We start from the raw sequence: 142,334 nt of genomic DNA on the forward strand, positions 1-142,334 counted from the left end.
TTAGCACTTAGGTGTCCCCATGGCACCCCTGGGAGGCTGCCTGTTCAGCACACAAATGCACAAGGACCCCTTCCTGTGGGGCCCACCTGAGCACACCTGTCTCTGAGATGTCCGGTGCCTGCCCGGCGCTGGACCTCGGCTGGGGGCACCCAAGGGCAAGAGCGGCCCTCGTTCTGGAGGAGCTGACGGCCTTTTGGCCTCAGGCTCTGTCTCTCTGCCCGTCTGTCTCTCTGTTTCCCACCTCCCCCCGTCTGCCCCCACCCCCACCCCCACCCCCACCCCGAGGCAAACACGGTTTCGCAGCCTCCCACCTACACTCAAGTCCAGAGACACAAAGGCTGGGGGAGACACGCCGCGTCGGTCAAAACAAGATCAGAACCGAGCACAACATGTGATAGGAAAGAAAGAAATTCCTGTATTACAGATTCATTTCCAGTCACCCCAGCTGGCTCGGAAACTTTCAATACAATTTTTAGCCAAGCACCTGGGGTTTCGCGGCAGCCTGGGCTGACAGCGGGTGTGAGCCCTCGGCCCCCTCACTCGCCAGCAGCTAATTTTAGAATCCAAACAAACCAGAAAGCCCAAACCCTCCTCTCCTCTTTCTCCTGCACGCCCCCTTCTCTGCTCACCCCCTTCCCGGGCAGCAGCCGCGCAGTGGTTCCCCCTACGCCTGAGACACCCAGACTTCCTGCCCGCACAGTTCCGCTGGGGAGGGCAAGCCCGGACCCAGGGACCCAGGCCCCCGGGTGCTCCTGGGGGCCGGGGCTTTGTTGGTACCAGGGCCAGTGCAGGGGGTGAGGGGTGTGGGGTCAGCATGGGTGGGTGACCGGTGAGGGGACAAGACAGACGGAGGTAAACCCACCTGCATCTCGGCGACCCCTGTGACCTGGGCAGGGGAGAGGGGAGCCCTCTCTCTCTTCAGTGCTCCCCCACAAGCACTCCAGTCTTCCTGACTTTTGTCTGACCTTGACCCCTGCCCCTAAATTGGAGCCTGATGTCAGCTCCGGGTGAGTCCACAGTTGGAAGCCCCCGCCCCCCAGTCCTGAGGTTTCCCTTTCAAGTCTCAGATCCGCCCCTTCCCAAGCTGGGGGGTGGCGGCAAGGCCCCTCCCAGCCTCAGGTTCCCCATCTGTTAAACGGGGTGATATTTCCTGTGGGCACAGATGGATGCCAGGTTTGGAAATGACGTAGGGGAAGGTGCCCAGTACACAGTAGGCGTGCTGGTCCCAGGGAGGCGCTCATTGGCTAGTTTGGAGGGTCTTTTTTTTGAGATCGGAGGTCTAGGCCCCCCAAAGTGGTTATCCCCACCAGGCTCGGAGGTGGGCGCGAGCAGATAACTAAAGGGAGGTGATGGCGCATCGATGTGGGCGAAGGCCAGCCGGCATGGCCGCGGCTCCCCAGCCCTGTTGTTGCCACTTCATCCATCAACAGAGCTCTGCTAACAAGAGGCCGGGGCTGTTGGGCTGGCCAACCATAGGGTCGGGACTTGGCCCTTTAGGAGAAGCCCACAGGGGCGGGGGCAGCTCCCTGGAGACCCCCACGAGCCTCGAGAGCAAAAGTGACCTCTGCCTTCAGTTTACATTAAAAAAAAAAAGATGCATAAAAATTCAACAACACGATTGGATCCAGAGAAAAGTCAGCTGTGAGCCAAGGGAGGGCCACGGAGGGGATCAGCCGTGCGCCGCTTACTGTCATCTCTGAGCTGCGTCTGTGAGCGGCCCACGTGGTAAATGATCTCTGGTGTCTTTCTTGGATTATTGTTTTCTCCTCCAAAGCCTAAGGCCATGAGGAAAGCCGGAATTACAGAGTGGGCAGGGTCTTTGACGGACCCCCACTTACGACCCCTCTCCAAATGGCAAGTCCCCCAACCCCGGCCTGCCGGTGCCCATGGCTGGTCAAAGCAGGGCGGACACCTGACTCAGGCTGGTCTAGACTCTGCAGGAACTTGGGAGTCACCCCGCTTGAATGATCAGAGGATCTGGCAAGCAGAGCTTGCTTCCTAGGTGGAACCAAGCAACGGGGGCTGAGTCCCAGCGGCCGCGTTTAGATGGATTGTGTTTCCCCGGTTGCCACGGTCCCCGCCATTGCCTTACTCTGGCCCACATCACTCTTGTACATCCTTGCTTGCGTGCATGCCAAGTCGTCTCAGTCACGTCCGACTCTTTGTGACCCCCTGGACTGTAGCCCGCCAGGCTCCTCTGTCCATGGGATTCTCCAGGCAAGAATACTGGAGTGGGCTGCCGTTTTCCTTCTCCAGGGGATCTTCCTGACCCAGGGATTGAACCCAGCTCTCCCACATTGCAGGCAGATCCTTCACTTCTAGCACCACCTGAGAAGCCCATCACATCCTGGCTGGACCCTGGAAAACTCTGATGGAATGCAACGACTTGCTTTCTCGTGTGTCCAATCCTGGCAGGCTGCCAGCCCTGGGGCGTTGGAGGCGAGGAGTGAATGAGACGTGCGTGCTCCCTGCCCTTGAGCAGCTCACAGTCAAGAGGTCAAGACAGACGACAGAGTCATTCCAAAGGCGGGACGAAGAGGGTGACGGGGTGTAGAAGGGAGACGCCTCTCCCCGAGGTGGTTCGGTGACACCTGATGGATGAGTGGGAGCCGGTCAGGCAGAGGGCAAGGAAGTGCTCCAGAGAAGAGGAACAGTGTGTGAGGCCCCAGCATCCAGAGGAAACGCCAGAGGGCTGGTGTGGCTCGGTGTGGTATGTGTCGCGTGGGGGGGGTGTCCTCGTCGTCCCAGGAGAGACGAGGTCCACCTGGACCAGGATGGTGGCCGTGGGACACGGGAGAGGCCAGCCGATTTGGCAGGGAGTAGAGAGTTTAATCAACAAGGTGAAGTGACTGAGAACGTGGTGATGTGTGTGTGAGAGAGAGACAGAGACCGAAACAGAGAAGGGGAGCCAGGTGTCTGGCTGAGTGGCCGAGTCAGGGGGAGGGTGGGGCGAAGGGGTCGATTCAGTTTGGGGCCTGTGTGGACGACTGTTTCGAGAGGATGGGGGCGGGGTCAGTGTGTGTCTCGTGGAGATGGACCTGGGTCCCAGCACCGAAGGCTGCCCCTGAGCCCCTGGGAGCGCTCACAGCTCACAAAGCACACACACCCTTTTGCAGGCAAGAGCAGCACCAGATGTAAGGGTGTCGGGACTGCAGACTGTGGCCCCGGCTAGAGGGTGGTGTCGAGAGGGTCCCCCAGACGCCAGCGGCCCCTGCGGGTTGGGGGGGCTGGAATGGAGGGGGTCTGGGAGCAGAGAGCAGGGCTGTCAGCAGCGGAAGCCCCCCCGCCGGGGAGGGCGGTGTGGCCCCGGGGGAGGGAAGCCGCCCCTGCAAACCCCTCCCTGGAGAGCATGTCTTGCGGGGACTCGGGGTATCGGGGTGCAGGGCACAGCTGTTCCTGGGATCGTTGATGTGGGAGGCCGAGGAAATGACGGGTCCAGACAGGGACACTAGAGAGCTGTGAGTGTCCTCAGACACATGCTTCAGTAAAAAGGGGGAAAAAAAATACAGCGAGCAGAGAACATTGTGAATAATGTGTTCTGGGTCGTGGAACAGAGCGGGGCTAGGAACGGGTCCTGCCTGTCTGTGCATGAGGACCGGGAACCTCAGACCCAAGAAGGGCGGTTTCCTGTGAGTAGGGGGGTGGGGACCGGCAGAGCTGAGAATTGTAAGAATGGCCTCTTACAATGTGTGGCTTCTGACCTCTGAATGCTTTATTAAAAACAGGTACAAAAATTCCAGACTAGAAACAAGGATGAACCACACGTCTTTCTCAAAGCCTCTCCCTTCTGAGGCTCCCAGTCCCTTGCAGGGGACGGTCCCCGTGACCCACGGCCGCTTCGGGCCGGGCTGGGAGATGTTCTGCACTTGTGGCCTCCTTGAAGCTGCTCATGGCCCCTTGAGGACGATGGAGTTTTTCTTGGGCTCTGTCTCCCCAGCAACACACAGCCTGGTGACTCCAGAAGGATCGGGCCTGGGTGAGGGGGTTGGGAGCCAAGACGGTGGGGGCGGGGCTGGGGGGCACTTCCTGTTGCTTTCGGTTTGGGTTGCTGGAGTTTGAAATTGAAACGGAAAGCTGGGGTTCAGTCTCAGCTGGAGCGGGGAAATCTGGTTTCTCTGGGGCCAGGCTTTCTCGAAGTTGCTGGAACCCCTGCAGAAGATTCTGGGTGAAAGGGGGTAGGGGCAGGGTGCCGGGAGCCGGGCCATCCCCTCAGTCAAGCAGCCTCAGCATCCTGGTTGACTCGGCTGGGCTAGCAGGGACAGACGCCGGCAGGGGGCTAGGGAACCGGGGACACACGTACAGGAGGAGCGAGGCCCTCGGCGTTCAGGGCAGCGTGACGACACCGGAGCCCAGACACACGCCTCCCGCGTCCCCCTCTAGTGTCCCCAGATGGCGGCCTGGGGAGGCAGACACCCAGGCCAGCCCAGGTGGCACTGCAGGGCAGAAGGCTGCCTCGGTCCCCAAGAGGAAGCCCACGTCTTCTTGATCCAACCGCTGGCCTGGCCCCAGTCCAGATACTGCCCTGGACGCCCACCACTTCCCCAGTCGCTGGAGGAGCAGAGCAGAAGCTCATTGAGGCCACCAGGGCCCCAGATGGGACCTCTGAACTGGAAGATCCAACCAGGGCCTGCAGGCAGCCAATCAGCCAGGCTTGGGCGGGGTTCCGGCTGTCAGCCGTGTGACCTTGGTCAAGTGACTTCACCTCTCTGAACCTCAATTTCCTTCTGTATAACATGGAGAAGAGTTTGGGGACAGTAAGCAAGAGAACATTTATAAAGTGCTTGGCACAGTGCAGGAGCTCAAAAGTAGTTGTTAATATTCGCCCAACTCAAGAGCGATGGTTCTTAATTTGGCGAGGGGCTGGGGGGAAGGAATTACAGGACCCCTTAGGAATCTGAAGAAGCCTGGAATTCTCCCTAGAAAAGTGTGGGTGTACACAAGTAACACACTTTCCGGGGCTCTGAGCTGCACGGCTGGTGCCCTTGGAGGTGGACCAAGCATTCGCACTGGTGTTACCTGCCTAGCACAGGGCCCCTCCCAGAGGCTGGGGCTCGGGCTCGCTGGGTGGGCAGCAAGCCCCACTGTGTGGTTCTGTGCGGTTCAGGGCAGCCTTCCTGAGTCCTGGGATGGCTCCAAAGGGAACACTCCGTTTGCAGGTCCTGCTCTGATGATTTGAGCCGCAGCCAGGCTTCAGAGAGAGCTCAGTACAGCACCCCCACTGCCCAGACCCCCAGACCCCTCTCTCCTTCCCAGGCAGCTAGGGGAGCTGCCTGTTGCTGAGCTGTTGGCAGCTGACAAACGGGAGCCCGGAGCTTGAGCAGATGATGTCAGGGGTCTCCTTGGAAATCCTCACGGCCCAACTCCCCAGGGGACCAAACCCCAGCCTCGTCTGCTTTCACCCAGGGAGAGACCACAGGACTCACCCTTCTCTCCTCTCCTCCCATCCCAGCTCAGTAACATACACACAACCCTGCAGCCGGCATCCCGGCGAAGATTACTTGGGGAAAAGACCCACTACAAATTCGCTCAGGTATTTCAAGCGTGGCCTGTCTTCACCCGCTTTGTCCACGTGCCCCCACATCCCCAATTATATGCAAGCTGCCGCTTTGATTATTCTGCACAAGCCTGAGAATTCTGCAGTTAAATAATATAAATAAATCAGCAGGCCTTTTACTCTGGGACTCTTTTCCAGTCACGTCTGTCCCCGTTGGCTCTAAGTACTTACGAGGAGGCAATGGTTTCTAAGTGGAAACACGATTGCCCGGGCTTGGGGAAAATTTACTGTTTCTCATAGAGCTCTAACAAGATAGAAGGGGAAGACCCTCCAGCTCCCCGTCTCCTCATGCGGCAGCTTATCTGGCCCTAGATAATCTCAGTGGGACCACTGGAATCATGGCCTCTCCAAACCCAGCACATCCAACTTGGTTCTGGGGCTTGTTCTGGAGGAAGCATTGCCTGCTGGCTCTTGCTGTGTGTGTGTGGTGTGTGTGTGTGTATGTGTGTGTGCGCGCGCGCCTGCTCAGTCATGTCCGACGTAGGGGTGTGGACAGTGAGACCTTCTAGGCAGCCCGTGAAAGAGGGGCCCGTCCCAGGTATGACGCATCGTCCAAATCAGGACACATCTTAGTCAGAGGGTGCTATTCGTTATTAACCCCAACCCAGATGTAAATCAGGTGTCCTGGGAAAACTGGGGTGCGTCATCACCCCACCTTCACCCTGCACATGACTCGGAGCCTGAACTGAGCTTGCTGGGGGTGGTTTGCAGCTAGGAAGGCTGCAAGAGCTGAAAGTCCCTCAAAGTGGAAGTGAACATCACTCAGCTGTGTCTGACTCTTTGGGACTCCATGGACTATAACAGTCCATGGAATTCTCCAGGCCAGAATACCGGAGTGGGTAGACAGTCCCTTCTCCAGGGGTTCTTCCCAACCCAGGGATGGAACCCAGGTCTCTCGCATTGTGGATGGATTTCTTACCAGTGGAGCCACCAGGGAAGCAAACTATCAAACGGTTGAAAATAAGGACATGGAGACATTTTAATGCAAGAAAAATAACAGCATGGCACACTCCCCTTCTGCCTGGGAATGCGCCTCTCCTGTGTCCAGAGGGCTGGGGGACGCCTGGCTTTCCGGCCCCCACCCAACTGGCAGCTCTCTTGTTCCACGTGTTACATTCAACTGCTGTCCCGGCTTCCCACTGGGCTCTGTGTCCTTCCTGGGGGAGTCCTGTCTCCCCGCTCAGGCCAGCACTGGCTGGCCGACTCAGCAGGTCAGCGCCGGGTGGAGGAGACTGGCTCCTTGCTCCCTTCGGAGACACACCTGCCCCCGGCGCTCCCTGGAGGGGCTCCCTAACCCGGAGGACGGAGCACCCCCCGCCCCAGGCCGTGGAGGCGGTAGGGTGTCCCTTGCCCCTCGGGATCCGGACACTCGGCCCCGAGTCCGGCTCAGACTCGGCGGTGGCCCCGCCTCACAGCTGGTCCTCGTCCACCCAGACGGTCTTGCGCTGCTCCTCGGCGATCTTGTCTTTGATGACGCGCAGCAGCTCCTCCACGCTGCCCCACATGTCGGCCTCCACCGTGGCGTACAGGCAGGGCAGCGCCTCCAGCTCCTTCTCCTTCAGCCGGCACAGGCGCAGGAACTCGTCCTCCGTCTCGGGCCGTGGCAGCATCTTCCTGCAGATGGGGCGGGAGGGGAGAGACGCACACCGGGTGGGCCAGGCTGAGGGGCGTGGCTTGGCCGCGCCCGCCCCGCCCCCACGCCCCCGCCCCGCCCCGCCCCACTCCACCCCGCCCCCGCCGCCCTCCCTGGGTTTCTGCACCGTCTCTTGTGCCCTTTTATTCTCTTCATCAAGGAATTCTAAGAGGTGCGGACTTGTTTTTTAAAAAATAGGTCCATTTTAATTTTTAATTGTGATCCAGTTCATTGAAAACAAAATCTCTCATCTTGACTATTTTTAAGGGTATGGTTCAGCAGTGGTTAAGTGATTCACATGGATGTGCCTCCATCTCCATAACTTTTTCATGTAAAACTGAAACTCTGTGCATTAAACCATCACTCCCCACCCTCCCTGTCAGCCCCTGGCACCCACCCTTCTACTTTCTGTCTGTGTCTGACTTCCTGAGGGCCCTCAGACAAGTGAAATCATGCAGCAGTTGCCTTTCTCTGTCTGGCTTATTTCACGGAACATCATGTCCCACACGGCCTGGTGTGGTCTGGGCCTGGCCTCGCTGTGGTGCGCCTGCTCCGGAGGTGTTGGCTTCCCAGACCACCTGGGGCCCCTGGTGCTCACCCTCCCGGGAGTGTGTGCATGTGAGTGTGTGTGTGTGTGTGTGTTACTGTCTTCATTGTTGGGGCAAGGGCCATGTCCCCCTGGATTAGGACAGACACTAAAGGGATACTCAGGGGGTGGGGGTGTGCTGGACACAGTCAGCTGCTCTTCCTGGGAACACCAGAGCTTGGGGAGTGGGGGACCAGGGGTGGGGGTCCCGGAGCCCTACCGGAACTTCTTGATGTTCTTCTCTGACACGCGGACGAAGAGCACGATGGGGTAGATTCGGGACTTGATCAGGTCTCTGGTGCAGCTGATCCCTGCCTCCAGCAGACAGTGCTTGTTCTGCAGGTACAGCGGCTGGCGGTCACCGGGGGCCCACCGCCATGCCAGCCCACCTGGGCGCCTGAGGCAGGGCCAGGCTCCATGGGGCAGAGCTGGGGGCGAGCTCAGTGGACTGCCACAAACTGAGCGTGTCAGTGGAACCAGCCCCCAGGTCCAGCGGCAGAGATGGCCATCTCCCGGCCCCCATGCCCTTCTGGTCACCGCTCCCCTGTCTCAACAGCATAGCCACTCCTGGACTCCTAACAGCACAGATTCTTGAATGCAATCTCCTTTGCAGCGGAAACGATCTCAGTTCCAACCCTACCCACTATTTCCCATCCACCCCAGCTGTCAGAGTTCCCTGAACTTTAATACCCAACAAACTGTTCAAGGCTGGCTGACAGCTCTGCTCGAGCTCTGATCAGTGTGACAAGGCGGCAGGGCACGGGAGTGACCATCAGTTGGATGGCACAATTTAGAGTTCCCGGCTGGATGCCTGCTCCTGCCGCCCCCAGTCACTGCCCCAGAGAGATTGAGAGCCCCGCCTTTGTTCAGACCCAGATTGAGGAAGAACTCTGTGCTCAGGGCCGGCCAGGGTCGTGAAGCCCGAGTCCAGAAGATTCCAAATTGCCTGTAGACAGCTTTCCTGCACCCCTGCCAACAACACTCCTGATGGTCCATCTCCCCGGTTTGGAGAACAGGGTCCCTGTTGCCCGCTCGCTTGCTACCCCTAGCCCCTATTATCAGAGCCAGGCGCACACACATCCCAGAACAACGTGGACCAGAGGACCAGCACCAGGAAGCCATCGGAAGGAGAAAGGGGAGGGCCTCCCTGGCGGCCCAGAGGTAAAGAATCTGCCTGCCAATGCAGAAGAGGGGGTCGCTCCCTGATCTGGGAGGATCCCACGTGAGCCTGTGCTCTAGAGCCTGGGAGCCGAAACCACGGAAGCCCAGGTGCCCTAGGGCTCGTGCTCTGCAAGAAGAGAAGCCATCACAGTGACAGGTCAGAGCACTGCAACTGGAGAAAAGCCTGCACAGGCATGAACACCCAGCACAGCCAATAAACGAACGAAAGTACAGACATAAAATTACTAAAAAAAAAGACATAAATAGAAGGGGGTTCCAAATGTAAGTGCCTGTCAGAGCCGGGGAGCAGGGCTTGGAGAAGCCTGCACATGGCAGAGGCAGCGAGGACGAGATTTGCCGGGCCGGGGGCGGGCGGGAGGGGAGCAGGTCTGCGGCCCCCAGCCCCGCCAGACTCCAGCCCTCCTCACCTTGGCCGCCACGGCCTCGATGTGGGCGGGGACCACGCACTCGAAGGTGTTGGGGTTCTTCTCCCGCGAGTGGATGATGGTTTCTGTCTTCTGCTTCCTGAGGAACTCGTCTCTTGTAACGACATCTGCGGGACGAGGGGCCAGTCCTGAGAGCAGCTCGGGGGTCTCAGGCCCACTGTCCTCTCCGGGCTCTGCCCTGCTTCCTGGGCTCCACGGACCTGCCTGTCGGTCCCTTTCTGCCACATTTAGACCCTGAAGCTTCTCAACCGAGGGCAAGGTCGGGAACGCACTTTACACTCTCCACGGCAGCCCACTGTCTGCACCCTTCCAGCTGCTCTGGAGCCCTTGATGGAGGGGCAGGGGGAGAGGGGAGGAGGGACAGGAGGGACGAGGGTGGGCAGGAGGAGGGGGCGGGGCTGCCGCGGGGGCTCACCTGGCTTGCACATGGTGAACTCCATCGCGCCCCCGGAGTTGAGCAGCTTCTGGACCAGCGCCTTGGCCAGCATGGTGGGCGTGAAGAGGACGGGCCGGCGGCGCTCGCAGTAGAAGGCGCGTACCAGGCTGTAGGGGATCAGGCTGAGGTTCTTGCCCAGCTCGCTCTCTGGGTCCAGCTCTGGGAGGGGGCAGGCAAGGGCTGGTTATGGCTGGGCGGGGGCACCCGGGGGCCCTCCTGGCCCCACAGAGCCTTGAAAACCATTTGGGGGTTGGGGGAGGACATCTTAAAAGCACGGCACACAGCGACGCACGCCCGAGGCCCGGGATGGCCTTCCACCACCAGGAGAGTTTAGGCCTGACCCGAGGGCAGGGCCGTTTTGGGAGCTGGGGTGACAGCACTGGGCCAGGCAGACACACGGCCCAGCCCACGGACCAGGAGGGGCAGCGGCGGCAGGAGGCGGACAGCAAGCCTGGAACACACTCCCGCTGCTCAGCTCTCCAGGGAGGGCCTTGGACTGAGGCTGGACTGCAGAGGCGCCCTGGCCCTTGGAAGCACCAGCACCAGAGCCACCCTGGCCCCAGGAGGCGGGTGAGAGGCCTGGGCCCCACCAGCAGGGCCTGCCCCGACGGACTGTGCACCGAGCGGCCTCTCGCCGGCTTTGGGATAAATGGCAGGAGGCGCTCAGACGGGAATCAGTAAGTCAAGGCTCCGTAGCAAACAGCTCCAATTAACATGGGCATCTGGGCTATGGTTTATCAGTAGTCATGTCATGTACAGATGCTGGACCATAAAGAAGGCAGAGTGCCAAAGAACTGATGCTTTCAAACTGTGGTTCTGGAGAAGACTGTTGAGAGTCCCTTGCACTCAAGGAGATCAAACCAGTCAATTCTAAAGGATATCAGTCCTGAATATTCACTGGAAGCTGAAGCTGAAACTCCAATACTTGGGCCACCTGATTCAAAGAACTGACTCACTGGAAAAGACCCTGATGCTGGGAAAGATTGAGGGCAGGAGGAGAAGGGGACGACAGAGGACGAGATGGTTGGACAGCATCACCAACTCAATGGACATGAGTTTGAGCAAAGTCTGGGAGATGGTGAAGGACCGGGAAGGCTAGAGAGCTGCAGTCCACAGGGTCACAAAGAGTCAGGACTTGGTGACTAAACAACGATTGGGCTCCAACCAGCTGCAGGGGGCATCAGTGGTGGGGGAGCTTGGCAGGACGCTGCCCAGGAGGCCGTTGGTCCTCCCGGCTGCGTCAGGGTGGCTCCTCCCCAGGCGGCACAGCCCTACTCTCGGGGACCCCCTTGGCCCACCCAGACCCCGAGGCAGCCAGGTACGCAGCACCTTCCTGCTTCTCGGTCAGGAGCTTCGTGGCGTCCAGCGAGGACCGGGCCAGGCTGCCCCGCGGGCTCCCCGAGACGATTCGCACCCGCTCGTGGCTGTTCATCCGCTTGTACTTGTTCTCAGACCTGCTGACGAACTGGGGACAGAGGGGAGGGCATGGGGACGGCCTGCCCCGGCTCGGGAGACCTCCACTCAGATCCCAGCTCTGCCTCAGGGCCTGGGCCCCACCACCGAAGACAGGGGACACCCAGCCGGCAGCACAAGGTCTTCAGCGTCTGGGACGCAGTCAGCGGGCAAGTAAGTAGATACATGCCCACGCCCGCTTTCCTGGCTGGACGAGACCTGCCGGGGCGCTGGTCCCAGGCAGGCCCTCACTGGAGCCCCCTACAATCCTGACCACACCTGGGGGTCCGCAGGCACTGTGGGGCCTGGCGCGCTCCGGCTGCCCAAGGCCCGTGTCTGGGAGCCCCCACTGGCAGGACCGCTCAGACGGCCCACCTGGAGGGTGGGTGCAGGCGACGTCACCTCCCTCCCGGGGTCCCCGAGTCTTCTGGGGGGTGCCTGCGCCCGGCTACGACTCAGAATGGAGTCCCGGAGGGTGCTCTGAATCCCTTCCCGCCCTCCTTCTGCAGGAAGCAAAGGCCAGGGCCCTGGGCTGTCGGCCCCGCTTGGTTATTAACCAGCCTTTGAGCAGGTCACCCCAAAGCTCAGGGGTGTGGACTCGTGTGACGTGCGGCCACAATAACGCATGGCCTCACATGGCCCTGCCTCCCTGTGACTCTGACCTCACCAGGGTCCCCCTCCACCTCCATGAGTGTCTTTCTGCTACCTGTCCACCTCTACCTGGGCTTCGGGGTCACACCGTCAACCATTTCTCTGGGTTTCCTATGTTGCAACACGAGGACGGAGCGGTGTAGTGACGTGCTGGCTCCACTGGGCCTAACTAGCACAGCGCCAACTCAGGAACGTCCTCGCGGGACGACTTCATAACAGAACTCTTGGCTTTTGCCGACCGGCGATAGAGAAAAAGGCTGCACAGATGCTTACGTTCATATGAGATCACTTCGGAATATGCCACCCACAGGCTGTTCATTGTTCCTCGTGTAATGATCCACGCACCCTCCCGAAAAAAAACCTTTTACAATCAAGTATGAGGGAAAAATTCTTTCTGGTCACAAAGAGCTAAAACATTTTGGCGTCAGATAAGAGTTAAAGAACCTGCTGGAAATCCCCTTTCTCCTGGGCTACTGGGATGCTCAGAGATCAATTTAATGCTGAATCTGACAGACTAAACTGACCAGGATCTCTGGAAGGTCTCTCTCCTCCTGACTTTTCTATGAATATCTGAACAACTAAGGCGTCCAAGCTTCTTTTAGCCCTAAGCGTGCTCCGTCTTTTATGGACACGGGGTCTGTTTCCTACAGGCACAGAGTAGTCCCCCGACCCGTCACTGTGAGGATGAAGTGGGGCAGGGGACGTGAGGCGCGGTGGACACACAGCCTCCGCTTCTCGGCAGGAGAGAGCCGGGCAAGCGGTGCAGGTGCCGAGAAGCCTGCAGGTGTGAGCGCTTTACCTGAAGGAGCTGGCCGAACAGGAAGCTTGCTCGGGAAAGGCGGGGACTGACCCGGGGGTCCGTGGTGGGGAGCGGTTCTTCGGGCTGCAGGGTGTTCTGAAACCAGTGATAGACCGGTCAGAGCCTCCCACGGGCTGGTGAGAGCAGGAGATGGCCCCCCTCCTGCCCAGCCCCACCCTGGGCAGACGCGGGAAGGCGCTCGGCGTGGATCAAAGCGTCCCGGACGCAGGAGTGAGCTCTGGGGGTGAGAGGGGCCTGAGGACTTGTTCCAGCAGAGATCACAGCTGGGCGAGGGCACAGACGTGGGCCTCCTTCTGGGGGGCCCCCCTTTCCCTGAGGAACCCAGTCCCCTGCGGTCCATCATCCCAGCTGGACTGGTGGCTCCTGCCTGGGATCCCCTCCAGAAAGGCCCCGGGAGGCGGGGTGACGCTGGCGGGGCGCGGGTGACCTACCCGGAGGGCCCGCAGCGTGTGGTGGGCCGTGTCGGCCTCCTCCCGGCTGCCCCGGTGCATCAGGCGCTGGAGCTTGACCAGGAGGAGCTGCTGGGCCCTGGGGAGGCAACGGGAGGGCAGAGCCTCAGGGGCTGGACCCGGGGAAGCCGGCAGGGACCTGGCCGGGGCAGGGGGCTCTCTGCAGGCTGTGAGCTCTGAGCCTCAGGGAGGACTGGGCACTGAACATCTGGGTCTGAACCCTCTCAGGCACTGACTCATCCTGGTGCCTGGGTAAAGGCGCTTAACTTCTCTGAGCCTCAGTTTCCTCATCTGTAAACTGGGTCTACTCTTGCTGGCCTTGCAGGGCTGGCCTGGGCAACAGAGCTGGAGTCTCTTGATAATTTACAGGTGCCTGGGACGTCTGACCAGGGGGAAGATGATGCTCAGCCCTTGGCGGCTACTGCTGTATAATTACGGAATGATGTTGGGGAGGTGGGAGATGGAGAAGCATAAACTCAGGCTCTAAGTGTCCAGCAAGGATGGAAAGAGGGTGTTCTGGGAATTGGTGAAGCAGCAGGATTTAAGAAAACAATGTCCACGGAGGCAGTTGCTGTTCAGTTGCTAAGTCGTGCCTGACTCTTTGTGACTCTATAGACTGTAGCCCGTCAGGCTCCTCTGTCCATGGGATTCTCCAGCCAAGAATACTGGAGTGGGTTGCCATTGCCTTCTCCAGGGGATCTTCCCAAGCCAGGGATTAAACCCACATCTCCTCCATTGGCAGGCAGATTCTTGATCACTGAGCCACCACGGAAGCCCTTCTGGAGGCACACAGGGCTTCACAGAGGAGGAGGGAATTGCGGCGGGCGGGGGTCACCGGTCAGCAGGCACAGGCTCCCCCGAGCCCCCTCGGCCCCGCCGGTTCCGGCCTCACCGGCTATAGCTGGGGATGGTGCCCATGTCCAGGTCGTGGTCCGTGAAGGGGTCGACCCGCGCACACAGCCACTCGTGCTTGTCCTGGTACATGGTGTCGCGGACGTGCACCACGTCGTCGCACTTCAGGGACATGGAGCAGGCGTCCAGCTGGCTGCAGATGTTCAGGTTCAGCCGGATGTAGAAGGAGTCCCCTGATGTGATCAGGCCCTCCTCCATGTCCTTTAGCAGCTTCCGGTACCCTGCGGGAGGAGGAGGGGGTTCCAGCTGTCGGCGGAGGGCCTCCTGCTGCCAGGCCACCCCCAGAAGATGCCCCGGGGTGCGGGCCTCCTAGGCCTCACGGTCAGGGAGATGTCTGTCCTCCCCGAGGAGTGAGCAGCTGAGTCACTGGTGCGCTTCCCTCTTTGCCTCGGCTGCCAAGAAGCTCAGGGCAAAATTTTGTACCCAAGTTGTAACAAACCTAGGAAGCTGGTGGGCGCTGGGTGGCCTACCCGGAGGGCCCTCAGATCTGCTACGATCTCTGTTCCTCACCAGCCATACACTGGGCTTGTGTTTTATCATATTTTCTTTAATTGAAGCGTAACTTATATGCAGAAAACCCCATCGTCCTTAAGTATTCGGCGTGACGGGTTTTCACAAATCCCTACGCCTGGGTAATCACCGCTCAGAAGCCTGCGGGGTAACCACCATGCCGCCTGCCAGCGCACGGGCCAGCTCTGCCTCACGTCACATAAGCGGAAGCAGGCACGCTCTTCCGTGTCTGGCGTCCTCTGTGTGCTGTCACGCCTGTGGGATGCTTTTTTTCATCGCTGTAGAGTATTCCGTGGGCTGCTGCCTCCTCCCTTCTCTGGTGTGCACGTCTGTGCCGTTCCCAGAGTTTGGCTATCATGGACAACTCTGTGACGAGTGCTCTGATACCTCTGCGGATGGATGTATTCATTTCCCTTGACCGTATACAGAGAGGCAGAATCACTAGCTCACTGACTGTACATTTAGCTTTAGTGCACGTGTGGGCTCAGATGCGTCTGACTCTTTGTGACCCCATGGACTGTAGCCCACCAGGCTCCTCTGTCCATGGGACTTTCCAGGCAAGGACACTGGAGTGGGTTGTCATGCCCTCTTCCAGGGGAATCTTCCCAGCCCAGGGACTGAACCTACATCTCTTCCATCTCCTGCACGGCAGGTGGATTCTGTATCGTTAGGCCGCTGGGGAAGCCCACATTTAGCCTGAGTAGATACTGCCAAATGGTTTTCCAAAGTGGTAAGACCATGGCACGTGTTTTAAACCTTAGTTAACACCTTCGTCCTTTAGTGTAAAATTTATGAATGCTTTGGAACGAAGCAGGACATAATGCCATGAATACAATAAATGCAGTAAACTTCCCGTGAATGTCCAAGGCATAAATCCATAATATAAATCCTGAAATTGGCCCCACACGCAGAGAGCTGGAACACAGCAGAAGCTAAAACAGTCCTAACAGCCAGACCCCAAAGGACCTCGCCAAATGCCCGCACCTCACACGCCAGGGAGACTCAGGCCAGGAGGCCTATCTGATCGCGTCTCTTGGGGAGATGGGGGTCCCCACCCGGGCCCTTCCCACCACCTTGGTAGGAGGTGACAGCAGCCCCACCGGGGAGGACAGGCCCTCCGAACAGGGTCCTGCCAGAGGGAACGCTCTCACTGCAGGGCTCTGCTGCTGCACAAGCCAGGCACGCCTCACCCCGCACCCTGTGACCCTGGGGCCGGCAGGCCCGCGCCCACAGACTTGCTGCTGGGCTGGGACGCCAGGCCTGGCAGAGCGGAGGAGCCTGCCTGCCCGCCTGCGGGAGCCGGAGGCTGGCACCGTGTTTGGGGACAGAGCATCATTACCATCTTCCGCATGGACCCGGCGCTGCCGGGAAGGAGCGCGGGCAGGCAGGCTGCAGTGGGGAACGGCTAGAGTGGCTATTTATGCTCTGTTGAAACATTCATGAGCCCTGGCGGTTAAAAATAAGATCCAGCTGCAGAGATAATCATGCAGGAGAAAAAACCCAGAGGTGAGAACAGGAACTCAGAGTTTGGGAGAGAGAAGACACTGCCCAGGAGGGCTGCGGGCTACATGAGAGGTGGGGTGAGGCTGGGCTGTCTTGGCTGCAGTGTGGCTCAGTGGACCTGCTGGTGCTGGAGTGGCCACCCCAGAGTCAGCGTCCACGTCAAGGCCGGGAGGCCCGGGAGAAGCAAACCTCAGTCTGGCAGGGAAGCGGGGGGTGTCCAGGCAGTGACGTGGCTGTCGGCCAGCAGTCTGCTTGGGGCTGGATATGCTGTCTTCCTGAGAGCCGGTCAGCGGCCCAGGGAGGTCAGGGCAGGTGTGCACATGCGGGTCTCCACGTCTGCCCTTCCCCACCCCTGCCCCACAGCTGCCCTGCTCAGTCCTCCCGACCTCTCGCAGACCTCCTGCAGAGCAGACGAGGTGGGGGGCGCGTGCCCGGCCCCACCCCGCCCGGGCCCTCACCTTCCTGGTTGACCTTGTAGTGCAGTGTGACCGGGCCGCTGCACCGCTGGATGGTCCAGTGCGCCTCCTCCTTCGTGCACGCGTCCAGGGGGACACTCTGCCTCTCGCCTCTGATGCAGCCTTCCAGCTGGATGTCAGAGACACACGGTCCGACTCGGGCTCTGCAGCGAGGTGGGCAGAGCTGCGAGCGCGAGGCTGCCCCACCCACCCGAGTAGAAGTCCCCCCAGCGAAGACCTGCTCAGTGCTGCTGAGGGCAGGAAGCCCCCCACTGAAAGGGGGTTCATGTGCCTCCCATCCACTGCCTGGAGCGTGCGTGTGCATGCGCACAGGCTCTAGAAACATTCGAGCCAACAGTGGAGGAGAGACGGGCTCAGAGAGGGGGCTTCCGGCGAGGAGCTGACGGGCCTGCCCCCTCCCCGCCCCCTGCTCCAGGCCAGGCATTCTCGGCTCAGTGCAGAGGCAACAGAGCTGCCGCCTCCCCGGGCCCCCAGCCCCTCACCAGCAGCAGCTGGTGGCCCTCGCGGAGGCCGGCCTTCTCGGCCAGGGAGCCCGGCTTGACGGAGTGGACGAAGCTGCCGCTGGCGTTGCCCCCGAGCAGGCTGAGCTGGGAGATGAGGCTGTCGCCGCTGAGCGTGGTGTGCTGCACCGAAAGCCCGGGACCCCGCACGTGCCCCACGGACGTGACCGACGGCCGGAAGGGTCTGGGGCAGGAGAGAAGACGGCGGGGAGGGGTTGGGGGGGCCGGCGGGGGAAGGCAGCTGTGGTCAGAATCCCTGGCCGGGACACTCAGCAGGGGCCCAGGTCGCAGGAGCAGACACCTTAGGAGAAACTGGAGAGCGGCTCCCACCGGGGTGGCACAGACCAGAAGCAGGGGCCCCGGGGACACTGCCGCCATGAGCCTGGCGCCACACGCGCCCTGCTGCGTGCACATTGGGTATGACGGCTGGCCGCCCTCCTCGCACCCCAACAGGCCCAGGGCACAGCTCACCGGGTTTCAGGGAGTCACCCCAGGGCCTGGGCCTGGTGGGACATCAGAGTCCTGTTCCTGGTCTCTACCAGGCTGTGACCCCCGGGAAGCCCCTTCCTCTCTGGGTCTGAGGAGGGGTCAGGGGAAGTGATTCCCAACTCTGGGACCCTGTGATCCCTGGACCGATTCTAGAGTCCAGTCTAGGAATTCGGAAGATCCCCGTTGTAGGGATCCAGGGGCAAGTGGCCTTCACCTCCTCCCTGCCCCCTTCTCAGCCCCCAAGCACCCCCGCCCCCAGCCTCCCCTGTCCCACGACCCCAGTACCTTTCTAGAGAGAACTTCCTAAACATGAGGTTGACCTGTTCCAGGTCATAGGCGTCCAGGCCCTCAGACTGGTGGGAGGAGGAGGAGGAGTGGATGGAGGGGGGCCCAAAGGAGCACCGCTCGTGACTGTCATCTGCGAAGGACAGATGGACCCTCAGGCCCCCGAGTGGACCCGGGGCAGGGAGACGGCCCCTGGGCTTGCTGGGGTGGCCTCGGGGGTCAGGCCGGGCACTCCTGCCCCTGCTCCCCGCTGCCTGCCTGCCTCCTGGGACATCTCCCCACCCCCCACACCGATGAGGGAGCTTGGGGAGGGGGCAGCCTCAGTCAGCTGCTGCCTGAGGCCCTGGGGCATCGAGGGTCCAGTCCTGGCAGCCCCTTCAGCACAGCCATTCCCCTGCCTCCAGGCGGAGACTCTGGAAAGGGGTCTCTATCAGCAGCGCTTGTTGGACTTTTGTTATCGGCAGTCGCTTCAGTCGTGTCCGACTCTTTGAGACTCTATGGACCATAACTTGCCAGGCTCCTCTGTCCATGGATTCTCCAGGCAAGAACACTGGAGTGGGTGGCCATTTTTGCCTCCAGAGGATCTTCCTGACTCAGGGATCGAACTGGCATCTCTCGTGTCTCCTGCATCGGCCGGTGGGCTCTTTACCACTAGTGCCACCTGGGAAGCCCTTCAAATCGGGGCCCGTGTTTTCATTTGCGGTCCTCAGGTCTCACCACCACCTACAGCCCCGATGGGGTTAGGGTGGGGCTGCAAGAGCACTGTCTGGGGTAGGAAGCCCCCTCTCCTCCCAGCTCAGTAGGACCCCAACCCCCTGGGAGAGGAAGACACCCACCCCGCATAGCTCAGGCTGCCTGGATGGGAGAGCCGCAAGCCTTGCCCTGCTCCTGGCTGATAACAAAGGCCGCTCTGCAGAGGGAATTTGTCCCGACGCTGCAGAACGCTTTGGATTGCTGCCCGGAACTCTCTCCCCAGCTCTCCCCTCTGCAAACTCCTCAAGTTCTTCCCATTACCCCGCCTCGATTAGGTGCTGACCTCTCTTTAACACTTGATAGCTTCTGATGGTCCCCAATTAAGGACAGCCACTAATCTTTCACTTTATCTGCCGGCAGCCGGAGCTGGCGAGGGGGTGGATGCAGGCTGGGGGAGCCCTGGAACTGAGGGGGCTGGCGGGCCACACCCAGAGGATTCTGAGCCAGGCTCCAGGCTGCCAGCTCTGGAGGGGCTGGAGAATGCGGCTGGCAGCCCAAGGCCACCGCCCGAGATGCCAGACCCTGCCTGCTCCTCTCGGCCCTGTCCCTCCGGACAGAAGCTCAGGTTCTGCAAACCTGCCTTGGTCTCCCCACCGGGTCACAGCTGTGGCACCACGGTCTGTGCCACGGCAAGAGCTCAGGGACACTCGGAACAGGGCCTGGCGATGCTGGGGGCCTGGACGTGTGCTGAGCCTCCCTGCTGTACAGGGCGCAGGCTGGAGCCACAAGCAGCTTATCACTCTGTGTGATGGAGGCCTTGTGCCTGGCTCTGTGTGGCATGCGCTGGGCCACGGGAACACCCCCCCTGCCATCATACAGCTCTGCCCGGGCGCTGGTTCAGGGTGACTGCACCCCCAGGCTCCCCGGTGCTCGCCTGGCCCACGCCCCCAATTCAGGGGTGAAAACCAGCCTTCACAGCCGCCCCACCTCCATCCTAGGGCCCCGGACCCCACACCTGCTACTCATCTTGCTGAGGTGGGTTAACGGCTTAATTTACGCCCAGACTCTTAAGAGGCCCCCCACCTCCAGTCCACCCTCTAGCGTGCTGCTCCTGGGTCCCCCTAAGACTCTGCTTCTCCAATCGTACCATGAGAACAAAAGCAGCTGGACAAACATCTGCTGACAGACACTGGGATGGACCATGGTGCCTGGCTACAATTGCGGGAGCCATGCTTTCTTAAAAACGCAGACCTCACTGATCCTGCACTCAGCACTGGCCTGCTTCCCCCGTCCACAAAACAGAGGCTGGGCTTCCGGGGTGCATCCTGGCTCAGGGGCCTGTCCTTCGTGTGCACTCTCAGAACCTGCTCTTCACACGTCTCCTAAGGCCCTCCCGTATGTGAGGCCTTGCCCCAGGCAAGGAAACGGCCGAAGTGGCCTCCGCGCTTGGAACGCCTCTCAGATCCGCTAGGCACCTACCATCGAGGTCTAAGGCATCGAAGCCACCGCTGTCGTTGTCTTCCTCAACTGTGCTGCAAGACACAATTGGGGGGGGGGCGGGGGGGCTCTCTTGATTGTGTGCAGGTGGTTAAAGGAGAGGGGAGCTTCCGGAATGTTCCGGCCGTGTGAGAGGCTCTGGTCCTGAGAGGGCAAGGTGGGCAGAAGAGGGGGCTCTGCGGGTGCGTGGAGGGCTGTGTGCCACGCGAGGCCTGCACGTGGCTGGGTGCACGGCCGGGAGGGCAGGGCAGCCCTGGAGCCTGCAGAGGCCGTTAGCGGGGATGAGGGTGACTCTGAAGGGCCGGGGAGTGCAGCACCCGGCGGCCCCATCTGCCATGCCCCACTCACTTCTCTGCCTGGACGCAGAGTGCTTAGTACCATTTATACGCGGAGGGGGCTGCCTGGCGTGACGGGCCCAGAATAGCGGAGCCTCCGTCAGATGGGACTGGCGGGCGTGAGGTGTGTGTTCCGGGACTCCTCACTTGCTCCCCTGGGGTTCTTGAGATGGACTAACGAGGCCCAGGCCAGGTCACCGGCCCGACCCGAGACGGAAACGCAGTCCCGCCAGCCATGCCTTGCTCTGGCCTTTCCGGGCACCACCACCAGCCTCTGACTCGGAATGTAAAATACCCGGCTGACGAGGCATGTCTGGATGCCCGGGCGCTATCCCTACTGTGGTTTCCACCCTGGGGACACTGACGGTCAGGAAGGAGGAGAGGGAGGGGGAACGGAGGGGGCGTCCCCAGGGTCTCTCCCTCTCTGGGCAGAAAAAGCCACGCTCTGGAACCACGGGAAGGAGACATCTGATTTCTGGGTAGCAGGGAGCAAAGCAGCATAGGTCTTATCATCTGCTGGCTGCAAGGATGACCCTGGGGAAGCCGTCTCCCTTCCTGGGGCCTCAGGCTGCTCATCTGTAAAACAGGCACCCTCCCGCCCGGGTTTCCAGCTTTCCCGGAGGCCCGCTGAGTCAGCCAGCACCGGGAAAAAGCCCCACCCGCTCCCTCGGCCCGTCGCCCACCTCCGATGAGGCGCGTCTTCTTTGTACCGTCTGACGATGGAGTCGTTTCCTGGGGGCTCGGCCGTGATTGACATGATGCTGGAACGGCTCCGATGGGGCTGCTTCAAACATACGCGCGCCAATGCGTTACGGATGAGCTGGGTATTCATAGGCTGTGCCTCGGCAGGCATAAATATTATATACACGGGGATTAAATCTAACTTAGAGGCTACGCAGGCAGTGTGGGCCGGCAAGCCAGGTCTCGGCGGTGACCTTGGCTAAAGAAGGCTTGTGCTCAGCCTAGGGCTGGCAGAGCCACGGGGCCCGGTGCCCATCTGCATGTCCATCTGGTCGCCGGGGTAGCGGGACAGGGGAGGCGGTGGGGATCCGAGGGGGGTGCCCTGCGTGTGACTGGCACAGGCTCAGCTCTGCCACAAGGGCTGCCCGGCCGTAGGTACCTGCACGGGACGAGAGGGAGACCTCTGGGCCCGGTGGGGTTGGGGTGGGAGCAGGCCACGGATGCCCTTGCAGACAGCACAGCTGCTGCTGCAGGATGACCCTGTGGGATAAGCCCTGGCGGCTCCTGGCAAGGGATGCCTGAAATAAGAGCCTTGGATTTCACCTCCCAGAGCCGCACTCAGACAGGAGTCATTCGTTATCAAATCTCTGCCTCCCCTAGGGCCTGATTTTGGAAGCTGAGCTGACAAGCTTCCCAGGGCTTCTCCTCGGGGTTAGAATTTCTAATGGCAGGCCTTCTGCTGCCTGGCCCTGAGGGGGGTGGGGGTCGGGGGTGGGTGGTGACACTGCCGTGGTGCAGGGACCCTGCCTGCCTCTCCCGGGTGGGCTGGAAGGAGGCACAGGTGTGCCCGGCTGGCCCTGCCCTGCCGTGGGCGGCTCCAGCTGCTGCAGCCCCCGCCGGCCACCCCGCTCCGGCTGCCGGAGTCGCCAGGGGCTGAGGGGCGGTGGCGGGGTCTTCAGCTGCCTGTGCAATGTGCCACAGCCCCGTGGAGGCCCGTCTCTTCCTCCTACCGAGTGTTAAATTGGGAAAGGAGGCAGTAAGAAGCTGTAAATACATCGTGAGGCCAGGAAATGTCTTTAAATAAACACAAGGAGGCCTGGGCCGCAGACCTGGCAGAGGCAAGGAGGCAGGGCTGGGCCCACGGAGCGGGTGAGGCCAGCTGAGGGGCCAAGGTGGCGGGGGTTGGGGGACTTGGGCCATGTCCTGGGCTGGAAGCAGGGCTGCGGTGGGTGGGGCCCTCGCTTACCATCTTGGAGAAGGAGTTGGTGATGGGCAGGGAGCGGGAGGAGCTGGGGCTGGCGTCCATGAGGTCTTCTTCTTGTCCCCTTCCTGTCCTCAGCGGGCCGGGCAGGGGTGCGGCGGGGAAGCGGGGAGGAAGGAGAGGAGAGATTGTGAGAGCTCTGCGCCCTGGGGGCCGTCCCGTTTGGGGAGCACGTCCTCCGGGGTGGGTGGTAGGAGGTGGCCTCCTCGCCCCTCCCCCTGGACGAAGGGCCCGCAGCCAGGTCTGGGGTGGTGTCTTCGAGCCAGGACGATGCCCTTTGTCCTGGGGACCACGGTGGGCATCCCCACGGGTGCTCGGCGTGAAGCAGCAGGACCTGGGGCGGGAACTTGCCCGCCCGGACACCCCGACACCACCCCCAACCAGGCCTACGGGGAGCCAGGCTGATGGGAGTCGGGGGGCCGCGCTCCTTTGGGGCTGTCTGAGGCCTGCCGCACACCCGTCTGGCCCCCATCTCATAGCACGGGTGGCCCCACACCCTGTTGTGTGCGTGTGCACACGCGTGTACAGTCGCCTCACACACGCAGCCACGTCAGTGTTCCTGCCCAGGCCCCACCCCAGGCAGCCGGCAGGGCTCCGTCCCTCCTGCACCCCTTTCCCGCTTCTTGGCACGAGCGCCCTGTCTGCTTCCTGCAGGCCCCTCCTGGATGGGGTCCCTACCACAGCTGGTGCGGCCCCCAGCTCGGGGCTCCCCTTCCCCAGCTCCCGCCAGGCCCAGCCAAGCTCTAGACCCCTCGGCTCCCCTGCTCTCCTCAGGGGGTTGAAGTCCGTGAACCCGGGCCTGGCCACGAGCCTCTGCAGGCCCCTGGGCTCCTGACACCGTCGGCTCTGCTCCCGGGAGGCAGGGGGCATACAGCCCTGCGCACTGTGCTGGCTGCACGGCTGTGTGTCCGCTTCCGGCTCCGACCCGGGGGGCCGTGCCCAGTGGCCTCTCTCTCCCCCTTCCCGGCCCCTCTGTCTACATGCTCCCTTCTCGACAGGTCCTCCTCTGACTCTCCTGCAACCGCTCTCGCAGCCGTCCGAACGGCATTCCACCTCCTCACAGACGGCCCTGCCCGAGGCCTTGGGCTCTGGAAGAGTCTACACGGACCGCGGGCTCCTGGCTCACCCGGGACAAACCCTCGCTGGCCGACCGTCGCTCCAGGGTCACGCCAAGGGTGTGTGAGGGGGCAGTCTCAGGATGGTGTGTCTCAGAAAACCAGGGGCTTACAGGAGAGCTGGGGGCCTCCCACGCCCGGGACTGTGTGGACAGGAGCAGTCCTCTGGCTGACTGGCCAGCAGCATTGAGTGCCAAGCTCAGGGGCTCCAGGCGGACCCGTGGGGAGGGGGCCTCAGACGTGATGTTTCCGTGGTCGGGGCTCCGGCCCCCTCCACCGACAGCAAACAGTAATGACCATCTGGACACCCCGCCACCCCGGGCCCCGGGGACCCCGAGACTCCAGGGTTAACCTCGCAGGACTGATGCCCATGATGGGGAAACAGATGGACCGAGAGTCCGCGTGACAGACAGGACAGGGATCCAGGCGTCTCGCTAACCTTGAAAGTCTGATGCTCGCTTCAGGCTGATGGGGGACTTGGCTCTCTGCAGCTGAAAGAGACGGAGCGGAGGGAAAGGCAGAAGATGCAAATCAAGGAAGGCCCGGCGCGTCACCCGCGCTAAGCAAAGACATAAATTGAGGCAAGGCCACGTCGCCCTCGTCATGTGGCCGCCAGGACCACGGGAGGCGTGGGACGCCCGTGTTCATGGCCATGGCTCCCCGGCCCTGAGCAGACAGCTGCTGGTTCACACACCGCCTGCGCGGGAGGCGGTGCCATGTGGCTCGGACCCTCCCACAGCTGGGAGTGCAGTGGACCAGGCGACGCTGCGAAGCGGGCCAGGACCTGGCGCTCGGCTCGGGGCACTTCTCAGGGAAGGGCGAGGTGCCGGTGGTGCCAGGCTGCCTCGGAGGCGCTGCTTGAGCCGCCCCACTCCCTGGGTATGAACTGGGCAGGGCGGAGCACAGGCGGGCCACGTGGAGATGCTCTCACTCACTCGCTCACTCATTCACTCGCTCACTCACTCACTTGCTCGCTCAGTCACTCCCTTGCTCATTCATTCACTACTCACTCGCTCACTCAGTCATTTATTCACTCATTCACTCACTCGCTCGCTCACCTGCTCGCAGTCATTCACTCCCTTGCTCACTCACTCCCTTGCTCACTCACTCATTCTCTCACTCATTTACTTGCTTACTCACTCACTCACTCTCTCGCTCGCTCACTCACTCGCTCGCTCACTCATTCACTCCCTTGCTCACTCATTCACTACTCACTCGCTTACTCATTCACTCGCTCACTTGCTCGCAGTCACTCATTCACTTCCTTGCTCACTCACTCCCTTGCTCACTCACTCATTCTCTCATTCACTTGCTCGCTCAGTCACTCATTCACTCCCTTGCTCACTCATTCACTACTCGCTGGCTCACTCATTCACTCACTCATTCACTCGCTCGCTCACGCACTCATTCACTTGCTCACTCACTCATTCACTCTCTTGCTCACTCACTCCCTTGCTCAGTCACTCATTCTCTCACTCATTCACTTGCTCACGCACTCATTCACTCGCTCACTTGCTCGCAGTCACTCATTCACTCTCTTGCTCACTCACTCCCTTGCTCAGTCACTCATTTACTTGCTCGCACACTCACTCACATTCCTTCGTTCCTCAGCTGATGGGCTGCATTGCACATAGAGCAAGGCAGGGAGGACGAGTGCTTTGCCGCCAGCTGCCATCACAAACCACTTACGTCAATAAACACGCAACAGGCACTCAATACCCATTGTGGAATAAACAAGTGAACTTGGAGATCATGCTTATTTCACTCTCTCCCTTCTCTCTCTTAACTTCCACCACAATCATAGGAGGAGAGAACTGCTGAACAACCAGCCAAAAGCACAAGCTGGTGCGACTTCGGTTCACAGGTCCAGGTGCGTCGGGGGTCTGAGACCCGCCCGCCTGCAGAGGGCCCCGGCTCCCGCCCCCGCCCGCCACGCTGTGTGCAGGCACCTGGATGCCCTTCAGGTTCATCCTGCGCTTGGGCGGGTGGTGGGGCAGGAAGTAGCGGTTGTCCTCGGGCGAGTCCTCCGAGGTGGAAGAGTCGTCGGCCTCCTGACCGTTGGTCCTGGGGCTGGTGTCCCCGAAGTTCTGAGAGATGATGGTCACCGGCAGGTTCCTGGGCAGACTCTGGAGACGAGGAGAGGCCGCGCCCCATGAGCGCCCAGAGCGGCCACTGCATGGGGAGACGGCTCTGCTAACGGCACCATCGTTCACCTCCCCCAGCACCAAGCTTGGAGCTCCGGGCGGAGGGGAGGGGGCGGCCCCTCCTTCCTGAACCCTGTGTCCACCTCGAGGCCAAGCTCTGTCATCCTCGCCCCTCTCTCCTCCTCTCAGGCCCTGGCGTTCTTTACAGCAGTGAAGGGATCGCCTCCCTGCTGGCCACGGCCGCTTGCCCCTCGGCCACCACCAGATCCCCCGTGTTCTACTCCTGTGCCTCAGCTACAAGCACAGAAAGTACCAATGAGCAACCGAACCACAGTAAGAGGGCTACTGTCCTAAGGGATTCACATCCGTGATCTGAGGCTGAGCTGTCAAGTATTAAGTACCTTGAGGTTGATCCCCCAAAGCCATGTAACATCCTCAAGCCACGCTGCCGCCAAACCCAAAGCTCCTGGCCTTTCCTCCCGGCCCCAGATCCTTCACGGTCCAGGAAAAACTCCCAACCAAGCTCCTTAGCAGACAGGCTCACCCTGCTCCCTGCTGCTCCCCGCTCCCGCCCACCTCCCGCCTGTCCCTGCTGGCCACTCGAGGACGACAGAACTGCTCACCGCGGCCTGCCAACCGCAGGCCATGGGTGTCACACCCCCGGGTCTCTGCTCGTGGTGTCCCTGTGGCCTGGAATACCGCCCCAGCTTCTCTCATCTAGCCCGGCGACACCACAGTGTCGGTTCGTAAATGTTTCCCAAAGGGTGCAGCCATGCCTGGCACCGTGCTACGTGCTGGACACACAGAGGGGCCTACACAGAACTTCTCCATAATTATAAACTGTGAGAAATGCTCAAAAGGGAGACCCTAACCCGGAGGCTCCTGGTTTCCACGATGGGGGCCACCGATCGCCTAGCCAAGGAAGTGACGCTTCTGCCAACCCCAAAAGGGGGACGGAACCTGGCCAGTGAAGTCCAGGGACAACATCCCCAATGGAGGCCCCGAGGCCCGCCCCTCCTGTGGGGAGTCTTTCCAGGAACCTGGACAGAAGGGGGGCCTCCTCCCCTGGGCACTCACAGCACCCCTTCAACTCATCATTTACAGCATTTGTGCTGAAAAGTCATGTTCCTGAATTCGCCTCCAGCATCAGACCTGAGTCCTCTGGGCAAACGGTGAGGGGTGGAGGGTCTTATCCTGGTTCCCACGGGTCACTGGCTAGTGATGGCCTTGGGCAAGTTAGCTGCTTGTGTTCAGTTCTACCCTTGGGGAAGGGAGACAGTGGTCTCACAGTCCTGGAAGGACAGTCCTGTGGGTTAAAGCAGATACGGCACAGAAGGCACTGGCTCAGGACCTGCAGAACCCACAGCCGTGAGAGACAGTCTCAGCTGCTTGCATGGGTGTCACTCACTTCTGAGCGCCTGGGGCCCTGCTGTGACATGCACTTGAACTTCCCATCGAGATACGTGATGCTTTCTTTACGGGCCCTAGTGACTTATGGAGCTGGGCATCTTAAACCCAGTGCCTGCCCACATGGGTTTAAGGAAACCCAGTGGGAGGCGAACTGAGAGGCAGCTGCAGTTCTAACTTGGAAGTGACTTGCCCGAGACCCCTGGCCAGCCGGCAGGTGGCCAGGCCAGGCGCCTGTCCCGCCTCTTCTAGCTTTCACACGAGCAGTCCACCCTCCCCTAGGCACCTGGGACTCTGCTCAGTGTCACGAGGCAGTGGGATGGGAGGGGAGTTGTGGGGGAAGAAGGGGCACATGGATGCTTATGGCTGAGTCCCTTCGCTGTTTGTTACCTGAAACAGCATCATTAACTGGCTAAACTCCAACACAAAATAAAAAGCTAAACAAAATAAAATGAGCGCTCTGGTCTGTTCATCACAACACAGACACCCAAGGGTTCCCGGGCTCGGGCGGGCGCTCCGGGCGTGGTCGGGACGGCTGTCCTCTGCGGGGGCGGGGGGCGGGGCGCTGGGGGCCTGCCCGGCATCCGGCGCCGCCCCCACCCACCTGCTCGAGGGTGCCGCTGTCCTTGGAGAGGCGCCGTGGGCCCGCCCGCGCCCGCGCCCGGCGCCCGCCCCAACCCACCTGCTCGAGGGTGCCGCTGTCCTTGGAGAGGCGCCGCAGCTTGCTCTCCAGGTTCACGATGCAGGCCTCCCGCCGCACCATCTCGATGCGCATCTCGTCGTTCTTCTCCTCCAGCTCCCGGATCTGCTTCCGGTACTTGTCCTTTTCTATCAGGCACTGGGAGTACTGGGTCTGCGCTTCGTCCCGGGAGTGGAAGGCCTGCCCGGGAGGCGGAGGACAAGGTCGCTGGGTTCTTCCCCACCCCGCCCCCCGATCCCCGCCAAATCAGACCCAGGACGCCCGCCCCCCAGCCCATGTGTCAGCCACTGCGTCTCCGGCCCTTTTCCGGAATCTGACACCTGGGCGTTTCCACTGCTACCGTCCTCTGCAGCCCCTCCTGAGTTCACCCCAGCTGTGCGCCCACTGCTGGGCTAAGAGGTCCGAGGCACAGCCCACCCGCTACCCCACGAGGCGGTGCGGTTATTTTATTCCCACTTCACAGACAAGAGCACTAAGGCTTCCAGGCAGGGACAGCATGCAGCCACACATCTGAAGAGGGACAGGGCCTGGACCTGGCCGTCTGACTCTGAAGCCCAGGACACTGGAGTCCCATTCTGGCCCCCGCCCTGCTTTTTAAACACCAGTGACACAGCTGGGATGGGATTCACTTTTGGAAGGAAAGCAGGAAAGGTGGGCTCCTGAGTGGTTCCTGCAGAGCTGGTGGCGTTACCCCGACAATACCCCACCGGCCCCCACGGCCTGGAGCCTGGGCCAGCCGCCCGGTACCTGGTCCCGCTCCCGCTCCACCTCCTCAAGCTGCAGCATGACGGTGTTCATGCGGTGCTTGTACATCTCGCAGTCCTTCCCCAGCGTGGAGCACTTCAGCTCCAGGTCCTCCTTCTCCTCCAGGTACTGTGAGCACAGGGAGAGATCAATACTCGCATCAAGCCATTGACAAATCAGGGCTGACAGCTGGTTTCCAGCCGCGGCTTCCCAGGGCCAGCCTGCCCCTCCCCGCGGCGCCTGACCTTCTGAGAGTCAGCGCTCTGACGAGTAGGGACCGTGGTAAAAGGCCAGCCACCAGCTGCAATCTGATGCAGACCTACTGTGTGCGAGGGAAGTGGGGGACAGGGTGGGCACCGCGTGTGCCCTCCTGTGGCCTTCAGCCTGGGTGGGGTGGGGGACAGGGTGGACACTGCGTGTGCTCTCCTGTGGCTGCAGCGTTCAGCCAGGGAGCAAGACCAGTGCCATGCGGACACTTAGAACAGTTCACAAGTAATGCCAGGTGCTGACACACAGGCAATCACACCAGGGCTCAGACCTGGTCCTGGAAGAGAGTGGGGGGCCCAGAGGTTCTGCAGACACACACGGGGGCCCGGGGCTCCCAGCCTGAGCTGCAGCCCCAGCCGTCTGAGGGCCCACCTTGTCCCTCAGCTCCTCTGCCTGGCGGACCTCCTCCTGCAGGTTGTAGATCTTGTTGACGAGCTCCTGCCGGTCCTCCAGGGCCTCCTTGCGGTCGTGCTCCAGGATGTCCAGGATGGCCTTGTCTGAGTCTGGCAGGCTGCGCTTCCCGGCCTGGGCGGGTGGGGGGTGGTATGTGTGTGGGGGGCATGCTTAATGGGCTGGGGGGCGCGGGACAGGGAGCAAGAAGTCCTGGGAAGGCGGCAGACAGAAGCGCCAGAGACAGACACACAGCGAGCGGAAGGCTTTGTGCCAGGGAAGCAGAGGCAAGAGTCGCTGTCTCTTGGGGCCCTTAAGCGGCTTATTACTTATGAATTTTATCACCTGGAAAGAAGCATAAAACCCACTTCTGCTCAGAAACATCCTGATGCCTATTGTTCTGCCCCGGCTCTTATCAGAGCCCAGAGAGGCAGTTGTGCAGTGTCTCCAAACATTTCACAGGTGATGACAAAGACGGGGCTGATCTGCCTTGCAGATGCCTCCCCTGAAACATCAATCAATCTGCTCCGATTAAACCGAGACCTAGTCTCTGCTCTGAACCAAGGCCTTCCACCCCAGGCGGCAATGATCCTAGGGGGCATAATTCTTTCTGGGGGAGGGGACGGGTGCCTTCCTTCATCCCCTGCACATGTATCTGGGGATGTTTATCCTCTGTACCCACAGATGACTCTGTGATGACAAAGAAAGGGAGGCCCTCAAAGCTTTAACAAATCCCTCACAGCTGAGAGCTGAGTTTCTTGGAATCTTTACGGCAAGAAGGTTTTCCCCAAAGTACTTTCCTCATAGTGCCCCGGACACTGATTTTCGTGAAATGATTCAACCAAGGAAACAACGTCACAAGTGTTACCTCACATAATGTCTGAGCAGTGGGTGGTGCGGTCACCCCTGCTGACAGAGGAGGAACTAAGGTGGCCAAGGATGATGACATGAGTTCTCTGTGGTCCTGCGGTCAGCAAGGGACGCCCCGGCAGGCGTGCTGTCCCTGTCCTTACCTGGATGATGGACTGCAGCTCCTGGATCTTGGTCTTCAGCATCTCGTTCTCCCGCTCCAGCTCCAGGACCTGCTCCTTCTTGGGCCGGTTCTCGATGTCGTTCTTCAGTTTCAGCGACTGGTTCCTCTCCAACTTGCATTCCTCCTCCATCTTGTTCAACCGATGCTTTAGCTGGTCAATCTGAAACACCCCCGGGGGGCCGAGGAGAGAACGAGGTTGCAGGGAAACATTCAGAAAAGGGACTGCCTCCCCGCAGCCTGCTGGACTTCCGGCAAGAGCCGTGTTCTGTCCCTCTCTCCTCCTCCAGCTGGTGACACAGAAGGGCTCAAAGATACTCCTTCAGTGAAACAAACCACTCTCTCCTTGTTGAGGAGAGGTCCTTGTCTGTTAGTTTAGATAGGACTAGAGCAGTTACAGTCCTCAGAAAACCTCCTCGGGCAATCGTCATGGATGTGGAACAGGTTACAGGTTAGGATGAGAGGTTCCCAAGCTGGTGTTTCCCTGAGGTACACTTTCCATTTTAAAGGTCTTTTCTGACAGGTTTCAAACTCAGATCCTCAGAAGACAAGATTCCTGAAGAACCCTAGTGTTTCAGAAGGGGGCAGAGATGGGGTGAGGGGAATTCGGGCTCTATCTTGACTTCACACCCCAGCGCAGCTCTGCCTGCACGTGATTTGGCCTCGTGGGTTTCATCCAAGATTTTATTTGAAAAAATGGCACCACTGCTAAAAGAACAGCTTGAGACTCATTGGACTGCAGGTTGGCAGGATCTCTGGCCTAAAGGACCTGCCCAGACTTAGTGTAAGAAAGACTGCCTTCCTGGAGGAGGCAGTTATTATTCTTGGGACTTTGACAACTGGCGATGTGCGACTTCACACTCAAGAAGTGAGTGTCAGGAACTGGGGCCAGGAGAAGACTTCTTAAACCCCTGTGACTGTGTTTGTTTGCTTCCCCAAAGGGATCAGTGTTGGCAAAACACCTAAGAAGAAGACTGCTTTTAAGTGCTGCAAGGAAGAGACCACCTAGGGGCGTGTGTCCTTTTTCAATTCTAGGCTTTTGGGGAGAACACCTCTAGAAATCTGGCAGGTAGAGGGTGGTGGCTTTAGCCAGGAGGGGACCCCAGCTGCACCCCTGTGGCCTGAGAAATGGCCTAGGACTCAGCTGCCCAGATATTCTTTCAACCAAAGAGAAAAGTTCTTTTAAGTTCTGAGATGCTTTCTCGCTATTACTCTATAGTCAGGAAAACATAAAACAGTCCTAAGAGAGAGAAAGTTTTAAATCTCGACACCCTCAAATCCTAGACAAATACAGCATGGAAGCCTCTCCTCCTGGTCATGCAAAAAGTAAAATAAAACATCCTCACTATCTTGGAAGATGAACCTAAGTGCCCCAGGTCCATTCGAGTAGACATGAAGTGGGTACTACTGGGTCAGCCGTTTTGACAAAGACTTACATTTCAGTACTGAGCAATTCTAGGGCGTAGGTTTTATTTTCATTTTCATGTAATTGCCATTTACAAATGAGGAAACCAAGGCGAAGGACCAATCAAGTGGTAAAGCCAGAAGCAGGTCTCGCACTTGAATCCAAAGGACTTACACGTTCATGCTCTTTGCCTGCTATGCCACTGACTCAGTTCCCCCGAACTCCAGTGGGATGTTTACTGATCTGTCTGCTTCAACTAAATTGTAAGTGACCCAGGCAGAAATCAGGTTATTTGTCCCTATGTCCCCCGCAGTGCTTAGCACCGTGCCTTACACATGGCAGGTGCTTAATAAATATTCCAAGAGTCTATTTTCCACCCAGCAGACAGAGTGATCCTTCTAGATATAAATCAGTTGTCACTCCCAGCTCTCAATCCTTCAGTGGCTTCCATCATTCCTGGAATAAATTCTAAAGTTCTTACCAAGCCCCCATGATCTGGACCCTGGCCATCTCTTCAAGCTGCTTGCTCATCTGGCTCCAGCCTTGCTGGCTCTCCTGCTGTTTCTCAAAAATACCAAGCACGCACTACCTGGGGTCTTTGCACTCACTCTCTGCTCTTCCCCCCCCGAGACTTGCATGACTGATCCCCCGTTTCCTCAGGTCTCTGCTCCTGTGTCCCCTTCTCAGGTACCCTTCCTGACCATCCTATTTAAAACAGGATTCCCTCACTCACTTTCCCCAAATTCTTTTCTCCTTCTTTTTAATAGCACTGATTACTACCAGGTATTGATGTATTTGTTTTCTGATTAGAATGTGAGCTCCCTGACAGCAGGGCTTTGGTCGTGAGTTATGTATTCCTGGAAAAGAGCCTGGTAGCAAGGCAGTGCACAATAAATAAAAGGAATGAATGAGTTAAGCCAATTCCCTTCTCCATCTCCCTTTTGGAGGTAAACTTATTAACAACGTCCATCACTTGGCTACTGGGTTGTTCACTGATATCCACTGTGTCACGCCTAGCTATGCAGAGATACAGCTGTGAAGGGGAGAGTCCTTGCCTCAAGGACCTCACGACTCCAGAGGACAGGTGCTGTGCTCGTATCCTTGATGATTTTCCTAAGGGCCGTTGAGGTGGGCAGATCCTGGGTCCTCCACCTTCCCCCCAGTGTGATTCAGGACACGTGTGCAGCATGTCTGGTACATGCACCTGCTGGGTCCGGTCCCGGAGCAAGAGGGAAGCCCCACCGGTTCCAGGTGTGCATGTCTGCACACGTGGATGCCTGCGCATGTGCACAGTGGCTCCACGGGCTGTGGAGCAGGAAGTCCTAGTCAGCAGGTCCGTGCGCGAATGTGCAGACATGCGCCTGGTGGGTGGGTGGATGGGGCGAGGCTAAACTGCGCTGAGCCTCCCTGGGTAGGCACGCGCACGCGCACAGTGGCCTTCGGGCTCCCTCACCCGGGCAGGCGTTACACCTTGCGCTTGCCAGCCTGGTGGTCTTCGCCCCAGGGCTTCACCTGCGCTCAGTGGGGCCCCGGGGGTCCCGCCGCGCGCCCCTCACCTCGAGCTGGAGGTCTCGGCTCCGCATGACCGCCATGTTTTTCTCCTCGCTGAGCTGCGCGTAGCGCATGGCCAAGTTGTAGTTATCGTCCTTCACCTTGACCAGCTCGTCGTTGTAGCTGTCTCGCTCCTCCTTCATCTTGTAGTACCGCTCCTGGAAGGTCAGCAGCTCCACCCGCGTCAGCGTCAGCTGCTTCTTCTCGTCCTCCAGCTGCCGGGACTTGGCCAGCAGCTCGCACCGCTGCAGGTCCTTGGCTTTCATCTGCTGCTGCAGCTTGATGACCTCGTTCATGAGGAAGTGCGTGAGGCCCTCGTGGCCTTCCTCCACTGTGGAGAGGGGGCACTCAGTCAGGCCTGAGGGCTGGGGAGGGCAAGAAGGGGTTCCAGACGTGGGGCCGCGGTCGTAAGTTCACTCACTCACTCCTAACGCTCTACCGAGTGCTTACTACCCACTGGGCACTGTGGATTCAGGGTGAGCGAGACAGCCTTGGTCCCGGGAGAGCTTATGTCTGGTAAGGGAGATAGACGTTAAAAAAAAGAGCAAATGATCACATATAAATATAACTACAGACTGAGAGGGTTTCACAAAGTATAGGGGTCCATGAGCGTATGTAACAGGGGAACCAGATCCAGCGGAGTGGACCGAAGTGTTAGAGAAGGCACTTGATGAATGAGCTGAAGTCTTGAGGAGAGAAAACACATTCTGGGAAGGCTGGACAACATTGCCAGGGTCCTAAGGGAAGGCAGGAGGGGCCTGGTACATTTCGGAAACTGAAGGAAGACCCAGGTGGCTGGAGCTTAGAGACAGAAAGGCGGAAAAGTGAGGCTGGGAGTATCATCAGGGGCTGGACCATGCAGGGTCCTTGTGGGCCGCACTTGGGTCTTCAAATGAAAACACTGGAAAGCCACCGAATGGTTTTACGTGGGGGAGGGTAACATGGGGAGTAGAGAAATCACTGGAGCAGCGCAGGAATGGACATAAAGGGTTGATGAGGTTTGTAAGGGTCTTGACTAGGGTAGTGGTGTATATGGAGAAAAAACTGACTCAAGAATATTTAGGAAGGAGAATTAAGACAACAAGATGACCATGGGCTCTGCTTCATGCGATGCTGGCAGGAAAGCAGACAAGATCCAGAGGGTTAGTTCCTGCTCTACCCACCAGCACTCCTGGGGGAAGCTCAGTGAACATCCACTTCTCTGGGCTCTTGATTCAGTTTGTGCCGGTGTCACCTACCTTTCACCATCAGGCAGAAATAAGTGGTTGACAGTTCACAAGTGCCACCAGGGCACCATCCTGATATCACAGCTTCATAACCTGACAGCTGTCCCACTGCTGGACACACACACACACCCTTCCTACCACAGATGGAATGCTGATGGCAAAGCCACTTACCCACGATGGTAGAGAACCTCCGAGTAGGTTCCTTCCCAGTCACCAGTTTGTATAATTCTGGGTAGTAAAATTCCAAGCTCTCCAAGAAAACCACGTAGCCCCTTTGCCCCTTGGTATGTAGAATGTCCAACAGTCGACCTAGAGGAAAGATCAGATCATTTAGAAGGAAGAGTACACGTCTGACTGGATGCAAGTCTCCAGACCCAGTCTTACACCGGCTCATATCCATCAGTACACTGTTAAGAAGATGGTCTCCATCTTCTGTCACTTTGAGTTATATCTTACAATCCAGACAACGTAAAGCAAAGTCCAGGCCCTCAGCAGGGGTTCAGTGTTAGTTTCCTTTCTCCAGAGCTTTCCAGGCACCAGTGGTAAAGAATCCACCTGCCAATGCAGGAGACATAAGAGACATGAGTTTGAAACCTGGGTTGGGAAGATCCCCTGGTGTGGGGAGCGAGCTCCGCCCGTGGCAAAGGTCATGAGGAAGGAGGCTTGACATACGCAAAGGCGGGATCAAGCCTCAGGAGTCTCCCTGGAAATTCTCGAGCATATACCCCCAAAACCAGAGTCTGCCTACTTTCTGCTTTGTGCTTTCACCTACACCTCTGACTTTACGGGGGGCTGTCCCCCACTACCTCTCTGAAAAAAGAGTTAGCTTACAGCTCCAGTTAATAATTCCTGGGTGTGACAGTGTTTAACCTACAAACTCCTTTGGAAATCCTCTAGCCTGCCTGAATAGGTTTTTCCGGCCACATGTGATTGTTCAGAGCCTCCCAACTGTGAGAGGCAGGAGATGTTCTAAACTGTCTAAATACAGATTCCTTTGAGCAGTTAAAAGATTGATTAGAAATTGTATTGGTGAAGGAATTTTCACTTGTTGAGCCAATGTTTGCTGCTAAGTCTCCATATCCCTTACCTGCTGTGTCCCTGGCAGTGTATTGATTAATATAATTGGTGTAAGTAGTAGCTTTAATGTTTGTAACCTGGGACCCTTGAGTTAATTCTTTTTCTTGTTATAGCCCACCACACCTTTGCACTGTAGGAATGCAACTTTATCTAATGCTTTTGGAGGGTGGCTCCTGACCAATCACCTTTAGAGAAAAATAAGTTTTAAAATGTTAACAGGCCTCCGGGCCAGAAGATGATGCAAATCACCTAAGCTTTTGCATATGATAAGTTTGCAGGAAGAAAGCCTGGCTTGCTGCCTGACTCTACCCCTTTCCCCATTATCCTCTATGCATAACTTAAGGTATAAAAACTACTTTGGAAAATAAAGTGCGGGCCTTGTTCACCGAAACTTGGTCTCACCATGTCGTTCTTTCTCTTACCTTCTGGCTGAATTATTCAGCCTCTTTTCTCCACTGAATTTCCTCACTGAGCTATCCTTATTTCAGCCTCTTTTCTTCACTGAATTTTACTGAGCTATCCTCATTCTATTACTCTTTATATCCTTAATTAACGTTTAATTAAGCAATTGTCTCCTGATCTTCGCCTACGCCGTCTCTCCTTCGAATACCCTGGATCAGCCGGGGCTGGTCCCCGGCACCCTGGAGGAGGAAATGGCAACCCACTCCAGTGTTCTTGCCTGGAGAATCCCATGGACAGAGGAGCCTGGCGGGCTATGGTCCATGGGGTCACAGAGACTCAGACATGACTGAAGCAACTTAGCATGCAAGCAGGCAGGTGCAGTATGCAAAGCAGCTAATTTTGAGCCCCCTGGTGGTTCAGACAGTAAAGAATCCGCCTGCAACGCAGGATACCCAGGTTGAATCCCTGGGTGGGGAAGATCCCCTGGAGAAGGGAATGGCAACCCACTCCAGGATTCTTGCCTGGAGAATTCCATGGAGCCTGGTGGGCTACAGTCCGTGGGGTCACAAACAGTCTGACATGAGTGAGCAACTAACACTTTCCTTTCTACAAGGAGTTGGTAGAACCAGAATAAATGGAATTGTAGCCATAGGAAACCAGCGGTTTTAAAGAGCTTCCCAACTGAATGGGGCTAAAATTAACCACACAGGTAACAGCTCATCTATGATAGAAGGAGGATGGAGGTGCAGCAGCAATTACACAGTAATCTATGGCTCTCTGGGGTTCAGACCTGGAAGACCAGTATTTGGATGGGGACCCAGGAAAAGTCATAGAAAGCAGGGCAGCTCCATGTTCTTCAATGGGATTATCACATAGTCTGGAAATATCTTTAAGTGTAATTTCCTTGGCAGTTTTCAGTGTTTATCCTACTGGGTCCACTTACTGTTTCCATTTCTTGACCCTTCCTTAAACATTTTATTTTCAGTTATTTCTTCCTTTGAGGTCCTAAAACTCTACACTTCCCCTAGGATAGACTTAATAAATAAACTTCATCTTATGTCAATTGACGTTTGTCAGAGCTACCTGGAGCACTGTGTTGAGAGGGGTTCTAAAGTTACATCCAAGCTCAGCAGGAAAGCTTGCTGTGATTAGTGATGTCTGTCATATAAGCAAAAGAGAAGCACAGCCTACAAGCTACTCATCGCCCATCATACTGTGGGCAAGTGAGTTTCAAGCCTCTTAAACTGGGAACCACAGAAAGAAATGTATTTTATATTGTGACCACATGCTTACACACAAAGATGTATTTTGTTACAAACATATATGTGTATACACACACATACGTATATAAAAGCAGAACAATGTTCACAGACCACACTTATTTTACCTTTAATGAATGTAATAAAGTGTCATGGACCCCTAGGCAGTCTGGAAAAGCCTATGGACTCTTTATCAAAATACTATTTTTAAACTGATAAAATATATTGGATTATAAAGGGAATCAATTATAAGAAGATACAGTTAACAAATATTAAATTTGTGGCTCCATAATAAATGTGCTTCTTTATTAATGCATTAAATAACTCAATCTCTCAGCAGGTCTAATAACTGCAATAATTTCAAGGGAGAGATGAGTATAAATGGTATTTTGGAATATCTCTAATAGCTGAAATGTGATAAGCTATCTGGAATGCTCACTGTTGACAAGGTCACAAGTACTGCTAATCACTGTGGTCTATTGCTCGGCTATGTTCATAACTGGAGGGAATGCTAAGTCTTGGTGTAGGTTAGTAAATAAAGAGGCACCGTCTCCATCCCCCTGTCCAAGTTCACAGATCTGCTCTGCACATGGACAGCTGGGTGGGGGACCAGGGGTGGCCAGAGGTGTGTGGACTCCAGTTAAGAAACCCCGGAGTGAGGGAAACTTCACATTGCTGCTGCTTGCTGGAGAGAACCCGCTGGGGTTACCTGCCCGGTTGATCTTGGACGGCAGCATGGGGGCGTTGAGCACCTCGTCTTCATCTTGCTCGTCGATGACCTTGCACTGGCGCAGGTAGGGTGTGAGCTTGGCAGGGTTGATGTAGCGACTGAGCATGTGCCTGTTGCACTCCACATTCTCCCACAGGGCGTCCTCCTCATCCTTCAGCGTCTCCATGTAGTCGTCCATCTCGGGCGCTCCTCCTTCCAGATACAAACCCCAACACCGTTAATCAAAGAGCCTCGCCGGACGAGCTCTATCACCTCTGGAGAGATCGGGATCTACCGTTAAAGAAGGTAGAGAAAAGAATATACAGCATTTTACCTTTTATTTAAGAAAGAAAGGCATGTGAATACAGACAATATAATTCTTTATGTGCTAAACATAAACAATGGATGAATAGGTCATAAAATGAAAAATTATAGAAAGGGGACATTTTGCAGTTGGTGTATATCCTTTCCATCCAAGTTTTTATATCTTACTAAGAATTTATCTTTCGGAAAACAATATACACTATACTTTTTGTTTTACAGTTTCACATAAACGGTGTCATACTATACGCTTTCTTGTTTCCTTTTTCAACTTGTTTTTTTCCTTTATGCATTTATTGAGATTTACCTAAGTTGATACATACAGACCTAATCCATTCATTTTTAAAAACAGCTTTGCTGAGATACAATTCATGTACCATATAATTCACCTTTTTAAAAGTGTACAATTCAATGCTTTTTAGTATATTCCCAGAACACAATTCATTTTAGAAAATATTCATCACCCCCCAAAGAAACTTCCTACCAAGGGTAGCAGTCACTCTCCACTTGCCTCCAAGACCGCCCCTCCGCAGCCTTAGGCAGTCACCCACCTACTGAACCTGTAGACTTGCTTCTTCCGGCCATTTCACTTGAACGGGATCACATAGTACCTGGTCTTTTCTGACTGGCTCCCTTTCAAGGTTCATCAGTGCTGCATGCGGCATGTTTCAGCACTGCTCTTTACTGAGGAACACTTCTTCATTGTTTGGCTATATCGCACCTTGTTTATCCATCCATCGACGAGTATTCGGGTTGTCTGCTTATTATGAATTGTGCTGCTGTGAAGATTCACATGCAAGTTTTTTTGCAGAGGCGTTTTTATTTCCCTTGGGCAGATAGGCAGAAGTAGAACTGATGAGCCATATGGTAACTCTGTTTTAACATTTTGAGGAACTGCTAAACTATTTCTCAAAGTGACTGCACCCTATTATATTCCTGCTCGCAACATACGAGGTTCAGATTTATCCACATTCTTGTCAACACTTGTTACTGTCCATCTTTTTTTTTTTTTACTGTAGCCGTCTGAGCTGGCGGGAACTGGTATTTCACTGTGGCTTTGATTTGATTTCTCTGAAGACTAACGACTGAACATCCTTTGTGTGTATTGGTCACTTGTGCCTTGAGAAACGTCTGTTCAAATCCTTTGCCCGTTTTTAAGCTGCACTGTTTTTATTATGGATTTTTTATGTGTTCTGGATACAAGTCAGATATGATTTGCAGGTATTTTCTCCTGTCACTTATCTTTTCCTTTTCTTAAAGGTATTATTTGTAGCATAAAAGCTTTTAATTCTGATGTAGTCCAATTTCTTTTTTCACTTGTGGTTTTGGTGTGTATTTAGGAAACCACTGCTTATTTAACTCAAGGTTATAAAGATTTACTTCTACTTAGTTTTCTAACAGTTTTATACTTTTAATTCTCACATTTAGGCTTATGATGCATTTTTGAATTAATTTTTGTGTACGGTGTGAGGTAAGGGTCCAACTGTTTTTTACATGTGGATATTCAGTTGTCCTGGGACTTCCTTGATGGCTCAGTGGGTAAAGAATCTGCCTGCCAATGCTGGACACACAGGAGACATGGGTTCCATCCCTGGGTGGGGAAGATCCCCTGGAGGAGGAAATGGCAGCCCACTCCAGTGTTCTTGCCTGAAAAATCCCACAGACAGAGGAGCCTGGCGGGCTACCATCCAAAGGGTCGCAAAGATTCGGACACGACTGAGTGACTGAACGTGCACGCACGCACACACACACACTCACGCGCACACACACACACACACACTCAGTTGTCTCAGCACAATTTGTTGGAAAGATTCTTCTTTCCCCATTGAATGGTCTTAGCACCTTTGTCAAAATCAATTGCCCATAAAAGTTCAAGTGTTTATTTCTGGACTGTCAATTCAATTCCCTTGACCTGTCTTCATTACTGTAGATGCATAGCTAAGTCTTAAAATTGGGAAGTGTGAGTCTTCCAACCTTGTTCCTCCCATTTCAGACTGTTTTGTCTATTCAGGGCCCTTGGCAGTTCCATGTGAATTTTAGGAATCAGCTTGCCAATACTTGCAAAAAAAAAAAATCTGGGATTTTGACAGTGAATACACTGAATATGTAGATTAATTTAAACAGTAATACTATCTACCAGTTACATGTTATGCTTCGAGAACATGGCTTCCAGGTGGTGCTAGTGGTAAAGCACCCACCCGCTAATGCTGGAGAGGTAAGACAGGCCGCTTCAATCCCAGGTCAGGACGATCCCCTAGAGAAGGGAACGGTGACTCACTCCAGTATTCTTGCCTGGAGAATACCACGGACAGAGGAGCCTGGTGGGCTACAGTCCATGGGGTCGCAAAGAGAATATGGACTGTGTTTCTGCTAATTCAGGTCTCTAATTTCTTTCAGCAATGCATTGTAGTTTCCAGTGTACACTTCTTTTGCTAAATTTATTCCTAAGTGTTTTATTCTTTTGGATGGCATTATAAACGTGGGCTATAGTCTTCATTTTATTTGTCTTTTCAATATGGATGCCTTTCCTTTTCTTTTTCCCCCCTCTCTAATTCCGCAGGCTAGCACTTCTAACACAGTGTTACACGGAAGGGGCAGGAATGGACATCCTTGTCTTGTTCTTGACCACAGGGGAACAGCATCGTCTCTCACCATTAAGTACAACGTCACCGGGTTCAGTGTGTGTGTTTCAGACATCCTTCATCAGGTTGAGGAAACTCCCTGAGTAATTTTGTTGCAAAAACGATGCTTGATTTTGTCAAATGCTTTCTCTGCATTCATTGAGATTACCGTATAGTTTTTAGTTTTGATTCTATTAATATATGACATTAACTGATTTTCAGCCATTAAACCTTGCATTCTTGCTGTAAATCCCAGTTTGTTACAGATTGGCTGGACTTGGTTTGCTAGTATGTTTTTGAGCCTTCTGGCATCCATAGCTATGAGAGATTAGTTGGTACTTTTCTTTCCTCAAGATGTCCAACTGGTTTTGACATCAGGATAATTTTTATCTCATAGAGCAAACTAGGAAGTGTTCCTTCCTCTACTTTTTGGGAAAGTTAATGAAGAGCAGGCATGCTTTTGTCTTTGTTTGGTAGAGGCTTTTCTTGGTGGGTAGGTTTTTGATTACTAATTCTTCACTTGCTGTACCTTTGCTCATATTTCCTGTTTTTCTTGAGTCAGTTTCAATAGCTTGTGTCTTTCTAGGAATCTGTCCATCTCAGGTAAGTAACCAAATTTATTGGAAACAACATTCATATTTTTCCTTTATTTTTATTTTGCCTCATTTCTTCAACAAGGTTAGTAGTAGTGTCCTTTCTCTTATTCCTGATCTAGTAATTTGAATCATCTCTCTTTTTTTCTTGGTCAGTCTAGCTCAGGGTTTGTTGATATTTCAAAGAACAACTTTTGGTTTCACTAATTATCTCTATTGCTTTTCTGTTCTCTAACTCATTTATTTTTGTCCTAATATGCGTTACTTCCTTCCTTCTGTTCACTTCAGGTTCACTTTGCTCTTTTTTTTCTAGTTTCACAAAGTGGAAGGTCAGGTTACTGATTTGAGATCTTTAAAAAAAATATTAACATGTATAGCTATAAATTTCCCTCTGAGTGCTGCTTTAGTGACACCGGTTAAGTTTCAATATGTTGCATCTCCATTTGCCTCAAAGTAAAATGGGAAAACCCAAACGAACCTTTTGGCCAGCCCAGTACCTTTGGATATAAGGTTTTTCTCCTGTAGATGATAAGAGATCTTATTTTTTAAATCTAATCTGACAATCCCTTAATTTCTATTGGTTTATTCATTCTTAACTGCTGTATATATTATTCCATTGCCAGGATATACCATAATTTATTTCTTCATTTCTCTAAAATGGATATTTAATTTCCCCCCAAGTTTTTATTTGAACATTTAACATTATTTGTAGTTAGAAAAAATGTAAGCAATCCAGACATTCTTCAGTAGATATTCTATGATCCTTTTGCATTATGGAATGACATTTGAAAATATGTGGTAACATAAAAAAGATTCCAAGACATTGTTTTTTAAAAAGTAAATACATGCATATATTCATACATGTTGTATAATTTAAAATGGATTTGGGGGAGGCCTGGCGTGCTGCGATTCATGGGGTTGCAAAGAGTTGGACACGACTGAGCGACTGATCTGATCTGATCTGATCTTGGTGGTCCAGTGGTTAAGAATCTCCCTGCCAAAGCAGGGGACATAGGTTTGATCCTTGGTCTGGGAAGATTCCGCATGCCGAGGGACAACTGAGCCTGTGCCCCACACTACTGAGGACCACAGCCTAGAGCCCACGCTCTGCAACAAGAGCAGTCACCGCGATGAGACACCTGCGCGATGAGACCAGAGAGGAGCCCCTGCTCGCCGCAGCTGGAGAAAGCCCACACAGATCAGGGAAGACCCAGTGCAGGCGAAATTAATAAGTAAATACAATTGGAAACATATATTTGGTCTTTGCCCCTGGTTCTGAGCAAGGAGCTCCAGGATTCCGAGAGGGATATCCCCCAGAGGGATAAGACTGTTTTTTTGGATGGTGATGAGATGACTCTTGGGTAAGGGGCCCCAGGAGCTTCAGGATGGGAACTGAAAAACCAAGCAAGTGATTATAAGATTATAACTTTCAAGGGAGAGAGGCTAAAGATTGAGTCCAATCACCATTCCGATAATGAGTTAATCAATCATGGTTACGTAATAACACTTGATAAAAACCCCTGCACAGCGCGACGCAAAGAGCTTCCAAGTTTCCGAACTCAAGGCCCTGCTGGCACGGGTGCCATCTCAAAGCCAGGGAACAGACGCCTCTGTGTCCGGGGGCTCCTCGCGGGTGCTTTCATTTGTGTCCTTGACAATAAACTGTCGTAATAAAGTACAGTGTTTTCCCGAGTTCTGTGAGTCATGCCGGCAAACACAGCACCTGGCCAGGAGGCTCGGGAGACCCTGACTTGCGGCTGCCGAGCCAGAGTGCAGGCGGCCCAGGGCGGGGCCAGTGCCCGAGGTGGGGCAGGGGGCGGGGCCAGTGTCCGGGGTGGGACAGGGGGCGGGGCCAGTGCCCGAGGTGGGGCAGGGGGCGGGGCCAGTGCCCGAGGTGGGGCAGGGGGCGGGGCCAGTGCCCGAGGTGGGGCAGGCGTAAGGGCCGAGCCCTGGGCCTGTGGTGGCCTGGCTGCCTCTGGGCAGTGTCAGAACTGAACTGAACTTGTGGAAAATATGACACGTGCGTGGTGTCGGGAAAACATCACACATTTGGTGTCGGAAAAATAACACAATGCAGTGTAAAGTCACTCATGTAAGGCAACACCTGTAATTACAGAGGTAGGGCTGTGTGTGTGTGTGTGTGTGTGTGTGTGTGTGCGTGTGTGTGTGTGTGTGTGTGTGTGTGAGAAAGAGAAGGCCAGCGAGAAACAGGGAGAGGGGAGGGGAGGGGAAGGAGGGAGGGGGAGGTTTGAGAGGCTCTGATTACACTGATTCTATCTAAGAAGCAGGATGAATTCTGAGGTTACTGGGCAGGACAACTTGGATGTTATCAGTACTATTTACAACACACACGTTTCATCGTATTACTTGCAAACTTTGAAAAAAGAAAAAAAGAATCAGTAACGAAGATGACAGCCCAGTCTAGGGCAACAGAGACACCACTATCTAATATCTGCCTTCTCACTCCCGTCCTCAGATGGCCACAGATCTTATGTCTGTGCCTGCGCGCTCAGTCGTGTCTGACTCTTTGTGACCCCATGGACTGTAGCCCACTAGGCTCCTTTGTCCATGGGATTCTCCAGGCGAGAATACTGGAGAGGGTTGCCATTTCCTTCTCCAGGGGATCTTTCTGACCCAGGGATCGAACCCCCACACCTCTTATGTCTCCTGCATTGACAGGTGGGTTCTTTATCACCGCGTCACCTGTTTGTCAGCTGTTTGTTAGAATCGGACATGGAACAATGGACTGGTTCCAAATTGGGAAAGGAGTACTTCAAGGCTGTATATTGTCACTCTGCTTATTTAACTTATATGCAGAGTACATCATGCAAAATGCCAGACTGGATGACGCACAAGCTGGAATCAAGATTGCTGGGAGAAATACAATAACCCTCGGATATGCAGATGACACCACCCATATAGCAGAAAGTGAAGAGGAACTAAAGAGCCTTTTGATGAAAGTGAAAGAGGAGAGTGAAAAAGCTGGCTTAAAACTCAACATTCAGAAAACGAAGATCATGGCATCCGGTCCCATCACTTCATGGCAAATAGATGGGGAAACAGTGGAAGCAGTGAGAGACTTTATTTCTTGGGCTCCAAAATCACTGCAGATGGTGACTGCAGCCATGAAATTAAAAGACACTTACTCCTTGGAAGGAAAGCTATGACCAACCTAGATAGCGTATTAAAAAGCAGAGACATCTCTTTGCTGACAAAGGTCCATCTAGTCAAAGCAATGGTTTTTCCAGTAGTCATGTATGGATGTGAGAGTTGGACTATAAAGAAAGCTGAGCACCAGAGAATTGATGCTTTTGAACTGTGGTGTTGGAGAAGACTCTTGAGAGTCCCTTGGACTGCAAGGAGATCCAACCAGTTCCTCCTAAAGGAAATCAGTACTGAATGTTCATTGGAAGGACTGATGCTGAAGCTGCAACTCCAATACTTTGGCCACCTGATGTGAAGAACTGACTCACTGGAAAAGACCCTGATGCTGGGAAAGACTGAAGGCAGGAGGAGAAGGGGATGACAGAAGATGAGATGGTTGGATGGCATCACCGACATGATGGACATGAGTTTTAGTAAACTCTAGGAGTTAGTGATGGATAGGAAGGCCTGGTGTGTTGCAGTCCATGGGGTCGCAAAGAGTTGGACACGACTGAGTGACTGAACTGACTGAAAGAGAGAGTGGGGCGGGTGAGTGTGCTGGGGGCAATTAGCTAGAAGCTGCGTCAGAGTGGCTGGGGGCTGCATGTGGCTGCAGTAACGCGCCCAGGCAGGTTGAGGCTGCGGAGGCAGAGATGGTGTATGGCAGGCGGAGGAAGTACGTCTGCTGGTGCAGCTGCAGTGAGAGACCCCGAGGACCCTGGAGAAGCCGCTGGCATCGTCTCTCTGAGTGTACCACTCTACTTCCCAGCCCTGTGAGCCTTGGCCACTTGTAATGTCTGGTTCTTGTTCCGTCAAGAATCTCCCCATTAATCTGAGCTGTTTTAAGTGGGCTTTTGCTATGAACAACCCAAGCACCTTGAGTAAAAATATCTATGTGCTATTATGAGCAACAACTGGTTTACAGAGGTGAAAAATGGGGACGTTCCATCCAATGACCTTTGCCCTTTTGCTCATATCCTAAGCACTGGCCACCTGGGTCACGTGGGGAGAGTTCGTGGTTTAGTGCAACACAAATACATCTCCTACAAGCACTCACTCTGACAACGCATCAGCATGATAGTTTTCCATTCACAAAGGAAAATACACTCAACCTTCACTATTTTTAAAGAGTCAACATCCTAAGAAGTTGACTCAGCAAGTCATTAAGTGGGCGAACACCGCTTCGTTCATCCCCTTTTCCTGCTTATGGAATCCCTATTGTCTTCAGGAACCAGGTGGCCTCATGTTTCAGGGAGCAACTTCTGAGCAAGAGGTGGATCTTTTTTTGGTCTCTACATAACAAGGTAGTCTTGTTTGATGTCAGACTAAGTATGTGAAGTCTTTATGACCTGTAGAACCTGCAGGAAGTCTGCTGGGGGGCAATTCTGGTGCTCTTCCTTGACCTTTGATAGGAACACAAGGAAGGGATACAGTCCTTGAGCACCGGGGTGCTGGCGTGTGAAGGTGTGTGTGATGCTGGGATTGCTGCAGCCATCATGTGACCTGAGGACTCCTCTAAGGACAAAACTAACACCCTCACGATGCAGAGCAGAGAAGTGGAAAGAACCTGGGTCTCTGGTGGTGCTGCCTCCTGGGTACTCACCTACAGGCACCTGCTGCGGTTGAGAGAAACCTGCTGAAAAACATGTTCAAGGCTCCCAGGCCACGTTCTACAGGAAGGGCTATTTTGCACACCTATTTTTTTTTAAAGTTCTTTATTATTATTTTTTGATCACACAGAATGTGGGATCTTAGTTCTCTCATCAGGAATTGAATCCACACCCCGTGCAGTAGAAGGGTGGAGCCTTAACCCCTGGGCCACTAGGGAAGTCCTTTGCTCACCTTTTTACAGGCCAAGGAGACTGCCGGCCAGTGGACAGCCCCGTGGCAGCTGCTGGCCTCACGGCCCTTCCTCATTCACTGGAAACATTGATCGTGTGGAGCCCTCTCTGCTATGGCACAGTTTAGCATCTTTGTCTCGACCTTCAAGCTGAAGCCTCCCGCCAGCCCCGATGGTCACATCCCAGCTGACTGACCTCAATTCTCCGCCAGATGCCCGCTCGCTCAGCGCCTGCTTCCTGCGCCTCCCTCTGCCTGGAAACCACCCCTCTCTGCTCCCCTGGTGAGTCTCAGGAAACCCTCGCTTTACATTTATTTTACATAAAAGAGATGATGTGACGTACCTGGCATAGGGTCGGCGCCCGGCAGGTGGACGTGCCTGCCCGTCACTGGTCACTGACGTCTGACTTCTTTCTACTCCTCCCAGCTGGGGCTGGGCCTGCCCTCAGCCAGTCTCCTGGGTGTGGAGTCGTGCGGGCCAGGATCTGTGAGGGGGAAGATGGTCCGAGTTAGCACAGAGAACCTCTCAAACAGCGAAGGGGGGCCCTGCTCTGGAAGGAAAGAACGAAATGATCCCGGAGCCTGCATCTCTCCAGGGGATGGACACGCCGTGGACCGGGACCTGGAGCTGCTGCAGGACAAGGGCTTTGGTTCGCACCCACAGACAGTGGGAAGGCCACCGGCCCCGGGTCCCCACACTCGGGCGTGGAGAGAAGGCCAGATGGTACCATGGGGCTGCTCGTGGCCAAGTGCAAGCCCGTCAGAAGCCTCTGATTGAAACATCTGCAGAGCAGAGCAGTTCTAATCAGCTGCTAACTCATCAGGTCAAAAGTAGCAAACCACGCTCCCGAGTCCAGAAGGGTTCCCTTCACTGAGAGTCACGTCTCAGGCACCTACGCCTGCGGGTTTGGGCAGGGACATGCCGGTGCTTCCCCGTTCCCTGTGGTGACCGGCAAGGCCGTCTTGTCCATCAGGCCCTCCAGGGGCCCAGCTGGGGCTGTGGGTTTGGGGCGAAGGGAGGCTGGGGAGGGGGAAGGTGAGGAGGGGCAGACACTTGTCTTGAGAGCTGCTGGGGTCCCTTGGTGGTGACTCCCACAGCTCCACTCGGAGGTGACAGGGACCCGGGACACCATCGTTTAATCAGACACTTGCTGGGTTTTGGCTTTGAGGATTAATCACAGGTGACACCAGATCTCCCAGGGCCGACAGAAGCTCTTGTTGTCGGGTGTCAGCTTGGATAGGAGTGAGCTGTCACAGACCCTCAGCCCCAGGGGTGGGGGCGGGGAGACGGGCTTCTCTGGAGGTCACCATCTCCTTGGTCTGCTCAGCACCGTCCTCAGGGCAGGGCCGGCCATGCCCCACAACCCCACCCAGGGAAATGACACTTCTCTGTATTTGCATTAAAAAAGAAGAATGCACTTGCATTTTTCCTCTCTTATAATCAGAAGAAAAAGCTTTAAGAAAATTAATTGTAAGACAGGTTTTAATTGCAGGAAAGGGAAAGCAGGTTTGTGTAGGAAATGGCAGCCAACTCAGGTATTCTTGCCTGGGAAATCCCATGGACAGAGGAGTCTGGCACACTGCAGTCCACAGGGTTGCAGAGTCAGAGGCGACCGAGCACACACCCACCCAACTACCAACTTGGTCCTAAGGTCGGAGAGAGGATATGTTTCCTGAGAGACTGACTCATCGGTTTAACATTCAGCTGGTGGAAACATCATCCCTGTGCTTGCAGACTATTTACTCTGCCAGGCACTTGGCTAAGCCTAACTGCTGGAGAACTCTTTAAGACAGGTGGTTTTATCACCATCAACATCACCACCACCACCACCACCATGACCATCATCACCACCATCATCACTACAGTACAGCCAAGAAAAATCAGGCCTTGGACAGGTTCAAAGTCATCATTAGTGTGGAAGGCAGGATGTGGACTTCCTTTAAATCACTACTGTACAGTCCCTAGAATTGCCTTAAAAAAAGTTCACCTTTTAAACGACTCTCATCAGTAGGTGTGGGGCTTCCCTGATAGCTCAGTTGGTAAAGAATCCCCCTGCAATGCAGGAGACCCCGGTTTGATTCCTGGGTCCGGAAGATCCCCTGGAGAAGGGAAAGGCTACCCACTCTCGTATCCTTGGGCTTCCCTGGTGGCTCAGCTGGTAAAGAATCCGCCTGCAATGCGGGAGACCTGGGTTTGATCCCTGGGTTGGGAAGATCCCCTGGAGAAGGGAAAGGCTACGCACCCCAGTGTTCTGGCCTGGAGAATCCCATGGATTATATAGTTCATGGGTTCGCAGAGAGTCGGACACGACTGAGCGACTTTCACTTACACCCAGTAGGTGTATGTACAAAATGTCCCTGAAATATCACTTTAACAAGTGTAAGACAGAACTAAAACCAAGCTCTTAAGATAGCAGAGCAGATACTGGCTCAGGATTCAAAACAGCTCTTGCTTCTTAAAGGAGGACTCAATTGCTTGGTGAGTTATGAGCTTCCTGTCGTCGGCGTTATTCAAGCACAATCAGCCAGCGATTATTCGCCCTCCAGCGAAGCCCACGACGCAAGCAGAGCTTGGAGCACAGTTTGTGTTGCCTGTCGCATAAGAATAAATACACAGCCAAGGATCTCTCCATGTTTGAGAAAAGTCTCCATGTGAAAGGAAGATATCGAAAGAGGCAAACCGCCACAAGGAAGCTGCAGGAAGCTGACAACGCACACAAGAGAAAACTGAAAAAAAAAAAAAATCCAATAATTAAAATCCATGAAGAGAGCAGGTACGATACTGCGGCCATAGAACAATGCAGGGTGCTTTGACAAGGGGACAATCGAAGAACAAGAAAAAGTTCTTAAGAGATTAAAATCAAGTAAGTGGAAGCTTAAAATCAATAGAAAAGTTAGAAGATAAAGTTGAGGAAATATCCCCAAAAGTTAATAAAAAGTTAAAGAGAATGAAAATAAGAAAGGAGGAGGGGGAATGAGGTCAATTTAGGAAGTCTAATATCCAATAACGCGAAATCTTAGAAAGAGGTTACAGAAGTATGCTTCCTTTCTTGTATGTCTTGTGGGGATACAGTATCAATTACGGGATGAAATTATCAGAGACACTAGTATTAGAGGATTCTCCACATGCAAAAACATGAGTATTTAGTTTTGAAGGGTCCTTTGAGCACTCAGTACAAATTAGTGGAGAAGAACCTTCTCGGAGTATCATCCTGAAATTTTAGGGCACTGAGGAATAAAAGGAGACCCTAAAATCTTCCTGGGAGGAAACATCAGGCCATGTGCAAAGGACTAGAAGTAAGTCTGGCATCAGATCTTTCAACAGTGATGCTGGAAAGTGGGGGACAGTGAGATGACACCTTCACGTTTCCGATGGAAAATACTTCTAAACCCAGGATTCTATACCTTACCGAACTATTGTGTGCGAAAGCAGAATGATGCTATTTTCAGAGAGGCAAGGACTCTAAGCATCCAGCTTCCATGCATCCTTTCTTAGGAAGCTACTGTAGGATATACGCCAGCAAAATGAGAGAATAAAACAAAAATATTAAGGCCAGGAAACAGAGCAGCAAGGAGTGTTCCAGGATGACAGGGATGCAGCAAAGAGAAGCTGGCCAAGACTGCAGCAGGACCATGGAGGGCCAGGGGGAGTAATGAGTGGTTATCTGACATCCTTGATAACTTAGACATCATTGGGCAAATGACAGGTGTGAGAGTCAGACAGAAAAAAATTGAGGACAGGTATGATAAAAAAAAAAAGGGCTTCCCTGGTGGCTCAGAGGTTAAAGCATCTGCCTCCAATGTGGGAAACCTGGGTTTGATCCCTGGGTCGGGAAGATCCCCTGGAGAAGGAGTGGCAGCCCACTCCAGTATTCTTGCCTGGAGAATCCCATGGATGGAGGAGCCTGGTACGCTACGGTCCACGGGCTCACAAAGCGTAGGACATGACTGAGCGACTTCACTTTCACTTTCATTTTATGATTAAAAAAGCCCCAGCCAATGAAAAGAGAGGCAATATTAACTTTGGACAAAATAAAAAGGTAAGAAGGAAACACAATCCCAGCATACAACTTGCCTCAACTTGAACAATATTTACCTGGTCATGATAGAGTGACAGGTAAAACTGGTCAGAGTGTGCCAAGACGATGGTGGGGTAAGTGCATGGAGTGGGGACTAGGAAAGGGAGACAAATTATCATCTACCTAAAGGCATGTCGACAAATAATGTCTTAAAACTGACACATCACTAAATAGCAACGTAAGCACATTACTTAGAAATAAGGAGGTAAGGAGCAGAAGAAAGCAAAATGGAGAAGGGTTAGAAGTGGCTGCCCCTGGGGATCAGCACTGGGGACAGATGGATGCTTTTTTATGACAAGCCTATTTCACTCTCTCCCCATCATGGATCACAGTCACGGTGAAGGGTCTTGCTTAACTCACTGAAGCTATGAGCCATGCCGTGCAGGGCTACACAAGACGGACAGGTCATCGTGAGAAAGTCTGACAAAACGTGGTCCACTGGAGGAGGAAATGGCAACCTGCTCCAGTATTCTTGCCAGGAGAATCCCATGAACAGTACGAAAGGGCAAAAAGACACGACGCTGGAAGATAAGCGCTCGGGCTGGAAGGTGTCCTGGGGAAGAGCAGAGGGCAGTTACTAACAGCTCCAAAAAGAATGAAGTGGCTGGGCCAAAGCGGAAACGATGCTCAGCTGTGGATGTGTCTGGTGGTGAAAGGGAGTTGGACCATGAAGAAGGCTGAGCACCAGAGAACTGATGCTTTCGAACTGCAGTGCTATAGAAGACTCTTGAGAGTCCCTTGGACTGCAAGGAGATCGAAGCAATCGATCTTAAAGGAAATCAACCCTGAATATTCATTGGAAGGACTGATGCTCAAAGCTCCAATACTTTGGCCCCTGATGCAAAGAGTTGACTCATCAGAAAAGACCCTGATGCTCGGAAAGACTGAAGGCAGAAGGAGAAGCGGGTGGCACAGGATGAGATAGCATCACTGACTCAGTGGACATGAATCTGAGCAAACTCCGGGAGAGTGAAGGCAGAGGACCATGGGGTCACAAAGAATTGGATACGACTCAGTGACTGAACAACAACTGCTACTTTAGTCTTTAACTCTGCTTAACGTATGTATTACCATGGTTGAAAAACAATAAAAAATAACGTATGTCAACAGTTGGAAATATGGGTCAGGCATTTAAGTATAAAGAATCAGTTACTCCATTCTCTGCACACTTACTATATTTTACTTTTTGTAAAACTTCGGACAGCTCACCCCTTCATAAATCAGATGCACTGAGTGTGTGCAGGGCACTTCACAGATGCCACCGGACTTAACCTTCGCTAGAGCTTGCTAAGATGAGTTTTATTATCCCCATTTTATGATGAGGAAGTCGGATCAGAGTTAAATAACCTGGTGAGACCTCATACCACTAAGATTCCAACGCAACCCTCACCAACTGAGCATCATCTGATCTTAATTAAACCAGCCACGACCACAGCTAACACTTACAAAGCATAGCATCCAATCTAACCAATCAGACTCCTCACTTCCTGGGCTCCACATCCTATTCCCTCATTTGGCTGGAGCATATCCTCCAATACCTTCCAGGAAAAGGCACACGGCAGTTGCTATAGGCAGATGCTGCCTAAATTCACGTGTGGACTTCCCTGGGGGTCCAGTGGTTATGACTTTGCCTTTCAATGCAGGGGGTTCAAGTTCAAATCCTGCTGAGGAAGCTAAGATCCCAAATGCCTCATGGCCAAAAAAGCCCCCACATAAAACAGAAGCAGTATTGTAATAAATTCAATAAAGACTTTAAAGTGGTCCACATCAAAAAAACAAAACAAAACACCAAAACTTAAAAAAAATGCTCCAGATAGCTAAGACATGGAAGCAACCTAGATGTCCACCAAAAGATGAATGGATAAAGAAGCTGTGGTATATACAGACAATGGAATACTACTCAGCCGTAAACAATGCATCTGAGTCAGTTCTAACCTATCATACGGAGTGAAGTACGTCAGAAAGAGAAAAGTGAGCAACGTGTATCAGTGCAGATATGGAATCTAGAAAGACGGTACTGATGAATCTATCTGCAGGGCAGCCAGGGAGACGCAGCCAAGTGAACAGACCTGTGGACACAGTGAGGGAGGAGAGAGTGGGACGGATGGACAGAATAGCATGGAGACACACACATACCGTGCGTAAAACAGCCAGCCAGCGGGATTTGCTGTACGACACAGGGCGCTTAGGCCTGGGTGCTCTGTGATAGCCTGGAGGGCTGGGAGGCGGGACATACGTATACCTGTGGCTGATTTACGCTGATGTACGGCAGAAACTGAGACAATATTGTAAAGCAATTAGCCTCCAATTAAAAATAAGTAATTTAGAGAACTGGACATGGAACAACAGACTGGTTCCAAATAGGAAAAGGAGTAGGTCAAGGCTGTATATTGTCACCCTGCTTATTTAACTTATATGCAGAGTACATCATGAGAAACACTGGGCTGGAAGAATCACAAGCTGGAATCAAGATTGCTGGGAGAAATATCAATAACCTCAGATATGCAGATGACACCACCCTTATGGCAGAAAGTGAAGAGGAACTAAAAAGCCTCTTGATGAAAGTGAAAGAGGAGAGTGAAAAGTTGGCTTAAAGCTCAACATTCAGAAAACTAAGATCATGGCATCTGGTCCTCTCACATCATGGCAAATAGATGGGGAAACAGTGGAAACAGTGGCTGACTATGTTTTTGGGCTCCAAAGTCACTGCAGATGGTGACTGCATCCATGAAATTAAAAGACGTTTACTCCTTGTAAGGAAAGTTATGACCAACCTAGATAGCATATTGAAAAGCAGAGACATTGCTTTGCCAACAAAGGTCCATCTAGTCAAGGCTATGGTTTTTCCAGTGGTCATGTATGGAAGTGAGAGTTGGACTATGAAGAAAGCTGAGCGCCAAAGAATTGATGCTTTTGAACTGTGGTGTTGGAGAAGACTCTTGAGAGTCCCTTGGACTGCAAGGAGATCCAACCAGTCCATTCTAAAGGAGATCAGTGCTGGGTTTTCATTGGAAGGACTGATGTTGAAGTTGAAACTCCAATACTTTGGCCATCTGATGCAAAGAGCTGACTCATTTGAAAAGACCCTGATGCTCAGAAAGATTGAAGGCAGAAGGACGACAGAGGATGAAATGGTTGGATGGCATCACTGACTCGATGGATATGAGTTTGAGTAAACTCTGAGAGTTGGTGATGGACAGGGAGGCCTGCTATGATTGCAGTTCATGGGGTCGCAAAGAGTTGGGCACGACTGAGCGACTGAACTGAACTGAACTGAACTGAAGTTAAAGAGAAAAGTGGTGCATGTGGAGGATGTCATTTGATACAGCCACCCTGTGAGGTAGCTACTACCACTGGCCCCAGTTCACAGAAGAGGAAACAGGTTCATGGGGTTCAGCTACCTGGACTGCGTCTGCTTCCCCTTTGTACCCTCCACCACAACCCCACCTCCCTCATTCAGCCCAGGGCCTGATTCTTCAGAGGTGCTCAATATATATCTGTTGGGTGAAAAAATACAAATCAGATCCTGAATAAAATAAACAACGAGGCTGCTACCACATCAGACGTCAAGCCCTTTGGAAAGAGGGACAGACGCCTCTCCCTCTCTGTGAGCCGCCCCAGCGCAAAAGTCTGCAACGAGAAGGGGTCAACAGTCAGCTAGATGAATGTGCCTCTGGTTAATTGATCTGCCTGGATGATTGGAACGAGAGGCTTGAAATGGAAGGTTTAATTATTCCAATGAAACCTCCACTTCATTGAAAGGACTTCTGGCAAAAAAAAGAGGAAAAAAAGGCGGTGGGGAAGATTATTGAGAAGGATAATCTACTGCCTGGGAGAACGGGCTGGAGACTTGGGGACTCACCACACTGTCTGCTGTGTTCGCAGCCTTGAAGTGAAAGCTTAATGGAAAAGCACTAGAAGCAGCCCTTCCTGGGTCTCCTGCCCTGCCAGGCCTTTCATTCCTGCAAAAAAGGGCACCGAGAGAAGCAGCGAGAAAACTCCTCCTCAGGAGTCTTCTCTGGCGTCCCAGTTAACTTTTAACCTCTGTCTGTCTCAGCTCGTTCAACTGAAATATTGGGATGATAATACTTCCCATGAATTAACATGTGTACAGCAATCAGGAGAGCTTCGCTGGTACATATTGTGAAAGCAGCAATTATCATTTTAAATTCACAGTGGAGTGGCAGAGACTGCCAGCAGCCAACCCAATATCCATTCTCTCTCTCTTTTTTTTAATAATAAATAGCCCTTCAGTACATGTGTGTGTGATATATAGGCTTCCCTGATGGCTGGCAGGTGAAGAATCCACCCACAACGCTGGAGACACAGGAGACACAAGTCCAATCCCTGGGTCAGGAAGATCCCCCGGAGGAGGAAATGACAACCCATTCCAGTATTCTTGCCTGAAAAATTCCACGGACAGAGGAGCCTGGCAGGTTACAAAGCCTGGTGTCGCAAAGACATGACTGAGTGACTGATGTACACAGACACACACACACACAGACACACAGACACACACACAGACACACACACACACGGTTGTGCCGGGTTTTGGCTGTGGCACGTGGGATCCAGTTCCCTGACCAGGGATCGAACCTGGGCCCCCTGCCATTGAGAGCATGGAGTCTTAGCCACTGGACCACCTGGAAGTCTCTCCATTCTCTCTCTTATTAACAGAGCCCCGGTTTTGTTTGGAGCATTACTGTGCCCACCTTTAAAAAACTGCATTTCTAGCCTCTGTTGCAGCTGGAATTGTGGGTGTGTGACACAGGTCTGGCCAATGAGCTGCACGTGGAAGTTTCCAGATGACACATCTGGAAGGGTCTGGAGAGGCGGCAGAGTCAGGTGAGGAGCACTTTTCGCTCGCCCCTGTCTTCCTGCCTGGATGCAGGTGCAACGCAAGGAAGCAGAGCAGCAGTCTCGTGAGCGTGAAGGTCACGCTCGAACATGGCCGCCCAGGACGCTGAAAGGACTCTGGGTCCAGGCTAACCTTTGAGTTCTTTGTTCATGAGACGAATAAAATCCCTGGCACGTATAAAACTCTGATTTTGTTTCTATTAAAACTTGCAGTCAGCAATTGTTGCAGGCAACAATCGTCCTAGCAGATACAAATAACAAACAAGACCCAAGCCTTTTGAGAAAATCACATAGCTTCCAGCCAGCCACAGACTTGTAAGTCTTACAGTCTGAGCAAGTTCTTTATCTATTTGTTCCTGCTCCTTTTTTCCCCCTAAATACAAAACCAGAGTAAGCACGAAATCAACAAGGACTAAGTACTGCCCGTGTACAAAGGCCTGCAGAGGACAGAAACAGTGTGACTCGGAGGGAGACCTCCTAGGAGATGGAGCACGGCCTGGGAGGCGGTAAGCAACACCCCACCGCTGTGGCGCACGGGCAGGACGACTGATCTATCCCACTCTCGGGTCCTGCCGCAAGTCCTGAGCCGTGCCCTCATCTTTCAGCCGGTCTCTGCTCACGTCTCCAGGTTCCGTCGCCTCCGCTGGAGTCCATCTCTTCTCTTTACTCCACATTAGTTCATATGCAACACCCCCCACCTCGAGTTATAGCCAGACTTCTCAGCCGTCACCCCAGGCTCATCCTGCCCCGCAGCCCAGGGCGCTGCCCACCACCAGCCGGCCCTCTGGCACTGTTTCCACCGGACGCTCATCGGGGTTCTCTACCCAGGTGACCCGGGCAAGGGGCTCACGGCCTCTACAGAACGAGAAGGTCTCAGCTTGGTAGCTTTGGGGACAGTGGGGAGCATCTGTGGGTAGCCAGGATTTGGGGTTGGTGGGGGGACGCGGCAAGCACGGCCTCCGCCCCGCAGGCCCCGCCTCACACCCAGACTTCTGCAGTGGCGTCTGACTGGCAGCCAGCAGGGCAGAGCACTTGGGAAGGGTGCACGCCTCCTGCATGACCGGTGGGTACGCTCTGCCCTCGCCGCCCGCCCGCTCTCATTTTTCTCCCACCGCTGCAGAGAAGCTTTTGTGAAAAGCGCAATTAGGGATGACAGATTTAAATTGTTCTAAAATGTGTATCAATTCATCACATTGGCTCTTTATGAGCATTCGCCCTGTCTGGATTCCAGAGCTTTGCACACACGGCACAGTGAGAGCTCTGAGGGTCTCCGTGAGCCGCAGCGGGACACCCCTCTGCCAAACCCTAACGGCAGCATGCGGTCGGTCCCCTCTCTCACTCCCGGGAGGCGCGGTCTTGCTCAGGGGCGGCCCCGACGGTGACGGAACAGTGTTCCCTCCTGCGGGCGCCTTCCGGGCCTGGTCAGCAAGCCCGCCTCGGCCATGGGGGGCTGTCAAGTCATGGAAACTACAGGCTGGTTCCAATTCTGGAGCCCTCTGTGAGACCCCGAGCGTCATCTAAGCTAAATTCTAGCACAGGAGCGGGGGGGAACCACGAGCTCCTGTCCGGCCTAGGGTTTCGGGGAGGCCTTCTGGAAGGGACAGAACCGGACCCGGGGCAGGCCCAGTCCTCAACGCAAGCTCTGACCCGCAGAGGCCTGCTGCCGCGAGTCTCCCGGGCGGGCGGATGAGTGCGCAATGAGCCCAGAGGCCCCGAGAACCTTCTAAGCAAAAACACTAGGTCCTTGCCTTTCGCAGGAAAGGTCACCAGCATCGTCAAGCCAGAGCCCCACTCGGAGAGCAGGCAAGAATGAGAATCGGAAGATTCTGTGGGAGCCACGTGCAGATGTGAATCTTCCCCTTTCTCTTCTGCTCGCCTCGCCTGGCTGCACGGGAATCCCATGGGAGCCCGGGACAAGGTGACAAGAGGGGGCCAGGCGGGGCCTGAGGCCTCTGGACGCCTGCGGCGGGGAGCGGGGTAAGGTCTGCAGAGTTTGGTAATGAGAATACGTCAGCGTCGACCTGCGGAGCCCTAGTCACTCAGCCAGCCAGTCACCCATCCATCCATCTAGTGGATTCAACAGCATTAAGAGCCTGGGACGACGGAAGACCAAGAAAAGAGACCCTGAGAAGGTTCAGGAGAAAGGAGACAAGGACAAGTGAGGATCAGACACGAGCGACACATTTAGGGAGGTTCAGAGCACAGCAAAGGAGGCGGAGACAGAAACTTGAAGGAACGAAGGTAAGAAAACCTTGCAGATTCGTCGGAAGGAGGGGTGACAGAAAGGTGGGAGCAGAGGCTGCTGAAGGAGGAGGAGGAGGAGGAGGAGGGGCCTGGACCGCAGCTGGCCGGCCCTCGTCACAGAGCCGAGCTTCAGCTGAGAAGGCACGCCAGCCAGGCACGGGCCGGGGGGCTGCAGGTCGCCGAGCTGCTCAGACCGAGCTATCTCCAGGGCCCAGAGCCGCGTCCTCTGAGGCCTCGGTGGGCGGGCTGCACGCAGAGAGAGCGCGGGTCTCTACCTGCTGCGTTTTATCAGACACCCTGAACACCTACTTAGGATCGATGTGGCGATCAATTTAAAATGCATTTCTGGTTGTGGGGCCGGCTATTTCTTGAAATGTCATGGGGGACAGGTAAAGGCAGTAACACCCCTAAACACGCTTCCATGTGTTTGAAAATAAGCCTGCCAAAGGCTTCAATCAACCAGGTTAGTATCCAGAAAAACGCACACGTCAGGTTTTCCTATACGGGCGCAGGGCGGTGGTGTCGGGAGTGGTGGTGGGGTGTTTTTGCCTCCAGCTCTCTTAAATCCCCCATCATCACCCAGGGAGAGCACCCACCGCTGAAATCAGGGAGGACGGCCCGGCTGCGGCAGGGAGGCCGGCGGGAGGCTCGAGGCTCTGGTTTTCCCCAGCTGCACTGGGCTCCCAGCAGCTGTTTCTAGAGAGGCCTCCAGGGCTGGTCGAAAATGCTGGTGCAGGAAGCAGCAGGCCAGGCTTTCATGTAGACCTCATGAACACCCCGAGGTGTGCGAGGCTTGAGGTCAGAACTGTACTTTCTCAGACCTCAGTCCCCTGGGCAGATTTCCGGGCAGCAGAGGAAAGCAAAGTGGGAGGAGGGTTGAGGGCTGGGAGAGAGTGACTCCTTCCACTTTCGGCTCAGGAAGCTGGGGGGCTGGGGTTCCATGGGCAGGGCCCCCACAAAGAGGTGTCTCCTGCTCTCCAGAGCTTAAAATACATCGTGCTTGAGGGTAGAAAGTGTCACGGACCTCCTCCTCCCAAAGATAGAGGCTGTGGGGCGAAGGCTTGCAGGAATTTTACTCGAGTCGAACAAAAGGAGAGTCAAGCCAAGTAATCCTAGCCCCAAGAGACAACACCAGCAACTTCTGCTTCCCTATGTTCCAAAGCCGGGTCCCCAGCTCCAGGGTCTAATAATGCCTGATGAGCTGAGGTGGAGCTGATGTAATAACAACAAAGAAAAAAACACACAAGTGTAATGTACTTGAACCACCCTCCCCTCGCGGGTCTATGGGAAAACTGTCTTCCACAAATCTGGTCCCTGCCAGAAAGCTTGGAGACTGCTATTCCAGAGGAGAGGATATCGTCCTGGATTCTGCCATTTTCCGCTGTGTGGCCTCGGGCACATTGCTTAACGTCTCTGAGCCCCATTTACTGTTCTGTAAAGCTGGACACAGGGCTTCCTGGGTGGCTCAGTGTAAAGAACCCGCCTGCCGATGCAGGAGATGCAGGTTCCATCCCTGGGTCAGGACGATCCCCTGGAGAAGGAAACGGCAACCCACTCCAGTACTCTTGCCTGGGAAATCCCATGGACAGGAGCCTGGGGGGCTACAGTCCTTGGGGTCACAAAAGAGTCAGACATGACTGAGTGACTAAACAACAAAAAAATTGGACACAGCAGCTACGTCTTAGGGTTGCTGCAATGCACATGGAAGGCATTATTATTATTATTATCTTCAGCTTCACTGGGCAGCACGCGGGATCTTAGCTCCCGGATCAGGCATGGAACCTGCACCCCCTGCATCTGAAGAGCAGTCTTAACCACTGGACTGCCAGGGAAGTCCCACATACGAGGCACTTAATCTCACTAGTCCACACCTTCAGAAGTCTTCAGCAGACTCCAGGTGGAGAGCCACCTCTACCCTGGCGTCCTGAATAATGACCTCCACACCAGACAGATTTTAGAGGAAACTTTAAAGTCCTGTCCTCAGCCCTGCCATCTGGGTTTCTGATTTGCTTGCTCGTGTCCGGTGGTGTGAGCTCCTGCGTGCCACGTCGCTTACAGCCCTCTGGGCAGGGCCATCTCCTGCTTTCCCTGTGTGCCCCCCGAGGGCTAGCAAGGATCTTTCACAAATAGGCGTTTAATATTAATCGAGTGGTCGATTTCTGATGGATGCGCGCTGGCTCTCTGCTTATCCTTTCCTCCTTCCAGTGGAAAAGACCTTTCCCTCGCGGGGGTGGGGAGCTTTGCACATGACAGCCGCCTGACGGGCTCACACGGGTTTCGCTGGGCCTGCAGTTCAGATCTAAGCGCCAATCCATCTTCTAGTCCCAATCAGTCGTGGACTGGAAGTCTAGAATATACCTCCCTCCAGCTTCTGACTCTGGGGGCAGAGCCGTCTTGTCACAAACCATGAAAATGCAGAAAAGCCACAGGTCCCCCATCTTGCCCTGAGAACCCTTCAGCGGCCTCCACTCTCCCCAGCTCCTCGCATCAGCGTGACGGCAACCCCCGCTTTTTTGCAACGGGCTGCCTCCCTGGGGCCCTCCCGGAGTCTGAAGGACACGCTGCATTTTCAAGGACACCCCACTCTAGTCAGTGGGGCGGGGACTCCCCTGGTGGTCCAGTGGCTAAGACTCCACGCTCCCAATGCAGGCCGCCCGGGTTCGATCCCTGGTCAGGGAACCAGATCCCACATGCCACAGCTAAGCGTTCACAGGCCCCGCCACTCTCAATAAATAAACACTAAGAACAAACAAAAGCAGAGCCCAAGTCAGCCACTGGGGCGCTGGGGTTCCATTGCTGGGATCCTAACACTTTGAGAATGGACAACCCACCACGGGCCGGCATTTGGCGGCGGGCGGGGGGGGTGTCAGCCCAACATGTCACATTCTCAGCGTGGCAGGTAACAGGAGGTTTGCGGAGACCTCTCCCCGGCTGACCCTCAGAAGGCACGTTGCTGGGCCAGCTGCGTGACAAATGCTGAGCCGCAGCGGAGACACCCAGGGGGTCGGAGGTGGCATCCAGATCCCAGGAGGGCGCAGAATGACTCAGTAACAAAACCCACAGCGAACAGCGAGGGTGGAGCAGGCAGGTCTAAGAAGAGACCGCCGTCGGGCGCAGAGCGGGGGACTCTGTCCTCCGTGAGTCCCGTGTGGTGGATCAGTACGTAATTTAGTCAACTCCAGACCCACTCCACGAACGGAATTATCAAGGTACCAGCTCTGGAAAACCACAGGACACAGGAGCGAGTTTTAGTTTTTAACTGTGCAGGAAAAACAAGAGACGCGCCTCACTCTTCAGAGCGTCTGAACAGGACTGAGTTAAGCCAAGAACTGCAACCACCACCACCTCCCAATCCTTCTGGGACCAACGACCGAGCCTGGGGTGGCTCCCGATGCTGGATCTGTCCAAGTTCCCCTTCCTCCCTGGGTCTCTCAGCAGCAACCCTATTTACCGGACACATTTTTAGAAGAATATAGTGTGCGCGTTGCCACCATTATTATAACAAGGGCACTTCCATATGAGGGAAGTGAAATTCAAACCAGGTTTTCTATCCCGAGATGTTCTGCCAAAGAGATGGCGTTGAGTAAGTTAGTTACAATGCGTGCATGGAACATCCACCATGTTGGGAGTGAAATAGGCTTGTGTGTTCCAATAAGCATCAGGCTCTCGAGAGGGAGAGATGCTTAGAAAGGGTCTCTCGACTCCGAATGAACCCCCAAATAAACAGCTCTCTCATGGAACGGGGCCCTGCTCCCTGCCTCCCACCTCCCTGCCGCCTCATTTCAATTAGCTTTCTGTTATTCCAGCTTCCTTTTCCTTTGGATCATCGAGGCTGGCTGTCATTGATTGCTAGAACATCAGGAGCAGAGTCAAACGGCAGACTTCTCCCACCTGGCCCTCAAAGGGGTGGCACGGAGTTGTCACGGCCATGGGACAGAACTGCCCTGGGAGTGGGCAGGGCCACGTGCCACATTCCCGTGTCTCCCACTTCCTTCTCCAGTCCTGGCAGCCTCGAACCCCCACCACCAGTGACCCTTCAAAGGAAGACATCTTATACACACAATGGAATACTACAGCTGTAAAAAGAAACAAAGGACAGATCCATGCCACAACACGGACAAAAACGTCGAACACATCGAACTGAGCAAAGAAACCACACTCCAAAGGCCACACGCTGTTAGGCAGTCGGTACAGAGTGCTGAACAGCGGCGGTGCACACAGACAGAAAGCAGGTTGGCGGCGGCCAGGGGCTGGGGCGGGGGCAGGAGGGGGTGGCCGCTGATGGGCACGGGGCTTTACCCGGGAGTGACGAGAACGGTTGGAACTAGAAGAAATGGCAGCGGCCAGACGCTGCAGGACTGGTCACATTAAAACGGTGGGCTTCGTGATGCCCACGTCACCTCGAATCAAAGCAAATCAACGAAAACAGCGACAGTTTCTCGAGCACACGTGAGGTACCAGGTTGACAACCAAGATTAACCGGAACCCATTAACAGCCCTGCCGAAGGCATCACCGATTCTGATGAAGAGATAAGGGAGCTGAGGCGGGGGTGGGGGGACACCCGGGTGGGCAGGGGTGTCAGACAGCCACGTGCTCTGCTCCCCTGGCGTTTCAGCCCTCAGGCTCTGGAAGCCTGGGGATCAGAGGAGCAGACGATGAGAACCTCTGTGTCCAGGAAACGGAGAGAGAGGCAGAGGGAGGCGGGTGAGGGTATGAAGAAGAGATGGGGACAGAGAAAAGGGAACAGGAACTCGGAGCTTTATTTAGTAGCCGCAGGTGCGGGGTGAGAACAGGACAGAGAAACGAAGCAAGACGGCCGTCAAGGGAGGAGAGTGGGCGGCAGGGGCGCCGGGCCGCGGGGAGGGCTGGGGGGCACGCCGGCCTGGCCGGGATGCATGCCTGGCTCCCGACCTGGCCTCCCGGTCATCACACGCCTGCTCTGAAACCTCCCGAGACCGTGGGCACCTGGCACCCGGACCTGAGTGATTTCCTGTAATCCGGCTCACCTGTTTTAAAGCCACCCGCCAGCTCGAAACATACAAACGCCGAAGACTCACATTTTCCACGTCAGGGGAGTCGGGAAGACAAGGTCGCAAAACACCTCCAAACACGCGGACTTTCCTCCCCAGCAGCTGAAGCCCGCCTCTCAAGGGACTGCCATGTCAAGGTGTCTCTGATTGAATTTGGCAGGGCTGGAGGCTGGAGGGTGTTTCTTTTTCACTTTCTCTGCCACCAGGCACCGGCAAATATGAGGCTGTGTTTTTTTTTTTTCTGACGTTTCATCCTTCCCACACAGTCATGCTAGAAATAACTTGACCAAGTGTTTGAAAGGAACAGTGATGGGAATTCGGGAATCTTGACGTTCAGAGATCATCTCCAGCTTCTCACCATGTAAGTGAAAGCTTGTGAATCAGGTGCAAACCAGAAAGATTTTTTTCTTTGCCTGTGCCACATGACATAATCAACAATAATTAAGGCAGCCATCAAATCTGCACCCAGACACTGTACATGGGTATGGACTTGAGAGACAAGTTTTTGTTTTAAATTAATTTATTCGCTGGGGCTTCCCAGGCAGCACTAGTGGTAAAGAACCTGCCTGCCAATGCAGGAAATGTAAGACATGGGTTCGATCCCTGGGTTGAGAAGGTCCCTGGAAGAGGGCACAGCAACCCATTCCAGCATTCTTGCCTAGAGAATCCCATGGACAGAAGAGCCTTGCGGGCTACAGTCCAAAAGGTCGCAAAGAGTCGGACACGACTGAAGCGACTTAGCATGCATGCACACGAATCACTATTTATTTTTGGCCGGGTGTTGGCTGGGTTTTCGTTGCTGTGCATGGGCTTTGTCTAGTTGCAGCTAGCGGGGGCTACTCTGCAGTTGTATTCGGGCTTCTCACTGCGGAGGCTTCCCCTGCTGGAGGGCACGGGCTCCTAGGGTGCATGGGCTTCAGCAGCTGTGGCTCGTGGGCTTGGCTGCCCTGCAGCACGTGGAACTTCCTGGACCGGGGACTGAACTTGTGTTCCCAGCATTGGCGAGTGGATTCTTAACCACTGGGCCACCAAGGAAATCCCCAGGGACGAGTCCCCTCAGCAGAGCACGGCTGCCTCGTGATCGCTGAGCGAGCCCAGCCTCGCAAGCCGGCTGGGTTTCATCCGACTGGCGGTGACATTTCTGCATCTCAGGACGTAATCTGCTGTGTGGCGGACACATCCTTCTTTCTCATTTGAAAGGATGCCTCCATGATCCAGCTGACTCCCTCAAACCAGTGGGACCCCTAAAAGTAGATTCCAATCTCTAATAAGCCAAAGACCCCCAGGGGCTGCTGCAAAGCTTTCTTCCACTCCCCCAGGACTCAGCGGATTCCTGAAGCTCTGCGTGAGGAAATGGGGAACCTTCTGAGATGCATCCGGGAAGTTCCGTGAGGGCGACACCCCCCAGGGGCCCAGTCCCCCGGCTTCCCTGGGACGCCATTCACCGCACATCACGCCCTTCCTCCCCAGATTCTGGATCAAAGGTCTCCCACCAGCTCAGCTCTGCAGTCTCCCTCTCTCATTCCATTTTGCTTGCGGGCAGGCGCTGGACCCCGGTGAGCGGTTGGCCAACGTTTAGCAACAGGCTGGCTTCTCTGCACACGGAATCTTCACACACCTCAGAGGAACTGATTGAAAGGTGCTCCCCGGGGAGGGCGGGAACCCCAGGGAGGGCAAGGCGGTGGGGCTGTGAGCCGCAGATAAAGGCGAGGCCCCAGCTTCTGGGGACAGATGTTTGCACATTTCCTCTCCACCAGCTGGGCTGCAGGCATCTCCCTCCTTCAATAGGAGCACACGCCAGGCACCCAGCCCCATGCCTTGGCCCTCTGCACGGTGCTCCCTCGGAAGAAGAGGTTTAAAAAAAAAAAAAACGAACACCAGCACGTAAAAATGAGAGCGTTCTGGTCCCAATTGATCATCAGGCATTTATTCAAAGCCTTCCCTGGGCTCTAGTCCACGCTCTGTGCAATCAAAGCTACAGCCTAAAACAGCAGCCCGGCACCCGTTGTCGAGTCTCCTGTGTTGTTTAGGAAATTAAGATGAAGCCGTGCAAGCTCACGGTTCAGACGGATCGGTGAGGGGGTTAGGGGCTCCATAGCGGCCCCTGCCTGCTCCAAAGGATGCTCCCTGACCGAGGATGTGGGCTCATGAGCTGGGCGCACACCCGTCGGAGTAAGAGGACCGGCCAGTTGGAAATATACTCACGGGTTTGCAAACCAGCTCAGCCCCAGGTGTGGCCGGCGGGGGTGTCTCTCCGTGGTCCTCTCCAATTCCCTCTCCTCTAGCGCAGTGACTGCCAGGCCCCCAGGAAATGCTGAGGCTGCAGAGAGCACTGCACCCCGCCCCCCCCCCCCGGAAGCCCGCACTCAACAACCCCTCAGAGGCTGCCTCTATTTTTAGCAGGGGCAGAGGTGGGGGCTGGGGGGCTGCCACACTTCCCTTTTTATTTTTGTTCTGAGCAGCGGCTGTGGGTGACTTTCCGCAGAGGGGGAGGCTGGGAGAGGAGGAGACTGAGGCTCCTGGGGTGGGCAGGGTGCTGCGGAGCAAGAGGGCTGTGTCTGCCATGGGGGGGCGGTGGGGATGGGGGACAGGAGGGGAGGGGAAGGGGCAGCAGCTCAGCCCATCCTTCCTGGGGCCCCTGCAGCTGTACGGACCTCACCCAGGAGGCCACGGTCCTGACTGTCAGCTGCGTGGAGGCGGGAGGCTGGCTGATGGGAAGTGTGGGGCCCAGAACCTTCCTTCCCGGATGGACGATGCTTCCGGGGGCCCCATGCGGGGCTGCCCAGAGCCAAGGGCCCCACTACGCTTTCTTCTCCTCCCAACATCCTCCTTGGACGCTGACTCAGCTCCTCTGACCATGGTGCCCACCTCTCTCTGCTCAGTCCCACTGGACTGCCCCCTGAGGGCTGCAGTGGGCTGGGGACCACCCAACCCCCCTGGGAGGCCCTAAAAGTGGACGGGTCAGCAGACTCTTAGGGAGACTGTGAGCGAGACGGAGGTGACACGTGACGGCCTGGCCTGCTGGCCTAGGAGGATACGAAAGGCCGGCCCGCCACTTTCCTGGAAGCCAGGAGGCCCCCTAGGTCCCCCGGCCACCAGACAGGAGCTTCTCACGCCAGGCTCCTTGGCCCCACGCCACACAGAGCCCAGACCTCCAGCTCAGCCCAATTCCTCTCTTTCCCAGCCTTTCTGCTCCCTTTCCTTGTCTACACAACTGCAGGGTGACCAGTCAGCTGCGTGCGTCTTAAATGAACGGTCTGAAAACAAAGCACCCGGTCGCCGAGAGCCCGACCGAGACGCAGGGCCCAGCGGCCACCCGAGCAAGGGCGCTCACGGCCCTTCACGTGCTCCTCCCCACCCCCACCCCAGAGGCTGGCTCGGCCGTGCTCACAGTCTTGCCTTTTCTCTGGACCTCAGCAAAGTACAGCAGCCTGGCCGGCTCTCCAGGGTCTGGCTTGTCCCTCCTTGGCCACTGACGTGTGGGCCATGGTTTATGCATTCACCTGCTGGCGGACATTTGGGTCGTGGCCCAGTTTGGCCCTAGGGGCATTCCCGTATGAACCTCCACGAGGGTGTATGTTGTCACGTCTTTTGAGTAAAGACTGCAGGTCACCGGGCGGGTGCATGCTGAACTCTGCAAGGAGACCCCACTCCGTCTCCCAAAGTGGCCCTGTCACCCTGCCCCCGCCCCCGCCAGCGCCGGCCCTTAGATTTACTCCCGACTGGCTGAGTAAAGACCCCATCGTCTCGCTCTGCACAGCCCACTCCTCCCACCTCACACCCCTCCCGGTCTCCCTCCACCCGGGCCATTCATTCTTCTGTCTCCCAGGTGGACTGGGCTGAACAGTGACCCCAAAGCCATGTCTGCCTGGAAGCTTAAAATATGACCTTTTAGGAAACAGGGTCTTGGCAGATGTAGCTAAATGAAGACGAGGTCAGCGTGGATTAGGGGGGCTTTAAACCCAATGACGCAAACAGAGACACAGAGGGAAGACGGCCACGTGACGGTGGGATGCAGAGACAGAGCGAGGAGGCCAAGAGCCACGGAACACCTGGAGCCGCCACAAACTCCAAGGAAGGAAGGGTCCTCCCTGGAGGGAGCACGGCCCTGCCTTGATTTCACACTCCTGGCCTCTACGATTGAGAACATCGTTTCTTTCGTCTGAGGCCATCCCTACTGTGGGAATCTGTTACGGCAGCTTCAGGACACAAACACACCCAGAAGCATCTCGAATCATGTCTCCCAAACTCCTATCCGACCTCAAGGCCCTCCCTCACCAATGCCTCCTCCTACAGGAAGCTCTCCCTGATTGCCCTCACCTCACGTATCTCCTCCCTGCTAGGCACCTCCAGACAGGACTCCCACAGTGGCTACAGGCAGGATGCTGTGGCCACCACTGACCAGCTGGGTGACCCTGGGCAGGTCAGGGGCCGGCAGGACACAGATGTGGCAAAGCTGGGTCTGGGTGGAGTGTGGTTAACAGATAATCTGCAAAGCTGTGGAGGTCAGTGGCAGACTGGGAAGAGGGCAGTCTCCTGGGCTGCACCACCACAGTTCCCGCAGGCCTGAAGGGGCGGGTGTGTGGGGGTAGTGGGTTCTGCAAACCCCAAGTTGGCCCCCAGGGAGGGGCCAGACGATGAATCACCTGACCTTTGCCCTCCCTGTGTTCTCCCACTGGTCAGATGGGAGAGGCCAAAGGTCAGGGAGCCATGGACGGGCTTCTCGGGGTCAGCCTATGGGCACAGCAGTGGGGGTGAGTCTGCAGGGCAGACGGGGGCCTTCCGGCCTCTTTCCCGAGTCCTGGGTGTCTCCTCTGTCCGTGGGGACAGTGTCAGTGCTGAGCTCACAGGGGAGCACGCGGGCGTGGAGACGCTTGGACGCTGGGAGGCTGGCCGGTGGGCGCCGGGGCCTGGGAGCCGTGTGGTCTGCGGGCGTCCACGCACGTTCCAGGCGCTGATGGCCTAACTGCTGCTTGAACTGAGGAGGAGGAAGTGGGCCCTCCCCTGTCTGGGCAGGGCACCGCCTTAAAGCCTCCTAAGGAGGCTCTCTTGGAGACGCTGGCTGCTTATTCCCCCCGTTCCTGGCCCTCCTGCAGGAGCAGGCGGAGGGAAGCCCCCTTCCCCGCACCGCCTCCCGGCCGTCCTGATACTGTTCTTCCAGGAGACCGAGGCTCAGAGAACCCTCAGGCTTTGCCTGAGGTCATGTGGGGTCTCGGTCCGCTTAGAGGCTGAGTGCCGAAGGCGCTCAACCAGCGTCGATCCCCCCAGCTCTGGACGCTGGATGCTGCGATCAGGGTGCTGGTGGCTGAGTGTCTGGTGAGTGCCTCCCCTGGTTCACAGGCATCGCCCTCTCGCTCTGTCCTCACGGCTCCTCAGTGTAAGCTCGTGGGGGCTGGGGGCTTTGCTGTCTCTTCTTCCTCCAAGATCACTAAGCCCATCAGGAGGCCCCCACCCAGGACCCTGTCTAACCCCCATCTCACCCGAAGGCCATACCTCCCTCCATGGGTTCAGCCCGCAGCTCTGAGAAGCGCTGGACCGTGCTGGCAGTTTGGTTCCTCGGGGGGTCAGGGGGCTCCGTGTGCCTCCCGCGGGGTTGGGGGGCCCCCTCGTCACCTGCTGTGCCGTGAGCATTGCCATGACGCTGTCAGCGGAGGGACGACTCCCCGAACCAATCGATGGCAGGGAAGTACAGCGTGAAGATGCAATCTTCACGGTCAGAGCACACCGTAATGGGGTTTCGGGGCTGGCAGGGGGCCTGGGTGCCATTTCAGCCATGAGCGCGGCCACGCACCGTCGAGGGAGCACAGGGGCCGTGGTGAGCTGAGGCACTACTGAATTACAGCATCCCCGCCCGGCCTGGACCCTGCTGGGCCCTCCTCTGAGTTTCCTCCCGCCCTTCACAGCAGGCATCCCAGAGACCAGGGCCCGCGGCCCTCCGTGTTGCAGAAGAGGCTCTGTTGCAGGAGAAGGTGCTGAACGCTGGGCCCAGGACCCCCCACAGGGGTAGGGGAGAGCAGGGGCTGACCATGGTCTTCTGCCCCCGCACACTGACCTCTCATTACCCCCCGCCCTCCCCTCCCCTCAGAGAAGCGGATGCTTCCAGTTTCAGGCGACAAGCAGCAAGGACGATGCTGCCTGAAGCTGCCCCGTTCATGGGGGCGTTTCAGGGCAGAGGGCGTCTGCCCACGTTCCAGGGTGGGAAGCCCTCAAGTCCCTTCTGAATTCTGAAACACGCCCTGTCGGAGAGACCAAACACGGATAGCAGAAGTTTGTTTTTTTTCCCCACGGCTGGGTGAAGAGATCCCCACGGGCCTTGTCAAGGGTCCACGAGGGGGATGAAGCCAACATCCCAGGAGCCGAGGAGCTGAATCCTCCCGGGAGGAGGGGCTGCTCGAGGCCAAGGGGGAAAGGGAGCCCCGAGAGCCCTCGGTGGAGCAGCATCACACGAGAGGAAGTGGTGTCGAGAGCGTCCTTTGCACACGCCCCGGGAGGCGCGCGTCTGAGCCCGTGGGGAGGACTGTTCCAGTACAGTGAGGAGGAGACGGAGCAAAAACCAATGGTTCTGCGACGGGAACAGCCCCACGGGCGCTCGGTGACCTGAGAGACAAAACAGCCCATGGCCGGGGGAGGGGGGGACTGGTGGCTTCGGTACAGGAACCCCGGCCCAGACCCCGCCTGTCCCGCTGGCCGACCCGCTGAGGTCCGGTTCCGCCCAAGGACTTGGGGTGGGCCTCCTCCCCGCGCTGTCTGCTTATTTATCTCTGCCTTGAAACCACAATTCTCAACAGCACAGGCCCTTCACTGCTGACTCAGTTGTCAGAGTCAAGACTCATAAAATTCTGCTTCAAAAAGGTCCAATGATTTTATTTTCTGATCATAAATACGAAGTTCAATTAGCAGTTTGCTGCTAATGAAGTCGCCATGGAAGCAGAGAGGGGAAGAGAGCAGCCCGTGGACAACAGAACCGGCTCCTGCTCCCTCTTGCTTCCTCCCTCGTCCCCGCAGGGTTGGAGCAGAGCGGACACCTGGGCCTGGAAAGGCCGGGACGGGAGCCACGGGCTCTCTCAGGCAGAGGCCTGGACGCGGCTCTGGCTGGGATGCCCCTGCTTGGGTTGTGAGAAGTTCCCGGGCATGCTGGCCCTGTCAGAGCCCTGGTTCTGTCTCCTGGCAGAGGGAAGGAGCTGGGAAGAAATGGGGCCTCTGTCCAGAAGCAGAAGGAGACACCACTAGAGCCTGGGAGCCCAGTTCCTCTCCTCGACTCTGGACATTGGCGGGTGAGTGCCTTTGTGGGACCCACGTTTCACAAAACACGTCAGACCCAACACCCACCCCGTTTCTCCAACTACCCCATCTCAGTTCCTCTATAAATAGGAACCCATAAATAATCTATAAACAGCTTCGTCTATAAAATAGGAATTGTAATGCCCACAGCTGGCAGAGCTTTAGTGATGACTGAACACATCTCTAAAGAGCCTGCCTGGAGCAGAGCAGATGCTCAGTTAACGGGAGCTTTCTTCATCACCCTCCATGCATGAGGTTAGTAGTTAAACCCAAAGTCCAGAACTTACTGACGTCTTAAGTCCTATTAATCAGAAATGGACCATTCCACGCGTTATCTAAGAAGCCAAGGTTAAAATGTGATTGCTAATTTCCTAAACTTGACGGGGAAACAAAACCCAGACCACATGGTCGCTGGTGAAATAGAGCCAACACCGCCTTACGTGTGCTCTGCATCCGTGTCTAAATCCAAGCGTGTGTGGATGGTGTGACATGTGACCCCTACACGAGGAGAGCCCCCCTGCCATGCGCACACCCCACGTGTACACAGGGGAGCAGGCACACAGACTCCCCAAACACGAGGTCCCATTAGACGTGAGAAAAGGCCACATTCTGTCCTGACGGAGCCCGCAGCATCCAGCTTCAGACAGTCTGTGCTCCAGGCACACGCGATCATACTCAAGAAAAACGTTTATGGCAGACAGTAAGAGAGTCTGAGGGCTGCTTTCTTGCTAACTTAAAAAAAAAAAACACAACTATTTATTTCTGGCTGTGCTGGGTCTTTGTTGCTGCGAGGGCTTTTTCCTCCAGTTGCAGAGAGTGGGGACTACACGCTAGTTTGGGGTGTGGGGGCTTCTCTTCTTGGGAGCACAGGCTCTCAGATGCACCGGCTTTAGTAATTCCCGCTCCTGGGCTCACACTATAAAGAATCCGCCTGCAGTGCAGAAGACCTGGGTTTGATTCCTGGGTCGGAAAGATCCCCTGGAGAAGGAAATGGCAACCCACTCGAGTATTCTTGCCTGGAGAATCCCACGGACAGAGGAGCCTGGCAGGCTACAGTCCATGGGGTCGCAAAGAGTCGGACACGACTGAGTGACTAACGCTTGTAAACACTGGGCTCCAGAGGACAGGCTCAGTAGTTGTAGTACAGGCGTTCAGTTACCATGCAACACGTGGAATCTTCCCGGATCTGGGATCGAGCCCACTCTCCTGCATCGGCAGACGGGATTCTTTACCACTGAGCCACCAGGAAAGCCCTTCCTTTTTTTTTTCAAATTAAAGATTATTGCCATCCTGCTGGCCTTTGGGCTCCTGGACAAGAAGGAAGGGCAAGTGTGTCTCCTTCTGGCTCTTCGGGGAGTTCTCCTGGGGTCATAGCTGGGATTTCTGGCGTCCCTCAGGTATAACTGCCAGCCCCAACAGGTACAGGAAGCGTCAGGGTGAAATGGTACAGGTGAGCAATGTTTATGTAAGTCAGATCCTCTTCTCTCCATCTACTAGTCTAGCACTGAGGTCTCCCCTGGGCCACAAGTAACAGCTGACTCCCCAGAAGGAGCTGCTCTGGCTCACAAGGTCCTCACCAGCCGGAGGATTGTCTGTGGCCCTCAGCCTCAGCACCATCTGGAGCTGGTTGGACCTGCAGCATTTCAGGCCTCACCTTGGACCTCCTCAGGCAGAGCTTGCATTTGAACAGGCTCTCCACACACGGAGAAGTACGGCTCTAGTTCTTCGCGAGACACTGGTTGTTGACCTACCTGTCCGCCCCATCTAAACTCCTAGAACCTTCTAGACACACGCTGGACTCTCTGGCTCTTACCCTGCCTGGCGTTTTTGGCTCCAGACACACAAGATCCTTTGGGGCAACCGAGTCCCAAGTTGGATCAGGTCTTCATACGACAGCCCTCAGTGCCCTCACCTGGCTACTGCGTCCCGGGTGCCCGGACACGCCGACACTTCCCTGTGCATTGACTCTGCTTCTGACTGACGGCTCCACCTGGAAGCCACTGCCAGGACTCGAGGCTCGGGGGCTCTGCTGACCATCACCTAGCTCTGCTTACAACGGTCATCTTCCAATCTCTTAAATAGGCTAAGGAAGAACACTGCTTACTTGCAGCTAGGCCTTTTTTATAAAATGAAGGCTTCTGCAAAGTAAAAATTATGCCCCACAATTATTTCCTATAAAAATCTAATATTTCATACAACGAGAATTCAGGGTGTATGCGAAGTCTTATTTGGGGACGGAATGCCCAATGTATCCTAATTACAACAACGGACCCTTCATCGCCAGTCTTTCACGATAGCCTCTTATCTGGCCTGGTGAATTCAGATCAGTTGTGAGGTTTGTGGAAAGTAATATGGTATGAAAAACAGTGAAAATACTGAGTAACTATAAAATGGAGAACGTGTTTGAAACAACTGTTGGTGGACACTGAACATCAGGAGGCTCAGTATAACCCTGTGGAAGGCAAACTGACTGAGTAAGCCTCAGCTGACTGAGTGCCGAAGAATGGATGCTTTCGAACTCTGGTGTTGCAGAAGACTCTTGAGAATCCCTTGGACTGCAAGGAGATCAAACCAGTCAATCCTAAAGGAAATCAACCCTGAATATTCCTTGGAAGGACTGATGTTGAAGCTGAAGCACCAATACTTTGGCCACCTGATGGGAAGAGCTGACTCATTGGAAAAGACCCTGATGCTGAGCAGGATTGAAGGCGGGAGGAGAAGGGGACGACAGAGGATGAGATGGTTGGATGACATCACCGACTCAATGGATATGAGTTTAAGCAAGCTCTGGGAGATAGCGGAGCGTAGAGTAGTCTGGTGTGCTGTAGTCCATGGGGTCGCAAAGAGTCGGACACGACTGAGCGACTGAACAACAACAAGCCTCATGATCGCTGGCTTTTGGTCTGGAAGCACTTTACATACCACGGGGCAGAGAGGTGGAGCCCAAACTGAGGTGACAGACAGGTACAGGGCTGCCGGGGTTTGCAGTCTGGGAGGAAGGGCACCAAGGGGAGGGAAGCCCGAGAGAACGAGTCGGCTCAGGACTACACCGCGAGGCACACGCGGGAGGCCGCGAGCGGAGCCGGGAACAAGCATTACGGGGCTGTGAACCGAGCGATTCAGGTGACACAAGGCTGGGGCTTGAACGCTGGGGCTCCCATCAGCCAGACCGGGGGACCTCACCGCGCCCCCTGCAAGTTCAGAGACCAGGACAGTCACACCTGACGAGCAGGGCTACCCCAACTCCAGAATGAGGACCAGTCTACACGCAACGAACAAAGAAACACACACTACCGTGTATAAACAGAGAGCCAGGGGGATTTGCCATAAGAAGACGGGAGGCGGAAGCCAGCGCGGCGGCAACCCAGAGGGGCGGGGCTGGGCGGGGCGTGCGAAGGAGGTCTGGCGGTGGGACTGGGCGGGGCGTGTACACCTGTTGCTGATTCGCACAGCTGTACAGCAGAAACCAATACACCATCGTAAAGCAATCACCCTCCAAATAAAAGTAAGTGTTAAAAAGTACAGTTCAAAAGAATCAAACCTATTCGCACATAAATTAACTATCTGCCAGATAAACACTCATCACAACTTATAAACAACAAAATCCAGAAACTTGGCATCCACAGTGACCAGAACTCAATAAAAAAATGTTTACTACACACGTGCATACGCCGACAAGGAGAAAAACCAGTCAATAGAAACAGACCCAGAAATTACAGAAATGTTGGAATTTGCATACAAACCTTTTGAAAGAGCTATTATAAGTATGCCAAAGACTTAAAGGAAATATGAGCAGGAGAAGGGAAAAGATACAAAACAAGAAATAACCAAATGAAAATCCTAGACTTAAAATTTAGAATGCACAAATTACAAATTCAATACATGGGCGTAACAACCATTTGGACACTACAGAAAAAAAAAAATTCAGTGAACTTGAAGAAAGGGCAATAGAAACTAGACAGCTAAGACATGGAGATGAAAAAAGGTAGAAAAGGCTGAACAGAAAATCAGTGGATTGTGGAAAGTGGTCTAACATTCATGTGATTAGAGTCCTAGAAGGAGAGGAGAAAGAGAAAATGTGGAAGAAAAATGACTTTAATTCCCTTCCCCCAAATTTAATAAAAATATCAACCCACAGATCTAAGAAATTCCACGAACTCTAAGCAAAATAAACATGAAAACATACATAAGTATATATTAAACTGGTGAAAATCAAATATTAAAAGAAATCTTAAAAGCATTCAGCAAAAAAAAAAAAAAAAGAATACACTACATAAAAAGAATGTGATAAAAATAATGGTCACTCAAAAAACAATGCAAAGAAGACAGGGAACCAGACCTTTAAAGCCGTGAAACAAAAGGGCGACTGGGAATTCTTGGCCCAGGGATATCTTTCAAAAGTAAGATGACACAAAGCCTCTCTCTCTGAGAAATCAGAAGCTGAAAAAACTCCATCACCAGCAGACCTGCAGTGTAAGGAATGTTAAATGACATTTTTCAGACTGAAGAAATATGATGCCAGACAGAAACTAGGATCTGCATGAAGGACTGAAGAGTGCAATATGGCAAACGTGTGAGTTAAGATAAAATTTCTTCCATTTGCAGTTTCTTTAAAAAAATAATGAGTGTTTCACAGAAGAAGGACTTGTGGACACAGCGGGGGAAGGAGAGGGAAGAACCGAGAGGGCAGCTTTGGCGCATACACACCACCCCGTGAGGAACGCTGCAGAACACGGGAGCCCAGCCGGCGCTCTGCGAACACTTAGAGGGGTGGGGTGGTGGGTGGAGCGGGGCTCAAGAGGGAGGGGGTAATATACTGTACTATGTTACATATATTCTGATATATTATATATTGTACATACATAATTATGACTGATTCATGTTGTTGTATAGCAGAAACCAACATAACACTGTAAAGCAATTTTCCTCCCATTAAAAATTAAAAAAAAAATACAGGCAAACAGGAGGGAAAGCCTTCAAAAAACAAGTGGCTAATGTGATTAGAGTCCTAGAAGGAGAGGAGAAAGAGAAAAGTGTAAATACTTATAAAATTTGCTTTAGTGGCTTAAAGCAAAGCTCACACTATTCTATTGTGCAATTTGTAATGTGCGTGTGTGTGATAAGTCACTTCAGTAGTATCCAACTCTGCAACCCTATGGACTGTAGCCTGCCAGGCTCCTCTGTCCATGATATTCTTCAGCAAGAACACTGGAGTGGGTTGCCATTTCTTCCTCCAGGAGATCTTCCTGACTCGGGGATTGAACCCTCATCTCTTATGTCTCCTGCACTCATTGTGAAGTGAAATCGCTCAGTCCTGTCCGACTGCGATCCCATGGATTGTAGCCTACTAGGCTCCTCTGTCTGTGGAATTTTCTAGTACTCTAGGCAAGAATACTAGAATTTTCCAAATCAGGAAAGGAGTACATCAAGGCTGTATATTGTCACCCTGCTTATTTAACTTATATGCAGAGTACATTATGTGAAATGCTGGGCTGGATGAAGCACAAGCTGGAATCAAGATTGCCGGGAGAAATAGCAATAACTTCTGATACACAGGTGACACCACCCTTATGGCAGAAAGTGAAGAGGAACTGAAGAGCCTCCTGAGGAAAGTGAAAGAGGAGAGTGAAAAAGTTGGCTTAAAACTCAACATTCAGGAAACTAAGATCATGGCATCTGGGGAAACAATGGAAACAGTGAGAGACTTTATTTTTTGGGCTCCAAAATCACTGCAGATGCTGACTGCAGCCATGAAATTAAAAGATGCTTGCTTCTTGGAAGAAAAACTATGACCAATCTAGACAGCATATTAAAAAACAGAGACATTACTTTGCTGACGAAGGTCCATCTAGTCAAAGCTATGGTTTTTCCAGTAGTCACGTGTGGATATGAGAGTTGGACTATAAAGAAAGCTGAGTGCAGAAGAATTGATGCTTTTGAACTGTGGTGTTGGAGAAGAGTCTTGAGAATCCCTTGGACTGCAAGGAGATCCAACCAGTCCATCCTAAAGGAAATCAGTCCTGAGTGTTCATTGTAAGGACTGATGTTGAAGCTGAAACTCCAATACTTTGGCCACCTGATGCGAAGAGCTGACTCATTTGAAAAAACCCTGATGCTGGGAAAGATTGAAGGCAGGAAGGAGAAGGGGACAACAGGATGAGATGGTTGGATGGCATCACTGACTCAATGGAGATGAGTTTGAGTAAACTCCGGGAGTTGGTGATGGACAGGGAGGCCTGGCATGCTGCAGTCCATGGGGTTGCAAAGAGTTGGGCACGACTGAGCGACTGAACTGAACTGAAGGCTCCTACGTCCATGGAATTTTCCAGGCAAGAGTACTAGAGTGGGCTGCCAGTGGGTTCTTTCCCACTAGTGCCACCTGGGGTACTATGACCAGCCAGTCACCATGCTGTGAGGGTGGAAGCAGCCGGGAGAGGCCCTCACGCCCAGGAAGGGAGGGTCCCAGGCGTCACACTCAGATCCCCGCCCATGGCCATGGAGTGAGCTATCCTGGTCCTCCAAGCTGATGGCACATGGAACAGACCCATGAGCTTAGCATCCAGCTACGCTCAGCCCAACATGCAGACTCGTGAGCGAGTGGTTTAAAGCTAGTCTATTTTGGAGTGGTTTTTACGCAGCAGCACTTAACCAGAACACCAACTCTGTGGCCTCGGGCAGACGCTTCACTTCTCCAGACCTCAGAGTCCTCAGTGCCAAAGACAGCAGGATTCAAAGCCTTCCAACGTACCTTCCAGCTCAAACAGTCAACACACTCTTTGAATGTAAACAGTCTTTTTCTCGGTTTCATCATAAAACGGAACATCTTTTTCTGCAGTTCACTAAAAGCTCCCTTGTGTTAATACGTATCAGAACACCGTGTCAGGGCTCCTCAAGCGTTAATGTCTAACTGTCTCGCCTGGGGAATCTTATCGAAGGCAGAGCCTAAAGCAGGGGCCAGAGGTGTGCCCTGGGAATCTGCATGTTTCACGCTGCAGACCACTGACAGCGATTTGAGTGGCAAGGGCCTCGTCCCTCTGCCGCCAGCAGCCACCGTCAGCCACGGCCGTAAACGCGTGAAGGCGGTGTCTGACTGAATCCCCGTGACAGCGCTACGAGGGAGGCGTTGGTCATCTGCACCGGAGAGACTGGAGCCCTCTGGAGAGGTCAGGTGGCTCGTCTGAGGTCACAGTTAGCGAGCGGCGTGGCCAGGGTCTCAATCTAGATCAGCCCACGGGCGCACATTCCCCGGGCCGCCCTCTTTTAACCACAGGGTGACATGAGATTAACCATTTTTTGGGGGGGTTTAATCTCCCCGCTTTGTGCCTGCAGCTAGCCAGCTGGGATGAAAAATCTATCACGGAAGGGCAGGCGTGGGGACGAGGGAACACATCAAGAATAACAAAACAGAGTTAACAAAGATAGAGGTGACTTTTCAGGTTTCCTATCCCCAGCCGTGATTAATTTACAGCTTTTTACATGCTAATGTTTTCCTGCCTTCTGCCAGTAATAAATAACCAATATGCTTTAATACCTAGTTATTATTCATCCCTTTCAGATATTTGGATTTTGATTCTTCGCTGCAGTTCAATCACATTGAATTTCTTTAACCAGGACAGCTCCATTAAGAATCCTCTCCAAGGACATCCCGGCAGGGCGCTGACAGTAATGGATAAAGGGCGACAAGGGAGAGCGGGGAGCAGAGGCAGGAAGTGTTAGCAGCTGTGGGGAGAAGAGGGGGAAACCGGAATAAAAAATACCACCAGACTACATTTAAGTAACATTAGGGTTATGACACAGGCCAATAAAACCAAGACACCAACAGTTAGCGGCGGACGCGCCATCCGTAACGTGCCTGCCTCTGACTGTTTCTGCAACAGAAATGTGGGTTCCTTTCAGCGCCGTCCTGACACGGAGACTCCCCTCTTACACTGGAGTGAGGTGTCAAGGGCTCCCCAACCCTCACTGGGGGTATTTCAGGAAGCTCCTTGGAGATATCTCCGTCTGCTGCTGCTACTGCTGCTAAGTCGCTTCAGTCGTGTCCGACTCTGTGCGACCCCATAGACGGCAGCCCACCCGGTTTCCCCGTCCCTGGGATTCTCCAGGCAAGAACACTGGAGTGGGTTGCCATATCTCCGTCTACACGGCCTCAAAGCGTTTTTCAAGCAACAAAGGCCAAACTCGACCAGTCAAGGCGGGCTAAAAGTATCATTTCCTGCTGAAGGAGCTGTGCTTTGTCCGAGGACCCCAGAACCCTCCGGCCATCCTGTCCTTTGGCAGCACACGGCAGCTCAGGTCCTTTTGGGCTCGCTCTGCCCTGGGGCCACTTTTGGAAGGCGAGCGTCACCCCTCTGGTCAGTGGTGCGGCCACCTCGGCCTTCAGCTGCCGTTCCGCTGCCTTTTAGGCCTGCCTCCTCCCTCCGTTACAGGAACCACAGGGACCCTTCCTGAACAAGGAGCCGGTCCCCCAGGGGCTGCGGCTCATAACTGTCTGGAATCCATATGGTATCTGGAGCCACTTCCAGAATAATGTTTTTAAACACATGAAATAACATACAGAGAATTACAAGCTATAGTGAAACAGAATTATCAAATATTTTAAAAACTGTGATTTTCTAACATGTGTGCCTTCTTATTGATGCCCTGAGTTTGAGATAGGGATAGGCCAACGATATTCTGAGGCATCTGCAAAAACCATAAAGGGATATGAAAATATCGGTTCGGCCAAAAAGTTCATTTGAGTTATCGATAACGTGTGATGGAAACACCCGAGTGAACTTTTTGGCCAGTCCAGTATTTGTGATTTCTGTTGGTGACAAGGTTAAAAGTCTTGTCTCTGATAGTGCGATGGCTTGTCCCCTGAATTCATCATTGAAGGAAATGGCAGATTTCCATTAGAGAAAATAATGATGTAAATTTGCTGGGGTGGGTGGTGGTGGCCTGGGCTCCAGGGTAAGAAGCCTCAGCCCCGGGTCCCACTCCTCCCATTGCCTTGTAAGCACACACAGAACCCCCTGACTTCCCTGAAGGAGCCCAAAGGTCAGGAACCCTTCCTGTCTCACTCGAAGCAGCAACGTGATGCCTGGCAAAGTGCCCAGCATATTTGCAGATGCAGGAGAGATGGGGGATGAATAAGTGACTCAGGTGCAACTCCGCATCTGCAAACAGATTCCTGGATGGCCCTGCGAGAAAGGTGGTGAATCCCAGCTTTTCCCATTTGCTCCGTGAGGATTCATTTACTAACATAAAATCTATTTGTTTATATTAATTGAGCTCTCATTCATACATCATCAGCTGAGTTCAGTCACTCAGTCGTGTCTGACTCTGCGACCCCGTGGACTGCAGCACACCAGGCTTCCCTGTCCATCACCAACTCCCGGAGTTCACTCAGACTCACGTCCATCGAGTCAGTGATGCCATCCAGCCATCTCATCCTCTGTCGTCCCCTTCTCCTCCTGCCCCCAATCCCTCCCAGCATCAGAGTCTCTTCCAATCAGTCAACTCCGCATGAGGTGGCCAAAGTACTGGAGTTTCAGCTTTAGCATCATTCCTTCCAAAGAAATCCCAGGGCTGATCTCCTTCAGAATGGACTGGTTGGATCTCCTTGCAGTCCAAGGGACTCTCAAGAGTCTTCTCCAACACCACAGTTCAAAAGCATCAATTCTTCGGTGCTCAGCCTTCTTCACAGTCTAACTCTCACATTCATACATGACCACAGGAAAAACCATAGCCTTGACCAGATGGACCTTTGTTGGCAAAGTAATATCTCTGCTTTTCAATATGCTATCTAGGTTGGTCATAACTTTCCTTCCAAGGAGTAAGCGTCTTTTAATTTCATGGCTGCAGTCACCATCTGCAGCGATTTTGGAGCCCAGAAAAATAAAGTCTGCCACTGTTTCCACTGTTTCCTCATCTATTTCCCATGAAGTGGTGGGACTGGATGCCATGATCTTCGTTTTCTGAATGTTGAGCTTTAAGCCAACTTTTTCACTCTCCACTTTCACTTTCATCAAGAGGCTTTTTTGTTCCTCTTCACTTTCTGCCATAAGGGTGGTGTCATCTGCATATCTGAGGTTATTGATATTTCTCCTGGCAATCTTGATTCCAGCTTGTGTTTCTTCCAGTCCAGCGTTTCTCATGATGTACTCTGCATAGAAGTTAAATAAGCAGGGTGACAATATACAGCCTTGACGTACTCCTTTGCCTATTTGGAACCAGTCTGTTGTTCCATGTCCAGTTCTAACTGTTGCTTCCTGACTTGCATACAGATTTCCCAAGAGGCAGGTCAGGTGGTCTGGTATTCCCATTTCTTTCAGAATTTTCCACAGTTTATTGTGATCCACACAGTCAAAGGCTTTAGCATAGTCAATAAAGCAGAAATAGATGTTTTTCTGGAACTCTCTTGCTTTTTCAATGATCTAGCGGATGTTGGCAATTTGATCTCTGGTTCCTCTGCCTTTTCGAAAATCAGCTTGAACATCAGGAAGTTCACGGTTCACGTATTGCTGAAGCCTGGCTTGGAGAATTTTGAGCATTACTTTACTAGCGTGTGAGATGAGTGCAACTGTGCGGTAGTTTGAGCATTCTTTGGCATTGCCTTTCTTTGGGATTGGAATGAAAACTGACCTTTTCCAATCCTGTGGCCACTGCTGAGTTTTCCAAATTTGCTGGCATATTGAGTGCAGCACTTTCACAGCATCATCTTTCAGGATTTGAAAGAGCTCCACTGGAATTCCATCACCTCCACTAGCTTTGTTCATAGTGATGCTTTCTAAGGCCCACTTGACTTCACATTCCAGGATGTCTGGCTCTAGGTCAGTGATCACACCATCGTGGTTATCTGGGTCGTAAAGATCTTTTTTGTACAGTTCTTCTGTGTATTCTTGCCACCTCTTCTTAATATCTTCTGCTTCTGTTAGGTCCATACCATTATCACCTAATTCCAGATCATCTACATCACCCCCAAAGGAAACCCCACACCCATCAGCAGTCACTCCCCATCCCCTCTCTCCCCCAGCCCCTGGCAACTACTGACTTGTTTTTTGTCTCTGTGGATTCCTTCTGTGGACATTTCACATCAGGACAACCCAGCAATATGTGGCCTGCAGTGTGGCTTCAACAGTGGCTTCCTCTATTTGGTGTGATGTTTTCAAAATCCCTCCCCGTTGCAGCACGCATCAGCTCTGCATCCTTGTTTTGGCTGAGTAGTAGTCCCTCGTGTGAATGGACCACATTTCGCTTGTCCCTCCATCTGTCGATGGACAACTGGATAGTCAACAAATACTTATTTGGCACCAACATGTGCCAGATGGGCACTCAAGGCAAGCGAGGTCCCTGCCCTCACTGGGTCAGAATAGCAGGCTCTGAAGCCAGGCCTTTGGGTTGGGAATCCCTCTGTTTTCCCATCTGTAAAATGGGAAACTTCTTTCTCTTAGGGCAGTGGAGAGGCTTTTAGCCAGTGAACACACCTAAAAGCCTGAGCACAGAGCTTGGCACACAGCGTGCGTGGGGAGCAGACAATAAACGGCACCAGCTGCACCGCGTGATTAGCACCAGGAAGAACCAGGCAGGTGCTGAGAGAGCTGCCCAGAGGGGCAGGCTCTTAGAGGAGGTCAGGGGGGCCCGCGTCAGTCTTAATTCAAGACCCAGATGATGAGGAGCCAAGTAAGCGGAGCATCAGGGGAGCAGGGATCCTGGCGCAAAGACGTGGAATAAACAGCCCTGCAGAGGACCAGGACGGAGACCCCTGATAGGAGGACGCCGGCTGGGACTGCGGGCCATAGAGTCCCCTGAGTTTTCTATCAGCCATGTTACAAGGAAAGTCTAAAGAAATACGTGAAATAATGTTAATAATATATTGTCAAACATTTCGCCTAATATATCCAAAATATGATCTTCTGGACATCTGATTAGTGTAAAAAAAAAATGCTGATGAGATGTCCTGCATCGTTTTTCTTTTTCATCCTAAGACTTTGAAGCCCGGAGACTATTCACGCGTCCAGCACATCTTGCTTTGTTTGCATGAGTATATTCACGTGCCCGGTGCCTAGCTGGGGGGGCGGGGGGCGGCCCCCATGCTGGATGGCGGAGAGGAAGACCTGTGAGTGCGTGAGTGGGGCTGGAGTGTTGGGACCACAGGGAGAGGAAGCGTGATGTGACATCACAGAGAGTGGCAGGGCCAGCTTGTGGGGGTCCTGAGGGTCTTGGGAAGGACCCCGGAGATGCTGCAGGAGGGTTTTGGGTCTGAGAGTGACAGGATGTGGTTTGCAGTGAAACAGACAGAAGAGGCTCGGATGGAGAACAGACTCTGGGAGGCAAGAGTGCAGGTGAGGGGACACCCTGGGAGGTGGGGGACGGTGGTGGCCTTGGGCGTCAGGGCTGGCAGTGGGCACAGGAGGGCTGCCCGCTTCCACGGAGGAGGAGGGCCCTCACAGGGTACGGGCTGGCGTGCGCACAGGGCGTGACTGCTGCTGACACCGGGGACCACGTCAGTCTCCTCAGCCTGGGTCCCTGCGCCTGGCCCACGCCCCATGAACAGCCACCGGGTGCTGACGGAGCCCCGCCCGGTGCTGAGCCCCCACCCAGTCACCTGGAGGCCGAGCGCGCTGAAGCAGATTGCGCGCGCTTCCCCAGGTGCTCTGCTGTTCTCCGGCCTAACTAATCATCACAGCCTGGCTGATTAATAATGAATCTTTGCCTGAAGGGGCCTCTCAGTAGCCTTAATCCACTACCACATCAACTCAGTGATGTGCCTTTGGTAAGAACCTAGAGTGAGGAAGGGCACAGGAATGGATGCCTCTGTCTACATTCGGCCCCAGAAGGTGCTGGGACCTTCTCTTGCCCACCCCCCATCACTTCCCCACCGGGGGTCCCTGTGGGGAGAGGCCACATCCAAGGGCTCCAGGTCCCAGGGCATCCTGAGGTTTCTGCAGGTTACCATGGAGATGGGATGTCGGGTCCCCATGGGGACAGGACATTCAGAGTTCCCGGGCAAATGACAGTTACAGGATGAGGGGCTGAAAGACCCGGGAACCAACCAGGGTGGGGATATCAAAGCTCCAAACGGGCTGGGAAAGAAACTGCAAGAGAGGCTGCAAGAGGAGAAGCAGCGGGGGTCACCGGCTGGGAGGGTGCAGGGCCCAGGGCAGCTCGGGCGTTTCAAGGATAACGGAGAGCCAGCCTCCGGCAAGCCAGAGAAATCAGACTCCAGCTGTGCAGCACAGCCATGTGCTGGGAGGGAGGCCAGAAGCTCCCCTGAAGCTCTCAGCCTGCCCTGGAGACCCCACAGGCCTTTCCAGGTAACAACTCCCATCTGCTGATCCCAATGGTTGCTTCCGCAGCTGTCTACGGCGTGCCCGAGCATGCCTAGCTTCAGGCCGGGTCTATTTTGGCAGGAGAGTTTGACCACAGGGAGGGTAAGTGAAATCTCCACAGAGAGACCAGGAAGCTGGTGACGATTTCATGGGATCATCCTCCTCTTGGGACGTGCAGCTGTTTTGTAAGCTTGAGGAATTTCATATTTTCCCTTTCATTCTGGGTCATTTGGGCCACTGGGTTCTTATGGGGCTGATTCATAAATCAGGGAAAACAACCCTGAACATTCATTGGAAGAACTGATGCTGAAGCTCCAACACTCTGGCCACCAGATGCAAAGAGCTGACTCATTGGAGCAGACCCTGATGCCGGGAACGACTGAAGGCAAAAGGAGAAGGGGCCGGCAGAGGATGAGATGGTTGGGTGGCATCACCGACTCCATGGACATGAATCTGAGCAAACTCCAGGAGACAGTGGAGGAGAGAAGAGCCTGACGTGCTGCAGTCCATGTGGTCGCAAAGAGGTGGCCACGATTTAGCAACTGAACAACAAGTGTGTTTAGCCAACAAAAGACAGGTGAGGAGTCCAGCACGGATGTGGTCAAGCTGACTGGAAGCCTGGGCCACAGCAGGACTCTTCAGAGCCTTTGCGTGTGTATCTCCCTCCTTAAGGGCGATGCAGTGTTCAGCCCTCCCCGCGCTGTCTGAGAATCTTTGTTTCATTAATCAACCCGCAGGGCTAGTCTTCTGCCGCACACATTTTGACAAACACCGTCTCAGGACACACGTCCACCAACCTGGGGAAGCCTGATGAACTCATGGCCACTCTAGGACTTTCTGCATCTGTTCAGGAGACGGGAACGTGTGAGTGGCCTCAAGCCACCGCCTGCCCAAGGCAGCTCAGGTAAAAAGCACGTGGCCAGTTCTTACTCTTAAATGAGAACACCCCACTTCTGTTGTGGGGCCATATCACTAACGGACACGCTCAATGAGTGACGTTCCCTTGCATTCGGTTACACCTTGGCATGGTGTTTGCTGACGAGGTGAGCGAAGGAACCAGTCAGAGAATGAGCCACTCCAGCAACCCAGTTCAATTCCCCTTTTCGTGGGTGAACCTCTGCTGGGTGGGCACCCCATTCATGTCGCCTCAATTCTTGTCGGGTGGGATTTCCGAGGGGGGCATTCTCTGAAACACGTCCCAAATTGTGGAACGGGCAAGGGGGGTGAGGCCATGCTTGGCAAGGATGTGTGTGCAAAGCAGAGGCCGAGGCTTGGAGACAGACAGTCAAGTCCACCATGACCAGTGGGGTAATGTGTGCAAGGTATTTCCCCATCTTGTGCATCTGTAAGACTGAAATCGCAACATCTCCCGAGCCTGGTGCGGTTATTAGTATTCATACAGCATTGACTGTGATGGCTTCCAGGCCAGAATGTCTATGTGTGCATAACAGCACCACCGCCCCCCCCTGCCCCCCGCAAGGAAATGACATCCCCCTCCCCTGACACAAGAAACTCACTCTCCAGCTGGGGAGGCAAACGGATACCCCAGAGCAACTAGGAAAGAGGAAGACGATTACGCGCTAATCTGCTCGGATTAACGACCAGCACATCCTGGTGGTGGCTTCTGACTAATTTTTCATGATAACCTTGAGGGTAAGATAACAGAATTTGGATCAACTGTTTTTCCTGATAGGTGAACTCACAAATCGTTGAGCCATTACATGAAGGGTACTGACCACCACTCGACTTGATAAAGGTCTGTTGGATAAATAAACAAACCCTGGGTGAGGTCTCAAGCGGCGACACCAAAGAGCTCATCTCTGGCTGTATCGTGTGCAATGCTTTTGGCAACGAAGTGAGTGGAGACATAAAGGAGGATCTCATCGGGTCCGAAGGGCACACAGAGTTGGAAGAGATAGTTAATATGATAAATGCACTCATCAATATTCAGAGATTTGACAGGCAAGACTATATGGCCCAAATCACAAGATGGAATTCAGCAGACTTACGTGCAAAGTGTTGAATTTTGCCTCAAAAATGTGCAAGAACAGGAAAAGGGAGAGCTGGCATGGCAGAGGCTTGTGGGAAAAAAACAAAAAAACCACACAAAAAACATTTGGGCTTTTTGGATTAACTTAATGTTCAAAGTGACATAATGATGTAAAACAGGCCCTTAAAAGCTGTAAGACTAGGGGCTCCCCTGGTGGCTCAGTGGTAAAGAATCCACCCGCCCGTGCAGGGGACATGGGTTTGATTCCTGGGTTGGGAAGATCTCCTGGAGAAGGAAATGTTCTCACCTGGGAAATCCCATGGGCAGAGGAGCCTGATGGGCCACAGTCCACGGGGTCACAAAGAGTCAGACATGATTTAGAGACTAAACAACAAAAAGTGTAACCTGTACGAAGAAAGGAAATTCTGTATGTGTTGCAATTTCTCCCTTTCCTCCCATGCCGAACCCAGTGGATGAGAACTTGTGAAGGATCTTTTGATAACTAGAGGCTGAAAGGGGCTTCCCAGGTGGTGCTGGCAGTGAAGAATGCACCTGCCAATGCAGGAGACCTGGGCTCCATCCCTGGGTTGAGAAGATCCCCTGGAGCAGGAAATGGCAACCCACTCCAGTATTCTTGCCTGGGAAATCTCATGGACAGAGGAGCCTGGAAGGCTACAGTCCATGAGGTCACGAAGAGTCGGACACGACTGACTGACTAAGCACAGCACAGAGACTGAAAGAGAATAGATGAGCCCAAATGGCAGCAGAGAAGGGTCACCTCCAAGCTTGAGAGGGCCAGACACAGGAGTGGCCTAGCGTGCTGTCAGAGCCCACCCCAGGGCAGGTGTGGCCAGGCTGGCCGACCCCCTGCAAACCCCCTCCGCCTCCCACAGCCAGGCTGCAAACTCGGGGGACGTCTTCCCACAGGTGAGAGCTGCGAGCCTGGGCTTGGTGGGCAGAGAGGCGGGAGAGTGGCTGGGAGAAGGGATGGGTTCGCAGGTGAGACCCAGGAGGAACAGGCAGCCTCAGAGCCGAGAAAAGCATCTTTCCCCACAACACACCTGGGCTCATCCCTCTCACACTAAAAGGCTGCAGTGGACAGATGCAGCCGTGGCAGACAGGTTATGGAGAACAATCGTTGTCAGTCGGGAAGGCTCGTCCCACTCTTTGCAGCCCCATGGACTGCAGCTTGCCAGGCTTCCCTCTCCTCCACTATTTCCCAGAGTTTGCTCAAACTCATGTTTGAGTCAGTGACACACATCCAACCATCTCATCCTCTGTCGTCCCCTTCTCCTCCTGCCCTCAGCCTTTCCCAGCATCAGGGTCTTTTCCAATGAGTCACTTCTTCGCATCAGGTGGCCAATGTATTGGAGCTTCGGCTTCAGCATCAGTCCTTCCAATGAATATTCAGGGTTGATTTCCTTTAGGATGGACTGGTTTGATCTCCTTGCTGTCCGAGGGATGCTCTGAACAATGTCCAATGTCAATACAGCCCCCACCCCAAGAGACACCAGACCTTCAAGGAAAGCCGGCACCACTACAGAGAAACCACCACACACAACAAACGGAAGCCGTGCCAGGGAAGCGGCCCACAGAGCCAGCAGCACAAATCTCTAGACCATGCGTAGGTAACGTCCCCAGAAAGATGCATGCGATATGGGCTCAGCCAATGGAGATTTAAAAGATCACTGGAATGAAAATCAGCAGGGGGACTGTATTTGCAGACAGCCCACAACTGAATCACTGAGCTGGAAGATGGAATTGAGAAGTTCTCCCAGGATCCAGGGGGGGATAAAAAAGAGAGGCCAGAGAGAATGAAAGAAAAGTTGAGAGAATGGAAGATGGGTCCAGACATTCCAATATTTCTCCTAGCGGTGATTCAGAAGGGGGAACGAAAAGAATGCAGAAGACACACTCAAAGATGTTCTAAGGAAATAATTTTCAGAATTGGAAAAGGACATGCCTCCTCAGCTTAAAAGGACACACAGGAGTGCCGGGAAGATACGAGAGAAAAGACCACATCTATTCACAACGTGATGAAGCCTCAGAACACAAGGTTCACAGGAAAAGCCCTGAAAGACGGACGAGATATACTGCCTACAGAGACACAGAATCAGACTGACTACTGGCAACACCCAATACAGATACCAGTATGGGGGTGTTATCTTTCAAGTTCCAAGGAAACATTATTTTTAAACTAGAATCTATATTTAGCTAAACAGTGACTCAAGTGTAAACTAGGCAAAAGCTTTTCACACATGCGAGGACTCAAAACATTTACCATCCACCGACCTTTAATTAAACAATCACCAAATGATGCACATCAGTAAGGAGGAAAGAAATTCCAAGGGGAAAAATTAGGATATAAGAAACAGTAGTGGAATCTCCCTGGTAGTCCAGCGGTTAACAATTCACCTTCCAACGCAGGGAACAAGGGATCGCTCCCTGGTCTGGGGAACTAAGATTCCACGTGCTGCGAAGCAACGGAGCCCACACGCTCTGCAGACCACGTGCCACAACTAGAGCGTCCTCGCTCTGCAAGGAGAGATCCCACATCACGCCCGAAGACCCCGTGTGCCACAGCTGAGACTCGATGCAGCCAAACACACAAACAGGTACATAGATACATAAGTATTTCTTAATTTAGAAAAAAGAAACAATGATACGTACCTGATATGATCTGAACTGCGTTCCCCAAATTTACAGGTTGACAGCCAAATGCCCTGTACCTCAGGAGTAAGTGTATTTTATTTGAATACAAGGTCTTTAAAGAGGTGATTAAGTTGAAAAGAGGTCATTAGGGTGGGGTCCTAATAAGGATGGCAAAAGACATTCCACCCAAATAGTGACCCAAGAGAGCTGGGGTAACTGTGCTGCTATCAGACAAAATAAAGTCTAAGTTAAAAATATTACAAGAGCCGAAGGATTTTATATGTTGATAAAAGGGTCAATCTATCGATTCAAATAACAATTACGCAAATATATGCCTCTTACAACAGAGCCCCCGAAATATATGAAGCAAAAATTGACAGAATTAAGGGGAGAAATATCAGTTCTACAATAATACTTGGAGACTTCAATAACCCACTTTTAATAATGAATAGAACAACCAGACAGATGGTCAGTAAAAAAATAATGATCAGCAGACCACAACAGAAAAACACAGAACAAAGAGATCTTGATGAATTCTGCAAAAAGGAAGATCACAATAAACCTTTGGAAAATAAAAATACAGATTAAGGTATTAAGAATAAGTCCCATGTGTCATAAATTTCCCTCCTCTAGGGGATCTTCCCGGAGAAGGCGATGGCACCCCACTCCAGTACTCTGGCCTGGAAAATCCCACGGATGGAGGAGCCTGGTGGGCTGCAGTCCATGGGGTCGCTAAGAATCGGACACGACTGAGCGACTTCACTTTCACTTTTCACTTTCATGCATTGGAGGAGGAAATGGCAACCCACTCCAGTGTTCTTGCCTGGAGAATCCCAGGGACGGCGGGGCCTGGTGGGCTGCAGTTTATGGGGTCGCACAGAGTCGGACACGACTGAAGTGACTTAGCAGCAGCAGCAGCAGCAGCAGCAGGGGATCTTCCCAACCCAGGGATTGAACCCAGGTCTTCCGCATTGTAGGCCGATTCTTTACCCACTGAGTCACCAGGGAAGCCAGTCATAAATTACAACAAATATAAAAGGGTTAACAAGAAAATTGAGAGGAAAGGCATTAAAAGGGACAAAGGGGACTGTATGCTATTAAGAGGAACTGTCAGCTCCCATGAACGTTTCTGGGCCTCACAATACAGCTTTGAAGCACATAAAGCCACCCTGAGAGAAACATGAAGAAACTGGCAAAGTCACCGTCACAGCCGGAGACATCCTGAGGCCCCCAAGAAGGGGACAAATAAGCATGGTTACCGAGGATTCAAAATAATTAACATGTTTGCTCTAATGGCTCTACAGAACTCTGTAGATAGGTTAGAAAAACTCTTTTCAAATACAGGTGGAAATGTTGCAAAAATTCACCATGTATTAGCCACAAGAAATTCAAGCAATAATGAAAAGCAGAAATAATATGCGGCATATTGGCTGATGGAAATATAAAATTTTTTTTAAAAATTACAAAAGAACACCATCTTCAATCTAAACACCAAAGAAATATAAAAACATAAATTAAAAGTTATTTTTAAAGCAATAATGAGACCATAAACTGGTAGAGTATGAGCTCAGTAAGGTGGCTACAGAAGTCAACTTAAAACTCCCCAGATATTAAAACACTGAGAAGCAACAGGCTGCAGTGATACAGCAGCAGAGAAGCAGAAAAACGAACAGAAGCCTGGTGAACTCACCTATGTGCAGAAAAGTAATGCCTGATTAGGGTTTTGTTTCAAAGCAGCACAGAGATAAAAGGAGTATTCAATAACTGTTGGGATAACCTGCTAACAATTTGGAGAGAATGATATTCCCACTTTGCTCCTTTACAGAGATAATTTGCAGATAGATTAATGACTTAAAAATGAAATAATGAATTCCAAAGGTTTTAGAGGATACAGAGTCTAAAATATGCTTATAACCTTGGGATAAGACAGGCCTTCTTAAACAAGCCATAATATGCTAATGTCATTGGGGAAAAGATTGATGAACGCGAGTGCATCATAATTTAAAACTTCTGTGTGATGGGAAATAGTGCCACAAAGTTAAAGCGTAAGCTGTGTTCTAGGAAAACATCTGTGATTCGTGAAATAAAGATTAATGTGCAGAACGACAATACGAAAAAGGCAAGGAATACGGTAGGAGAGGAAACTAGGAAGATGGACCAGCAAGTCATAGCATTTTATGTGATCAATAAACAGGAAGCAATACTTCAGCTCGGGAATAATCGAGGGAAAACCTGAAACGGGAGACTTTGTTCTGCACCTGAGTTTTGTCAGCTGTAAAGCAGGAACAGCAAGGGACGGCACCTCGTAAGATTGTTACGGGATTAAATGAGTCAGTGCAACAGTGCAAACAAGTGAAGTCCCTGGGGCGGTGCCTGGAACGTAGTCAACAATCTACAGGCATCAGCTATGATCAGCTTTAGCACACTGCAATAATCTGAGCAGCAAAACATTTCAGTCTTGGTAAAAATAAAGTTTTGGCAAGGGTGTGAAGAAAAAAATACTCTCACATTGTCTTGGTGAGAATATAAACTTGTCCAGCCCATTTTTGTGGGCAATTTGGCAACATCCGTGAACACACACAATGTATGCACTCTACACCTGGCCATCGCCGACTCAATGGACGTGAGTTTGAGCAAAGTCCAGGAGACAGTGAAGGACGGGGAAGCCTGATGGGCTGCAGTCCAAGGGGCTGCAACGACTCGGCGCCTGAGCAACGGATACCTGGCAATCCCAAGTGGGCACCTAAGCTAGAGAAGCATTTCCCTCTCTGCAAAGGAGGTGTGTGCAGACAAGGAAGACCAAAGATCAGGGGGAACAACCCCTAAATGCTCATCAAATGAGGACTGATTACATTAATCATGGTGCATTTAGATGGTGCAAGACCCTGTGGGTGCCGATAAAAATGAGCTGGAGTGTACACTGGCATGGGAGAATCTCTAAGGCGCATTTTTAAGGGAAGAAAACAAGTTGTGGAACAATTAAGTACTGAATGATGCTACTCAGGAAAGCAACGACCACAGAACTCAAACACGCTCCTGTACTACCTACCACGTGCCTAGAGGGAGGTCTGGAAGGTGACACACCAGACCACAGCCACAAGAGTGGACCGGCATCGATCCGTTTGTCAAGGAAAGCTTAGTAGCTTTGTCTACAGTTGTCTTCCTTGGTGGCTCAGCTGGTAAAGAATCCACCTGCAGTGCGGGAGACCTGGGTTCGATCTCTGGGTTGGGAAAATCCCTTGGAGAAGGGAAAGGCTACCCACTCCAGTATTCTGGCCTGGAGTATTCCTGGACTGACATGATTGAGTGACTTTCACTTCACTACATTACTTGAAAGATTTAAAAGAAATGTTTTCATGTATGAATTTTTGGAAATAAAAATAAATAAGATATAACCCTAACCCTACAGAGTCTTCCTGGGGCTTCCCAGGTGGCGAAGTGGTAAAGAATCTGCCTGCCAATGCAGGAGACGTAAGAGATGCAGATTCAATCCCTGGGTTGGGAAGATTCCCTGGAGGAGCAAATGGAAATGCCCTCCAGTATTCTTGCCTGGAAAATTCCACAGACAGAGGAGCCTGACAGGCTATAGTTCATAGATTAGCAAAGAGCTGGACATGACTGAGCAACTGAGCATACACACACACACACACACACACACAACACTACAGTTTTCCTGGCATCCCTACAAGGTTGGACTGGATCAAAGTTCCTTCCAGCTCTAAGAATCCATGATTTCGTCCTTCTTACAGGAGGTCAAATTCATATAAGATTAACCATTTTCAGTGTACAGCTTAGTGGCATTTAACACACTGCACAATGCCGTGCAACCGTCACCATTAGCTTAGTTCTGAACACGCTCATCGTCCCTAAAGGAGACCCCAACCCAATCAGCAGTCAAGTCCTTCCCCCAGCCTGTGCCAACCACTCATCTGCTTTCTCTCGGCCTCTCTGCAGCTGTCCATTCTGGATATTTCACATCAGTGGGATCCTATAGCAAATGGTCTAATGTGTCCGGCTTCCTTCACCGAGCGCGATGGTTTCTCTTCATGGTAGCTCGTGTCATCACAACACCCCTTCCCATGGCTGAATGGCTGTCCGTGGTACGGCTCTGCCACACTTGGATCGTCCCTTCCCCTGCTGACGTGTATTGGGTTCCTTCTGGGCCTCTCCACTACTCTGCGAGTGGTGTTGCTGTGAACCTCTGTGTGCAGGATTTGTTTGCATGCCTGTTTTCCATTCTTTTTGGTACCGACCTAGGAGCGGGGTTGCTGGGTCACATGGTTGTTGAGTCGCTCAGGTGTGGCCAGCTCCTTAGCACCCCATGGACTGTAGCACTCCAGGCTTCCCTGTCCTTCACTATCTCCTGGAGTTTGCTCAGATTCATGTCCTTTGAGCTGATGATGGTCACAGAGTAATTCTATCTTTAACCATCTGAGGAACTGTCAAGGCTTTTTCACATCACGTGCACCATCTTACATTCCCACCACGCTTCATTTTTAAGATTCTTTTTTTATGTGGACCATTTTTAAAGCCTTTATTGAATTTGTTACAATACTGGTTCTGTTTTATGTTTTGATATTTTGGCCGTAAAGTATGTGGGATCTTAGTTCCCTGACCAGGGATTGAACCTGCCTGCCCTGCATTGGAAGGTGAAGTCTTAACCACTAGACCACCAGGGAAGTCCCCAAGATTTAGAAATTCAGAGAAGGCGGGCAGGAGTGCAAAGGAAAAGGCAGAACAGATTTCCTGGGCTTGAGTAGATGCAGGACGAGGAGGGTGTGCTCGGGCTGACAATGGAGCAGGCAGGGGGCACGGGGGGTGGGGGCAGGTGGGAGCAGGGGGCCCTCTGGCTGGGTGACGAACTGGGTACATCGAGTCTGGGAAGCTCACCTGACCAGCGCCCTGAGCGTCCGCTAGCAGACGCGGCCTCGGGCATGTGGCATGGTGCCCCTTTGCCTCTGGGTGGATAATGAAAGACCGGCAGTAAGAGGCAGAGCGGCCTGAGGGGGGTGGTGGGCGTCGTAATGTCATCCTTTGGTCCTGACCCCTCAGTGCAGAGGCAGGGCACCCAGAGCTCTCATCTGTCAGCTTCCAACTGTCATAAAAGAGACGTGCCAAGCGGGGAAGGTACCAAACTGGAGGCAGCATCGTCTGAACCAGGGAATTAGCCAGCTCCTGCTTCTCCTCTCTCCGACTTTAAAATGAACTCCCAGAAGCTCCCACAGATGGTCAGGCGAGCCAATTAAAAAAAAAAAATTAGCTGAGCTCCACGCCCACTGAGGTGCCCCGTAGTACTGGGGAATGCCAGCGGTGGGGGTGGGGCGGGGAACAGCAAGAACCTTGACTGCTTCTCCTGCAGCTAAGTCTCCGGCTCTGCTCCGGGACCCAAGGGTTCTGCAGGTGAGAAAGGGCTCTGCTGAGCCCAGGAGTCTGCCGCAGCCAGGCGCAGTGTTTATCGTTGTACTGTGATTTCTGGGCTCGTGGAGGACAGGGAAGCCTGGTGTGCTGCAGTCCATGGGGTCATAAAGAGTCGGACATGACTGAGCAACTCAATAAGAACAACGTGGTCTCTGGTGCCCAGAGGGAGCTCCTGGGTCCCTGCCTTGAGTTGGCACAAAGCCTTGGGGTAGCGGGGGGAGTCACAGCAGAGAAGGGTCAGCCTCCTGGATGAGTCTGCGGGGGCTGCCGTGACCACAGACTGGAGGCTTCCACAACAGGGATTTACTGGCTCACAGTCCTGGCGGCTGGAAGTCCAAGATCAAGGGGTCAGCAAGGTGGGCTCATTCTGAGACCTCCCTCCTTGGCTTAAAGACGGCCGCCTTCTCCCTGCGTCCTCAGGTGGCCACCCCCCCGCATCCCCTGTGTGAGTCTGTGTCCTGACCTCCTCTTCTTTTAAGGACACCAGTCCTATTGGATGGGGGCCATCCTAGAGACCTCATTTTACCTTAATCATCTCTGTAAAGACCCCAGCTCCACCTACAGCTAGAGGGACTCACAGAAAGAATCTTAACATATGAGTTTGAAGGCCGGGGAACACTACTGGGTCCACAGCAGCCAACCGGTCGGGGGCCTGGGGGGCCTGGGGGGCCTGGGGCATGGAGCGGCTCCCAGGCCAGGCCCTCCTCCCCAGGCTGACCAGGTCACTCAGCCTGGACACCAATTCCAGACTCGGGTTCCAGAATGTGTCTACGGAAGTCACGCAGGGTATCAAGACCCTGCAGCTTAAAACAACAAGAGCAGGCGCTGACTCACCACAGGCTGCAACTGGAGTGTCAAACCACCCTCACAGCACCGCTAATTAGAACTCACAGCGTCTTGGTGGAACCTGAGGTGACTCATCCACTTGGCCGATGAGAAAGCAACAGTCCTGGAGAACCGAGCTCTGCACGCACGGCTTCCACTTAGCAACGTTCGGACACGTTAAGGCCCGTTTCTTAGAAACAAGTAAAACCAAGATGCAGCGGGAGAAGGAAATGAAATGTCAGGCAGCCAGTCTTGTTTCACCCACCTCACTTCACCTGGGATGGAAGGGTGGACCCCTCCACCTCTGAGATCAAATGTGGCTTCGGAGGACAAGACTCGAGTGTCTGGGGAGAAAGATCGGGGGAATGGAATTCACGGCGTCACTGTCTCGTGTCTCCTCCTGTCAGCCCAGGGTCCCCCTGAGCTCCTGGACCAAGGGATGGAGCTGAGTGTTGTGACATTGTCCCCTGAGGCCTAAGCTAGGCCAGAAAAACACTAGGAGCTTCACCTGAATCCAGGATCCCAACAAGTCAAAGTTCCGGGGCTTTTTCAACTAGTCCAGGCATCTGACTGTGAAACAACACAGTGCTAGGTAACACCGTGTCATTGGCATTAAACGTGCAGGAATCTACTCTTTACCCCCCAGGGCCATTCCTGAGTCTCCAGGATGTCCTCTCAGACCCAGGCTGAGAGCCTCTCAAGGTCAAGGACTGTCTCTCGCCATCTCCTGGGTGCACCTTCGTGCCTCCTGTGAAGGTTTTACGACCCCAAGCTCAGAGCCCTGCCCCAAATAAGGATGTAATTAGCGCTGGTGTGGCTCAGGTGTTGTTCTTCCTAAGCTGACCCGCTAACTTCCAGGCTGAGGACTTCTGCGCCTAAGATCCTGGCTTGATTATCAGGGACCCAGGTGGAGAAGGGCAGGGCGGCAGGATGAGAGGAGAGACGGAAAGTGGGAGGGCCCCGGTGAGGCCCGAGGCGCCAACCAGCGCCTTCAGTGCTCACTGCATGCGTGAGCCGCCTGCATGACGCTTGCTCCTTGGAAGAAAGCTATGACAAATCCAGACAGCGTATTAAAAAGCAGAGACGTCACTTTGCCGACAAAGATCTGTACAGTCAAAGCTATAGCTTTTCCAATAGTCACGTATGGATGTGGGAGTTGGACCACAAAGAAGGCTGAGCTTCAAAGAATTGATGCTTTCGAACTGTGGTGCTGGAGAAGACTCTTGAGAGTCCGTCCCTTGGACAGCAAGATCAAACCAGACCATCCTAAAGGAAATTAACCCTGAATATTCATTGGAAGGACTGATGTTGAAGCTGAAGCTCCAATACTTTGGCCACCTGATGGGAAGAGCTGATTCATTGGAAAAGACCCTGATGCTGGGAAAGATTGAGGGCAGGAGAAGTGGGTGACAGGGGATGAGATGGTTGGATGGCATCACTGACTCAATGGACATGAGTTTGAACAAACTCTGGGAGATAGAGAAGGACAGGGAAGCCTGGCGTGCTGCCGTCCATGGGGTTGAGAACAGTCGGACATGACTGAGCAACTAACACTTTCACTTTGTTTTCTTCGACATGATGCTCTTGCACACTAAACAGGCCACAGTATAGTGTAAACTTAACTTTTATATTCACTGGGAAATGAAAAAATTCATACGACTTGCTTACTGAGATGGTCTGGAACTGAACCTTCAGTATGTCTAAGGTGCGCCTGTATAGCCATTTCTGTTAAAAAAAGATGTGTAGAAAAAGCACTTGATAAAATTCGACATGTATTCCTGACAAAATATATTGGAATGGAAAGAAAATAAACATTCTTAACCTAGTTAAGTATATCCACAAAAATCCTCTAGCAAACACAATAGTTAAAGGTAAAACATTGAAAGCTTTTTCTTCAAGATTGAGGCCAAAACATAGATGCTCAAGATTACTGCTATTATTCAATGCTTTATTGGAGATGCTAGCCAGCACAGTGAAAAAAATAAATGAAGAAAAGAAAAAGAAATAAAAAGATCTAAAAAGTGGAAAGGAAGAAAAAACATTGTCATAATTTAGAAATGATAGTATCTACATAGAAAAACCCAAAAAAACTAGATATTATTGAAAAGTCTAGTATAGTTATGAATCCAAGGTTAAATATAAAAAAGATCAACTGTGTTTCTCTACATTAGTAACAAACGTAAATGCAAAGTTTTAAAAGATATTCTTTATAACAGCAGTAAAAACCGAAAGATATTAGGAATACTTTGAACAAAAACCGAGCAAGACTTTTATAGAGAAGATGTTAAAGCTTTATTGAAAGACATTATAGAAGACCTTTAAAAACGAGGAGGTAAACCAAGCTTCCAGGTGAAAAAACTTATCATAAAGATGCCGGTCTCCCCCAAAACTGATCTACAGATTCAATACGACTGAAATTCCAACAGAGTGTTTAAGATCTGAAGCAAAGCCGTAAGTGGTAAGGATGGGAGCTGTTCCTGAAATTCTGGGCACAAGGACTGAGCTCTCAGTGCGATGTGCACAGAAGCACCGTGCTCTGCTTCCAGCTGGGTCTGTAGTACACCTCCCAGCGCGCACCCTTCTGTCCTCCTGCTGCCTGGATGTGCACAGCACTGAAGCCCAGGCACAGAGGGGCCCGCACGGAAAAGGCTGGGTCCCCGAAGGGCTGCCTGAAGAAAGCCACCCTGTTTACCTGCACCCACCCTGTTCTTCCATGAGAAAAAAAATGTATCACCTGCTCTTTAAGACCTTGATATTTGGGTGTCTGTTACACAGGGTAGCTGACCCTCACTAATATCACTGAGCTGGAGTACAAGTCATTATACCTTCGAAGCTGAAATGTAAGCAGAAAAAAGAATGAAAGGAAAACAGGACCGAATAAGCAAGAGTTACTGGGTGATACCCAAAGTGTTGCTGTAGTTGCTCAATCGTGCGCAACTCTTTGTGACCCCATGGACTGTAGCCCGCCAGGCTCCTCTGTCCATGAGATTTCCCCGAGAATCCTGGAGTGGTTTGCCATTTCCTTCTCCAGGGGATCTTCTTGGCTCGGGGATCAAACCTTCATCTCCTGCATTGGCAGGTGGATTCTTTACCACTAAGCCACCTAGGAAGCCCATCGAAACTGTAGGATATTCATAGTTGGATGAGCAGGGGGAGAAGAAAGCAAAAGAAATAGTTGAGTTAATACTGGCCAAGAACGTTATCAGGAACCCCCTGGTGGTTCAGATGGTAAAGAATCTGCTGCAATGCAGGAGACTCGGGTTCGATCCCTGGATTGGGATGATCCCCTGGAGAAGGAAATGGCAACCCACTCCAGTATTCTTGCCTGGAGGAGAATTCCAAGGACCAAGGAGCCTGGCAGGCTATAGTCCATGAGAGTCACAAAAGCGTTGGAAGTGACTGAGCAACTAACACTTTCATTATTCAAGAATGTTAGTAATAGTTGAATTAATAACGGAACTGTGACCAAACCCCACAGATCCAAGAAGTTCAGAGAATACCAAGCAGGGCAGATAACAAGAGAAATACACCTGGGAATATCAGATCCAAACTGCAGGAATCCAAAACCAAACAGAGAATCCTGAGAGAAGCCAGAGAGGGGAAACACCTGTCCTCTGCAGAAATAATAACGGCACTGGACTCCCTACCACAGACACACATGTAAGAAGGGAGTGGGGTGAGACACTGCACAGATTAAGAAAGCAAACACCACCAGCTCAGACGTCAATTTCCAGCCAAACTGTCCTCAAATGTGAAGGAGAAATGAAGACTTTCTCAGAGTAAAGAAAACAGGGGGAATTTATGGCCAGCAGGCAAGATATGTTGTCAATAAAAGAGGCTCTTCAGGCAGAAGAAAAACAACATACAGAAAGGAAGGGCACTGGAGAAGGAATAATTAAAAGTAAATAAGATCTTCTTTTTTTTTTTTCCTTTTCTGTGGGATCTTAGTTCCCCCGACCAGAGACTGAACCTGGGCCCTCGGCAGTGAAAGCATCGAGCCCCAACCACTGGCCACCCGGGATTTCCCTATTTTTCTTATTCCTAATTGATCTGCATGATTACCGTTTTTTTTTTTAAAGTCATCAAAGTAACAGCGTCTGGGGTAACTGCAGCGCATGGGTGACTGAAATGATAGACAGGAATCTCAGAAGGTTGGGAGGGATGGATGCGGATCATTCGGTCATGAGGTGTCCGCCACGTGGAGTCATTTCACTGGAGACTCGGATTCGTTAAAATGTACATTCTAAACTAAAAACAACTTAAAACACTCGCTATGCTGCGAGAGGAGGTAAAAATGGGACCATGAAATGCTCTGTTAAAACCCGAGAATGCAAAAACAAAGAGGGAAAAGGCAGCCTGGTATTTTTTTGGCAAAAGACAAACAGATCTAAGGAACAGAACAGTAAGCTCAGCTTTAGTGCCAGGGATATAAGGAAACAAACACGAGAAACTCGCCCCTGCAGCTCAGAGGGAAAGGGATGGGACAGCCCTTCAGGAGGAAATTCAATTTAACTTGACGTATTTAATTGGATTTCAAACCATTCACAATAATAAATTCCATAGACTGAAATATGAAGCCTTTTTGTTAGTATTCTTTTTAATATATGTATACATTCTTTTGCTTGATTTTTAAAGGAAACAACGAATAATTTTAAAATGTCTAATGAAGTGGAGTGCATGCACGCGTGCTAAGTTGCTTCAATTGTGTCCTACTCTGTGTGACCCTATGGATCACAGCCCACCAGGCTCCTTTGTCCAAGGGATTCTCCAGGCAAGAATACTGGAGTGGGTTGCCATGCCCTTCTCCAGGGGATCTTCCCAACCCAGGGAACCTCCGTCTCTTACGCCTCCTGCACTGGCAGGCAGGCTTATTTACCAGCAGTGTCACCTGGGAAGCCCAGTGATTGGAGTAGAAAAGGATAAAACCTAAGTGCTTAGTGATAGAAGAGCGGGAAAGAACAAAGCTGATGTGCTCTGTAGAACCCCAGAAATGCCCAGAAAACAGGCGTCTTGGACCACAAAGGTTGGACGTGCAGGGTAGGTTCACACCAGAAGAATCAGTTGCAGATGAAGTTCAACCCCCAGACTCTCTCCCAGCCCTGGCAGAAGAAAGGTTTACTCACTGGAAAACTGAATTCTAGGTGCGAAGGGTGAGGGCCCATCTGAAAAGTAGATGCTTGAAATATCAGAAGAGTAGGGAGGGTGGGCTGGAGAACCGATGTGTGTGTGTGTGTGTGTGTGTGTGTGTGTGTGTTTTATTATAGGCCCCTTGGAAGTATTTGCCTTTTTAAAGCAATACAAATATAAAAAGCGGTGACAGCACTTTGCCAACAAAGATCACTCTAGTCAAAGCTATGTTTTTTTCCAGTAGTCACCTATGGACGTGAGAGTTGGACCATAAAGAAGGCTGAGTGTTGAAGAATTGATGCTTTCAAACAATGGTGCTGGAGAAGACTCTTGAGGGTCCCTTGGACTGCAAGGAGATCAACCAACCAATCCTAAAGGAAATCAACCCTGAAAACTCATTGGAAGGACTGATGCTGCAGCTGAAGCTCCAATACTTTGGCCACTTGATGCGAGCAGCTGACTCACTGGAAAACATCCTGATGCTGGGAAGACTGAAGGCAAGAGAAGAGGGCAACAGAGGCTGAGATGACTGGATGGCATCACTGACTCAGTGGACATGAATCTCAGCAAACTTCTGGAGACAGTGAAGGACAGGGAAGCCTGGCATGCTGCAGTCCATGGGTCACAGAGTTGGATATGACTTAGCAACTAAATAACAGCAAAAAATTAAGGTGTCTGTGGACTTGGTCATGAGGATTTCTTCATGCTGATCCAGGGCACAGACCAGGAAGCAGCTGGCCCGGGAACCCACAGCCCCCACAGCAGCAAATCTTATCTCTTAGCTTCACAGGACATTACGGGGTCAGGCCTCCAGAAGAGGAAGTAGTCCAGGGACTACAGAGTGCTTCCTCAACGACTTCAAATTCCCCCCCCAACCCTTTCTCTTTCATTTCCCCCCGGAACTCAATAATCTCTCATTTATCTTGCCTTGCTTCAGGCTATGCCATTAATAACAATAGAAACAGCATTTTTTGCTTGTCATCTTTCTTCAAAGGAACTCAGACTGTCTCTGAACCTTTAGTGTGCATACAAAGTAGCTGGGAATTTTGTTAAAATGCAGAGTCTAATTCAGTCGGCCTGGGGTGGGGCCTGAGAGTGTGTGTTCCTAACCGGATCTCCGGTGAGGCAGAGGCTGTTGGTCCAGGGACCACACTCTGAGAAGCAAGAGGACATGAGGCAACTTTATGGGGTGATGGAAATCTTTTCTATTTTGATGGTGGTTGTGGCTACACGGACATATACTTTTATCAAAATTCATTGGCCTGTGTATCTAAATAGGTGTGTTTTATTGTACGTAAATAACCCTTTATTAAAGGAAAAATCCATTCTAGATGTATTATAGATCTAAACGTGAAAGATGAAACAGCAAAGGTTTTAGGAGTAAACACACACCGTGGGGTGAGCATCTCTCTCTCTTTTTTTGAACTACACATATAATTTTAATTTTTAAGTTGTTAGGTTGCTAAATCATGTCTGACTCTTTTGCGACCCCATGGACTGCAACACCCTGGGCTTCTGTGTCCTTCACCATCTCCTGGAGCTTGTTCGAATTCATGTCCATTGAGTTGGTGATGCCATCCAATCATCTTATCCTCTGTCATCCCCTTCTCCTCTTGCCCTCAATCTTTCCCAGCGTCAGGGTCTTTTCCAAAGAGTCGGCTCTTTGCATCAGGTGGCCAAAGTATTGGAGTTTCAGCTTCAGTATCAGTCCTTCCAATCAATATTCAGAGTTGTTTTCCTTTCAGATTGACTGGTTTGATCTCCTCGCAGTAGCTACATTAAGAAATGTAATAAAACTGGATAAACTACTAAGGCGTATCTTCAACAGGACTCAAAAAAGAGGGAACCACGAGGGGAAAAGCCCATGTGAATTGGACTGTAGTAAAATTTAAAGCCTCCGCTCGTCAGCAGACTCATGGTAAGAGTGGAAGGGCCAAGCTGTAAACGGAAGGAAGCTCTCTGCAAGACACACATCTGACAGAGGGCTCCTACCTGTCATATATAAAGAACCACTCCGGCTCAACAAGAGAAAGACACGCCGATAGGAAAACAGGCCAAACACTAGGACAGACGGTCCACGGAGGAGGACAGCCAAATGGCTGACCAGCATGTGAAACAGCATTCGACTCAGTCACCAATGAAACGCAAATTAAAACCGCACCAACGTGTTTTGACTGCACTCTGGTCGGAACCGCTAAAATGAAGAGGCAGACCACACTGTGTCTGCGAGACGCTGTGAGAAGGTCTGTGCACCCGCTGGAACCCCCATTTGTTACCGAGGTGGGGTGCAGTCTGCAACAACGTTCAGGGGAAACGATTTGGCGGTATTTACTAGAGCTCAACATGAACAGAGTCGAAGATCCAGGAGGTCCACTCTTGGGTGGAAATAAAGGCACATGTCTCCAGAAGGTAAGTATAAGAATGCTCAGAGCAGCCTTACTCCTGACGGCCCCAAGCTGGAAGCCACCCAGGTATCCATCAGTGGCGGTCTTGATAAAACGTGAAACAGTCTTCAAACAGACTCTTACTGGCAACACAGACACGGCAGCACTAGCTGCCACTTGCAACAGCGTGGATGCAGCCGCGGCTGTCAGATAAAACAGGGCGCCCAGCTCGACTTGTGTCTTGAATAAATAGACAAATTTTGAAGAACATGAATGTCCCATGTAGTATTGGGGATATACTCCTACTTAAAACTTCTGTTCTGTGAAAAGCCATTACTATTCTTCATTAAAATACTGATTTTCAACTGGCCACATTCTGTTTTTGGTCTGGGTGCTGGAGACGGTGCGTTCATGTTGCAAAAATCCGTCGCGCTACACTTAGGATCTGTGCATACCTCTTTGTATGAATGTTGTTACGCTTCCACGCAAAGTTTATTTACAATAAAGACACAGCTAATCCTGGCCCGCGTCCCGGCAGAGGGGCCCTCCCTGCCTCTTGCCCCGAGTCTCCCATCTGTTCTCAGCACCGCTGTTTGTGATCTTTCGAACTTGCGCATCCATCCTGGCTGCCGGCCACGGCTCCATCGCCCCAGCAGCTGGCCCGCGCCCACAGGCCAGCATCTGCCTCCTTGGCACAGCTTCCGGGGAGCTCGGGGGCCCCTCCTCCCCGTCCCCACACCTTCCCGTCTTTTTGCCAACACCGACACTCATCCCACCTCCATTTCTCTGCTCAGAGGGCCCTCCGCGCTTCTCTGCCTGCAAAAAGCCTTGCGGTTTCCCAAGTCTCATTTCGGCTTCGGTCGGCCCTGGAGGTCACTCTGTCTCCCTTGGGCAGAGCCAGGTGTCCTGCTCTCTCCCACCTGTCCTCAAAGAGGGCCTCTTTTATCTCCCAGCTGACTGCCTCCTCACCAGACCACAGGCTTGAGGGGTGGGGAGCCCCGCCTTTACCTCTTTTTATCCCTGGCACCTTGTGGAGTGCCTGAGAGTGGTGGGTGCTGGCTACCTCTTAAGGTGCATACTGGATAACGGCAGTAGTGAGTATTAATGCACAGGAGTCAGGCAAGGAATGAAAGTAAATGGCTCATGCTAGATTTTCAGTTTGGCGGGGGCCCTTCAGAGCCTGCTCCAGGGCGCCCGGCCTACGAGCAGGGCGCACGTGTATCATGAACGCACACCTGTCCCGACCGAGCCTGCCTGGACGCTGTACCCGCCGCACGGCATTTGGTAGATGCCAATCGTCTACCTTTGGAGAAGGCGATGGCACCCCACTCCAGTACTCTTGCCTGGAAAATCCCATGGACGGAGGAGCCTGGTAGGGTGCAGTCCACGGGGTCACTAAGAGTCGGGCACGACTGAGCGACTTCACTTTCACTTTTCACTTTCATGCATTGGAGAAGGAAATGGCAACCCACTCCAGTGTTCTTCCCTGAAGAATCCCAGGGATGGGGGAGCCTGGTGGGCTGCCGTGTATGGGGTTGCACAGAGTCGGACACGACTGGAGCGACTCAGCAGCAGCAGCAGCAGCAGCAGCAGCATCTGCCTTCCTGTGGGAAGGGTGCTGTCTTACTTTCATTTCACCGATGGCTTCAGTGACTTGTCCAAGGTCGCCTGCTGGGAGAGGCAGAGTTCACACTCAACTGCACCGGTGAGTCTGTGAACAACACCAGGCACTGAATCACAAACGCCTCAGGGAGCACAACAGGCAAGGGAGGAACTGTGAGTGCCCACTCGGCCCAGGGCAGCTGTGACTCAGGCAGCCCTCCTGGCCCATCTCAAGTCAGCCTCCGTGGGTGGCCACCCCCTCTCCCGAGAAATGGCCCGTGGGGAAGGGACATCAGCCCAAACCCGAAACACAGCATTCAGCTCCGTCCAGCGACTCTCAACCCCTGCCTGAGGTTCTCAAGTTTTAAACAAAACAAAAATCTGATTCACCGTCTCCAGGCCTACCGGAAACACGGGCCCTTTATTTTTCTGCCACTAAAAAAAAAAAAAAGAATCAAACCAGAAAAAAAAGAAAATCAAAACTTTATGGCTCAGAAAGTTCTGAATGCGTCTCATTTCATACCGCGCCAAACATTGTTCACGACAAAAGTTGCAGGAAGAAGCCCAAAGTAAAAGACAGAAGGAAGTGAACCGCATTACAATAAAACACACTCGCCAATAAATAAGAGCCTGAGCAATGAATCCGACTCGGGATACACCACTGGCAAGAAGATATGCCCTAAAGCTTTGCTTAACCAAATAATGTAAGAACAGATGGCTCCCCTGGGTCTCTGGGAAGCTGCAAACAGAGACTCTGTTTGGGATTCTGGCAGAAAACATGGGGCATTAACAACATTCAAGGTGAAAGAGGGGAGGCTTGTGGATTGTGGGGAGGGATGTGGTTTTCAACAGGGAACAGAAAGAGATATATCTGGATATCTCCACTGGATCCCCACGGGTTTCGGGGCACGTGCCTCCTCCAGAAATTAAGCAGAGCCATCCTCGGTGGCACTCTGGGGAGACCCCCTGCTCCTGACTGCCCAACCGGAGAATTAATTTAACTCCAGAGATTTGGATTATAAGGATGAACCCTCGAGGGAGACAAAAATTTACTCAGGGAGGGTTTTTCCACACCCGTCCTGCAGAAGCCTCACAGAGTGGTGGGGTGGTAAGATGCAGGCACCAAGCCGCTGAAAGGTTCCAGAGGCCTCTCGGTTTCACCCTCCGGGAGGCTGTGAAAGATGCCACGGTCTCCTAAGCACAGAAAGAGCACACCCCCACACCCAGCGTTCATATTAATCCCCTTTCTCAGCATCACCAGGAAAATCCAAATGGTGCTCTCTTGCCCAAGGGGGAGCAAAAACGAAAGCAAAGGCTTTTCGCCCAGCCCGGGAAGATGGCTCCAAGGGAGGCATGACGAACACGAAGTCGTGGCTGGGAGAGGTCAATTAATAACAATGAAACCTTGCATTTATATAGCGGTCTGTTATTTTCCAAGCCATTTTTCACGGACTATCTCATCTGCTCCTCAGAGCGATTTTGTGCGGTAGGAAGGCAGGGGTTATTTGTCTCCATCTTGCTGGTGAAGAAACAAAGTCTTGGGACAGGGAAGTGATTTGCTCAAGGTCACGGCGCGATCACAGGTTTTTAAAGCTGGCGGGTTCCTGGTCTAGGGGAGCAGGGGCAGGAATGACTAATGGGGGCACCCCTGGCTCCAGCTGTCAGTTTCACACCCACAGCAGACATGGGCAATCGATCACAGAGCTACTCTCTTCCGCAGAGCTGGGGGGCGGGGGGTGGCACTTTCTCAAGCAAGCCAGTACTAGTTGCCCGGAGCTCGCCCTCAAGGTGAAACCCATTGGTCATCCCAGGCCCTGTCTCCTCTCTCAGGTGAGGAAACTGAGCCCGGAGGGGAGAAGGGACTTGGCCAAGATGGCCCAGTGGGTTGGTGGCCCAGGACCCAAGTCTCGCCTCCCTGTTCTGACCCCACGGGTCTCCCCAGCACACGGTGGTGTGGCCCCACTGGCTGGGGGAACAAGTAGCCCCTGAGAGGTGCAGCAAGAAGGCCTGGGAATGACCATCTCAGGGACCCAACCAGATCCCCTGGGTCCTCTGTGCTGAGCAAGTGGACACACTCCTAGTCCCAATGGGGAAACCAAGGACCACCCCCAGGTTTTCAGGCCTGAGCACTCAGCTGCATGGAAGAGAGGACTTAGGGATGGAAGGCTCCGAAGTTCAGCTGTGGGTCGACTCCACGTCCGGGCAGTCAGGACCACTGGCTACCGAAGTCCAGCGTTCAGCAGGGGATGCTCGGAGGGCGGGGTAAACCTGGGGTGTGAGCACAGAGACGGCTCTCAAGCCGTGAGTCTGCCTGAGACCACCAGGGAGGGGCCCCGAGGGAGAGGCCGAGCCCTTTGACCTCAGAGGTCAGGGGACACGGAGGCATTCGGAGAGACTGGGAAAGAGCGGCCAGGAAGGCAGGAGAAAACCAAGGCAGGGAACTGATGCCACATTCCAAGGAGTGACGGAGCAGCTGAGCCAGCGGCCAGCCTGAACGAGCGTCTTAGGTCCCATGAGGACTGCGAGCGGACCTGGGCTTGCGTGACCTTGGTAAGGGGTCGTTAAACTCAGGGCTGCGGGCAAAGGCCTGACTGAAGCGGGTCCAGGACAGACAAGGGGTCAGAACTGGGGACAGTGCAGACAACACTCTCACAGAGACCTTCGGCAAAGGTGTGCAAGGCTGAGTCACGTCCCCGCACACTCGTATGGTGAAACCCCAGCCCCACCACCTGCAGCTGGAGATTCAGCCTTTGAAGAGTGAGTTAGAATGAGGCTGTCAGGGTGAGCCCGAAGCCAGCGGGGCTGGCGTCCTGCGAGAAGAGGGGAGGGGACCAGAGACACACGGGGGGGCTCGCACACAGGGAGGACCAGGTAAGGACACAGCCAGGAGGCGGCCACCTGCACGCCCAGGAGAGGCCTCGCGAGGCGCCAGCCCTGCCCAAGCCTTGATCGTGGACTGTCTCTACACAAAATTGAGGGGAAAGAGACTGGCCCCTTCCTCAGGAGCAGCCCAGGAGCTCGGCGCAGTCGGGGGGGGGGTCTCCCCTACTTGGAGCGTCTGGAGGAAACCGCCCTGTCCCCGCCAGGCCCCTTTTCTTCACAACCGCAAACCTCCGCAGGCCCGGAACCCACGTGACTCCAGGACCTGTGAGAAAACCTCCCCGGAGAGAACAGAACACGGGACTGTGGAGGCTGCAGGACACTCCCGGAGGAATCGGGAATCTCCGTGCGTCTCTGCTACCTGCTACCCTCTGCTACCTCGGCACCCCCAGGCGCCATGCAGATTCACAAGCTGGTTTTGAAAAGCATCTGAGAACCGAAGCCGGGAGACTCAGAGAAAAGGGCGAAGTATCGTTATTATTCAACCGCCCGCTCCCCCCGCCCCCCAACCAACTCCTCTGGAATCCCTTTTTTAAAGGCCATTTCTTCTTAGAAAACTTCCGTAAAAGACCGAATCCTTACTCAGAAGCAAGAAACAAAGCACCAATGTCAATGAAACACGGTTTTACTTCCTATCAACATTCATCTACTGACATAACAACCTGCTGCACCTCCAATGATGCTGGCTCAAGCTTTCTGTTTGGCCTCAGATTAAAAAAGAAAAGCGGGTCATCACCACCGAGACTCCTCCAAGAGTGTTCACAGGACCTCTCACCATAGCCCGAAGCTGCACACGACACAAAGCACATCCACGGCAGGATGGACACAATCGTGGTGAACACTCACAGCATAAAACTACGCAGGGAGGAAAACCCAGCTGCTACGCACACGGATGGATCATGCTGACACACCAGAGCACTCTCTGTGCGAGGCCGTGCGTGTGACAGTCAAGGACAGGCGAGGGGCTGGGGGCTTGGCAACTGGGAAGGAGAATGAGGATGCCCCCCCACCCCAGGCCTGGAAAGGACCCGAGTCTTGATCTGGGCAACCAGCTATGTGGGTGTGTGTGCGACGCCATCCACAGGGACCATGTGCGTGCTATGCCTTAATAGAAAACCAATCCTCTTTTTTTTTTTTTTTTTTTTAAACCAATCAATTTTGCCTTTCAACAGGGCCGGGGAGGCCCTCTGATTTCCCTTCCTGTGACACAACTGAATTGAGAACCGCAAGAGGTGGTTTCTTCCTGCAGTCCATCCAGGTGGGAACCAGGAGGGCTAGGATCAGCTGGACAGAGCAGAGGGGGGACACCAACCCTTGCTGGCTCTTCCAAACACGGCTTTTCCTTCTATTTTCCTTAATCAGAAGGATAACAGTTGCTAAGGTAAAACAAACAAAGAAAAGGGCACAAAACGACAACTAGAATTTTCCCCTCCATCCCCCAACCCCCATTCCCCAGACGTCCCACCAGAGCAGTTTCTTTCTTTTTTCTTATGTTTTTTGTTTTGGTTTTTAGTCTAATAGTTTGACTTTCCAAAACCAACTCCCTGAAGTCACTGCTTCTCTGCCTTCAGCAGTGCTGACACAAGACTGATTTTACTCTTGCTTTTATAGGTGACCTACTCCTGACTCTTTATAAGGTCTCTAGGGATTTTCTTCTTATCCTTGGAGGGATTGGGGGCAAGAGGAGAAGGGGACGACAGAGGATGAGATGGCTGGATGGCATCACTGACTCGATGGACGTGAGTCTCAGTGAACTCCGGGAGTTGGTGATGGACAGGGAGGCCTGGCATGCTGTGATTCATGGTGTCTCAAAGAGTCGCACACGACTGAGCGACTGATCTGATCTGACTCCTTACTCTTTATAAGGTCTCTGGGGATTTTCTTCTTATCCTTGGAGTTCTGAAATCTCACCAAGACGTGTCTAGATGCAGTTTCTTCTACGTGCTACGGTTTTGCTTTGTTTTTTTCTTCTAGAAAACCCCTTATGCCCCCATCTCATTCCTGGCCTCACAGAATTCCACCGTATGGATGGACTTTGCTTTTGAAGAGCAACTGTGTGGTTTCAAGCTTTTCCCCATTACAGACAATGGTACAATTAACATCTGCATGCAAAAAAAAGATGGACGCGTCTATTTGTGAGATAATGTTTAGTAGCGGAATTCTTGGGTTTATTCACTTACCATGTTAGTAAACACTGTCAAATCCACAGCATATGAGACTTGCCTGCTTCCCCTTTCCAGTGTTTTAATCTCTGCCAGTCCGACAGTGAAGAAAGGCGTATCTCTGTTGTACTAGTTTGCATTTATTCATCGTAAATTGATCGGTCCATTCACGTTCTGTTTGTTCACACCCTTCAAGCATTTTTCTCTTGGGTCCAGTTCCCGAATTCTGAAGTCAGCAAACTACGATGGAGTGCCCCCACCCCCTGCACTGGCCACCCTGCCCCACTGGCCACGCTACAAGGACAGCGCTGGGCCGTTTCCACGGGGACCTTCTGGCTGTCAGAGCCTCAAATATTTACTACCTGGGCCTTTACAGAAGAAGTTTGCTGATTCCTGCATCTCCCTGACTTTTTCTGAGAGGTCTCTGTAGATTAAGGAAACAGATCCGTCCGACGAGAGTTCAGTTTTGGGTTAAATTCTTCACTCTGCTGTACCGCCCACCCGCGACTCTGTCAGAAATAGCCAAGTCACAGGTGAGCCTTTAAAAGCAGAAGCACTCTCATTCGGAAACACTCTGGTCTATGTTAATTTAGGGGTGGTACTTCCACACCCAGTCTACACATGCGGCAACTGAGGCTCAGAGACGTTCAGTGACTTCCCCGAGGTCACGCAGCTAGTACGCGGCAGACCCGGGACGGACGCCCTTTCTGCCGGCTCCACGTCCCTAGATCTTTCCACTGAAGGATCTGGCCTCTCGCTGGAGGCCGGACCAGCACCAGGGAAGGCATTGACTGTACACAGCAGTCGGACGGGTGCTGCAGGGGCACCTGCAGGCTGGGAGATGCGTGGACAGAGCTCGGGGCCCCGTCTCGCCCCTGGCGCTCCAGAGTGCGAGGACGCACGTTTCAGAGGTGGGTGTGGGGTGAGAAGGAAGGTTACGGCCTCGACACAGAAACCCCCCGGGGAGAATGGAGCCCTCGCTCTGGCTCATCCGTCAGCAGGGATTGGGGAGGACCAGAGGACCGTGACAGAAGAGATGAGCTTGCGGAGCTGGACTGCCGGGCTGTACCGGCAAAGAGCGTGCGCCAGAGAAGGCAGGAACAGAGAACCTTCATCACCCCTCGGCGCTTGACCATCACACCAACGTGACAGCAACCATTATAACCTCAGGGCCCTGAACAAATCGCAACTGAAGGGGCTACCCTGCTGAAAATAGTCACCCCAGTAAAACCACCGACCCACAGGCAGAAGTTGCTCAAGGAGACTTCGGGAGATGCTGCTCCGGTGTGTTCTTTGCATGTAATGCCCACAAGCTCTGTTCTTCCCGAGCATGGTGGCTGAGAATCCGCTGATGCAATTTTTCTTGAGCAGAAAAGCATTTTAAGGGGCTTCCTTGACAGCTGTCTTTTCTTTTTCTGTTTCCATATTTAAATCCATTCAAAATGTTCTAGGGCTTCTCCTGGTGGCTCAGACGGTAAAGAATCTGCCTGCAATGCAGGAGACCCAGGTTTGCTCTCTGGGCCAGGAAGGTGCCCCTGGAGAAGGGAAAGGCTACCCACTCCAGTATTCTTGCCTGGAGAATTCCACGGACAGAATGTTCTAGACTTACTGGATAGCGCAGTTTGTCTACAGGGTAGATTTCCTTCATGCTCATGGCTGTCCTGCAAGATGGGGACTGCGGACAAGGAGACCAAGGAAGGGGGTCCACCCAGCGCGGGCGGGGGAAGCCACACTCCACCCTCAGGCCCCGACCTCGGCACCCATCCTCTCTTCCCCCTTGAATCTCAGGAATAACAACGGCAAAGGTCGCTGTATGTACATCTCGTGCTTTCTCGTTTTATGGTTAATGTAGCTGACAGGCCTGAAAATAATCCCATTAATACCCTGATTTCATCGGGAAGAAATGACTCCCAGATTGCTGAAGTGATGGCGGGCCGGCACAGGTGGGCAGTCATGACTGGAAGCCACGTCTGGGCCACAGCCCGAGGCTCCTTCCCACCTGCCCCTAGGCCCCCGACACAGAGAGTGGACCGTGGACCTCCTGTTGCCTCCCTACTCAATCTGATTCTTCCGGAAATTTTTGAACATTTTAATCTTTGGCCGCAGGGCATGTGGGATCTCAGTCCCTTCACCAGGTATCTAACCCGAACAAACCCCCACGGTGGAAGCGCTGGGTCTTAACCACTGGACTGCCAGCGTAGTCACTGACCTGACTTCTTTTTAACACGTTTCACAGATCTGGTCACACTCGGTATTGGGGTGGTCATCTGGGCACCTGACCCACGTGGGACCTCACCATCGTCCTGACTGCCAGGGGGCACTGTCTTCAAGGCCAAGGGTAGGGCAAAGCAAGAGGGGCTGGACAGCAGCTTTAAACTGGCAGGAGGAGCTCCGTTTATCAGCCTTGGGTCCCTTTGCATCACAATCATCTGAACACTGGACTCGATGTGGCTTTTCATGCATGAAGCGCCATAATCACCGAACCAGAAACAGCCTCCAGTCCCGCAAAGCAAGGCTTCCATCAGGAGGATGGAGAAACGCATGTCGGAAGGTGGAGAAGGGAGTCGGGACCCACCAGCGCTGTCTCGGCCCGAACCTTCTACTGATCCCCGGTGGGTCCCATGCTCGCCCTCTGCCATCTACCCTCCTCTCTATCCTCCCCCTCTAGTCTGACTCTCCACCAGCCCCTGGGCACGGCAACACAACCATACGGCCTGGACTACTTAGAGGGGGACATCTGGGTTCCACCTTGCTTCTGCTGTGTCCCGAAAGGTGCCCACTAACTGACTCAATCCAGGGCCATCACCTTGAGAACAAGAGTCAGGTTTACAAGTCGTTTTAAAAGATCACATAAAGGATTTATGGATAAACAACACAGAGTCCATGCCTACCACGGAGTATTATTCAGCCTTAAGAAGGAAAGAAACTCTGACACCTGCTACCACCTGGAGGAACCTTGAGGACATGATGCCCAGTGAACTAAAGGGCAAAGGTGGGATCCCACCCAGATGGAGCCCCCGCCCCCCAGGAGTCAGATTCAGAGAGGCAGGAAGTAGAAGGGTGGTATCTGGGGCTGGAGGAGGGAGATGGGGGATCAGTGTTTACAGGGACCAGAGGCTCAGCTTGGGAAGATGGAAAGTTCTGGACATGATGGTGGTGACGGTTGTACAGCATCATGAAGGCACTTATTACCCTTGAACTGTATACTTAAAAGTGGTTAAGACTGCAAAGTTTTTGTCATGTGTATTTTACCACAATTAAAAAAAAAATCACACAAAGGAACAGACTCGGGGCTGGTGGGGCCACCAGACTTCCTTTTTGATCTGGGTGCTAATTAAAATGCACAGACATCCAAACCATTTTGCCCGGGATGGGGGAGGCTGAGTCCCAGGCTCCCTTTGCCCGCTGGTCAGCCAGGGCCCACAGCCCAAAATGCGACCGGCGCTTCTTTACCTGGCCTTGGGGGTTGAGGGAAGTGCAGACTCAGGGCAAAGACAGAGGGCAGCATATTAGCTAAACTCCTGACCCGGCATTAACCCAGGGCTTGAGATTTCTGGTGCTCATTAACCACAGGGGAGGCACCCCCTAACCGTCTGGGGCTGGACCAGTGTGTCTTTCCTTCCTGGGCAGCGGCAGCAGCCTTACACCTTCAGGAGAGGCGGCAAACGTCAGGAGGGGTCTTTTCCTACTACAGATCAGAGGCTGGGCAGAGATGGGTTTGGCCCAAGACCAGGTCTGAGCCGACCGCCCTCTGTTCGCACTCTGCCCAGCAGGTGCCAGGAAGCTGGGAGCCCAGACACACGCAAGCAGGCCCCGCTCCCTGCGCCAAAACTGTCTCCCCCAGAGAACCCTTCTCCCCGCCCCGGGAGGGTTCAGGACACCCTGGCGGGCGGGGATCTGAGGGGTGAAGCGGGGCGGCTTTCCAGCCCGTTCAGCGCCCTGGGGAGGTCGGTGTCCAGGAGGCGGGTACTCCAGGCGTGAGGCCTGTAGGGACCCATCCTGGCTCTGCGGGGGCGCCCGGGCCCCACTTCGCTCCCCGCGCTCCCCTCCCCGGGGCCCCACCTTCTCAGGAGCCCGCGAGTCAGGCCTGGCTGTGGTCTGGAGACTTCCTGTCCTTTAAGGTCTTAGAAAAGGTTCTTTTCCTCCCTCTGGGGCCCCCAGGGGCGCCCGGCCAGCCCCCCGCCCCCGACCACCGCCCCCCACCCCCTCGTTTCATCCCTTTGTTCTCGGAGGGGCGGGGGACCCGGGGGTGGGGGACGTCGCCAGGCGGGGCCAGTCAGAGACGTACTGTCCGAGAGAAACCCAGAGGTGAGATAAAGTGGAAGAAAGAAGTTTTCGGCGGGCGGAGGGAGGTGGACATGGAGCCAGAGGGGTGAGAAACAAGCCACTCCGGACCCCCTCGGCGCCCCCAACCCACCCCGACCGCGCCCCCGACCTGGACCGGCCGCCGCCCCAGGGTGTCTCCCGCCCCCCCCACCCCCCGGTCCCCAACCCGGGTCCCCACCCCCGCGTCCGCCGCGCCTACCTGGGCCGCTCATGCTCCGCCAGCCGCGGCGCCTCCTCCGCGCAGGCCTCCGGCTTCCTCCCGGGGCCCCGGCCCTCGGGCCCCGCCGCCCAGACCGTCCGAGGGGCGCAGCCGGCCCAGGGCCTGCAGGGCGGAGGGGCTGCTGCGCGCCACCCGGGCAGGAGTTCGGAGGCCAAGGGAGGCAAAAGAGAGAAAAAAGGAGAGAAAGTGTGTCATAGGCTGGAAGGGGGAGGGAAATGCAAAACCCGACAGGAAATGAGACTAAAAAAATGCAAAAGGTTAGAAAAGAGATAAGGAAGAGGGGGAGGGGCGGGGCCTGGGTGCCGCCGGGGTAGGAGGGCGCGAAGGGGTGCGCTGGGTGGGCTCTGGGCCCCCGGGGCTGCCAGGAGACCCCCGCACCCGCCCCACCGCAGGCCTGGGGCGGCCCTGCCCCCTCCACTCCGGTCTGAGAGGCTGGACCCCCGCCTGGGCCTCAGCCCCCACCCAGCTGCGACCCCAAGGCTGCCGACCCCGCCCGGAGCCCAGGAGCGGCCGTGGGAAGGGACGCCCCGTGGAGGATGTCGGGGCTCAAGGCGAGCGGTCCAGGCGACAGGCCCCTTCCGAAGACGTCCCAGAGGCATCGCTGCGATTTGGGGTGGGGGAGGGAGGGCTGGTCCCACGGAAGAGTGGGCAGCAGGGCACCCCCGGGGCCCTTCCCCCCTCAGCCGGAGTTCTGGAAGCTTCCCGGGACCGGCCGGTCAGCACACACCCACCCCGCCTGGACACTGGCTGGTGACAGAGTCCGCCCTCCGCCAACCCATCCCCCACTCGTGCTCTCAGACCCAACACCTGGAGGGGAAATTGTGACTTCTGGATGCCACCGGTTTAATCATTTACCCCCAGAGCTGTGACACAGGCCCCCTGGGTATGTTGCTTTCCCACCCAAGGGTGTTTCTGAATCGTGAACTTAAGAATCTGGGCAAACCCAGCACGGTCCGGTCCGGAGAACTCTGGGTTCTAGTCTGCCCGCTGCGGATGCTGCAGTTTCCCCAGCTCCCCCTCCGCTGCCTCAGTCTACCCCTCCCTTCTCTCCCTCCTCCCAACCACTTGATTCTCAGGGGATACAGCTGGAGAACTTTCTGTTCTGTTCTAAGTGTTGTAAGTTCTCTGAGTAAAGTTCCTTGAGTTCCCGGAGGGAAGGGCACTCAAGAAATGAAGCAACTAAGCAGAAAGACATAATGCTGCGGTGGTCCAGGCGCAGGAGAAAGCGGAGTCCCCGCGGTTTGAGGAACGCGGCTGATGGATGCACATGGACCCAGCAGGAAGGCAGACCTAAGTTTGCTTTCTGCAGAGCATGTTAAACCAAGTCATCAGGAGCCGCAGAGAGAAAGTTCCTAAAATACAGAACAGTACTGCCAGCAGCCTGGTCCTCGGTCCCCAGTGACCCGCCCGCCCGGGACCAGGGTAGAATTTCTCTTGCTCTGGGTGAACCTTTGAATCAGGCTGTGTGGTTTTAAAGAGGAACACTGGTTTTCCTCATGCAGGATATCAAGGGCAGGTGGGCCTTAAATCAACAAAAACTGCAAAAATTCTGCAAAAAGCATGATGAATTTTCATGAACACACTCAAGTTAACAAAAGATAGAACTTTGTCTGCACCCCGGAACCCCTCCTTACGCACCTCCCAGTTCTCAGCCCCCTTCTGCCAAGAATAAACTACATTCTGACCTCAAGCAAATCCTTTGCCTCTGAAGTCCAAAAATTTCATATAAATGGAGCCATTCATAGCTTCTCTTCTGAATCGGGCTGCTTTTTGTCAATATCACGTGTTTCGGATTGAGTGATGGGATTACACGCAGGTGTGGCTTGTCGAAGACATGTTGTCTCTTTTCGTCTCCCAACACTTCATTAGACTTTTTAAACATTCCTAAGAGTTAGCAGGATTGTAGACTGAACCCATGCATCCCACCACCGAACTCTGTAATGAACGTTTTGCTATATTTTCTTTATCACATGTATACCCATCTATTCCCCTAGGCATCAATCCTTTTTTTAAATGCATTTCAAAAGTTGATGACATCAACGTATTTCACTTTTAAATATTTCATCAGGCATATCATTAACCAGATAGTTTTTTAGGTAAAATTTACATACAGGTTTTAACAATGTGATGCGATGAGTTTTGATAAATGTATATACCATGTAGGGCTTCCCTGGTGGCTCGGCTGTAAAAAAAAAAATCTGCCTGCGATGCAGGAGACCCGGGTTCAATCCCTGGGTGGGGAAGATCCCCTGGAGGAGGGCATGGCAACCCACTCCAGTATTCTTGCCTAGAGAATCCCATAGAGGAGCCTGGCGGGCTGCAGTCCCTGGGGTCACATGACTGAAGCGACTAAGCAGCAGCTACACCGTGTAACCCTGTGAAGACACAGAACTGTGTGACCCAGCACAGCGGCCACCACCCACACTGGGCCGTTGACATGTGGCTTGACGTGGGATTGACATGTGGCTGCTGTGGATAAGGAACCAAATTTTAAGTTCCATTGACTTTTAATTAAAATCTAAGACAAGACTCTACATGTGGACATCACCAGACGGTCAACACTGAAATCAGATGGATTATATTTTTTGCGGACAAAGATGGAGAAGCTCTATACAGTCAGCAAAAACAAGACCAGGAGCTGACTGTGGCTCAGATCATGAACTCCTTATTGCCAAATTCAGACTGAAATTGAAGAAAGTAGGGAAAACCACTAGACCATTCAGGTGTGACCTAAATCAAATTCCTTATGATTATACAGTGGAAGTGAGAAATAGATTTAAGGGACTAGATCTGATAGACAGGATGTCTGATGAACTATGGATGGAGGTTTGTGACATTGTACAGGAAACAGGGATCAAGACCATCCCCATGGAAAAGAAATGTAAGAAAGCAAAATGGCTGTCTGAGGAGGCCTTAAAAATAGCTGTGAAAAGAAGAGAAGCGAAAAGCAAAGGAGAAAAGGAAAGATATAAACATCTGTGTGCAGAGTTCCAAAGAATAGTAAGGAGAGATAAGAAAGCCTTCCTCAGCGATCAATGCAAAGAAATAGAGGAAAACAACAGATTGGGAAAGACTAGAGATCTCTTCAAGAAAATTAGAGATACTAAGGGAACATTTCATGCCAAAGATGGGCTCAATAAAGGACAGAAATGGTATGGACCTAACAAAAGCAGAAGATATTAAGAAGAAGTGGCAAGAATACACAGAAGAACTGTACAAAAAAGAGCTTCATTACCCAGATAATCACGATGGTGTGATCACTCACCTAGAGCCAGACATCCTGGAATGTGAAGTCAAGTGGGCCTTAGAAAGCATCACTATGAACAAAGCTAGTGGAGGTGATGGAATTCCAGTGGAGCTATTTCAAATCCTGAAGGATGTTGCTGTGAAAGTGCTGCACTCAATATGCCAGCAAATTTGGAAAACTCAGCAGTGGCCACAGGACTGGAAAAGGTCAGTTTTCATTCCAATCCCAAAGAAGGGCAATGCCAAAGAATGCTCAAACCACCACACAATTGCACTCATCTCACATGCTAGTAAAGTAATGCTCAAAATTCTCCAAGCCAGGCTTCAGCAATATGTGAACCGTAAACTTCCAGACGTTCAAGCTGGTTTTCGAAAAGGCAGAGGAACCAGAGATCAAATTGCCAACATCTGCTGGATCATGGAAAAAGCAAGAGAGTTCCAGAAAAACACCTATTTCTGCTTTATTGACTATGCCAAAGCCTTTGACTGTGTGGATCACAATAAGCTGTAGAAAATTCTGAAAGAGATGGGAATACCAGACCACCTGACCTGCCTCTTGAGAAACCTGTATGCAGGTCAGGAAGCAACAGTTAGAACTGGACATGGAACAACAGACTGATTCCAAATAGGAAGAGGAGTACGTCAAGGCTGTATATTGTCACCCTGCTTATTTAACTTCTATGCAGAGTACATCATGAGAAACGCTGGGCTGGAAGAAGCACAAGCTGGAATCAAGATTGCCAGGAGAAATATCAATAACCTCAGATATGCAGATGACACCACCCTTATGGCAGAAAGTGAAGAGGAACTAAAAAGCCTCTTGATGAAAGTGAAAGTGGAGAGTGAAAAAGTTGGTTTAAAAGCTCAACATTCAGGAAACTAAGATCATGGCATCCGGTCCCATCACTTCATGGGACATAGATGGGAAAACAGTGGAAACAGTGTCAGACTCTATTTTTCTGGGCTCCAAAATCACTGCAGATGGTGACTGCAGCCATGAAATTAAAAGACGCTTGCTCCTTGGAAGGAAAGTTATGACCAGCCTAGATAGCATATTAAAAAGCAGAGATATTACTTTGCCAACAAAGGTCTGTCTAGTCAAGGCTATGGTTTTTCCAGTGGTCATGTATGGATGTGAGAGTTGGACTGTGAAGAAAGCTGAGCGCCAAAGAATTGATGCTTTTGAACTGTGGTGTTGGAGAAGACTCTTGAGAGTCCCTTGAACTGCAAGGAGATGCAACCAGTCCATCCTAAAGGAGATCAGCCTGGGTGTTTATTGGAAGGACTGATGTTGAAGCTGAAACTCCAATACTTTGGCCACCTCATGCGAAGAATTGACTCATTGGAAAATACCCTGATGCTGGGAGGGATTAGGGGCAGGAGGAGAAGGGGACGACAGAGGATGAGATGGCTGGATGGCATAATTGACTTGATGGACAGGAGTTTGGGTAAACTCTGGTAGTTGGTGATGGACAGGGAGGCCTGGCGTGCTGTGATTCATGGGGTCGCAGAGTCAGACACAACTGAGCAACTGAACTGAACTGAACTGAAAAAACAGATACTTGATTCTGTCACTGGAAAACTTGTAAGTATGTTGGGAGCAACTTGAGAATATTCATCTACTTTTCCAACTGCAAATTTTACAGAAGCTAAATACATGCGAAGTATTTTCCAGGAAAACTAGGCACTGTACGTGTAAAAACTGCAGCAGGCTTTGAAGACATGGTGTGTGCAAAAGAATGCCGACCATCTCACTCCTAATGTTGATACTGATTGCCTGTTGAAATGATAATATGCTGGACAAGTTGGGTTTAATAAAATACATTATCAAAATGAATTTCACATTTCTTTTTTAATGTTGCTACTAGAAATTTAAAATATTGCCTTCCTTTTTCATGGGACAGCGTAGATATAAGGTAGACCATTAGCATCAGCCAGAAAGTTCCCTTCTGCCCAGGCATGCCATTTAAAAACCTGATTCCTCTGTGACCCCAAGACGAAGGTAATTCAAACGTCTTCGAAGGACTCCGGTTCAAGACTATGAACTAAATGCAAACACTCACCTCCTCTTTTGGAAAGCAGGAATGACAGCAAAGAAGCACAGGTGATGGGCTTACAGAGGTGCCAGGACAGGGGAATAGGAGGCAGGTGAACAGAAGCCCCAGCTCAGAGTGTGCAGGGGAGAAGGAGGCAGCAAAGATGGGGGTGGTCCTCTCACGGGAGCCCTTCAGATCTGGCAGGCTTGAGGGGAGAGGGGTCGATGGAGGTGCAGACGCTACGTGACATTGGATGGAACTGCTGAATGTAGAGTTCCCTGGTCACTCCCGCCTCTGACCTCCTCCTGTGCGCCTTCAGCTTCTCCCCCAGGTGAAGCCAGAGGAATATGTCTAAGGAAACTTGCTCAGAGGGTCAAGGGCTCTTGGAATAGGGGCAGCGGCCCAAAGAGACCCCTCCCCACGGGACACTTAGCAGAGGGGCAGCCTGCTTGGACTTCTCCCTGCTTGGGCCCCCTGCATGGGTGCGTGCTAAGTTGCTTCAGGCATGTTTGACTCTTTGTGATCCTATGGACTGTAGCCCACCAGGCTCCTCTGTCCATGGGATTTCCCAGGCAAGAATACTGGAGTGGGTTGCCATGCCTTCCTCCAGTGGGTCTTCCCAACCTAGGGATAGAACCTGTGTCTCTTATGTCTTCTGCGTTGGCAGGAGGGCTCTTCAGCACCCCCCGGGAAGCCCCCCAGGGTAGTGCCTTCTGAACTATCTGCAGTAAAAGACATCTCACCCCCAACCTTAAACAAAGTTTCTGATCTGTTACAAACTGATACTTCTGCGTAATATAACAACAATAAATTTAGAAAATGGGATTTAAAAAAATAAGACGCTCAAGATACAGGCCCGCTGATCATAGTCGCTCATTGTAGAAATGTTAAAAAGCTGTAAAGGTTTTTAAGTGCTCAGTCTTGATTTCTGTTCTTATATTGCTTGTCAGGGACTGGTGCATGGGAGGACACAGGTCGGTGGGCCAGACTTTCAGAGGTGCTTCCCTGGAGGGAGGGCAGTCTGCTGGGCACTGCATCTGCCCTGAGAGCCCAGCCAGGCTCTCGATGGGGAGGTTGGGAAGCAGCAGTCACCCTGGGCCTTCGAAGACATGGGCAGAAATCAGCAGCTTGAGAGTGAGGGACCTCGCTGAGCAGATAGGACAAGTGTCTACCGTGGGTGGAGAAGTGGGGAGAGCCAGGGAGGAATCAGAGCACAGTGACCCAAGAAACTCTCTAATAAGTGTCCTCAGAGAGAGGCGAGCAGAAATCACACCCAAAAATAGGATCAGATTGCTACGAAATGGGCTGCCTGAAGAAAGGACAGGTCATGGAAATTAAAAATACAACTGCCAAAAGATAGGATCAATAAATGAAATGTAATAGAAGAGCTGGAAGATGTCTGTATAGTGTGTCTCTTGGGCTGGAAGCCGAAACAAAGGAAGCCCACCGTGACAGGAAAAGGGAATCAGAGAGCTGAGACGCAAATGATTAACTCCAGAAGATTCTTGTCCACGTAGAGAGCGTTGCAGGCAGGAAAAGAGAAGCTGGAGGGAGGGGTTAGCCGTGAAATGATGATGATGTTTGCCGGAGCTGAAGAGTGACCTCCTTCTCCACAATGAGAGGGTCTGGCGAGAACCAATGTGATGAGTGAAAACATCCGCCTCTAGATACATCCTCACGAAATTTCAGGAAGGAAAATGGAAAGATGGATAATGAGAAGATTCTGAAGTCCATGAGAGACGGGGGAAAAAGCACGCTGATGCTGAGGATCAGATGGGGCTCAGGGTTCTCATCAGCAACCTTCCAGCGAGGAGATAATGAAGGGCTGCTTCAGTGTTCTCAGCGAAACTTCCTTTAAATGTAGAGTCTTGTATTCAACCAAATCATCGATCAAATATGAGAGTAAAATAAACACATTCTTAGACATGCGGGGGCTTTGGGAAACTACCTCCCAAGCACTTCTCCAGAAACACAATTACTTTCTCATTTTTTTAGTATTAAAAAATTGTTTTCTATAGAAAGTCTCAAAAATAAACAGAGAACATGATATAATGAAGTTTCATGTAACCCTAAGACGGTTTTAATTATCAGCTCATGACCGATCTTATTTCTGCTCCACCATCCTTTTCTCCAGCCCCAGACTGTTTTGTATAACATCCCAAATATCAGTTTCACTTGTAAATATACAGGTATATACATGGGGAGGAAATAAAACGTAAAAATCAACACATTCACCCACAGAGTGTACCCTGCCAGGGGGAGCAGGGATGTGTACCGTGGGCCCTGGGTGATTATGATGTGCTGATGAGGGTTCACGTACCGCTGTGCTGGGGGTGGTTGATGATGGGCGTGGCTATGCGTGTGGCAGGGGCAGGGGGAGAAAAAGCAGTTACTTGAGAAGGTACTATTAATACCACGAAATGAAAAAGAAATCTAAGAAAGAGGAAGACGTGGGATCCAGGAAAGAGCGAAATAAATCCATGAGAACAATGAAAAGGAAGCGTAACAGCTAAGTGTGTGTGTTAGTCGCTCAGTCGTGTACGACTCTTTTTTGACCCCATGGGCTGTGGCCCACCGGGTTCCTCTGTCTGTGGGATTCTCCAAGCAAGAATGCTTGAGTGGGTAGCCACTCCCTTCTCCAGGGGATATTCCTGACCCAGGGATCGAACTCAGGTGTCCTGCATTGCGGACAGGTTCTTTACTGCTGAGCCACCAGGGAAGCCCCAGTAACTATTCAGGAGACCTAAAAAAAAAAGTGTCAGGATGTATCTGAATTTTCAGTTAGATTTTTGCTTTCCAAAGAACTGGAAAGCACTGTGAAATTACTGGATTGGAGACAGTATGACATCAGATGGATCTGCAAGTCTTATTTGGTCAAAAATGGTCATTTCTAAGGGGCTGAATCAGGAAGGAGTGAGGAGGGTCAAAATGGTCTTCTCTGGATATCCTTCTATAGCAGAAACTGTGTATTTCCATGCCATGCAATTCTTTTGTAATAAAAGTAAATCCTTTCTACAAGAAACAGGGGCAGGAGAGGTGGGGAGGAACTAGGCTGTTTAGCTCCCATCTCTCCCTGCGTCCAAGTCATCACGATCTGAGCACCTGCTGGGGTCACAGGGTCACTCAGAGAAATCCTTTGCTGTATACACAAGGCACCCGTCAGGAGGACAAATGAAACCTTAGCTCTGTCTGCCTTCAAATGTCACCCAGTCCAGTAACACAGCAGTCCTATCAGGTTTTCTGGAATAAACATGTTCAGTTTCTCCTATGGCTGCCCCTCTCTCCGTGTTCCCCTCAGGAAGTCCCGGAGGGTGGGGGTGGGAAGGGGCTCCGAGGCCCTGGGGACCACGAGCAAGACGTCTCCTTCTCCGGCCGCGGGAATCGAGAGCTGGCCCCCAGCCTCTGCGGGGCTCCTGGGCTCCTCCTTCTTGACTTGGGCGAGCGTCTGCAATGGTCTTGCCCAGCCCTGAGGACCCTGTGGGCTCTGCTGGGGGTTTCTACAGCCTCGTGTGTGTGTGTGTGTTAGCAGGCTGTGTGTGAGTGTGTGTGTGAGTGTGTGTTAGCAGGCTGTGTGTGAGTGTGTGTGTGAGTGTGTGTTAGCAGGCTGTGTGAGTGTGTGACTGTGTCTGTGTGTGTGAGTGTTTGTGTGAGTGTGTCTCTCTGTGTGTGAGTGTGTGACTGTGTCTGTCTATGTCTGTGTGTGTGAGTGTGTCTGTGTGTGTGTCTCTGTGTGTGAGTGTGTCTGTGTGTGTGTGTGAGTGTGTGTGTGTTAGCAGGCTGTGTGTGTGAGTGTGTGTGTGGTAGCAGGCTGTGTGTGTGTGTCTGTGTGTGTGTGAGTGTGTCCGTGTGTGTGTGTCTGTGAGTGTCTGTGTGTGTCTGTGTGAGTGTGTCTGTGTGTGTGTGTGTGTGTGTCTGTGTGTGAGTGTGTCTGTGTGTGTGTGACTATGTGAGTGTGTCTGTGTGTCTCTGTGTGACTGTGTCTATATGTGTGTGTGTGTGAGTGTGTCTGTGTGTATGTGTGTGTGTGTGTCTGTGTCTGTGTGTGTCTCTGTGTGTATCTCTGTGAGTGTGTCTGTGTGTGTGTTTGTGTGTGTGTGTGTGTGAGTGTGTCTCTGGGTGTCTGTGTGTGTGTGTGAGTGTGTCTGTGTGTGTGTGTGAGTGTGTGTGTGACTGAGTGTGTCTATGTGTGTGTGTCTCTGAGTGTGTGTGTGTCTGAGTGTGTGTGTGAGTGTGTTTTTGTGTGACTGTGTCTGTATGTGTGTGTGTCTCTGTGTGTGTGTGTGTTTGTGTGTGTGTGTATCTGTGTGAGTGTGTCTGTGTGTGTGTCTCTGTGTGAGTGTGTCTGTGTGTGTGTGTCTCTGTGTGAGTGTCTCTGTGTGTATGTGAGTGTGTGTGTGTGTGTGTGTGAGTGTGTGTGTGTTTGTGTGTGTGTGTCTGTATCTGTGTGTGTGTGTCTGTGTGTGTGTCTCTGTGTGAGTCTCTGTGTGTATGTGAGTGTGTGTGTGTGTGAGTGTGTGTGTGTCTGTGTCTGTGTGTGTCTGTGTGTGTATCTGTGTGTGTGTGTGTGTGTGTGTGTGTGTGTGTGTGTGTATTGTAGCAGGCTCTCAATCACCATCTATTGCACGGATGAGCTTGGGGAAGCCGGGCTTCAGCCCCTCTCCCGGGGACAGGCTGCGGCACTCAGGTTTGCGGGGCAGCCCCGGCCCTGCATCTGGTCCTGTCAGCGTCCCCCCTGAGCCCCCTTTGTGCTGAACAAGAGGTGGTCCCCGCTGGGGTCCAGCCTGATCCCCCGGGAGCTCTGGAGCGGGGGTTGGTTAACCGCCGCCTGTGGGCTGCTGGGGGAGGTGTGAGGCTTCGAAATGGCAAGGGCAAGGGCGCGACCAGCAGGGGCCCGGGTCAGAGCTGCGTGGTCAGAAGCAGGTCGCGGAATTCCTCCTGCTCCCCGGATGGTCTGTTGGCTGTTTGCTGGGCCCCCTTTCTCACCCTTGGTCTCCTGCAGCAGGTCTCAGCATGTCTGCCAGCGGTCCCCATCTTCAATTCTGAGCTCCTCCCCGAAAAACTGTAGCTGCAGGAGGCAGCTTCAGGGTTTCCCGAGCCCCAGGAGGAGGTCAGAAGTGGGAAAAACGAGAGAAGGGCTTTACCTGGAGCCGGATCTCAGCTCTGGTCACGGCGATGTGTTTTGAGACATTTTTGTGTTGTGCTGAGAACAAAATGGATTAAGAATGGGAAGCCGGGGGAGGATGCGATCCTAGCTCTTAAATGACCTCTCCTTTGCTGTTGTCCCCCCAACCCCCCACCCCTCCCCTCCAGAGAGCAGTCTCCTCCAGTGAAACCTGCCTTCACCTCCCAGAGAATCATTCCTTATCAGGGAAACCGTCACACTCCTGGGACAGCAAAAAGGTATTTCACAAACTATTGATCTGAGAATTAATATATTGCTTTTTTCCCAGACGCCACACCTCACTGCCACTGTATGTACGTGAACCCCCCAAAGTAGTATCAGGAGCAAACCGCAACCTACCAGGCTTTTAATTATGTTTTACGTACTTTATACTTTTATGCTGGTATTGTTCTCGCTGCCCCTCAAGCTCACTCCTCTTAATTTCAGGTTGATTTTTGCCATCTCTCTTAGATGATTCCAGAAAAGCATCAGTTGTATCCATTATCCCTCATTAAAAAAACAATAACAAACACCCCCTGAAAATTTCATTTACTTTCTTGTATGCTGAGCACCTTAAATGACCCTTTAATTCTTTCAGAAAGCATGGCTTCAATCCAGGAGGAAAACTTCCCCACCTATAGGCCGGTAATGTGTGTTCAATAGTTCCCAATTGCTTGCATTATGAAATATGATGAAAGCCATCTATATATCTCATGGGAGGAAAAGATATACCTTGAATTTCGCTCTGAAAACAGTACCGGCGGAGAGATATTTCTGCATGAAATGTGCAAGGTGACGGTGGGCCCGTCGCTGCAGTGAGCTTAGGGCTTTCTGGTCCGCGCCTGGGAGGGCGGGTTCGTGATGGGCCGTGGAGGCGCCATCTTGCAGGAGGCACGTGTTGAGGAAACGTGGGCTCGCTCCATCACTGCGCGTGCCGCGTCCTGTCCATCTTTCCTCTCCAAGGGGACGGACGACAGTCCCTGAAAGCTGACCACCGTTTCCTTCTCAGTTAATCAGCATTAGGGTAATGGGCGCGTTACATCCATTTTACAGCGCGGTGTATGCGCTGGCGGCTCTACATAAATAATGAATAATCTCAGTAATGACCAGAAGTGCATGTGAGCGATTGCATTGAGCACGTAATGGATGCTTTGTTTGTCTTCAGGGGCTGTATTACCAGCGTGTAACTGATTAGGCTTCGGAGCGCTCTGGGTTACCTGAGGCCTGAAGGGTGCTCCATCAAGTTGGGAGTCTGTTCCTCTCTGCACAGAATTTAACCGTGGCTCAATGCTTGCTTTAGGTCTCTGTTTGAAAACGGAAAATATTTTGCCCTGCTCATCAATCACCATGCCTGCCAATTGCTTCCCCCACTCCCTTCTCTTTGCTTTTAGAGAAAGCAGCTAGAAACACCCAAGCAATGTAAATGGCTCTGAGTTATGTCTGTTTTCAACACACAGCATTTGAGCAGGAAAGTTAGGGCTCATTAAAAATATGAACGTGGTAGCTTATAGAATTGGCCACTTTAAACACGGTCGTCTACACACCAGCGGCTCTGAAACTGTTCTATAGTAGTCGGGGTGTTTATGGAGCATCTCGCGGGTTCTCCTACGTGTCTCTCTTCAGTGTATTTCCCCAGGGTCCAGCTGGGCACAGCACTCGCAAGACCACTCCAGCCAACCAGGAGGACGTCATCCGTTGCCGACTCATGTGAAAAGCGCCTGTCGCTTTGTCGGTGTCAACACCTACGCACGACAGTCCTGTTATGACCACTTAGAAGAATTATACACGTCTGTGCATGTACGTATGCTATCCTTTCAGCATAACCTTCGAATTGTTTACATTCTGTAAAATTAAGTGCGTTGTTATCTGCTTGGAACTTAACTGTGCGTGAAGTGTTCGGAAGATATGTGTCTCTGACCTTTGATTTTCTTTATCAGAGAATCGTATCCGTGGGAAATGTTTCTACTGACACGGCAGAGCTCTTTGTGTAACCCAGAGGAAGGCTACCACTGCTGATACAGGGTCAGGGAGAGAGCAAAGAGGAGGGGAGGAGCCTTTCCAGGGAGGATGAAAGAAATTTTGCTTCTTTGAAGAAAGGAAAGAGTGATTGGAAGTGAGAGCAAGAACGAACCACGTTAGGGTTGATCAGACAGAAGCGAATGTTAGGAAGAACCTACAGGGTTCAAAACTACTCAGCCCAGAGGACTGAGGCCGCGAGATAAACACACGAAAAAAACACCCTAATCCCTGTGCATGTGGAAGGGCCTCCTCTGGCATATTGTCTGAGCCACCCACCCTGAGAGCCGCTATAGGAAGAGCAAAATCAAAACCAAGCCAAACAAGGACTTCCCCAGTGGTCCAGTGGCTAAGACTCCACGTTCCCAATGCACGGGGCCTGGGCTTCGATCCCTGGTCAGGGAACTAGATCCCACGTGCCGCAACGAAGACCCAGTGCAGCCAAAAAATAGATAAAATAAAAAAAAATATAAAAGCCAAACCAAATAAGAACAACCACACACACGTACTTATGTATTCCATATATACACATTTGTCTCTTTTAGCACTGGCTTTTGTATTTGGGGGTGTGGAGATTAAATTATGATGTGGAAATGGTCCATACAAGGTTGAAGTACTTGACTAGGTACCTGAAATAGATCAATATCTTATTGATAACTATGAAGATCCGTTGGACTTAAATACCCATATTACTCTGGGTACAACTGGTTTCTTTAAAGTGTGCTTTTCCAACTATTTATGACACGTGCGACACCCAGGAAACCAGCATATCTGATGCCTGGAGCCGATCATTTTTACCTATCTCCTCTATATTTCAGAGTTACTTTCAGTAATAATTGCATCAAGCCACCAGGGAAGCCCAAGAATACTGGCGTGGATAGCCTGTTCCTTCTCCAGCGGATCTTCCCAACCCAGGAATCAACCCGGGGTCTCCTGCATTGCAGGCGGATTCTTTACCAACTGAGCTATGAGGGAAGCCCGTATCAAGAGTCAGTACCAATCATTATTTGTTTGTATTTTGGTTTTAAAACAGTTATCAGTTATAAGAAGTGAATTTCAGTTTTAAAGATAGTGTTCAAATTCAGGAAAATAGTTCATATATGAACCAAGATTTATACTTACTCTCCTCCCCGCCCCGAAAAACATTACAGCTTGTTATTGTGTGCACTTCTGTATGTGGCTTTTTCACTTTGCAAATTGTTTTCAGGGTTCACCATATTGGTGAAATATCTAAGAAATCATTGGCTAACCCAAGGCCATAAATACTTACTCCCATGTTTTCTCCTAAGAGGGTCATAACTTTAGCTCTTACATTTAGGTCTATATTCCACTTTAATGTAATATTTGTATATGGCATGAGGTAGGGGTTCAAGTTTATTCTCTTGTACCAGAATATCTTTTCACCCCAACACTGTAATTAAAAAGGCGATTCTTTCTGCATTGAATTGTCTTGGCTCCTTTTGTCAAAAATCAATTGACTATAAATTGGGATTTATTTTTGGACTCAATTTTATTTCATTATCTCTGTCTAACTTTATGCTAGTTACCACCACATCTTGGTTATTGTAGCTTTGAGCTAAGTTTTAAAATTGGGAGGTGTGAGTTCTTCTACTTTGTTCTTCATTTTTAAGAATGTCGAAATATTCTTTGATATTCTGGGCCCCTTGAATTCCCATATGAGTTTTAGGGTCAGCTTGTCAATTTCTTCAAAAAAGGAGACTTTGATAGGAATTATGTTGAATCTATGCATCAGTTTGAGGAGTGTGAACATGGGGTGTCTTTCCATTTATTTAGATCTTGTTTAATTTCTTTCAATGATGTTTTTATAGTTTTCAGTGTATGTCTTCACTTTTTTTGTTAAATTTGGTCTCAAGTATTTTATTCCTTTTTGATGTAATTATAAATGGTTTTCATAATTCTGTTATCAAATGGTTTATTGCTAGTGCATAGGGTTACAGTTGGTTTTTATGTTGATCTTGATCTCAATGTTGTTGACCTTAGTACTTCAGGTTTTTTTTTTTTTTTTTTTTTTAGGGAATTCCTTGGGACTTTTCTATGTACAGGAGAATATCATCTGCAAATAGAGGTAGTTTTACTCCCCCCGCCCCATCTGGATGCCTTGTATTTCTTCTTCTTTTTGCCCAGTTGCCTTGGCCGGTCCCGTTGGTGGAAGAGCCTAGGATAGGTGTCCTTGTCTCGTTTCACAGGAACCCACTTTTAAAACGAGCCTGTTGTGTCGCTGGGTTGGAGTGTGTTGGGGGCAGACTGCAGAACTCAATTAACTCCCTAGGAGAATACAACATTTATTAAAGTTCAAGTAATAAAAATGTGCTAATCTAAGGCTCACATGTGTATTATTAAAACCCAAGATGGGAATGCAAATTGGTACAGCCACTATGGAGAACAGTAAGGAGGTTTCTTAAAAAACAAAAAATAGAACTACCATATGATCCAACAGTCCCATGCCTGGGCATGTGCTCAGAGAAAACTGTAATTCGAAAAGATACCTGCACCCCAGTCTTCACAGCAGCGCTGCTCACAATGGCCGAGACGCGGGAGCAGCCTAAGTGTCCATCGGCAGTTGAATGGATAAAGACGTGTGACACATACCCACAACGCCATAAAAGAGGACAAAATAATGCCATCTGCACCTCCCCGGCTGGACCCAGGGATGATCACTGTAAGTGAAATAAGTCTGATAAAGACAAATATCATATGGTATCACCTATATGTGAAGTCTAAAAAAGAAAAAAGAAAACTAGAGCACACAAATGAACTTATTTCCAAAATAGAAAGAGACTCACAGGCACAGAAAACAAACCTGTGGTTACCCAGGAGGACAGGGGCCGTGGAGGAAGGATGGATTAGGAGTTTGGGACCAGCAGATACGAGCTGCTACTCATAAAATAGGTAACCAAAAAGGACCTATTGTACAGCACAGGGGCGTATCTCAGTGCTAAATAATAACCTATAAGGGGAAAGAATCTGTGCTGTACACCTGAAACTTACCTGATACTGTAAATCAATTATACTTCAGTTTGAAAAATACCCAACCAGTAACCACAGCCACTGTTTAGAACTTAGACCAACAGAAGATACTTTCCAAGGAAGAGGAGTTTATCGTTGGTGTTGTGTCGAACAGTTGTGGCACCTTGATAATAGAAACGCACCCACTTTCAGCTGGTTTTACTGTGACCTTGCCATTCTTCGTGGGGCACATGCCCGCTACCACCTGCGCCCAGGATGGACGCTCCCACGCCTCCAATCCTGGTGAGCCGGTGCCCTCCCCGATGGCCGCCAGTCTCCAATCACGACTTCTGGACAGCTCTGTGTCTGGTGTGGGCGGCAGGCCACGCACAGGCCTGGGCTAAGGCGTCCGTTTCCGCACACGGAAGACCCCTCACTCCTGTGGCCGATTGGACGGAGACAGTCCTGGGGGCCGGCTGAGTGCCAGTCTCCCTTCCGTCTGTCCTGCCTCTGCCCCGGCGCAGCTCTGCTCCCGGCGCAGCTCGTGCTGCAGGGGCTGCAGGCAGCCCTCGGGTGCAGCGAGGGCCTGTGATGATGGCTCGGTTCCGCTGTTACTCATCGTGTGGCCCTGGGCCCACAGCTGCAGCTCTTTTGGTTTCTCTTCCGTGAAACGGAGACAAAGGTGCGATCTTGACCCGCCGCCACCACCTCAGCCCCCTCCCTCTTTCACTGTCGAAGGCAAAGGGGGTGTGGCTGTCGAAGGAGTGAGGCCTTGTGAATAATCAGAGGGCGAAGTGACCTGTTGCTATCGCTCCTGCTCTCCAGAGGCTCACAGCCTTGAGCTTGTCAAAATATATTTCAAGATGTGTTACATTTTTTTTGCACATATTAGGGGGAAATGGAGAGGGTGTCATTTCCTTACGTGAGCCCAGTAACTCAGAGCTGCTGCTTACAGGGCGAAAAGGAGAATTGTTTTGCGAAGGAAGTGTGTGCTCCTGAAGATGCTAAAGGGGATGATACCGCCAGGGTCCCACTCCATCCCCTGGTACCTCACACTCCACGTACAAAGTCCCCACCATTATCAGGGGAACCGCCAGGCAGTCTCGCAGACTCATAGGAGCAGCGCCCAGCTAGTTACCGGTGGGGTTGGAGGGTAATTACTCCAAGTCACGCCCGGGCTGGAAGGGCAACTCCCAGGCGTGTTCTGTCTCCAGGGGTCCCAGTGAGACCAGCGCCAGCCGCTCACCATGGTAACGGGGTCAGTGGCAGACCCTTCAGTCCTTGCCTTCTCTTTCCCATCTCATTTCCTCACTGCCCTCCTGGGGAGTCCGGGGACCACTTCTGTATAAATGACGTGCCCTCGAGTCTTTGTTTCAGGATCCCATTCTGAGGTCCCCAACTCAAGACAGAACAAAAGGCGAAATGAAGAGAGCTGACGAGGGGCTCTCAGGAGCCAGGAGAAGCCAGGACCACGTCCATGTTTTTCTTTTCTTGATTGATCATCATCTGCCAGAGGAGGGAGTCAGCAAACACCAGCCCATGGGCCGAATCGGCCCTGCAGCTCTGTTTTTGTAAAGATTGTGAACTGAGGATCGTCATCACTTGTTCTGATTTCGTGATCGATGTTTACTCTTAGAGAATCTCACCTAAGTTCTTTTCCCCTCAGTTTTATTGAGATATATTGACATATAGGGCTTCCCTGGTGGCTCAGTGGTAAAGAACCCACCTGCCAACGCAGGAGATGAGGGTTTGATCCCTGGGTCAGGAAGATCCAGTGTTCCTGCCTGGAGAATCCCATGGATTGAGTGGCCTGGCGGGCTGCAGTCCATGGGGTTGCCGTGAGTTGGTCATGACTTACTGACTGAGCATGAATTAACATATATTACGGTATTACTATCAGGTGTACAATTTAATGATTTGATATGTGACTATGTAGCAAAGGGTCACCACAATAAATTTAGTTAACATCCACCACCTCACATAGTTAGAAAATGTTTTTCTTGTGATGAGGACACTAATTGTGCAACTCCCAAGGTGATTTGGGGATTTATTTTAAAAGGGATTCCCTGGTGGTCCAGTGGTTAAGACTTCACCTTCCGAGTCATGGGGTGCGGGTTCAGTCTCTGGTTAAGATCCCACATGCCTCTCTGGCCAAAAAAGCAAAACCTGAAACAGAAGGAATATTGTAACAAATTCAATAAAGACTTTAAAAATGGTCCATATCCAAAAAAAAAACTTAAAAAAAGATGTGGATTAATTATGCAGGATATTGATGTGGGTTGCTTTAAGATGAACGAAGAATGCACGTGTTGGTGAACTTCATTTGGAGACCTCATAGGTCCGTGTGGGTGGGAAGTGTTTTGGGAAAGCGTGGCCTGGGTCACACGACCTTGCACAGAGAAGCCACGCAGTTTGCTTCTGGGAAGCTCTTTCTGTGCCTGTGAGGAGGGGATATAATTCCCACGTCACCGGTTTGCTCTGGGAAGTTGGTGGGGATGCTGAGTAAGCCCCGTGGTCCGTTTCTTTCCCCTCTCCACGCTTGCCTTTGACAGGAGGGTGGAGTCAGGCCGAGCTCTATGTGGCTTCTTTAAAGTTCCCAGAGCCTTTGGTAAGTGTCAGACAAGTGTCAGAGGAAAGGAGGTTTATAAATATGAAGTGCTTCTCTGATGTTAATTAAACTTAATGCCAAAAGTGGTATAAATAACAGTAATAACAGTTTTTTTTTTTAAAGGAAAAAAATGTAGTTTAGGTGAAGGAGTCCCCCTTTCCTACCTGAACCGTGGGGGTGGGGACAGTGTTAGACCCACCTTCCCACCAGAGGCAGAGAGCTACACAGATTCCAGGGAGCAGGGGCACAGACTCTGAGAAATTCATTCCTGCTAGGAAGAGCCCCTGGAGAAGGAATAGCAACCCACTCCAGTATTCTTGCCTGGAGAATCCCGTGGACAGAGGAGCCTGGCGGGCTACAGTCCATGGGGTCACAAGGAGTCAGGCACGACTGAGCAACTGACATGGAACAAGAATGAAAACTTGAGGAGCACGAAGACCTCAGTTCTCCTGGGGTGGGTGATGCTGGCCAATCCTTCTGCTTTTCTGGGCTTCTCTGATAGCTCAGTTGGTAAAGAATCCGCCTGCAACACAGGAGACCCCAGTTCGATTCTTGGGTTGGGAAAATCTGCTGTTGAAGGGATAGGCTACCCACTCCAGTATTCTTGGGCTTCCCTGGTGGCTCAGCTGGTAAAGAATCTGCCTGCAATGTGGGGGACCTGGATTCTATCCCTGGGTTGGGGAGATTCCCTGGGGAAGGGAAAGGCCAGCCACTCCAGTATTCTGGCCTGGAGAATTCCATGGACTATATAGTCCATGGGGTCACAAAGAGTTGGACATGACCTATATGCAGGTCAGGAAGCAACAGTTAGAACTGGACATGGAACAACAGACTGGTTCCAAATAGGAAAAGAAGTACGTCAAGGCTGTATATTGTCACCCTGCTTATTTAACTTCTATGCAGAGTACATCATGAGAAACACTGGGCTGGAAGAAGCACAAGCTGGAATCAAGACTGCCGGGAGAAATATCAATAACCTCAGATATGCAGATGACACCACCCTTATGGCAGAAAGTGAAGAGGAACTCAAAAGCCTCTTGATGAAAGTGAAAGTGGAGAGTGAAAAAGTTGGCTTAAAGCTCAACATTCAGAAAACAAAGATCATGGCATCCAGTCCCATCACTTCATGGGAATTAGATGGGGAAACAGTGGAAACAGTATCAGACTTTATTTTTTTGGGCTCCAAAATCGCTGCAGATGGTGAGTGCAGCCATGAAATTAAAAGACACTTACTCCTTGGAAAGAAAGTTATGACCAGTCCGGTTTCGGGGAGGCGGGAGGGACGCAGAGCGGGACTTCGGGGTGGCCGCTCCGTCGGCCGCCGCCTACAGAGAGCGTCTGCCTGTAGCCGCCTGGGTGCCGCCGGGACGATGCGGCCGGAAAAATTTTAATAAAAAAAAAAAAAAAAAGAAAGTTATGACCAACCTAGATAGCATATTCAAAAGCAGAGACATTACTTTGCCAACAAAGGTCCGTCTAGTCAAGGCTATGGTTTTTCCTGTGGTCATGTATGGATGTGAGAGTTGGACTGTGAAGAAGGTTGAGCGCTGAAGAATTGATGCTTTTGAACTGTGGTGTTGGAGAAGACTCTTGAGAGTCCCTTGGACTGCAAGGAGATCCAACCAGTCCATTCTGAAGGAGATCAGCCCTGGGATTTCTTTGGAAGGAATGATGCTAAAGCTGAAACTCCAGTACTTTGGCCACCTCATGCGAAGAGTTGACTCATTGGAAAAGACTCTGATGCTGGGAGGGATTGGGGGCAGGAGGAGAAGGGGACAACAGAGGATGAGATGGCTGGATGGCATCACTGACTCGATGGACGTTTGAGTGAACTCCGGGAGTTGGTGATGGACAGGGAGGCCTGGCGTGCTGCGAGTCATGGGGTCGCAAAGAGTCGGACACGACTGAGCGACTGAACTGAACTGAACTGAACTGAGCCACTTCACTTTGACCTCGGTTCCGGGCTACTCTTCTGGCACCTCTTCCTCCCACCCCTAGGTGGCGCCCTTTCCTCTTGCCTTGGCCCCACCCTTGGTGACTTCCTTCACCAGCTTTTTTCCACTTGAACCACCTGCAACCCTCCCCAAGGCCAGTCTCCCCTCCAATTCCAGGGGGCACTGAGTCATACAGGAAAAAGCACGACTAACGTCCATGACCAAACCACCAGTCCCTGGGTCCAGGGCCTCGCCTTTCATCCTTGGTCCCCAAGGCCTGGCTCACGCCCTTCCTGCCTGGATTTGAAGGCCGAAGCACAGGCTGCCATTTGTAAGGTGAGGCTTTGTCACGTGAAAGGGGAAAATGTCCCCATCAGAAGATCTATATATGGATAGAATCATGATACATCCCAGGGGGATCTGCCTTGCAGCTCAATCTTTGCAGGGAGAAGATGTTTAAAAGCACGGGCCCACAGTCAAAAGAAATCCAAATGAGTTTCATTCCTGTGTTATATTTCTCCAAACATATTACGGGGAGTCCAACCTAAAGCCATGCTGAGCAGTCCTCAACGCCCCAATCCCCCCACTCCCATTCCTCCACTGTCCACTCATGCCCCAACAACTGTTTCCCAAGCCCTGGCTTCCAGGAGCCTTTCCCACCCTTTCCAGCCTGTCCTGTAGATCAGATTTCAGCAAGCAAGAATCCCCTCTCTTTAGGCACTGGAAAACTGACCCAGTGACAACAGATTTTTATCAGTTCAAGAGGAGAGAGAATATTTTCTAATTTGGACCCCATCAATTGTATTGAATGGCACCCCACTCCAGTACTCTTGCCTGGAAAATTCCACGGATGGAGGAGGCTGGTGGGCTGCAGTCCATGGGGTCACTAAGAGTCCATGACTGAGCGACTTCACTTTTCACTTTTCACTTTAATGCATTGGAGAAGGCAATGGCAACCCACTTCATTGTTCTTGCCTGGAGAATCCCAGGGATGGGGGAGCCTAGTGGGCTGCCATCTATGGGGTCGCACAGGGTCAGACACGACTGAGGCGACTTAGCAGCAGCAGCAGCAGTAGAAGAGTAAGTCTGGGGACTTCCCTGTTGGTCTGGTGGCTAAGACTGCATGCTCCCAAAGCAGGCAGCTCAGGTTCGATCCCTGGTCAGGGAACTAGATCCCATGTGCTTCAACTAAAAAGATGCCTCATGCTGCAGCTAAGACCCGGCATAGCCAAATAAATAAATAAAATACTAAAAAAGAATAAGTTTAATTGATCTTGCTTCCTGGGGGGAGGCTTCATGACAGGCGAGTCTGGTGCTCCTGGTGGGCCCCTCAGACCGCACCTGAGTTCGTGCCAGAAAGATGATGCAGGGTGGGGACAGGCCGCACAGAAAGACCAACCTTGTGATTAGGGAGTTGAGGTGACAGGTGACATCAGCCGCTCCTCTGGGCAGGTCAGGGGCTGAGAGAGAGTTAAGTCACATATGTGATGATTCAAAGAATAATGCCTTTTCAATGAAACTTCAGGAAAAGCTCTGGACACTGAAGCTCATTGCTCTAGTGGTTGCTAATCGGGTGTGCATGTTTGGGGAGTGTGCAGTGTCTGAGGACACGGAAGCTTGCCCTTGGGGCTCTCCCACTCCTCACCCTCGGGTCTCATCTTTCGACTGGTCCTCATTTGTATCCTTTATGAAAAAAAAAAGATAATAGTCGGTACATCACTTTCCTGTGTTCTTGGAGTCATTCTAGTGAATCATCAAACCTGGGGCAGTGGTAGGGGCCCTGAGTCTGTAGCCAGATGGTCAGAAGTGCGGGTAGGGACTTCTCTGGTCATCCAGGAGTTAAGACTCCACGCTCCCACTGCTGGGGGCACAGCTGTGATCCTTGGCCGATTAACTAGATCCTGAATGCCCCATGGCGCAGCCAAAAATCAATCATATATTTAAAAAAAAGATAATTAGCAATACAATTGAAATAAAGAAAAATAAAGGAAGTGCAGGTGCCCCGGGGACTTCTGAGACGTCAGTGTCTGCGCTGAGCACAGTCTTAGCCTGTCGCATTTAACGCCACGCCCGCTGTCGGCGTCAGAATTGCACTGTAAGAGTTTCCTCCTCGTACCACGGCTAAGAGGATACCATTTAGATGCGAACTTGCCGTTTCTGGGTGGGGAAATCACTTTTTAGGGTGTGACTAATTCATTACTCAAGGACCTAGATTCTCCCCTAAGAAAACCTTCAGCCTTTGTGTTTAGTCTGCTGTTTTTGACTGAAGAGGAGGGTAAGGGTGGCAAGCGACTGTCTGGAGATGGAAAACCCAGCTCTGATGAACTGGCCGCCCCACGGCTGAAAGTCTTGTTTGTGTTTCCTCTCTGGAGAGGAGACAGGCAGTCAGGGGCAGGGGCCAGATGCATAAAGAATCCCAACCGTCCTCCGGAGTTTGTGCTACTTAATGGCTGTGCATAAATACTTCCACAGGAGCCAACAAATTAATGGTTCGTAAGACCCTTTAAAGCCCTGCGAGTGGCACAGAAATGAGGAAGAAGACCCAATTTGTTTGGTTCAGAGTTATTGGGATCAAGCTGGGTTTGGTTTCGTTTACTCATTTGTTTCCAAAAATAAATTTCGGGAGGACAGATCATTAAGGATAAAAGATGCGCCAGTGTGCTTGAAACTGTTTGAGAACCAGGTAGAAAGGCAATAAAATACAGAATGGTTTGCCGCCGAGGGTTTTTCTAATGCCAAGGACAACGGCGGTGGACAGAAGTCCAAACTGTGGACCATTGATCTTGGCCAGATCATGCCACCCACCCATCCACCCCCACTCCCCAGCCATTGGTTTTCCAGGGCAAAGTCAGCCTCAGTAGGCAGGAAGGAAATGCACTAGTTGTGTTTAGAACCTGGAATTTGGGGCCCGTTTGGAACATTCATTCCAGCTGTGCAATTAATATTGACCGAGCCTGCATTGCGCCTGGTCCACCTTGAGCCTGTTTTGCTAGGAGCCTTTTCTCGGAGCTTCCAAAAGCTCCACAGCCTCCTTAGTGACAGTCCAGTGAGGCCGTGAGCATGTGCATGTCCTAGAAACCTGGGCTGAAACCATCTGTCTTCCACACACTAACTCTGTGACCTTGGGCACCCTCAGTTCCCTTGTCCGTAAAAATGCCAATACTGGTAACTCCTCATAGTGGGTAAATGATAGCTCAGCTGGTAAAAATCTGCCTGCAGTTCAGGAGACCCTGGTTCGATTCCTGGGTCAGGAAGATCTGCTGGAGATGGGCTAGGCTAGCCACTCCAATGTTCTTGGGCTTCCCTGGTGGCTCAGCTGGTAAAGAATCCACCTGCAGTGCGTGAGGCCTGGGTTCTATCTGTGGGTGGGGAAGAGCTCCTGGAGAAGGGAAAGGCTACCCACTCCAGTATTCTGGCCCGGAGAATTCCACGGACTGTATAGTCCACGGGGCCGAAAAAAGTCAGACATGACTGAGCGACTTTCACTATCACTAAATTCATGTCCACTGGAAGCTCAGAATGCGCGCGTATTCGGAAATCGGGCCTTTGCAGAGGTAGTCAGTTGAGGACATTTCATTTCTCTAATTTCGCTTCCTCGGGTCTGCTGGCTGCAGCACGGGGTGCTTCCCGCGCAGTGTGGGCCCAGCGGTCGTGGCACGTGGCCTTGGCTGCCCTGAGGCAGGTGTGATCTCAGCTCCCCGGCCAGGGGCGGAATCTGAGCCCCTTGCATGGGAAGGCAGACTCTTAACCACTGGACCATCAGCGAAGTCCCTAGTTAAGGGTCTTCAGATCATCCTGGGTTTGGGGTGAACTCTAATCCAAGGATGAGTGTCTTTATAAGAAGAGGCGAGGATACAGAGAGAGACATGCCCAGGGAAAGGGTACACGAAGATGGAGGCAGAGGCTGGAGGGAGGCACCTACCAGCTCAGGAACACCGAGGATCGCCAGCGACCCCCCAGGAGCCAGGGGAGGGGGACACGGAGTGGGGCCTCCCCTGGAGCCTCCAGAAGGCGCTGACCCTGCCAGTGCCCGGGTCGGGGACTTCTAGTCTCCGGAACGAGGGACTAAATAGACTTCTGTTTTCAGCCATCCACTTGGTGGCAATTGGTTACAGCAGCCTCAGAAAACTGACCTAGCCCTTTAAAGAGAACCATGGTCCAGTCAGTGAAAAGACGAGGCAAACCCTCAACCCGCGCTAGCTCTCTTTGCCATCCCGGGATGTTGTAACAGGTAACGTTGGAGCTGCGGGTTGGTGTTCAGCTTCAGTCAGCGTCCCGGTGTGTTCGCTGAAGAACGTCCTGGTGCAGGTTCAACCCTGTGCCCTAGTTTGGGTTTTCACTGTTTTTTTTGTGTGTGTGTGTGGCTGCGCTGGGTCTTCCTCTCAGCGTGTGGGCTTCTCTGTTAATCCCTGTGGCACATGGGCTTAGTTGGCCCATGGCATGTGGGATCTTATTTCCCCCGCCAGGGATCAAACCCACGTCCCTTGCACTGGAAGTCGAATTCTTCATCACCAGACCACCAGGGAAGTCCCTGGCTTTTCACTCTTGAGTTTTTCTTTTATTTTCTGCGTGTAGTAGACATTGTCGGCGCCCCACCCGTGAGCCCTTGGCATTCCTCATTTCTGTGCAGTCTGACTCACGGCTGGCTTGTAACTGTGGTAGCTGCAGCTCTTTCTGGGCGCTCTCTCTGGCTGCTGGCACGTGGTTTGCATGTGGGACAGAGGGGAGCCTCCCAGGAATGGGCTTCCTCCAATGACTGATGCAACAGTGACTCAGTCGTCCAGCTGCTTATCCCCCAGCTGGGACGGATCTGGGATGGGCCCGTGGACTGAGCCCCAGTTGCCCGTAGCAGGAAGCTTCTTGGTTCCACACAGTATTGGTTCCCATAATGAATGACCACAGGCTTGTTGACTTAAAAGCAACAGACACAGTTCTCCCACAGTGTGTGGTGACTGCCAGGATCCTCGGCTTGTGGCTGCATCACTTCAGTCTCTGCCTCTGCCAACACACGGCTTTCTCTTCTGTAGTCAAATCTCCATATGCCTCCCTCCTACAAGGATATGTGCACGTGTGCTCAGTCGCTTCAGTCGCGCCCCACTCTGTGCGACCCCATGGACTGTAGCCCGCCAGGCTCCTCTGTCTGTGGGATTCTCTAGGTAAGAACACTGGAGTGGGCTGCCATGCCCTCCTCCAGGGGATCTTCCCGACCCAGGGATGGAACCTGCGTCTCTTACGTCTCCTGCTTTGGCAGGCTGGTTCTTCACCGCTACCCCCTCCTGGGAAGCCCTACAAGGATACACGTGATTGTGTTAAGAGCACACACATAATCTAGGACAACCTTTGTGCCTCAAGACCCTGAACCTCACCACGCTGTACAGGTCACAGGAAATAGGACTCAGATATCTCACCAGGGAGTGTGGTGTGATTCAGCCCACTGAACCCTCTCTTCCTCAGTTCTTCCTGGAATCAACTTCCCAATAAACGAGCCCCAGACCCCTCCTCATCTCAGGGTGAGGACCACACTTCTGATCATGTCAGTTACCAGGGAATGACATTCTGATCTATTCTTTCCAGGAATCGTTTACTAATGTCCTACTCACAGTTCACTAACAGCTACACTTGCCCGAGTCTGAACAAGGATGTTACATTCTTGGAGGGTTGTTCATTAACTCGCAGCCATCAGTCTGAGGAGGAAGGAGAGATTGGCTTGACTAGGTTTTCGGGTAATAATAATCCAGAGAAAGAAATCAGGGAGAAATCTAAAGGGGACTCCCACTGCGGCTTGAAATGTTTCTCAGCTTCACTCTCAACGGTTTACATTTATAAGTTGATATTTCTACAGGGATGGAAGTTTGGGTGGAGGTCCCAGGGCTCTCACAGCTGTGGGTTTTCACCTGCACTGGGTTGAAGGGGAAAAGAAGTGAGAGAGGTGAGCTCCTCCTGGCAGGCCCCATTGGGTGGCCAAGGGCGATAACACCCCTGAGTTCCCGAGGGTGTTTCCTCTGCACCAGCGCTGAGATCACGACCCCATGGCTGACGCTGTCAACTTTCACTGGAGCGAAAGTTATCATACTGTGTTTGGAGGTTTGTTCGTTCGTTCACTTACTCGCTCATTCATTCTCTTTTCTCTAATGAATGAAAAATTTGTTAAATTCTATAGGGCTTTACAGCTTCCAGAAGTTTCACACACGATTCCCTGTAATCCTGTAATAACCCCTTTGCTTCCCACCCCTGCTGGGCCCCTTCTTGCTCCCCTCTCCCCGCTGCTAATCACTAGTTAGCTTCCCGTGTCTGTGAGTTCGCTTTTTCTTTGTTACGTTCTCTTGTTGTCGTTGTTTAGTTGCTAAGTCGTGTCCAATTCTTTGAAACCCGAAGGACTGTAGCCTGCCAGGCTCCATCCGTGGGATTTCCCAGGCAAGAATACTGGAGTAGGTTGCCATTTCCTTCTCCAGGGGATCTTCCTGACCCAGGGATTAAACCCATGTCTCCTGCATTAGCGGGTGGGTTCTTTACCACCAAGCTGCAGGGGAGCCAAGCCCCAGGTCACTGTACTTTCTAGATTATACATCAGTCAGTTCAGTTCAGTCGCTCAGTCATGTCCGACTCTTTGCGACCCCATGAATTGCAGCACGCCAGGCCTCCCTGTCCATCACCAACTCCCGGAGTTCACCCAGATTCATGTCCATTGAGTCAGTGATGCCATCCAGCCATCTCATCCTCTGTCGTCCCCTTCTCCTCCTGCCCCCAATCCCTCCCAGCATCAGAGTCTTTTCCAATGAGTCAACTCTTCGCACGAGGTGGCCAAAGTACTGGAGTTTCAGCTTTAGCATCATTCCTTCCAAAGAAATCCCAGGGCTGATCTCCTTCAGAATGGACTGGTTGGATCTCCTTGCAGTCCAAGGGACTCTCAAGAGTCTTCTCCAACACTACAGTTCAAAAGCATCAATTCTTCGGTGCTCAGCCTTCTTCACAGTCCAACTCTCACATCCATACATGACCACAGGAAAAACCATAGCCTTGACTAGACGAACCTTTGTTGGCAAAGGAATGTCTCTGCTTTTGAATATGCTATCTAGGTTGGTCATAACTTTCCTTCCAAGGAGTAAGTGTCTTTTAATTTCGTGGCTGTGACCAGCGCGCTAAGCGCAGCTGCGAGAAGAGCTACCCCACATTCGAGGTCAGGGGCAGAAGCTGGGAGGACCCCATGCCCAAAGGGCAGCGGCCAAGAAGAGTTACCCAACGTCTGAGGTCAGGAGCAGCGGCCGAGAGTGCCAGATTGCGGCGGCGCAGAAACGGCCGAGAGGAGCTACCCCGCATCCGAGGTCAGGGCGGGCAGCCAGGAGGAGCTACCCCACCTCCAAGGAGCCGTGGCTGCACAGGCACAGGAGGGCCTAGAGGAGCTATCCCATGTTGAAGGTCAGGAAGGGCGGCGGTGAGGAGATACCCCTCTTCCATGGTAAGGAGCAGCAGCTGCGCTTTGCTGGAGCAGCCGTGAAGAGATACCCCATGCCCAAGGTAAGAGAAACCCAAGTAAGATGGTAGGTGTTGCAAGAGGGCATCAGAGGGCAGATACACTGAAACCATACTCACAGAAAACTAGTCAGTCTAATCACACTAGGACCACAGCCTTGTCTAACTCAATGAAACTAAGCCATGCCCATGGGGCAACCCAAGATGGGCGGGTCATGGTGGAGAGATCTGACAGAATGTGGTCCACCGGAGAAGGAAATGGCAAACCACTTCAGTATTCTTGCCTTGAGAACCCCATGAACAGAATGAAAAGGCAAAATGATAGGATACTGAAAGAAGAACTCCCCAGGTCAGTAGGTGCCCAATATGCTACTGGAGATCAGTGGAGAAGTAACTCCAGAAAGAATGAAGGGATGGAGCCAAAGCAAACACAAAACCCAGCTGTGGATGTGACTGGTGATAGAAGCAAGGTCTGATGCTGTAAAGAGCAATATTGCATAGGAACCTGGAATGTCAGTTCCATGAATCAAGGCAAATTGGAAGTGGTCAAACAAGAGATGGCAAGAGTGAATGTCGACATTCTAGGAATCAGTGAACTAAAATGGACTGGAATGGGTGATTTTAACTCAGATGACCATTATATCTACTACTGTGGGCAGGAATCCCTCAGAAGAAATGGAGTGGCCATCATGGTCAACAAAAGAGTCCGAAATGCAGTACTTGGATGCAATCTCAAAAACGACAGAATGATCTCTGTTCGTTTCCAAGGCAAACCATTCAGTATCACAGTAATCCAAGTCTATGCCCCAACCAGTAATGCTGAAGAAGCTGAAGTTGAACGGTTCTATGAAGACCTACAAGACCTTTTAGAACTAACACCCAAAAAAGATGTCCTTTTCATTATAGGGGACTGGAATGCAAAAGTAGGAAGTCAAGAAACACCTGGAGCAACAGGCAAATTTGGCCTTGGAATATGGAATGAAGCAGGGCAAAGGCTAATAGAGTTTTGCCAAGAAAATGCACTGGTCATAACAAACACCCTCTTCCAACCACACAAGAGATTACACATAGAGGCGATACCACGCGTATTTGCCTTTGTCCGACTTAATTCACTTAGCACATTGCCCTCCAAGTCCATCCATTCTGCTTCAAGCGGCGAGTTTTCACTCTTTTTTAAATGGCTGAGTAGTATTCCACGCCACTTCTCAATCCATTCATCTGTTGACGAGCACTTAGTCTGCTTCCGTACCTTGGCTGTTGTAAATCGTGCTGCTATGAACATTGGGGAAGGAAATGTACTCCACTCCAGTACTCTCGCCTGGAAAATCCCATGGAGGGAGGAGCCTGGTAGGCTACAGTCCATGGGGTCGCAAAGAGTCGGACACAACTGAGCGACTTCACTCACTATGAACACTGGGCTGCATGAATCTTTTTGAATTCGAGTTTTTATTTTTTTCAGATATGTGCCCAGGAGTGAAGTTGCTGGGGACTATGTTGGGTCTTCATTTTCTCTTCTGTTGGCCAGTCTCCACGGGGTGCCTGCTCCCCCAACTCCAGGCAGTGGAAGAGCTTCTTTCAGTCAGGATGGGGGAGACTGGAGGGCTTTTCTGCAGAAGTGATATTTAAACAGGGACTCCAGGGGTTAGGAGGAGCGAGCTAGTTAGACGATAAGCAGAGACAGGTGTCTCCCTGGGGCAGAGAAGAAAGTGCTCAGGAGCTCAAGGGGGAGACATGCGGTGCAGGCGCCCTTAGCACAGGGACCGGAGCTCAGAGCTGGAGAGTGAGGCAGGGGCCGCTTGGGGACCCTGCTGCTGGAGGGTCTGTATTTACTCACAACACAAAGGGAAGGTACCCGAGGACGGGGGGAGGTCATGACCTAGTAGATGTTTTAAGAGCATCTTTACTCGGGCTACTCCATGCGGAAAGCATCAGGAGCAGGGGAGGGTGGGAGCAGGGAAGCCAGGTTCGGCTCCTGGGTGTCTGATGAGATGAGCTCATGGCTGGACGGACGGCCTTGGCTGCACAGTCCTTTAGGGTCTGAACTGTGTCCCCTGTGAATTCATGTGTTGAAGACCTAACCCCAGGACCTCAGAATATGACTGTGTTTGGAGAATGGGGTCTCTAAAGAGGTAATTCATGTAAAATGAGGTTAGAAGGTGGACCTGCGCTTCCCCGGTGGTGCTAGTGGTGAAGAACGTGCCTGCCAACGCAGGAGACGCAAGAGATTCGGGTCA

At 52.4% G+C, this 142,334-nt stretch overlaps 1 protein-coding gene across 3 annotated transcripts; it reads right to left on the reverse strand.

The window, feature by feature from the left end:
• Positions 1 to 6,515: 6,515 nt before the first annotated feature.
• On the reverse strand, positions 6,516 to 64,803 carry CARD11 (caspase recruitment domain family member 11). 3 transcript variants are annotated; one of them, XM_086376790.1, is made up of 25 exons: positions 64,691 to 64,803; positions 46,619 to 46,759; positions 37,757 to 37,969; positions 34,481 to 34,618; positions 33,089 to 33,414; positions 30,111 to 30,290; positions 29,080 to 29,232; positions 28,444 to 28,569; positions 27,679 to 27,876; positions 25,395 to 25,571; positions 23,885 to 23,936; positions 22,316 to 22,398; positions 21,072 to 21,169; positions 20,036 to 20,088; positions 17,864 to 17,996; positions 17,072 to 17,273; positions 16,572 to 16,698; positions 14,081 to 14,321; positions 13,171 to 13,267; positions 12,719 to 12,814; positions 11,146 to 11,281; positions 9,796 to 9,975; positions 9,363 to 9,487; positions 7,994 to 8,109; positions 6,516 to 7,168 (listed from the first exon to the last, which is right to left on the reverse strand). In XM_086376790.1, exons 2-25 carry the CDS (start codon positions 46,623 to 46,625, stop codon positions 6,964 to 6,966), a joined length of 3,462 nt encoding a protein of 1,153 aa, XP_086232916.1. In that variant the 5' UTR covers positions 46,626 to 46,759; positions 64,691 to 64,803; the 3' UTR covers positions 6,516 to 6,963. The 3 variants fall into 3 exon arrangements, with proteins under 3 accessions (XP_086232916.1, XP_086232915.1, XP_086232917.1); XM_086376789.1 differs by having other exon boundaries at positions 21,072 to 21,172; XM_086376791.1 differs by lacking the exon at positions 64,691 to 64,803 and adding an exon at positions 62,513 to 64,356 and having other exon boundaries at positions 21,072 to 21,172; positions 37,757 to 38,047.
• Positions 64,804 to 142,334: the final 77,531 nt, after the last annotated feature.

The sequence above is a fragment of the Bos grunniens genome, chromosome 25 (genome assembly GCF_055505025.1).
Source record: "Bos grunniens cultivar Pamir isolate PY7600 chromosome 25, Bosgru_T2T1.0, whole genome shotgun sequence".
Taxonomy (NCBI): domain Eukaryota; kingdom Metazoa; phylum Chordata; class Mammalia; order Artiodactyla; family Bovidae; genus Bos; species Bos grunniens.

What these genes read in the sequence shown, in the direction of transcription:
- CARD11 (XM_086376789.1), bottom strand. An exon ending in AGGAAGTTCTCTCTAGAAAG is followed by an intron (nt 17,274 to 17,863) that starts GTACTGGGGTCG and finishes CTCCTGCCCCAG; the next exon opens with ACCCTTCCGGCCGTCGGTCA. An exon ending in GTTCACCATGTGCAAGCCAG is followed by an intron (nt 9,488 to 9,795) that starts GTGAGCCCCCGC and finishes CTCGTCCCGCAG; the next exon opens with ATGTCGTTACAAGAGACGAG.